We start from the raw sequence: 144179 nt of genomic DNA on the forward strand, positions 1-144179 counted from the left end.
ACGTAGGAAGTGATGTCGAATGTCAATATGTTTTGTGCGGCAATGTTGAACTGGGTTGTTGGCGATCTTTATTGCACTTTTGTTGTCACATAGAGAGGCACCGTACAAAGAGACACACCATAGTTTTTCAAGGTTTGCTTCATCCACAACAACTGAGTGCAATAAGATGCCGTTGAAATGTATTCAACTTCGGCGGTGGATAGGGAAGTGGAGTTTTGTTTCTTAGATGACCAACTCACCAATGACCGGCCAATAAATTGACAAGCCCCAGAGGTAGACTTCCGGTCAACCTTATCACCAGCCCAATCGGAATCTAAGTATCCTATGAGTTCAAAGGTTGACCCCTTTGGATACCACAACCCGAGAGTAGGAGTAAGAACAAGGTATCTTAAAATCCGTTTGACCGCCACCAAGTGGCTCTCCTTAGGAGCAGATTGAAAACGAGCACACATCCTGACACTTAACATGATATCCGGCCTGGAAGAACAAAGGTAGAGCAAGGATCCAATCATGGACCGGTATACCTTTTTATCCACATCCTTTTCACCATCACATGAGCCAAGCTGCCCCTTTACGGGCATGAGTGTCTTCATTGGGCTTGCTTTGGTCATGTTAAACTTCTTGAGCATGTCCTTCACCTATTTTTCTTGGGATTTGAAGGTGCCTTTTGCAAGTTGCCTCACTTGGAAGCCTAAAAAGAACTTCAACTCCCCCATAATGGACATCTCAAATCTCCTAATCATCGATAGCTCAAAAGCTTTGTTATGATTAGGGTTAGTTCCACCAAATATAATATCATCAACATATATTTGACACAAAAATAGGCCACCCCCTTTAACCCGCTTGGTGAAAAGGGTGGAATCGATCGTACCCATGCTAAACCCATCCTTTAGTAAGATATCCCTAAGGTACTCATACCAAGCACGTGGAGCTTGCTTGAGATCGTAGAGTTCCTTATGGAGTAAATACACATGGTTGGGATGGCATGGATCTTCGAAACCCGGGGTTGAGCCACATATGCAGTTTCTTTTAGGGGACCATTCAAAAATGCACCTTAAACATCCATTTGATATAGCTTGAAATTATGAACAGATGCAAATGCAAGCAAAAGACGAATAGCTTCGAGACGGGCAATCAGCGCAAAGGTGTCCTCATAGTCCATACCTTCGATTTGAACAAACCCTTGCGCCACTAACCTTGCTTTATTTCTTATGACAATGTCATTCTCGTCTTGCTTGTTCTTGAACACCCATTTGGTCCCAATGACATTGATGCGATGATCTTTGGGTCTCTCAACTAGAGACCATACTTCATTGCGAGTGAAACATTCCAATTATTCTTGGATGGCAATTACCCAATCCGGATCAACCAAGGCTTCATGTACCTTGAGTGGCTCAAAACTAGACACAAAAGCATGATGTTGACAATAAATGCTAAGTAATGCATGGTGTCTACGAGTTACCACTCCTCTTGAGATGCTACCAAGGACTTGATCTACTTTCATGTCACTTGCCCTTGAAGCAACCTTGATCTTCTGAATGGTTCCTTCATGATCAATAAATTCATCTCTAGCTAGTTCTTGATCATGAGGGACAACTTGAGCTCGACCATGGGATGATGATGATTCTTGATGAGCATCATGGTCTTGCTCAGGGGTATGAGGATTTTCTTCTTGTTCTTCGGAATGCGGCTCATCTTGAGTAGAGGATGAATCTTGGGCTGCACTTGGTGGTTCAGCTTGAGTTGAGCAAGGCTCCACTTGGGCTGAGCTTGAGGCCTCTATTCCACCATCTTGATCATTAGGATGAACCTCTGTGGGCCGGATGAGCTCAATGCCCATAATCTTGATGGCATTAGAAGGATCATCATCACCCGCAGCACATGGAACAACTTGCTCCACTTGGGAGCCATTATCCTCCAAGAACACCACATCACAAGATACTTCAATAGTCTCACTGGACTTGTTGTAGTATCTATAGGCGTGGGAGTTCTCCGCATATCCAACAAATGTACCCTCTATAGTTCTAGTTTCAAATTTACCAAGCTTCTCTTTATTGTTTTTAACAAGACATTTGCATCCAAAGACACGAATGTACATGACATTAGGCTTGTTACCTGTGAGAAGCTCGTATGGAGTTTTATTATGCAGGGGATGGAGGAAGAGCCGGTTGGAGTAGTAGACAGCTGTAGAGATGGCTTCTCCCCAAAAGTTATGGGGTGACTTGAATTCACTCAACATGGTTCTTGCCATCTCAATAATACTCCCGTTCTTCCTTTCAACAACACCATTTTGCTGAGGGGTATATGGAGCTGAAAACTCATGCTTGATGCCCTCATCATCAACAAACGCTTGCATAGTGTAGTTCTTGAACTCGGTGCCATTGTCGGTCCTTATCACCTTGATCTCAGATTCATACATTCGTCGAGCCTTCTTGGCGAAGATGATGAACTCTCTATAGGTCTCATCCTTAGACTTAAGGAGAAAGACCCAAGAGTATCTTGAGTAATCATCAACAATGACCAGTCCATATTTACTCCCACCAAGAGTATCATAATGAGATAGCCCAAAGAGATCCAAGTGAAGGAGCTCCAGAGGCCTAGAAGTGGTGACGATACTCTTGATAGGATGACTCTTCTTTAGTTGCTTTCCATTGCACTGCCCACACGATCTTTCTCAAAGGAAATGTCGGTTAGTCCAATAATGTGCTCACCCTTTAGGAGTTGTTTAAGATTTCTCATGTTGACATGACCAAGGCAGCGGTGCCACAACCAACTTTCGTCATGTTTGGCCATTAGACATGTGGGGAGAGAAGGGCTCTCTTTCGAGAGGTCAACCACGTAAAGGTTGTTGTCCACATATCCAACAAGGACCAATTTGAGATTATCACTCCTAAAGACTTTCACACAATAATTAGTAAAATAGGAATTATAGCCGGCATCTGCAAGATGATAAATAGAAAGAAGATTGTAGCCAAGGGATTCAACATACATGACCGTCTCAAGGCACAAGTCCTTAGAGATTGCCACCTTGCCATACCCAAGTACCTTTCCCTTTGAGTTTTCACCAAAGGTGATGCTTGACTTTTTGTTAACATCCTCTATGAATTGGTCAAGCACACCTCTTCCTCCGGTCATATGATTGCATTGTCAAACACCCATTTTGGATCACCAGAGGAATACCCCTACAAAACCAAGTAGAGGTTTTAGGAACCCATCGATTAATGGGTTCCTTTGTAATGGCAACAAGATACTTTGGTACCCAAATTGAGTACCCTCTATAAGCATAGACATTACGAGGGCCAACATATTCAGCATAAACATCACCATAATAATCTACAAATAAAGCATATTGATTGTTAGGTCCCGTGCGGTCACCACTAGTGGCTTTGCCCTTTGGGGCTATGCCATCATTAGTGACCTTCTTGTTCTTTTCTTGAGCGGGCATCTCCTTCTTGTAGTTGTTTGATCTTCTTGGGAGCATAACCAAGTCCATACTTCTCATTGTTTGACCTTTTCTTACTCAAAAAGTCATCCAATCCCATCTTATTCTTGGAGGTGGTGAACTTGGCCAGTTCCTTTGTCAACCTAGCATTTTCTTCAAGAATAGTTGCTTGTTCACAAGCCGAGTCATTTGGATAATAGTTGAGACCATATTTGGTTACCAAAGATTCAAGATATTCATTGGTCAAACGAACATGTTCCTCGACAAGTTTAGCATGTTCACAAGTAAATGAGGTAGAGGAACTTGCAACATTTTCAGCAATAGTGGGATCATTCAATGACCCAAGAGCCTTCTTATATGTATCTTAGAGTAGGTCATGGCTCTCTCAAAGTTTCTTGAGCTCATCCTTAGCAAGCTTGTTAGCCTTTTCAAGATGGTCAAGATCCTTAGTGAGAGAAGCATGAGCAACTTCAAGCTCCTTCTTTGAAGCATCCAGCTATTGGGCCATTAATTGAGCCTTTTCAATAGTTTCTAGGTCCTTAATTTTATCTAGTTCAAATGTTTCAACTAGTTGCTTAAGGCCTTGAGATATGCACCTTTCATTTTTTAGCTCTTGTCTTAGGAGATTGAATCTCCGTTTCCCATCTTTCATATGAGATTCTAATTCATCAATGGACTCGTCCCTTTCATTGAGGGAGTCCATCAAGAAATCGAACTTGACAAGAGCATCACCACGAAGAGTGCATCTAACTTTGAAAATACCCTTAAGAACAACCTCTTCATCTTGATTATCAGTTTAATCATCATCAAGAGTGCTAGATAAAGAAGGTGGGGATTGTAGGATAACGTTGCATAGAAAACAAAAAATTTCCTACCGCAAACACGCAATCCAAGCCAAGATGCAATCTAGAAGACGGTAACAACGAGGGGGTATCGAGTCTCACCCTTGAAGAGATTCCAAAGCCTACAAGATGAGGCTCTTGTTGCTGCGGTAGACGTTCACTTGCCGCTTGCAAAAGCGCGTAGAAGATCTTGATCACGATCGCTTCCGGTGCCACGAACGGGCAGCACCTCCGTACTCGGTCACACGTTCGGTTGTTGATGAAGACGATGTCCACCTCCCCGTTCCAGCGGGCAGTGGAAGTAGTAGCTCCTCTTGAATCCGACAGCACGATGGCGTGGTGTCGGTGGTGGTGGAGAAATCTGGCGGAGCTTCGCTTAAGCGTGCGGGATATGGTGGAGGAGAGAGGCCGCTAGGGTTTGGGGAGAGGGGCGCCGGCTAGGGCACCCTTGAGGGGTGCGGCCATGGTGGTGGATTGAGTGGCCAGCCAGCCCCTCTCTCCCCCTCTTTATATAGGTGGAGGCCCCAAGGTTTAGGTCAAAGAGTCCGAATAAGACCCCAACAAAACCTTCCAAGTGTCCAAACCTAGGGGGAGTGGGACTCCCCCCTTTCCTTGGTGGGGTGGCCGGCCACCATGGTGGGGAGTCCACTTGGGACTCCTCCTCCCTTAGGTTGGCCGGCCAAGGTGGGTGGAGTCTCTCTGGGACTCCACCTTCCATCCTTATTTCTTCCGGTCTTTTCTAGAACCTTCTAGAACCTTCCGTAGAACCTTCCGGATCATTTTAATTCACATAAAATGACATCCTATATATGAATCTTATTCTCCGGACCATTCCGGAACTCCTCGTGATGTCCGGGATCTCATCCGGGACTCCGAACAAATATTCGAACTCCATTCCATATTCAAGTACTACCATTTCAACATCCAACTTTAAGTGTGTCACCCTACGGTTCGTGAATTATGCGGACATGGTTGAGTACTCACTCCGACCAATAACCAATAGTGGGATCTGGAGATCCATAATGGCTCCCACATATTCAATGATGTCTTTAGTGATTGAATGAACCATTCACATACGATACCAATTCCCTTTGTCATGCGATATTTTACTTGTCCGAGGTTTGATCTTCGGTATCACTCTATACCTTGTTCAACCTCGTCTCCTGACAAGTACTCTTTACTCGTACTGTGGTATGTGGTCTCTTATGAACTTATTCATATGCTTGCAAGACATTAGACGACATTCCACCGAGAGGGCCCAGAGTATATCTATCCGTCATCGGGATGGACAAATCCCACTGTTGATCCATATGCTTCAACTCATACTTTCCGGATACTTAATCCCACCTTTATAACCACCCATTTACGCAGTGGCGTTTGGTGTAATCAAAGTACCTTTCCGGTATAAGTGATTTACATGATCTCATGGTCATAAGGACTAGGTAACTATGTAACGAAAGCTTATAGCAAATAACTTAATGACGAGATCTTATGCTACGCTTAATTGGGTGTGTCCATTACATCATTCATACAATGACATAACCTTGTTATTAATAACATCCAATGTTCATGATTATGAAACTAATCATCCATTAATCAACAAGCTAGTTTAAGAGGCATACTAGGGACTTCTTGTTTGTCTACATATCACACATGTACTAATGTTTCGGTTAATACAATTATAGCATGATATATAAACATTTATCATAAACATAAAGATATAAATAATAACCACTTTATTATTGCCTCTAGGGCATATCTCCTTCAGTCTCCCACTTGCACTAGAGTCAATAATCTAGTTTACATTTGTAAAGATATAACACCTTGGCCTTCCGGTGCTTTATCATGTATTGCTCACGGGAGAGGTTTTTAGTCAACGGATCTGACACGCTGAGAAACGTATGTATTTTGTAATTCATTTGCGTCTCAACGCATCACTCATTTTCAAATGAGTCGGCATTAAATATGTTTGATCTTCTGGTGGAACCTTAATTCCGCTGTCTGAAATATGTCACTAATATTGTCACACACAATATAGCTTCAAAATTCTGACTCTGTCGGAACTACACCAAGTTCTCAAAGAACCTCTTGACTTTAACATCCTTTGTCATTTGTCAAAACAATGACATATTCTGCCTTCTTTTGTAGAATCCGTCACAGTATTTAGAACTCTTCTAAATCTAGCATAGACAACTTCTAGCTCATTGTGCTACTTTTTAAAACAACACTTAGTCTAATTTGAGATTGAAATTTTATTTTTATATGTGACAAAACAAATATCGGTGTAATCACCTTACAGCGATTTGTTTGTCATTTCTCCATACAAAACTATATATATATCCTTGGTTCTTCTAAAGTACTCAAGGATATTCTTACTGTCGTCCAATGATCATCTCATGAATCATTCCGGTATATGCTCATAACATTTTAGAGCACAAGATATCTGATTTTGTACATATTATTCGTGATCTAAAATCACTCATGTGTTTTTACTCATCGAGTGTCAGATACACTCAAGTCTTGTTAAACCTTCACATGACAAGAACATTTTCTTAATATTTCTATATTGAACTATTTCAATATCCATTCTATGTACTTTGAATTAAACTTATTATGTGTTTCAATCTATCTTCATAGATCTTGACACTAAATATGTTTTAGTCCATATCCTTTCATTGAAGTTAATTTTCAATGAAACATTTTAATCAAGTATATAATTACATTATTTATAACCAACTATATGTCATCTACATAAAGTATTATAAATATGTCTCAGCGCTCCCACTTAATTTCTTGCAAATGCAAGCCTCTTCATCGTCTCTGATGAAATCAAAAACTCTTTGACTATTTCATCCAGTGAAGATTCAAACTCCGCTATACTTACTTCATCAAATTGAAGTTTGTATACCTATCTAGTATTCCACGGACCAGCAAAACTCTTGGTTGTATCTTGTATACACCTTTAATACATACTTCTGATAAGTAATGTATTTTGCCATCCTACTAGCATATCTCATAAAAGAAATATGTAGTGATTACTAGAATAATCCACATAGACTATAAGCATTGCTACGGAAGATCTAATCTTATCGTAGTCAACTCTTTTAACTTTGTCGTAAACAACTTTTCGACAAGTTGAACTTCTTAAAGGATATTCCATCCAAGTCCATCAATTTTATAGATCCATTTACTTTCAAAAAGTATTTATCTATCTTGGATTTCATGGCATATAGCCATTTTTACGGAGTCAGGGCCCATCATAACTTCTTTGTTTGTAGTTGGTTTATCATTGTTCAAAATCAATCCTTTGTTCACAAATCATTTATTTGATCACAAAGTAAACCATACCTAAAAGGTTCAATATGTACTTCGATCTCCATGGCTAAAACACTTTGTAGTCATGGGAGCCATGTTCATCATGGTCGCTTCCGGAACCAATTTCCGATGCTGCGCTACTCTGATCATTATGCTCAGGTTCATAAACCTTATCAAGTTCTATTGTCCTCCCACTCAAATATTTCGCTAGAAAACAATTTCTTGGAAATAAGCAAGTAACATTAACAAACACTTTTGTCGTTTACTTCATAGTGGAAAAAAATTCCCAAACAATTCTTTGGGATAACCAACAAAGACATTTATCCGATTTTGGTTGTAAACTATTAGACCAAAATTTAAAGAAAGGACTATTAGGGTTTATACCCATGCCATAACTTGTATGGTGTCATTTCAACGGATCATGATGATGCTCTATTCAGTGTAAAAGCGGTAGTCACTAAAGCATAATCCACAAAAATATAATGGCGTCATAATATTTTATCTCATCATTAATCCAACAAGTTTTGGATACATCTCTCGGATACTATATCATCATTATGATACTCCAAGAAATGTGAGTTGTAGAACAATTTCATGACTCTCTTAGATGTTCGCTAAAACTCATAATTCAAATATTTTCACCATGATCCAATCATAGATATTTGATTTTTTTATTACGATGATTTCTACTTCATGCTGAAATTTATTTGAATCCATTCAAATGTTTCAAACTTCTTCCTTATTGTATATATCCACATATATATACTCAATTCATTGTTGAAAGTTTTCATGAAGTAGAAGAATCTCCCGCACACAACTATGCCCAGTGAACCACATACATCATCATGTATTTTTCACTAAGTTAGTTGCCCGTTCAACTCTTGGCCTATGAACGGCATTTTAATCATTTCTCTTTAGAAAAGATTTGCAAGCGCCAAATGATTCAAAAATCAAATGACTCCAAAATCCATTTGCATGGAGTTCCTTCATGCGTTCCTTTCTAACATGACCTAAATGGCGGTTCCACAAATAAGTGGAATTCAAATCATTTGCCTTATGGCATTTTAGCGTCAGTGTTATGTATGTGTGTTTCACCATTAAGATTTATAATAACTTATCCATCATATATGGAGTAATGTCATAATTTGAACAACTCATTGTTTTCATTTGACCAGAGCAAAATAACAATTATTAAGTTCTTTATTATAAATTCTAAGGGCTAGATAGAATGCCAACGACGAACATAATAACACTTTATTTTGTTCCAGACGTGCATTTCTATCATATTCCTTGTCAGTCACTTAGGCCATTGTATTCTTGTATTGCGTTGTTTTGTATGACACTTCATACCAACCAATATAGTAATAATACCCAAGAATTTCATAGTGTGACCTAACTAGGAATACAACCATAACATGTATATCATTTATATACACCTGAGCTAGACTTTCTAGTCTTTTCTTTCTTTCTGCCAAAATATCTTTTGCAGTTTCTCTTTTAGCTTTCCTCATTATTCAGAAAAACACTTCAACATTAATAACTTCTAGGTTTGTTGGTCTAATACCAATAACCTTGAGGTTCTTATTTTGAAGTTGATCATCATATGATCAAAGTGTTCTAGATTTCACTATTAGTAACTTTGTAATATGATGAACAATTTCACTCATAATTTTATCCATCAATTCATGACAACTTTCTGAGACCATGTCTGTACATGCTAGGCTCATAAAGTTTAACCTTAGTATTTGCATGTGCAAATCTGGCTTGCACCCGTTGTAAGCACACGTAGAATCTATAACACCCGATCATCACGTGATGCTTCGATACGACGAGTCTTAGCAACGGTGCATACTAAGGATGATAACTTCATGGATATGCGAATATTATTAGTGCCCCAATATTTGGAGGATTGTGATGCCCGGCGTCTTCAACCTTCATACATTCTCATAAAACTTATGAGTTTATGTAGTCTCACCAAATTTATATTCTATCATCTTGCAATAAGGTCTTAGATATCACATATATCTCATACCTTGATTATTTCTGAAAACTAAATTTTCAGCTCCTTACTTTTCAAACAGATTTGAACTTCAAGTTTCACGGAGACAAGATAACTTTAGGTACTAATTGAAACCATAGTTTTTTGAATCAACAATGTGAGGTTTACTAAAAGTTTGCAATAGGACTTAATTAATTCTTGATTCTTTAACAATACGGTACCAATCCGTAAAGTTTCTTGTCAGATTTTAACAGTATTTCTATCTCAATTACAAGACTAGCGCATAGTACAAAATAGTAGTAAACGGATGCCAATACTACAAAATTAATTCAAAATACTACTCAGACTATGTTTATGATAATTAGTTCATGTTTTAATCTAATTACTAATGAACTCCCACTTAATACAACATCCCTCATAGTTGTTAAGTGGTACACGATCCAAATTCACTACACCAAAAACCGATCATCACGTGAGATGATGTAGCTTCAATGGTGAACATCAACATGTTGATCACATCATCCATATGACTCGTGTTCAACCTTTCGGTTTCCGTTGTCCCGAGGCCATGTCTGTACATGCTAGGCTCGTCAAGCAAACCCAAGTATTCCGCGTGTGCAACATGGCTTACACCCGTTGTATGTGAATCGTTGAATCTATCACATCCGATCATCACGAGATGCTTTGAAACGACGAACTGTTACAACGGTGCATACGAGGGGAGAACACTTTATTATCTTGATATTAATGTGAGGGATCATCTTATAATGCTACCGTCGCGATCTAAGCAAAATAAGATGCATAAAGGATTAACATCACATGCAGTTCATATGTGATATGATATGGCCCTTTAGTCTTTACGCCTTCGATCTTCATCTCCAAAGCACGGACATGATCTCCATCATCGTCGGCGTAGCGTCAAGGTTCATGGCGCCGTCTTCATGGTTGTTCACCTCATGAAGCAACTATTACAACTACTTTGAAATACTACTCAACATGAAATTTAAAGACAACCATAAGGCTCCTGCCGGTTGCCACAATACAATAATGATCATCTCATACGTATTCATCATCACATTATGGCCATATCACATCACCAAACCCTGCAAAAACAAGTTAGACGTCTCTAATTTGGTTTGCATATTTTACGTGGTTTAGGGTTTTCGAGTAAGATCTAATCTACCTACGAACATGAACCACAACGGTGATACTAGTGTTGTCAATAGAAGAGTAAATTGAATCTTCACTATAGTAGGAGAGACAGACACCCGCAAAGCCTCTTATGCAATACAAGTTGCATGTCGAACGAGGAACAAGTCTCATGAACGCGGTCATGTAAAGTTAGTCCGGGCCGCTTCATCCCACTATGCCACAAAGATGCAAAGTACTCAAACTAAAGATAACAAGAGCATCAACGCCCACAAAACCATTGTGTTCTACTCGTGTAACCATCTATGCATAGACACGGCTCTGATACCACTGTAGGATAACGTTGCATAGAAAACAAAAAATTTCCTACCGCAAACACGCAATCCAAGCCAAGATGCAATCTAGAAGACGGTAACAACGAGGGGGTATCGAGTCTCACCCTTGAAGAGATTCCAAAGCCTACAAGATGAGGCTCTTGTTGCTGCGGTAGACGTTCACTTGCCGCTTGCAAAAGCGCGTAGAAGATCTTGATCACGATCGCTTCCGGCGCCACGAACGGGCAGCACCTCTGTACTCGGTCACACGTTCGGTTGTTGATGAAGACGACGTCCACCTCCCCGTTCCAGCGGGCAGCGGAAGTAGTAGCTCCTCTTGAATCCGACAGCACGATGGCGTGGTGTCGGTGGTGGTGGAGAAATCCGGCGGAGCTTCGCTTAAGCGTGCGGGATATGGTGGAGGAGAGAGGCCGCTAGGGTTTGGGGAGAGGGGCGCCGGCTAGGGCACCCTTGAGGGGTGCGGCCATGGTGGTGGCTTGAGTGGCCGGCCAGCCCCTCTCTCCCCCTCTTTATATAGGTGGAGGCCCCAAGGTTTAGGTCAAAGAGTCCGAATAAGACCCCAACAAAACCTTCCAAGTGTCCAAACCTAGGGGGAGTGGGACTCCCCCCTTTCCTTGGTGGGGTGGCCAGCCACCATGGTGGGGAGTCCACTTGGGACTCCTCCTCCCTTAGGTTGGCCGGCCAAGGTGGGTGGAGTCTCTCTGGGACTCCACCTTCCATCCTTATTTCTTCCGGACTTTTCTAGAACCTTCTAGAACCTTCTGTAGAACCTTCCGGATCATTTTAATTCACATAAAATGACATCCTATATATGAATCTTATTCTCCGGACCATTCCGGAACTCCTCGTGATGTCCGGGATCTCATCCGGGACTCCGAACAAATATTCGAACTCCATTCCATATTCAAGTACTACCATTTCAACATCCAACTTTAAGTGTGTCACCCTACAGTTCGTGAATTATGCGGACATGGTTGAGTACTCACTCCGACCAATAACCAATAGTGGGATCTGGAGATCCATAATGGCTCCCACATATTCAACGATGACTTTAGTGATCGAATGAACCATTCACATACGATACCAATTCCCTTTGTCACGCGATATTTTACTTGTCCGAGGTTTGATCTTCGGTATCACTCTATACCTTGTTCAACCTCGTCTCCTGACAAGTACTCTTTACTCGTACTGTGGTATGTGGTCTCTTATGAACTTATTCATATGCTTGCAAGACATTAGACGACATTCCACCGAGAGGGCCCAGAGTATATCTATCTGTCATCGGGATGGACAAATCCCACTGTTGATCCATATGCTTCAACTCATACTTTCCGGATACTTAATCCCACCTTTATAACCACCCATTTACGCAGTGGCGTTTGGTGTAATCAAAGTACCTTTCCGGTATAAGTGATTTACATGATCTCATGGTCATAAGGACTAGGTAACTATGTATCGAAAGCTTATAGCAAATAACTTAATGACGAGATCTTATGCTACGCTTAATTGGGTGTGTCCATTACATCATTCATACAATGACATAACCTTGTTATTAATAACATCCAATGTTCATGATTATGAAACTAATCATCCATTAATCAACAAGCTAGTTTAAGAGGCATACTAGGGACTTCTTGTTTGTCTACATATCACACATGTACTAATGTTTCGGTTAATACAATTATAGCATGATATATAAACATTTATCATAAACATAAAGATATAAATAATAACCACTTTATTATTGCCTCTAGGGCATATCTCCTTCAGGGATTCCATTACCTTTCCTTCCCTTGCCATAATACAAGAGCCAACGATCGTAGAGGAGGAAGAGTCATCGGAGTCATCATCATGAGTCGTTCTTGCCATGAAGGAAGAACCAATAACATTTGGAGTTGAAGACTCCGTGGAATAATACTTGGAGTAATCTTATGTGAAGAGTGACCCAGGTTCGGAGAAAGCCAAACCAGCCACTCCAGCCTCCTTCTCCTCATCTTCTCCCTCTTCATCAGAAATGTACTTAGTACCAACAAATGCTCTTTCCTTGTTCTTCTTGTATCGCTCATTGATTGGGTTTGGCTTCAATCTTGGCTTGACACCTTTTACAAATCTTGGCTTGTCCACCCTCTTCTCATAAGGGCACTCATTTGCAAAGTGATTATCTTCATCACAGTTACAGCACGTTCTCTTATTCTCATTGGAGGAGATTGGGAACTTCTTCTTGTATTTCTTGACAAATAAAGCAAAATCTGTGCCAATGTCACTAGTTGAGGTCATCTCCTATTCTTCTTCGATCTGATAGACTTCTTCCCTTTCTTGGTCTGCCATGGCCTTCAAAGCAAGGTTGTGGTGATGGGATTCGTAGCATAGAAAACAAAAAATTTCCTACCGCAAGAACGAAAAACAAGCCAAGATGCAATCTAGAAGATGGTAGCAACGAGAAGATCATTAGACTAACCCTCGAAGATTTCCAAAGCCTACGAGATTAGATCTCGTTGTTGATGTAGTTGATCACTTGCCGCTTTCGAAAGCGCGTAGACGATCTTGACGGTGCCACAGTCGGGCAGCACCTCCGTACTCGGTCACACGTTCGGTGTTGATGATGACGTCCTTCTCTCTGTTCCAGCGGGCAGCGGAAGTAGTAGATCCTCCTCGGAATCCCGCTAGCACGACGGCGTGGTGGCGGTGGTGGTGGAGAAATCCTGCAGGGCTTCGCCGTAGCCGTGCAAGAGGGAGGAGGAGGAAGGGTGGCTAGGGTTTGGGGAGAGGGGGGCAAGGGCTGCGACTTGTGCACCTCTTGGGGCTCCCCTTGCCCTCCTTTTATAGGTGGAAAAGGTCATTGGGTCGTCCAAGACCTGCCCCCAAAGTTTGGGAGAGTTTCGGTAGGTTTCTGTCAGCCGAAACCTACCAGAACTAGGACTCTTTTGCCAAATCCGAATCTGCTTTAGGGGAAACTTCTTAACCCTTAAGGAAAACATGGATACACCTATTATGGAACCCTATGGAGACAGCCCGGGTCGTCCCGGACACTTCCGGAACCTTCCACAACATTCCGGACTATTCCGGTCCTTCCAAAACCTTCTAGAAGCTCCGGTCAAAACACCAGACTTTTTCCGAACCCCGGAAAACCATATATGAATCTTATTCTCCGGACCATTCCGGACCTCCTCGTGATGTCCTGGATCCCATCCGAGACTCCGAACAAACATTCGAACTCCATTCCACATCTACTTAAAACGACATCAAACCTTAAGTGTGTCACCCTACGGTTCGTGAACTATGCAGACATGGTCAAGACTCTTCTCCGACGAATAACCAATAGCAGGATCTGGAGATCCATAATGGCTCCCACATATTCAACGATAACTTAATGATCGATTGAACCATTTACATACGATACCGATTCCTTTTGTCACGCGATATTTTACTTGTCCGAGGTTTGATCATCGGTATCTCTATACCTCGTTCAACCTCGTCTCCGACAAGTACTCTTTACTCGTACCGTGATATGTCATCTCTTATGAACCATTCATATGCTTGCAAGCTAATTAGACGACATTCCACCGAGAGGGCCCAGAGTATATCTATCCGTCATCGGGATGGACAAAATCCCACTCTTGATCCATATGCCTCAACTCATACTTTCCGAATACTTAATCCCACCTTTATAACCACCCATTTACGCAGTGGCGTTTGATGTAATCAAAGTACCCTTCCGGCATAAGTGATTTACATGATCTCATGGTCGAAGGACTAGGTAACTATGTATCGAAAGCTTATAGCAAATGAACTTAATGACGTGATCTTATGCTACGCTTAATTGGGTGTGTCCATTACATCATTCATCAATGACATAACCTTGTTATTAATAACATCCAATGTTCATGATCACGAAACCATGATCATCTATTAATCAACAAGCTAGTTATACAAGAGGCTTACTAGGGACTCCTTGTTGTTCACATAACACACATGTATCAATGTTTCGGTTAATACAATTATAGCATGGTATGCAAACATTTATCATAAACACAAAGATATATTATAATAATCATTTTATTATTGCCTCTTGGGCATATCTCCAACAGTCTCCCACTTCCACTAGAGTCAATAATCTAGTTTACATTCGTAAAGATATAACACCTTGGCCTTCTGGTGCTTTATCATGTTTTTCTTACGGGAGAGGTTTTAGTGAACGAATCTGACATGCTCAGAAACGTATGTATTTTGCAATTCATTTGCGTCTTCACGCATCACTCATTTTCGAAATGAGTCGGCATTAAATATGTTTGGTCTTCTGGTGGAATCTTAATTCCATGGTCTGAAATATGTCACTAATATTGTCATACACAATATAGCTTCAAAGTTCTGACACTATCGGAACTACACCAAGTTCTCAAAGAACTCCTCGACTTAAAACATCCTCAGTCACTGTCAAAACAATGACATACTCTGCCTTCGTTTGTAGAATCTATCACAATATTTAGAACTCATCTAAATCTAGCATAGACAACTTCTAGCTCATTGTGCTACCTTTTAAACAACACTTAGCCTAATTGAGATTGAAATTTTTATTTTTATATGTGACCAAACTAATATCGGTGCAACACCTTACAGTGATTTGTTTGTCATTTCCCATACAAAACTAATATCCTTGGTTCTTCTAAAGCACTCAGGGATATTCTTTACTGTTTGATCAATGATCATCACATGAATCATTCTGGTACATGCTCATAACACTTTAGAGCACAGGATATCTTATTGTGTACATATTAATCGTGATCTGAAATCACTCATGTGTTTTTACTCATTGAGTGTCAGATACACTCAAGTCTTGTAAAACCTTCGGATGAAAAGAACACCTTCTTTAATATTTCTATATTGAACTACTTCAATATCCACTATATGTACTTTGACTTAAACTTATTATGTGTTACAATCTATCTTCATAGATCTTGACACTAAATATGTTTCAATCCATATCCTTTCACTAAAGTAAATTCTCAATGAAACCTTTTATTCGCATCAAGTATATAATTACATCACTTATAATCAACGATATGTCATCTACATAAAGTATTATAAATATGTCTCAGCACTCCCACTTAATTTCTTGCAAATGCAAGCATCTTCATCGTTTCTGATGAAATCAAAAAAACTCTTTGACTATTTCACCTAGTGAAGATTCCAACTCCGCGATACTTACTTCATCCAATTGAAGTTCGTATACCTATCTAGTATTCCACGGACTAGCAAAACTCTTGGTTGTATCTTGTATACACCTTTAATACACACTTCTGTTAAGTAATATATTTTGCCATCCTACTAGCATATCTCATAAAAGAAATATGTAGCGATCACTAGAATAATCCACATAGACTATAAGCATCGCTACGGAAGATCTAATCTTATCATAGTCAACCTTTTGAACTTTGTCGTAAACAACTTTTCGACAAAAAAAAGCTTCTTCAAGGATATTCTATCCAAATCCATCAATTTTATAGATCCAAAAAAGTATTCATCTATCTTGGATTTCATGGCGCATAGCCATTTTAACGGAGTCAGGGCCCATCATAACTACTTTGTTTGTAGTTGGTTTATCATTGTTCAAAATCAATCCTTTGTCCACAAATCATTTATTTGATCACAAAGTAAACCATACCTACAAGGTTCAATATGTACTTCGATCTCCATAGCTAAAACATTTTGTAGTCATGGGAGCCAGGATCGTCGTGGCCGCTTTCCGGAACCATTTCCGATGCTGCGCTACTCTGATCATTATGCTCAGGTTCATAAACCTTATCAAGTTCTATTGTCCTCCCACTCAAATACTTCACTAGAAAATAATTTCTTGGAAATAAGCAAGTAACATTAACAAATACTTTTGTCTTTTACTTCATAGTGGAAAGGATTCCCAATCAAATCTCTGGGATAACCAACAAAGACATTCATCCGATTTTGGTTGTAAACTTATTTACTTATGCTATGCATACCAAAATTTAAGAAAGGACTATTAGGGTTTATACCCATGACATCACTCGTATGGTGTCATTTCAACGGATGATGATGATGCTCTATTCAGTGTAAAAGCGGTAGTCACTAAAGCATAATCCACAAAAATATAATGGCGTCCTAATATTTTATCTCATCATTAATCCAACAAGGTTTGGATACATCTCTCGGATACTACATCATCATTATGATACTCCAAGAAACGTGAGTTGTAGAACAATTTCATAACTCTCTTAGATGTTTACTAAAACTTGTAATTCAAATATTTTCACCATGATCCAATCATAGATATTTGACTTTTCTATTACGATGATTTCTACTCCATGTTGAAATTTATTTGAATCCATTCAAATGTTTCAAACTTCTTCCTTATCGAATATATCTATATATATACTCAATTCATTGTTGGAAGTTTTTATGAAGTAGAAGAATCTCCCGCACACAACTATGCCCAGCGAACCACATACATCATCATGTATGTTTCCACTAAGTTAGTTGCCCGTTCAACTCTTGGCCGATGAACGGTATTCCAGTCATTCTCTTTAGAAAAGATTTGCAAGCGCCAAACGATTCAAAAATCAAATGACTCCAAAAATCCATTTGCATGGAGTTTCTTCATGTGTTCCTTTCTAACATGACCTAAATGGCGGTTCTACAAGTAAGTGAAATTCAAATCATTTGCCATATGGCATTTTACCGTTAGTGTTATGCATGTGTGTTTCACCATAAAGATTTATAATAAATTTTCCATCGTACATGGAATACTGTCAAAATTTGAACAACTCATTGTTTTCATTTGACCAGAACAAAACAACAATTATGAAGTTCTTTATTATAAATCTGAAGGGCTAGATAGAATGCCAACGATGAACATAATAACACTTTATTTTTGTTCCAGACGTGCATTCCTATCATATTCCTTGTTAGTCACTTAGGCCATTGAATTCTTGTATTGCGTTGTTTTGTATGACACTTCATACCAACCAATATGGTACAGATACCCAAGAATTTCATTGTGTGACCAAACTAGGAATACATTCATAACATGTATATCATTTATATACACCTGAGCTAGACTTTCTAGTCTTTTCTTTCTTTCTGCCAATAATCTTTTGTAGTCTCTCTTTTAGCTTTCCTCATTATTCAGAAAAACACTTCACCTTCAATAACTTCTAGGTCCATTGGTCAAATACCAATAACCTTGAGGTTCTTACTTTGAAGTTGTTCATCATATGACAAGTGCTCCAGATTTCACTATTAGGAACTATGTAATATGATGAACAATTTCACTCATAATTGTATCCATCATATCATGACGACTTTCCGAGACCATGTCTGTACATGCTAGGCTCGTAAAGTTTAACCTCAGTATTCGCATGTGCAAATCTGGCTTGCACCCGTTGTATGCACACGTAGAATCTATAACACCCGCTCATCACGTGATGCTTCGAAACGACGATTCTTAGCAATGGTGCATACTAAGTACGATCACTTCATGGATATGCGAATATCGTTAGTGCCCAACTAGTTGGAGGATTGGGACGCCTGGCGTCTTCAACCTTCGTACATTCCCATAAAACTTATGATATTATGTAGTCTCACTAGATTATATTCTATCATCTTGCAATAAGGTCTTAGATATCACTTATATCTCATATCTTGCTTATTTCTGAAAACAAAATTTCCAGCTCCTTACTTTTCAAACGGATTTGAACTTTAAGTTTCACACAGACAAGATGATTTTAGGTACTAATTGAAACCATTACTCCTTGAATCAGTAATGTGAGGTTTACTAAAAGTTTGCAATAGGACTTAATCATTTCTTGATTCTTTAACAATACAGTACCAGTCCGTAAAGTTTCTTGTCAGACTTAACAGTATTTCTATCTCAATTACAAGAATAGCGCATGGTAGAAAACGGATGCCAATTCTACAAATTTAATTCAAAATACTATTTAGACTATGTTCATGATAATTAGTTCATGTTTTAATCTAATTACTAATGAACTCCCACTTAATACAACATCCCTCATAGTTGTTTAGTGGTACACGATCCATATCCACTACACCAAAACCGATCATCACGTGAGATGATGTAGCTTCAATGGTGAACATCAACATGTTGATCATATCATTCATATGACTTGTGTTCAACCTTTCGGTTTCCTGTGTTTCGAGGCCATGTCTGTACATGCTAGGCTCGTCAAGCAAACCCAAGTATTCCGCGTGTATAAACATGGCTTACACCCGTTGTATGTGAACGTAGAATCTATCACATCCGATCATCACGAGATGCTTCAAAACGACAAACTGTAGCAACGGTGCATACGAGGGGAGAACACTTTATTATCTTGATATTAATGTGAGGGATCATCTTATAATGCTACCGTCGCGATCTAAGCAAGATAAGATGCATAAAGGATTAACATCACATGCAATTCATATGTGATATGATATGGCCCTATAGTCTTTGCGCCTTCGATCTTCATCTCCAAAGCACGGACATGATCTCCTTTATCAACCGGCATGATCTCCATCATCGTCGGCGTAGCGTCAAGGTCCATGGCGCCGTCTTCATGGTTGTTCACCTCATGTAGAAACTATTACAACTACTTTGAAATAATACTACAACATGAAATATAAAGACAACCATAAGGCTCCTGCCGGTTGCCACAATACAATAATGATCATCTCATACATATTCATCATCACATCATGGCCATATCACATCACCAAACCCTGCAAAAACAAGTTAGACGCCTCTAATTTGGTTTGCATATTTTACGTGGTTTAGGGTTTTCAAGCAAGATCCAATCTACCTACGAACATGAACCACAACGGTGATACTAGTGTTGTCAATAGAAAGAGTAAATTGAATCTTCACTATGGTGGGAGAGACAGACACCCGCAAAGCCACTTATGCAATACAAGTTGCATGTCGAGCGTGGAGCAAATCTCATGAACGCGGTCATGTAAAGTTAGCCCGAGCCGCTTCATCCCACCATGCCGCAAGATGCAAAGTACACGAACTAAAGACAACAAAGCATCAACGCCCACAAAACAATTGTGTTCTACTCGTGCAACCAATCTATGCATAGACACGGCTCTGATAGCACTGATGGGATTCGTAGCATAGAAAACAAAAAATTTCCTACCGCAAAAACGAAAAACAAGCCAAGATGCAATATAGAAGATGGTAGCAACGAGAAGATCATGAGACTAACCCTCGAAGATTTCCAAAGCCTGCGAGATTAGATCTCGTTGTTGCTGTAGTCGATCACTTGCCGCTTTCGAAAGCGCGTAGAAGATCTTGACGGTGCCACAGTCGGGCAGCACCTCCGTACTCGGTCACACGTTCGGTGTTGATGACGACGTCCTTCTCCCCGTTCCAGCGGGCAGCGGAAGTAGTAGATCCTCCTCGGAATCCCGCCAGCACGACGGCGTGGTGGCGGTGGTGGTGGAGAAATCCTGCAGGGCTTCGCCATAGCCATGTAAGAGGGAGGAGGAGGAAGGGGCGGCTAGGGTTTGGGGAGAGGGGGCAAGGGCTGCGACTTGTGCACCTCTTGGGGCTCCCCTTGCCCTCCTTTTATAGGTGGAAAAGGTCCTTGGGTCGTCCAAGACCTGCCCCCAAAGTTTGGGAGAGTTCCGGTAGGTTTCTATCAGCCGAAACCTACCAGAACTAGGACTCTTTTGCCAAATCCGAATCTGCTTTAGGGGAAACTTCTTAAACCTTAAGGAAAACATGGATACACCTATTATGGAACCCTATGGACTTCCTTAGACAGCCCGGGTCGTCCCGGACACTTCCGGAACCTTCCACAACATTCCGGACTATTCCGGTCCTTCCAAAACCTTCTAGAAGCTCCGGTCAAAACACCAGACTTTTTCCGAACCCCGGAAAACCATATATGAATCTTATTCTCCGGACCATTCCGGACCTCCTCGTGATGTCCTGGATCCCATCCGAGACTCCGAACAAACATTCGAACTCCATTCCACATCTACTTAAAACGACATCAAACCTTAAGTGTGTCACCCTACGGTTCGTGAACTATGCAGACATGGTCAAGACTCTTCTCCGACGAATAACCAATAGCAGGATCTGGAGATCCATAATGGCTCCCACATATTCAACGATAACTTAATGATCGATTGAACCATTTACGTACGATACCGATTCCTTTTGTCACGCGATATTTTACTTGTCCGAGGTTTGATCATCGGTATCTCTATACCTCGTTCAACCTCGTCTCCGACAAGTACTCTTTACTCGTACCGTGATATGTCATCTCTTATGAACCATTCATATGCTTGCAAGCTAATTAGACGACATTCCACCGAGAGGGCCCAGAGTATATCTATCCGTCATCGGGATGGACAAAATCCCACTCTTGATCCATATGCCTCAACTCATACTTTCCGAATACTTAATCCCAACTTTATAACCACCCATTTACGCAGTGGCGTTTGATGTAATCAAAGTACCCTTCCGGCATAAGTGATTTACATGATCTCATGGTCGAAGGACTAGGTAACTATGTATCGAAAGCTTATAGCAAATGAACTTAATGACGTGATCTTATGCTACGCTTAATTGGGTGTGTCCATTACATCATTCATCAATGACATAACCTTGTTATTAATAACATCCAATGTTCATGATCACGAAACCATGATCATCTATTAATAAACAAGCTAGTTATACAAGAGGCTTACTAGGGACTCCTTGTTGTTCACATAACACACATGTATCAATGTTTCGGTTAATACAATTATAGCATGGTGTGCAAACATTTATCATAAACACAAAGATATATTATAATAATCATTTTATTATTGCCTCTTGGGCATATCTCCAACATGTGGGAGGGGCCATCGACACGGTTCATCACCACGAGTCTTTCTCCTTCTTTGGCCATGCTGTCATTGGCAGCCACATAAGAGACAATATCATCTGCGAATAAATCTGCTTGTTTGGTGAGGATTTGCAAAGTGAGAGCAAGGTTGGTGTCCTTCTGTTTGACAATAATCATGGCAATGACCTTGGACTTTGTGAACTCTTCATTCATTTCAAATCCATCATTGTATTTATCACAACCAAGGCCCTTGACCTTCACCCGAAGAGCTCCAAGTCTTCCATAAGCCTCAGCTATAGTCTCCCCTTCCTTGATCATGAACAAGGTAGCCTCAGTCTTGGCTGACTCATAAAGAGACTTTTGGATAAGATTGGTTCCCTCTTGGAGTACTACAATCCTATCCCAAAGCTCTTTAGCTGAGTCAATATCATTGACTTGGTCAAGCATCTTGCGATTGATGCCACTTCTAATTTTGTCACATGCAGAGGCATTGAGTTGACGGTTGTAGAATTCGGTGGAGGTCAACCTAATTGGATATTTTGGCTTCCGGTATGCATCAACAGTGATCTCCCACATCTCCACACTACATCTACGAATATGAAACTCCATAGAAGATTTCCAAAAGGAAAAGTGAGTTCCATCAAAATGGGGAACGTTCCCACTATGGTTTATATGAGGCATGGATGAAGTGTTTTTAGGATAGTCATGATTGACCTGATTGTAGGACTCCCCAGGGACAGCAACCCCACTAGAAGTCCCAGCACTTATCCTCTTAAGCATGGCACTCATGTCTGCCATTTGGCTCTGGAGATCATCATCCTTTTTCTTTTTCTCAGCTTCATATGCTAAGAATCTGGATTTCATCTCCTTAACCGAAAGGTTAGAATCTTCATCCAAACCCTTGAATAGTTTATCCATCTCACTCTTAAGGATATAAGGCCGTTAAAAAGAGTCTAGGCTCTGATACCAATTGAAAGATCAGATATGGTAAACCTAGAGGGGGTGAATAGGTTTCTACAAATTTTAATTCTTTCTTTGCAGTATTAGGCTTTGCAGAATATAGATGTTAGCCTAATGCAAACTAGGTGAGGCAACCTAGATGATAATACAAGTATCTCAAGCACGAAGGCTCTCACAGGATATATAACACAAGTAAAGAGTTCGGTTAGAAATAACCAAAAGCACGCGGAGACGAAAATGTATTCCCGTGTTCCCTTCCTTTGCAAGAAGGTACGTCACGTTTGGAGAGGTGGGGATCCCACGAAGGATTTCCCAACACCAGGAAGGCTCACCTTCTTCTCCGAGCCTATCCCACGAAGGAATAGCTCTTTCACTTGTGGTAGACTTTGAGGTAGCCTCCAAAGCTTCACAATCTTGTCAGGAGCAAATCCACAGCCCGGATGCTTCCGGACGATTTTCCCACCTAGGGTTTGAAACCCTAGAGTAGGTATCTCGAAGAATACAAGGGGGAACAAGAGTTGGCTCGGTGGAACTATAGATCAAGACCTCCTCTAGCTTTTCCTCGAGGGATTTGAGTTTGGGTGGAGGAGGAGGGAGATCTGAGGCTTTTGGTGTTTCCAACAATGGAGTATGAGAGAGAGAGAGCTCAAGAACAAAGTGTAGTGTAGTGCCTAACAGTTTTGAGCTAGGAGAAGGGGTATATATAGCTTCACTTGAAATCCAACCGTTGGAGACTTGTCCAGCTCAGCAGTAAGTCGAGGAGGCCGGTCTACCGGGCCAGGCGCCGGACTGGCCGGTGGCACACCGGGTGCCGCCGGGCCACAGACCGGGCCAGCCGGCTGCCACCGGGCCTGGCACCGGGCCTGTACTGGACGAGCATCCCAGCTTACTGGAAGTGCCCTGGTGTGCATTGGCGCAGGGGCTAGCAGACGCTGGGCCAGCCGGCGGAAACCAGACGAGTGACCGGGTGACAGCGGGGTGAGAGGTGCGGAGTTCCTAGAATGCGCCCGGTGTGCACCGGCGCCACATCCGGTCTGCGCCGGACTGGCCGGGGCTGCACCCGATGCCACCGGACCTGGCGCCGGCCAGAGGGAAAACTGGTGTTCCCCTTTTTCATCGAAGTGGGGGGTCTCCCTTCACCTTCTTGTTCCATTGATACACCATTATGCCTGATAGACTAATACCTGAGAATAATCTTGTAGGCATGCATTAGTGCGATTACTCTAGCTATGGTCTCATTGTTACCAAAATAATGGATAAGGGTAAAATACCCTTACACTTTGTGATAGCCTTCGTGCTTGAAGTTATATATATGTCTTGGTAGCACATAGTTGCTTGTCTTCTTAGCATAAGTTGTTTGTGCACATAGGTGAACCCTAATTATATAGGTTTGTGCTTGACAAATTAAACGCTAGTTTTATTCCGCATTTGCTAAGCCATATTCGTAAAAGTTTTAAACCACATATTTACGCCCCCTCTAGGCAGCATCCGTGTCCTTTCAACTGGAGACTCCAGTCCGGAGACTCCGGCCTTACTATGTTGAAGCCTACTTAGGCCGGAGACTCCTCTCCTTACAGGACGGAGCCTCTATCCCATCTATTTCCCGACAATGTGCATGCCGAAGACTCTGGTTCTTCTCAGGCCACATACTCCGGGGTAAGTTGCCTGCAATGGCTAGTTTCTGGAGAGCACCATATACAGCCTCCTTCTTTCCCAAGTGGAGGCAACGGTTCTGATTTCTCTCTCCTCCATTGTTGACCTTGAGCAGCTTGAGAACATCTAGATCAACATTTTCACCAATCAATATCCTTTCTAAGTGAGGAGAACATAGTGGATCTAGATCTTTGAGTTATTGGTGGATTTCCTCTGTTCTTTCCCCATATAGCTTTTGTAGCTTTGGTGGAAATTGAGAGTGAAGGATTATGAACACCTTTGTGTTCTTGCCATTGCATTTGATGCATCGGCTTGAGTTTTCCACGGTGATATGTGGAAGTGAAATTTTGCGAACTTATTACTCTCGAGTGCTTGTATTCGGAACTTGTTCCTCTTGGGTCATTGGACCCTAGACGACTTTATGGCTTAGTGGTGCCGTGGAGCTCAATCATTGTGGTGTAAAGCTCGGTGTCGATTTCTTCGGAGCCTCCAATTAAGTTGTGGAGATTTTCCCCAAGCTTGTACATGTTCGATGACCACCCTCAAGGGTCCCCTAGTGGATCGTGGCATCTTGCATTGTGCAAGAGAGCAAGGAGATTACGGTGATCTACCGTGGAGCTTGGAAGGGCATTGTGCTTTCATACCGCTCCATTGGAGACTAGCTTCATTTGGGAAGTGAACTTTGGGATACATCATCGTCTACTCGTCCCCTCAGTTATTCCCATACCCGATCCCTTTTCGTATACACTTTACATTGTGATAGCCTTCGTGCTTTAAGTTATATATCTTTCTATCACATAGTTGCTTGTCGTTCTTAGCATAAGTTGTTGATGCACATATGTGAACCATAGTTTATGTAGGTTTTATGCTTGACAAATTAAACATTAGTTTTATTCTGTATTTGTTAAGCCCATCTCGTAAAAGTTTTATACTGTCTATTCATCCTCTTATGTGCGACATCCGTGCCCTTTCATAAGGATTTGGAGATCCAAGCACTATCCAAGTGTTGTTACTTCTTGGAGGATGTGCACCTCCTAACCGGTCAGAGAGTCACTTGGTAACCTTCAGGGCGTGTTGTGAAGGATTCAACATTTGTGAAGACCGATTGTCATCTACAACATGTGAAGATCTCATCTTAGTTGTTGGGCATGGACTTGGTGTCCTAGCTCAAGGGAAAGAGTTTGGTCTTGGTGACCCAAAAATTGGTGTTCTTTAGACTTCGTTTCCTAGAGTTCTCAAACGAGGACATATGATAGCACCAATTATCCTAACCTCGGATACATCATTGTGTATGTGGTTCCCTTGCCTAACTCCTTTACTTCGTTACAATCTACTCTTCCACAAGTTATACACTTCTAATGATAGAAAGAATTGCTAAAAGTTCCCGCTTTCATCTAAATATTTTATTATCGCTTATTCACCCTTCTAGTCGATATAGGTGGCCTTTCAACATGAATATGATAAGATTGCATGTGCAAAATAGAGGATTGTGTAAACTTATTAAACAAAAAAATGGTGTTTCATTCATAAGAATAGGAAAAAACACAAATCGAACATGGCTATATCATATACAAAGGTTATGTCAGGTCATTAGCATGCAACTAATGGCATTTGTCTTGTTCTTCCTGGAGAGATTCGAGTGGATCTAGAGTTTTATTATTTTTACATTGAAACCCAACCCAAAGAAACAAATCATCCAATCATTTTATACTCCATTCCTTTGTATTCAATGAGTTTTTTTTGTAGGTGAAGTATCAAATGGATGGATAATTCCATAAAAAGGAAATTTTCATATTCATATGTTTTTTCCTTCACCCTTCGTACGGATTAAACATGCCCTAGATCAAACAAATAAATTATTTACATGCTGATTTGCACTCAAGATGATCCATAAGAAGGATAATATCATTTAAACACCAAAATTAACAATTATATCAGTATCATGGACTTCACAGTGTCAACATGGGTAATAAGTTCAAACATGAGATGAGCTTCTCCAATCTCCCCTGGAATAAATTTGTTGACTTGTACAAGAGCCAAAACTTTTAATGGGCATCTTTGGTTCCTAGGATTCTAGCAAGTAGGAATGGAAAACACACATGATTGGAGTGTAGTGACATCTTGAATGGTACACGATTGAAAGGATGGTGATTGTGCACATGAAAAAAATAGAGTTCTTCTTAAGATGTTAGTATTGCTACATTTTTTGTGAAATCTTTCACTAATGAATCACAAGGAAACATTACTATGGTACGTACCCTAGAAATCTGACAACTCAACTAAATAAACTTACGAAGGAGTAGAATCCTCCCAAAACAATCCTTCAAATCAAGTAGTAGGTACTTTTCGGTGCCCTGGCCGCGCGCTGCCTAGTGGCAAGTCGCCACATGGCAATGGTGATCATGGAAGTTTCCATCCAAACCGCGTGTTTCGAAATCGACGGCCACCGTTGCCGCCACACGTCTGTGTGATATAATTTTCCTTTTTCTGGGACCTCGGAGTATACGGATGATCCAAATTTCACATCAAGCATTCAGCTTCCACATAGTAAAGCACAATAAATCCCCTCAAACCAAAAATCCCTAGTGAACCCTTTTTTGTTCCTTCATTGCATCATCATGCCCTAGTCAGAAACAAGAACCCAGATCATGAAATGATCAGAAGGAGAAGGAGATGAGGAGAGAACAAGGCCGGGAAGCAAAAGGCCTGTAGCTTGGGTGGGTAGTCCCCACCCCCCCGCTGCTGCTTCACTTGTCGATCAAATCCAATTCAACGGCCGAAAGAAAAAACCTGCCCTGAGAGAGGAAAAAAAACGAGAGGAGAGACGACAGCCCAAGCCGAGATTGCGAGCGAGAGAGAGAGAGGAACACGAAGAAGCTAGGAGAGCGAGCGAGCGAGCGAAGCAAGGGCAGGCAGGACCCATCCACCCCCAACCCCACCCCGCGCAGCATCCGGGCCCCGCGGCCGCAAGCTCGAAGCAGCAGCGGCAGCATCCCGCCACCGCGAGATTCCGGCGGGCCCGCGGGGAGCACTCGAGCGGCGCAATTCCTCGGCTGCTCCAATCTCCAGCCCCCAATTGCTCCCGCCCGCGCGCCCCCACCCCACGGAGGTCAGCTCAATTTCCGCTCCCCCCATCGGATTCGCGCCGGTTCGCGCCCATTCCCCCTCGGAGATCCGGGTCGCCGGCGCGGGCCGGGATCATGCCCCCATTGCTCTAGGGTTTGGCCGGGCGCCGCAATTGGGCTTCCTCCTCCCTATGCTTCATTCGGGCCTCGGGCGATTCGTGCGGGGGTGCCACTGGACATGAGATGAGATCCCCCGCGTGGCCGGCGTGCTGGGAATTCGCGCTCTGCAGGAAGCGCCATAAGCCCTAGTGCGATTCCATTGATCCCAGCCTCGGTTCCGTTCCTGCAATCTGTCTCTGCTACTTCCCTTCACATATTTGGGGGGTGTGTGATTGTGTTTTATTCATGGATACAGTCAGAGAGGAGGTCTGGCCAATGGCTGCTGCACCAACCCAGCAGGCGCCAGCGCCTCGGGGTCCGCACCCGCCGCAGCAGAACGGCCGTGTTGATCTCCGGGACCTCAAGGCTCAGATGGAGAAGCGGCTGGGTCCCGACAGGTCGCGCCGCTACTTCGGCTACCTGAGCACCTACCTCTCGCAGAAGCTCAGCAAGCCCGATTTCGACAGGATGTGCCTGCTCACGCTGGGGCGGGAGAACTTGCGGCTGCACAACCGGCTCATCCGCTCCGTTCTCTACAACGCCTACCAGGCGCAGTGCCCGCCGCCACCACCGGATGCCGCGAGGTCGGCCAAGAAGGTTTCCCAGGCTGCTGCTGGAGCGTTTAATTCATGCAATGGGGATGCTAGGCTGTTGCAGGTCCAAGGATCCAGGCCAGTCGGCGCAGCAGTGCAAGATCACCAGTTGAAGGACCGGTTCAAAAACATGGGCCCAAATGGTAGGGTGGAAGCCGCTGCTGCTGCCAGTCACACCCAGGTTGTCCGTGCCGCACCGGAGAATGGCGCCCTGAGTTCAGTCGAGTTGAAGAGATCCGTGTCCTTTCAACAGCATGAAGCAAAGCATCTGCGCGTGGACCAGCTGCTCCCTGAAAACGTGCTTAAGAGAAGAAGAGTTGTGAGCGATGCAGCTGCAGATCATTCTGCTCAGACGTCGAGAAGTCCGCTACGAGCTCCGCTTGGGATCCCCTTTTGTTCAGCTAGTGCAGGTGGGGCTAGGAAGCTATTGCCGTCAACAGTTAATGCGGGTGAAGATCCCTTTACCAGCTGTTATGAGCATGGCCAGCTGTTGAACACGGAGGTTCTGCGTAAGCGGATGGAGAAAACGGCTGAATCGATGGGTCTAGCAGGTGTCACGATGGATTGTGCTGAGCTTCTGAATAATGGCTTGGACTCCTACTTGAAGAGCCTGATTAGGTCATCTGTTGACTTGAAAGGAGCCGATGTTCGAAATGATGCAAGAAGAGGGGCGTCGTATAAGCAGCATGCCCACGGGAAGCAGATTAACGGTGTTTGGTTGCCGAACGAAGTCCAGATGCAATCGAGCAGTGGACAGTCAGAAGCTTCGCATGATAGCAGAAGTCACCGCTTGATCTCTGCTGATGATTTCAGGGTAGCTATGCAGCTGAATCCCCGACAGCTTGGGGAGAATTGGCCAGTCCTTCTCGAGAAGATATGTATACGCCCCTCGGAGGAAAATGACTGACAGATGCTGCTTGTTAGTTCAGATCAAATTTTGTCCGATGTATTTCTTCTTGTCCCATCTAATGTACATTTGAGCTGAAGTAACAATACTGCAGTCACATCACAGAAGATGCATGTTTGGGGATCAAGGCAGAATTCTGCTCCCAGATTTGTAGTGAAAGAAAGCCATTCTTTTGTCCTGATAATGATGCCCCAATAAAGGAAGTCGTCTTCTGTTCCTGCTGCTTAGGCCTCGTTAGGACTCCCGAGGTGGAGACTGTTACATCCATAAGTCCCGACATCTATGTAACATCTGGCATAAAGGGACAGAGCACAGCAAAATGCAAGTGCTGTCATGTAACTTATAGGGAAATGTTCTGTGAGTTTCTAGATCAGGATGTACATTATTGATTGCAAAATTTTCTAGATTATCCTCAGTACTAATTCAGGATCGTGGATGTTAATTTTATTTAAATTCTTTGTAACTGTTTTGCAAGTTATATTCTAGATCTAATATTTCTCCTTTGCTCCCTTCGATCTGCATGTGTTTCTTCAGGAGTGGGTGGCTTGTTGTCTGAAGTCCTTTTTGCGTTTTTACTCTAGAGTCTAGAAATGAAAATGTTAGATATATCCATAATTGAGTTGTGTATCATGAATCTGAATCTTATGTTGTCACCTGAAGCAAATGGATTCCCTGTTGAACATTGTGGTATGTAATGTTTTCCCATCTAACTTTTTTGGTCAAATATTTACTTCTGGAAGGGAAAGAAATTCTGATGCAATTTCAGGTCAGTACAATTGTATGTAGGGACTTGGCTAGGTTACCATTTTTTACAAATAAAGCTGATAAACACATTTTGATAGTTGCATGCTGCAAGTATGACGCCTCAGTTTAATCTTCTGCTCTATCTAAAGTTGGTTAGAAGTAGTCCTATGCAATCAATTCTGTATACACTGGTGTGGTCAATTTCACAAAGTTATCTGGCTGTTTTCAATTGTTTCATCTCCCAGGTGTTGAACTGCAAATTGCGATTAAAATTTGTCAGTCGGTTGCACCATTGCTGTATTTAGTATTATGTGGTGTCACTTTAAGTTTTACTTCTCCAGCACATAGAGTGGAGGAAGAAGAATATCTGTAGCTGACTTTTTTCTGGATACATTTGTCAGCATTGAATCAATGAACTCTGTAAATAGCTGATATTGTGGGATTTCCTCTCCGTTCTGTTGCAGATTTGGTGCTTACATTTGTTGCTTATCTGATCTGTTACCAGATTAAATATATGATTTGTTTTGACTCTAGAGTCTAGAAATGAAAATGATAGATATATGTATCCATAATTGAGTTGTGTATTATGGATCTGATTCTCTTGTTGTCACCTGAAGCAAATGGATTCCCTGTTGAACATTGTGGTATGTAATGTTTTCCCATTAACTTTTTTGGTCAAATATTTACTTCTGGAACGGAAAGTTTCAGGTCAGTATAATTGTTTATAGGGGCTTGGCTAGGTTACTACTTTTTACAAATATGAAGCTGATAAAAACATTTTCTATATTTTTTGATAGGAGTAAACTGCAAGTATGATGCATGAGTTTTATCTTCTGTTCTGTGTAAAGTTAGTTGGAAGAAGTCATATGCAATCAACTGTGTATATACTGGTGTGGTCAGTTTGACAAAGTTACCTGGCTGTTTTCAATTGTTTCATCTCCCAAGTGTTGAACTGCAAATTGTGATTAAAATTTATCAGCACGTTGCACCATTGCCGTATTTAGTATTATGTCCCATCACTTAAATTTTCACTTCTCCAGCACATCGATAGTGCATCATAGAGTGGAGGAATAAGAATATATGTAGCTGACTTTTTTCTGAATACATGTGTCAGCAATGAATTAATGAACTCTGTAAATAACTGATATTGTGGGATTTCCTCTCCATTTCTGTTGTAGATTTGGTACTTTATGTTTATTGACTCGTCTGATCTGTTACGAGACTAGATATGGAGAACTTTGATGCATACTAATTCTAATGCAGAACTTCTTTTGCTGGTGTGCTAACATGATATATTGGAATATCTAGCTGTTGCAGAGTATTCGATGCAACTGATCTCCCTGCACATAACTGCCTTACATTTTGCCCTGGAGTATCCCTCACTTTCTCATTTCTGAAACTGTATCAACTTTGCTGCTCTGTTCTCCACTCTGTAGAGATACTACTACCTATGAAAGAGTATTTCGGCCCTAGAAATCTTCAACACAATTTTTGTTGTGCAGATAAACTTAAAACTGCCCTCCATAACACGGGTACACAGTTTCATATGCTGAAATAGATATTTGTTGAAGATGACTAGTGAACAAATGTCTATTTTTCCTTTCAAAACACGTTTAGTTTTGATGCAATTTGGTGTCACAATGCACTGACTGAACTGAATAATTTGTTGTTCTGTAGTGCTTCTCTTATTACGCTCCTCTCCTTGGCACCTGATGAGCGATGCTGAAGAAATGGTTCTGAATCTAGTTAAAGACTGCTGTGAAGGTATGTACAGACCGGTATCTCTTTGATCGAAACTAACTGTAAAATATTTACATCAAGCAGCAGAGCAGGAAGAGATGCCTGTGAACAGAAATCTTGGATGTAATTTGAGATGCGCATATGAACTCTGCTTCTTAGGACTCTGACATGTTTTCTCGTTCTTTCAGGCAGGAAGAGCTCTCTTTCTCTGTACTACAGGTATGCATGCAGTTTCATGTGCGGGAAACAGATCTGTAACGTAGATAACTAGTCATCAGATGTCGTTTTCTTTTCTTTTGCAATTGGCATTACGTTGCACCGACTGATCTGGATATATTGTTCTATTGTATATAGGGAACCATAGTTGGTAAACAAAATATTCCGCTTCTCTCCATTTTGGACGAAGTTTGTTTCCATAGCGCGTACTCATGTGAGATGATGAGGAACTGGTTCTGAAGCTAATTAAAGACTGGAGCAGAGGTATATATACAGACAGGTATCTCTTTATCGGAATGAACTGTAAAATATTTACATTCGGTAGCAGAGAAAGGAGCTATGCAGGATATAGCTGCAGGGGCAGGATGAGTGACGACGACAGGCTGCAATGCCCGGTCCTCCGGTCGTCGGTCAGGATCAGGCGATCAGCAACGCGGACGAATGAGGTCCATGGTGTGGTGGCGGCGCCGCGGTCCGAGCCAGATGAGTGCGCGTGAGCCCTTGGGCGTCGGCGGCGCTCGGGCCATCTTCTCCGTCTCCGACCGTTGCAGCATCTCCCACATGACCTGCACGTCCTGGTACGCGCATGTCTGGATGTCGTCGTGCAGTCTCACCAGCGCACCTCGGCCATCTGCACAATGGTTTCGTCGTCAATCAGCAGCAGGTACATTTGGCCATATGTAGAGTTGCAGTAGTAAAATAAAACGCAAATCAACACATCGATCATCACGAAGTCTTTTGTGTCTTGCTCCAGATCGGTGCGGTGTGTGGGGCGGTTCGTTGCAGGTGGCTTCCCCTCCATGTTTGCTTGCCATGCACACAGTGGTAAGCATGTGTCGCTGGCCATGCCGCCGCTCTCTCATCTCTTGGCCGTATCCCACTCCTGCATACATATGCATGTACAGTTTTTTCCTGTGTATCGGTCGGTGTACGCCTGACCGGTCTCCTACCTATGTATGTATCTCTATCTGCCTACCCATATCCATCGCCAGTGATGCATGTGTGATGACGTGCATGAAGACAATGTGGCTGCATATGCAGATAGGGGTTTTGCCACCCACGAGAGACAGGAAAGACTGAACGGCGAATCGTGCCACGGAGGAAGTGGCAGTTGCCGCCCAGTGCAGAGCATGCATCCTTGTCTACCTACCCATTAATTCCTACCACCTTCTTCAGAATCTTCAGAATATGCTAAGGTACTCCCTCCGTTTTCATTCAGATACATCTCAATCTACGACAACTGATATGGAACGGTGGCAGTATGTATGTATTATGTGTCAATGGCGCATGTCCATCTCAACGATGATATTAAGTTAGCGCATAAATTGATGGGCCGGAAAGTTTGTTCGTCTCAATGTGTCTCGATTGCGTGACAGATAAAAAAAACAATACAATATGAATGATAATGTATATTTCTTTTTAACTTCGGATAAGCACTTGATGGAGCCATGGAGGAAGACATTCTTCCTGGACAAACCCAGGACATGCATGCTAATTTGTGAAGCTAGTTTATATATATGTAACTATCTTTTCCCAACGAAGTGCGGGTCGTACAAACAAACGAAAACAAAGGTGCGGCATGGTCGCATGGACTACGGATAGTGGAGTCCAGTCGTGAGCATGCGATGCACGGTGGGAGACACGTGGCACACGAGAGAACTATTCTACTCGATGCCACAAACTCTCAGGCGAGAGGGAATGCATATGTGTGTAGCGCTGCATGCTGATCTTTATACGGGAGATTGTATGGCTTGTCCTGTTGCGCAGAAACTAAACGACAGCCACGCATATGCCTCGTGAGTCGTGAACTCGTGATGCGTAGTATCTTGAGTACCTGCACTATCCTGAAGGTGTACACACCATCAGTTTCAGGCGTCAGGCGCTCACGTGGTAAAGGACAGGAGCTTCCACTCTGATTTAATGGCGATGTGGATTACGCAGGAGATTGTCAAAGAGATCGACCCAGCAAACACTGCTAGTAAGACATCACTGACTGTAAATAGATCGACGAAGCATTGCTACTTATGTCCAGTGATAGACAAAATGATCAGGGCATGCGCAGCCGTGTTTAATCAACGAGAAGATGTGGACGACGAACTGGCCGGCGGTGAGGTAGCAATCGAACTTACCACCATGTTTCTTGCGGCGCAGCCGCGCGGCGACGACCACCCACGCGCGCCTCACCGGCACGACCACCGCCTTCTGCCACCAGTCCGTCGACCGATCCCGCCCGTCCAACATCGATCCCCTGCGTCGCCGGCGACTTGGCACACTGTGTTATTGGAGAGGAAGGACTGAAGGAGAGGGACAGACGGCGATGAACACGAAATTAGCTTCCTTATATACGCGTGGAAGATCAGGGAGATTTCGCCACCTAACCCTGTTGGCTAGTCTCCACGTTGCCTTGGGCCTGGAGCCAGGCGCCCATTCCTAATACGACCCCTCGACGTCCATGACTCATCCTACCACTATTAATTTCAGCAGCTAATTTGTTTCAGCACATAGGAAAACTTGCATCGTTAAGCTGATTGCACGGCCACTTGTGCTCTCAAAAATATCCCCAAATTTTCTCTTCATGGGAAAACTTATAGCAACTCAATCTCAAGTAATTAATAAGTTTACTGCTGCTTTGAGCTCTGCAGTTTATGTGTTCTTTACGGTCTTGAATGCAGATCGCTAGTGTTTATAGTCATCGTTAGATGATCTGAAGATCTATTTACAAATTTATTATTTTTGAGGTTCTTTGTACTTTATGGTTGATTATCAATAGATAGGTAGATTTTTTTTCGAAAAAAAAGATCGCCTCATGACATACTGACCAAACTTGAAGTAACATTTGGTGGGTCAAATTCTCTTATGGTCGTTTATCTCTTCGAGGAACTTTCACCACGAAGAGCTCCATGCTGCTTCTGATGTATGATGGAGTGCATGTGGAGGTTTTTACTTCGGCATATCTCGTTGGATTTTGTTCGTGTTTCTTCTGGTCTCTTCATCAGCGATGACTGCTACTCTTTTGTGTTGGTCCTTTAGGATCTTACCACGACGACTTTCTGTTTGTCTGCGACAACAAGTTTTATTACGACAAGTTTTGCCCGACTCCAATGAGCAGGGGCGAGGGCGACGGCGCGCCTTCGGTTTGGTCGCTAGGTTGACCAACGACCATTTTGTATTTTTTATTGCTTTTAAATTTTCTTACATGTTCTTGAGGATTATAAATAGATTAGTGGACTTTTCGGAAAAAATCAAATACTACTGGGCAAGCTGAGGGATTTGTGATGCCCTTTGGAAGCTTGCTCTCATTTGTGGGGCTCGGTTTCTGAGGCAGCCCGCATGAGTGTAGCAAGTCAACTGGATGACTTTGGGCAGTGACGCGAGCAAGGACGGTGGTGTTATCTATTCTTTCATCAGCCGTACGTGCATATCTGAGAGTGAAACCACGATTTAAGGGGAATTCTCTGATCATGAAGCACTGCATGGACTTCTGTATAGTTCAACCGAGACAGCAACGGAAGCAAATAAAGAAAGGAAAAGAACATTTGCAACAGAGTATGAAGTACACATGTACTGGAAAAATGCTTGTATATATATTCCATGAGTTTTTTTACAATGTTATATACTTGCACGTGTAACTCATCTACCGGGAGACACACAATATATAGGAGGGCCCAGTGCAATTTACAGAAAATTGGAAGAAATAAAAAGATACTTTACATGGGTTGAGGTAGGTTTTTGTACTTGTCTTTTCAGTTTCGAGCTAGTCTTCCAAGTTCTTCATATATTCTTTCGATAGCTTCGAGTTCATTATGAGCTCTTGCTCTGCCACCAAAGAGTCCCCTGACTCGATCAATGCGTCTAGTGTTGGCTGATAAATTATATCAGCATATTAGAAACAGGATTGGTTTCTCAATACCATCCAATCCAACTGTACTGTGATATTGAAAGAAATGCTAGAGAACGACTGTAAAGAAAACTCCTAGTGGATTGCCTGAAAGTGAAATACCTTTGGAGGGATAAACGTGGGAAGCTTCTCTCTGTTCTTTCGCTTGAGAAGCTTTTCACCTAGTTGCTCATAACCGCCAATGTCATTTACCCACTGCAACATATGTTAGAATATGAAAAAATTATTTATCCATTTCCCGAGACCATTTCCAAAGAATGATACTTTCAGACGGTACACAGACAAATTTGGGGGTTCCATTGCGAAACTTTGTGTAAATATTTCTGTTTTTGCGTACCAAACATGACCTAGTTAGCCTAACCCTGTCTATTTTAATAAAAAATGTATCGATGAACTCTAATGCATGAGACAACCTTTTCACACATACACAACAAAACATCAGGTGAAAATATTTTCTAAATCAACCATAACAATATGCATGAATTGGGTCTCTATGTAAAACTAATATGAAATGTTGTAAATCAAAATAAGTACCTTCAAGATAGCCTGGTCATATGTCCTGGATCTCAAAGCTCCATAAAAGTCCAGAGCTGCAACAAATTGAAATTGTATTTCAGTAAGTTACTCAAAGGTAGAAGCTAAAATAGGTACTTTCTTCCCTCAGAAGAAAAAAACTACTGACAGTGCTAAGTGAAACCCAAATTTGACCAATAACTGAAGACGCAATCCACACAACATAGAACCTAAAATTGATAAATGTGTGTTTTTTGAGATATAAATGGTTTTGCTACCATCTAAAGACTTGTGAATCAACATAACAAAACATAATGGCATACAATGTACCTGTTCTAGACTGGTTTATGACCATGGATGCAATATGTTTCAAAACTTTTACTCCCTTCAAAAAAGTAAGAGGTCTCTACATATTTTTTGAGATAAGCGGATTAAAGGATTCACAGCTATCAAAATCTTTCTCCTCTCCCTTATTCAAATCCCATGGGGACAACAACCAAATTTTTTCACCAAAAGCCACCCAATTCGCAATTTTTTTTAAAACAGCAGAAATAATTACTATGGCTATTGGACAGCCAAAAGTTTCCTCTAATATTAGAACATCTGCGTATGAATTTGAATGCATTAAAAAACTGAAGAAATATCATTCTGGTGTATATCTGAAACACGAATGAATTAAAAAACAGAAGAAAGAATCATTCTAATGTACTGTATATCTGAAAAAATAATTGAGTATATCAAGCCCAAAATAATACTCCCTCCGGTCGGATTAAATTGACGCAGGTTCAGGCATCAAGTACGCACACGCTGGTACTGTTTCGCGTCAATTAATTTGGGCCGGAGGTAGTACCTTATAAAACGACAGATTAAATTGTTTCTTCTATCTATAATATTAGAAAGAATTTTCAGGCAAAGAAAATACTGTGATGGCCTTTATATTGCATGTTCCACCATCCAAAACCACACAAGCCTCATACACTGCAAACTAGAAGACAGTTTTGGTGAAACAAGTACCTTGATTTGGAAACGTATCTACAATGCTTGACACTTCCTCAGAAGATAACCCATCCTTCGTGTACATACGGTGAACAATGTTAATTATATCTTCACGGGTGGGTTGCCTGTTATGAATAAATGATTACACTGTACATCAAGTACAAGGGTTTGAATATTTCTTGCATAAGTTAAATGTACCTAGTTGGTATAAGTAAGTAGCATGCAAGTACATATAATTATAAAAAAATGCTGAATAAATATCAAATTGGTGCGAATCTTAAAACTAAGGCAATCTGTGAAGTAGAGAATTGAATAAAGGGAGGTTTTATTTTATATAGAGCCTATGCAGGTGCCAAATAACAGAAAACATTAAACAAAAATGAAATAGAACAATTGATATTTTTCGGTTAATTAACAAGATTCCTTGAGATGCAAGGACAAACATACCAGTAGAACTTTTCCATCCTCCCATCACGAATCAAAGGAGCATATAGTGTTGAAAAATCATTTCCAGTTGCTATTATTGGCACTCTATGTGTAATGTCAGATTCTCTCCATTTCTGCCCAATGCTAACCCTGGTAGGATTATCCGCCAAGTTCATCAAAGTTCCAACCACGATTTGGTTATTGACCGTCATTTGTGTGTTTCCTGGCAACAACAGTAACATTTAGTAGTTAGGTTTTTTTCCCAACTAGCAATGTTGATATGTTTGAACAATAAAAATCTAATAGTAATCAACCATGTAAATATAAGGTTCAATTTTTAAAAAAGATGCTTTGCACACAATGAATGAAATGGACACATGAACAAAATGTCCAAGCTTTTGATTAAAAGGCTGAAACATAAATATAAAGGTCCACCATAATTAACAATACCATCGAAGTACAATAATTACCAAATCTTCCAACACCAGCATCTAGGTCATTGATCATCAAACAACTCATTTTCCCCTATACCATGAAAAAACTTGTGAAAACATAGTCTTGTAAGGAAAAAATCAGAAGCATCATCATTATGGCAACATTATCACTATGGAGCACTTCCACCTACTGGGAGATGTAAGCTCCAAGTCATGAAAATATTTCATCATAGCAAGATACGAACACAGTGAAGTAGACAATGGAACACTATATTAAGATGATAAACGAGTAACAAGTACCATCTTTGGTAGTTCAGGAGCATTTCCCCTATCACACATTAACAATCTTGAGCTAGAATCTTTTATCTTAATAATTTTCAATTATTGCATAAAGGGAATCCTGGGTAGCCCAACAGTAGGACACAGTGTTGTGCTGCCAAACATTCCAGATCTGAATCACGGCTTTCTCTTAAGAATATGTCGGGGTGCTAGACTGCTTTTGCCCCTGGGCCTCTTCTTTTTCTATTATGGAAGTCATCAAGCTAGTTTGACTGCTAGAGCTACAATGTATGTAAGTCTACTCGTCAACATACGTAACTGATCAAGTACTGTGTGTTGATGCATAAGTCTGTAATATTAATAACAATATTTCCTTCCATGCTCACTGGTCAATTCTCAGAAAAACTGAATTTGAAAGGCACATTATGAAATTGAGTATCTGAATACACCTTCTTACTTGGTTTTGAACTACTTGAGATGCCGTTCTGTATCGATCACGTATAAGCCTCCCAGGTTCTCCTGCAACATGAGCAGAAAAAACCTGAGCAACTAACGACAAATATAATTAGTCGTACGCTTAAGGAAAATACAAGATAACTTTCAAATATTCAGTGTATTAATGTAAGTCAATGACAACTTTAATGGGCTCTAAATGATGTCAAATTTTTAAGGTGTCAGTTTTCTTCATTGTTTATAAAGGAAACAACTAAATAAGGGTTTGGTTTTGAGGTTTACATGAAAAAAAAGAGTGACATCTCGACAGCATGCAGAGTAAACCAAGCTGGCAAACATAAAATAATTCAGATGTTTCTTGACCTGCTCTTTCAGATTCGAGCTCTCCAGCAGACATAATAACAGGCTCAACACCCATTGCTTTAAATATAAGTTCAGTTTGGAATGTTTTCCCTTGGCCTTTTCCACCCCAGACACCTGCATGGTTGAATGTTACTCAAGATCATTAAATGATAAAGCATGACAATGGATTACACTACAGTAGTACTCGTTCTTTCTCATGTTACACTCACACAGATAGGAACAAAAGAGTGGAGAACGCTACCGAGTATGAGGGGAATCTTGATATTAAGATTATTTGCAAGGTAGTTCTTTACAATGTGGACGGCTGCAAACAACAAACAGTCCTTTAGCACATATACCTGGAGAAGAAGATTACAAAGATGTTAAGCAAATGACAGCTACTTCTGAAAATTGTACCAAAATACTGCCTGTCGACTCTTAAACTATCCTACAGAATAATGTTTTGTACTTCAAAACATTTACCTCTCAAAAGCCAAGATATTAATTAGGATGGGCTTAGCAAAGCCTCTACAAAAGCACATGTACGATTTGCTACTACTTCATCTGAACATGTATGCCATTATTTAGCAGGTTGACTAAAATACATCCAGCCTTGTGACTTGATTGCTCTATGTTTATCATTCATTCAGTAAGGCATATTGGTCACTGGAACACCATTGTATAAAATCAATAGTGATTACAGTGGAATAAAAAAATGTATGATGCACGGGTAACTAGTTGCTAAAATTATTTCCTAATGTGAAGTTAGTAGCTAGACTGTTTGCTGTTCTGAAATGTTGACTTTCATACTTATTTATGTATACTTAAATAGTGTTGTATATGTAACGAAATTCAAAAGAAATGCACCTTTTGGAAATATTGAGATTGTAATACCTGATTGCAAGAATGTCACGGCCTCCCTCATACACTAAATTGCTTACCAACTTTATCCTGTAACACAAGGAATCTGCAGTGTCAAATATCTGGCAATCAGATACTGAGAAGAACATAATAGTAATACAGAAGAAGGTGGTTAAATACACCAGAACAGATGTACATGAACCAAACAAACTCACGAGGAAGGCGGGGGCGATGTAGTAGTCTCCCTGCAGGTACTCGAATTTCCTCGTCGCCTTTTGGCGGTAATCGAACACGATATCCGCTGCATACAGAACAAAAAAGCATCAGGCTCTTCAGTTCCAGTGATCTGATTGCTGAACACACAGAAATGTACTGTTCTGAATTCTGGCCAGTGATCACATATAGCTCCATCCTCTACCTAAGCTTGTAAATTGCTACCTAATAATTTTATGAAATGGTGAGATTGGAGGGGGCAAATCGGGGCATACAGTCTCTTCCGAGGAATTTTCCGACGAAGAGGTCGTCGATGACGCCGCTCCGGGCGCCAACGGCGATGTTCATGTTCTCGGCCTCCTTCCCGAGGCGGTAGAGGTAGTCGTCGCCCTGACCATCCGTGGCCTCCCACGAGGACTGCTTCGAAAGCTTCCCCCCATGAGCCGCCTCGTCCTCCTCGCCGCCGGCGGTGGGCTGGGGAGACGCCGACGAGGTGGACGCGCAGAGAATGGAGGGGAAGGCGGGGCAGAGGCGGACTCGGTTGGGGGTTCTGAGGTTGAAGCTGGGGCTGGACCGGGAGGGGAGGAGGATTTGGTGGCGGGAAGCGGCGGCGAGGGAGGTGGTGGCCATGGCGGGGAAGGCTGGGCCGAGTGTGTGATCGGCGGCTGTTTGTGGGGAAGCCTCCGTGGCCTCGTACGGCGCTGGGGCCTTATCGGCAACGGTCGTTCAGGAATACCTCAAGGAAAAATAATCATTGTCTATGCCCAAAAAAAGGCTTGTGTTACAGAAAAGCTCAAAACTAGGGTCCATGGATAGTAATTTGGTGCAAAAAACATGAACATTTGTTGACCATGAATGAATCTTTTCGGCAATAAATCAGTATATAACTTGCAATGTGGTATACTGCAATTCATGTTGTGATTTTTACGCGGACCACAAATGATTGTATGCTTTTACTGGGATTTACATGGACAAGTTTTTACCCTCTATCCACATTTGTGTACTTCCATAATATTTCAACTCAGAGGCACATTTCAAAAAAGCGAGTTCATGTATGAAAATTGTCTTTGGCTCCCCAGCTCCAATGATTCATTTATTAGAAAGGACAAAAATCATATTTGTAAGATTCACAAAAATCCGGACACAGTTAATGACGTGACCTAAAAGCATGTAAAATCGCAATTCAAAATTCTTTCTTTGTATTATAGGCTACACCAAAATGATATAATATGATATCATCTGGAGAATTTAAAATATGCACATACTCGAATCCACACGTTTGTTACTTTTGTGTAGCTCGTATACAAAGAATTTAAAAGTGATATTTTGCATGTTTGTGGGATACATTGTTGCCTAGATCCGAATTTTGTTCTTTCTTTGAAACATGTAATTTTCATTTTTCACTAGTATTCGGGAGGCAAAATCTACACTCGTTCAAGTATATTCGATTTGTTAGTCTTATCAAGCGATTGCACCTAGATCGTCTCATGATGCAGAAAAAGGGAGTGTGATGTGAAGAGTCATCGAGCATGTTAACCATCAGTAAATAGGGTTTAGTGTCTCTTTGGATTGAAGGAATTTCATAACAATTTTGGAGGATTTCAATCCATAGGAGGTTTTCTCGTAGAATCTCTTTAGATCATAGGATTGAGATCACCAAATTCCTAATAAGGAATCCACTACTATGCCCCTTAGTTTGTGCGGGAACCGCAAATATATGCCGAGTTACATCTAGTGCTTCTTCTAAATAATCCAATGAACATTTTAAAGTTTCAAAAAAATAAATTATATCTAGATATGGACAATGTTGTGTTCTACTAACGTGCAAAATGTCAACTCGAAATACCTGATATTCGGGGGTGTGAAAAAATGATAAAATGTGACACTTATAAAAGTGAACATTGCAAAATTTGAGAACCAAAAAATCTGTCACATTTTGTCATTTTTGTATAGCCCCGAATGTATGGTATTTTTATTTTAAATTCTGCAGATTGGTAGAACACAATATTTTCTACATCTTCTTAAAACTTCAAAAAAAAAAATGCTTTCGAATATTGCAAGAAAATAAACTACATGTAACTTAGGCTACAAAAATTCACACTTGGGGTTTGCTTAGAGCTGGTCTGCTTTCTTAGTGCATGATATCTGATTAAGACATGCGTTCAGGTGATTAACTCGATGGACATAACAAGTACGTATGCATAGTAAATAATTACACAAGCAAGCAATACATATGGATTACTCCAATAACTAATTACATAGGCAAGCAATACATATAGAATATCACAATTTGTACCACTAGTTTACACAACCCAATCCACAGGAGAAAAATAAACTAAACATATACTCTCTTTGTTTCATGTAGTTGTCGCTGATTTGGTATATAAAATGTACTCCCTCCGTCTATAAATAGATGCTTGAGATTTGTTTAAATATGGATATTTCTAGACACTAAATAGCATCTAAGGACATGTGCAATGGTTGATAAGATCTGTCTTATCTGAACCCGCCATGTAATCTAGATATAACAATGGACAAGGTGTTTTGGTCCATAGGTGTAGATACACCTATTAGGAAAAGTAAAATTTAAATTTATTTCAAAATTTTAAAAAGTCTAATAAATTCCTCATCGTGCATCTGAACATCCTATGTTACCCCATGAAAGTTTTGCGGGAAAAAATATTTTATGTGGTCTATGTAAAAAAGACAAATAAATTTCTCGTAAAAAACCTTTTTGGAGCATCATAAAAAAAATTCCACCAGCCATAGAAAATAATATATTTTTTGCGACACTTTGTGTGGAGGCATAGAATATGTGGAAGTACACCCCGAATTTATTTTCTAAATTTTTAGACATTTTGAAATATGTTTTTTCAGTAGTAGATGCACCTACACCTATGAGCCAAAATGGATTTCCGCATTTTTAGACTTATCTCTACTAGCTATGGATCCTAAATATGTGGTGAGAGAAATTATGCTAAGAGATCATCTCTTAATTAAGAGAAGACAAACCCTTTTTTGATTTTCTCTTTCCTCCACCTCGACGTTTGTCGTGGCACTGCTAAAAAATCACCATTGTACATGTTCTAATACATCTAGATTTAAATAAATCTGAAACATCTATTTATAGACAAAGTTAGTAGTACTAAATTAAATATGGAAGGGTGGGAGTAACATAGTACCGTTGATACTCTCTCCGCATGCAAACCACAACCTTCAAGTATAACAAGATACAGTTTCACTCACTGGATGGAGCAGTGCAAAACTAGTTTTACAGGCAGTACAAGTAACTAGTTCCAATCCATATGCTGATATGCAAAATCCGAAACATGGCCAAAGATAATGATGTTCGGCAACACGAATCTGTAGGCAAGAAACAATGCCAACGATAAGATCCTGTGCACGGCAGGATCTCATTTCTCCGGGGAAGATGGGTGTCTACATGACAGTGCACGCCGCGTTCGGGTTGTCATCGGAGAAGGCCTCCGTGTACCCCACCTCCGTGGGCGACGCGAGCGCCCCCGGCGCGGCGTCGGGATCCGCCACGACGTTCCTAACGTAGCCGGGCGGCGCCTTCTTGTCGTAGGCGCCGGGCACGTAGGGGTGCGGCACGGCGTCGTAGGGCGCGTACGGCCACGCCTCCACCCGCTTCCCGGTCTTGCGCGCCACCCGCCGCATGACCTTGCCGGGGTCGGCGATGTAGCCCGTCACCGTCACCTTGTTCTGCTTGGGGAGCAGCTCGACGCCGGTGACGCCCTTGAGGTGGCGGACGGCGTTCCGGACCCGGCGCTCGCAGCCCTCGCAGTCCATCCGGACCTTCATCTTGACTGTCTGGAGCTGCGGGCGCTTCTTTATGTAGCGATGCCTACGCAGCGTCGGGAACCAGCCCGTCTCCGACAGAGCGTCCAGGATACCCATCACTACTCAGTTCGTTGCAAGCGATCAAGCTGTGAAATAAGACGAGACGAGACGAAAGAGGAGATATGTATATATAGGTGTGCGGGCAATGGACAAAGTTGGCGCGGAATTCCAGTTGGGGCACTTGAGTGCGTGTGAGAAGATCATAGGAGGACGGAGATGGCGCGCCTGCTCTCTGGATCGACATGATCGGGACAGGAACCACACCTCGGCAGCGCGCGAGAAGACCCAAGATCTCCACGTCTTGCAGGAGGCCGCCACGTCAAACCCAAAATAGATTGGCGCCACCAAACACAACTTACTCTGAATATAAATCTCTAATCAAGGGTAGCACAATAGAGACAGAAGAGGATGCAGAGTCATCGTACATTTCGCTTGCTTGCTGCTTAGACTTCCCTAGCCTCTTCTTTCGAGTCGAGTCTCCTTGTCCACAACCACAGCAGCAGCTACAGAAACAGAGTGGCTTAATCACCACATGGCAAGTGTGGTTAAGCTATCGCAGAAGGGGAAAAAGGAACAGACACGGGACATTTTGAGGCATGTGTGTGTAATTGGGTGGACCGGGCTTTCCTGTGTATTTTGAGTTCCAGAAGATGGTGTTCCAAGAGGAACGCATTAGATCTAACTCCAGTGTAGCTCCCGCGAGTTAGATTCGTCACCGGCGAGCCCGATCCAGTGAAGTGAGGGCATTGTTCCATCACAAATTTCTTTTTGCAGATTTTCGACTTCACATACTTCTGTCTAAATTACATGTGTTTTGTTGCGAACTCACACGTGAGATGATGTGACGATTTTAGGCGTCTCCTACAAGTTCGCTTTTTCCGAGATTTTTATGCTACATACATGAAATTAAAATACTCAAGTACATGTTTATTTTGCTACAAATGAAGAAGCAGGATGTTGCGATGGTCCTGGTTCGTCTGGAGTGCTATGCTAGGATCGGCGGATTTTGGAGCGGTAATTTGTTGCATAACCATTTTTGTTGCATTGCCAATTTTGAAAATGTTGTAAAACTTCCTTGCAAGATTGTAACATCTTCCTGAAAGAAATATAACATTGATATTGCAACAATGCATTTTATTTTGCTACGCAGGTGAGGGCTTTGTTGCAAAAGATGGGACGGCCGAGATCTACCCTAGGTAGTCAATCGGACGGTTTTACGGCCGACCAACCTTTCCCCGTTGGCTATCCGAATTTTGCACGCCTTTTTGCCCCATTATTGTTACTTAACTATATGGACATGTACAAGACGAGCAACCATGTTTTCTACCGGTGCGGCACGCACACGCCTAACTATACACACATGTGTTGTACATTCGGGCGGCCGGCGAACGTGCGCCTAGCTATCAAAATGCCCGCTCCCTCCGGCCGGCGACTTCCCGCGCGTCAGCGCGTGCAACGAAGCAAGATCATGTAACGACGGATGAATTGCGGTCTAGCTATACCGCGCCGTGACGGTGGCGTAGTGGCCGGAGCCTCGTGAACCGGCGGAAGGCCATCATCCGTCCACCAACGCTCCCTCGGCCGGTCACGCCGGTCGGTGCACCACGATCTGCATCTCCGTCTCGCCGCCCGGGTAGCCGGCGTCCATCTCGGGGATGACGGCGAAGGCGTCCTCCTTGCCGACGCGGCGGCGGCAGACGGGGCACGTCGAGTGCGCCTCCAGCCACGTGTCGACGCAGTCCGCGTGGAACGCGTGCCGGCACTTGGGCAGCACCCGGAGCAGCTCGTCGGCGGCCGCGTCGAACGCGCCCAGGCACACCGCGCACTCCGGCTGCGCCTCCGCCGCCGCGCCGCCCATGTCCCCGAACCTGACCGCGGGCAGCGCGTCGACCACGGAGAGGCTCAGCCCGGAGCGGCACCGGTCGCACGTCGACGACGCCGCGAACCCCAGGCCCTGCAGCCGGCCGCGCGCGCCACGGGCGCCGCCTGGACCGCGGTGCTTGCAGTGCTTGGCGTAGATGAGGAAGAGGAACAGCGCCAGGAGGACGCCCGTGAGCACGCCCACGATCACGTCTACGGCTAGCGGAGGCGGCGGCGCGCTCGACGCGTTGTCGGCAGCGTTACCGGCCGGCGACGACGGGGTCATCTTGTTTGGTCATGCTGGCGCGTGTTCGGGGCGCAACGGAGGTGGACGTCGTGGGGCTTAAAAATAGAGCAAGCTATCTTTGAACGGACTTTTTTTTTTTGAAAAAGAAATGCTTTCGGAATTTGGGTTGCTTTTATGCAGTCGTATTGCCAAATTGGTCCGATCAATAGGTAATGCATATGACATATATATTCCTCTGCTCCATATTTATTACAGGTTAGGACGTATCTATACATAAAATCGCGTGTTTGAATGTATATATACACAAAATTTATCAAATACGCTCAAATCAGGGCTAACTAATACTGTTGTAAGCTGTCCGGATTATACATGTGTCCAAATCAAGCAATTCACAGGCGATATAACACTCACTGCACACCGCAATATCGAACTATTGTACTAGTACAGCACTACTGTTAAAGATGAATGAGACAACTGAAATAGATATAATGAGTTTATTTTCGCGTGGCCGGAGCAAGGTAGATACTTCCTCAGGTCCTTTTTAGTTGACTTAAATTTAGTATAAAGTTATACTAAATCTGAGTCAACTAAAAGAGACCAAAGGGAGTACATTTGAACTAAGACACTGATGGGTTCAGGTCAAAGATGAGCTAGGGAATATTAGCAGCAGTTCATGAAGCATCTAGGCAGCAAGAAGTCTCAACTGAGCAAAGAAGACAGAGAGTTTAAACATTGCGTACATCTTCATGACCACCAAACATCAGCAGTCACAACTCACAAGATGAAATACTGCTTAAGATCGCAAAATGCATCTGATTGTTAAAATCGCATGATTGGTAAAGACTAAACCAACAAAGCTTGGTCAAAATGCCAACATAGTTTAGTCAAAAAAAAAATCCAGGACTACATAGGCACATCCTGAGCTAAGGTATTTGAACAGAATTACTGAACACACATGGTCATGCATATAATTTGTGCTGAGTTGCAAGATGAACTGAAGTACAGATCAGTTTGCCCATAAATTGCATCACATGTCTCTTAAAGGAAATGCATCAAAAGATACAAGAACTATCAGTTAGTAATTTTTCAGACCAGATCAACACAGAAGCACAGTAACAAGGGACTCAGGGTGCCCATCTAATTATACTAGCAGAATACATCATGATGCAAAGGTTTCTTCATGCCATATAGCAGTAGTATTCTAAGTCTAACTTCCTCAGATGGGAAACATCACGCCACAGACAATACAAATAGCCTGTCTTCACCACTAACAACAATATGACGTTATGAAGGAAGTGTCCATAATAGATTGTAAACTGCACCAAGTATAGTCATGGTACAGAGAAGATATGAAACAAAAACCAAAAGGAAGCAATCAGAGAGCCTCATACAATATCCAGACAATTAGGGAGCCTTGCCCAAAGTATAATGACAGATGCAAAACATATCAAAGTATAAATGTATAATGACAGATGCAAAACATATCAAAGCATAAATGTATAATTACAGATGCAAAACATATCAAGGCTATCGTACACCATGCTTCTTCATGCCATGTACAAGCAGCATTACTAATTACTTGTAACGTAAGTACGTAACTCCTCAAAATGAAATATCACGGCACAGAAAGAACAACCAGCCTGTCTTAACAACTAACAATAGACACTGTGGAGGAAGCAATCCATGATAAATCACAAGCTGCACTAACACATTGTCATGATAAAAAGAAGATAGAACCAAAACGGAATAATCAGAGAGCCTCATACAATATCTAGAGGTTGAAAGGGCTACTACCAAACAATGATCACTGTATGATTATCATGAATGCACTATATATTGCATCAGAAGAAATTCAATCAGTCTGTCTTCACCACTAACAACAATATGACATTACGAAGGAAGTAGCCATAATAGATTGTGAACTGCACCAAGTATTGTCATGGTAGAGACAAGATATGAAGTTAGAACCAAAAGGGAGCAATCAGAGAGCCTCATTGGCCATCAGAGTATAATGGAAGAAGCAAAATATATCGAGGCTAACTTCACCATGCTTCTTCATGCCATGTACCAGCAGCATTACAAAGTACAGTAATGTAACTCCTTAACACAAAACATCACGGGAGAGAAAACAAGCAGCATGTCTTAACCACAAACAATATGACATTATGCAGGAAGCAATCCATAATAGATCACAAGCTGCACTAAGACATTGTCATGATAAAGAGAAAAGAGAACCAAAAGGGAATGATCAGAGAGCCTCATACAATATCTAGAGGTTGAAAGGGCCACTACCAAACAATGATCATCACATGGTTATCATGGAAGCACTATAGGTAGAAGCAGACGTTAGATCCATAGGTAGAAGCAGGGTAACAGGGCAATCAGGGGCATTGCCCATCTTATTGTAGTGCTAGAAGAAAAAATACATCATGGGCGATCTTCATCACGTAAGGTTTCGTCATGTCATGTAGCAGTATAGTATTTCTACGCAGTCTGAAGTCTAAGTTCCTCAAAAGGAAACAAGACCGCACAGAGAATACAATCAGACTGTCTTCACAACTAACAATATGACATTGTGCAGGAAGTATCCATTAAAGATTGTAAAGTGCACTCAATATTGTAGTGGAGACAAAATATGAAGTTAGAACCAAAAGGGAGAATCAGGGAACCTCATACAGTGCCCAGAGATTGAAAGGGCTACTGCTAATACCAAACAATGATCACATGATTATAATGAATGCACTATGACGAGACATATCATTAAGCAATCCATCAAAACTGAAAAAGTAGCAAGCCAACAGTGTATACGACTACCTAATGAGGAAGAATTAAGTTATGATAAAAACATAATTTAAAAAGCATGATGGTATAGCCGACATTCCATCATACATTCATGAGTTCAAGCAGAGAAGTTTTGCAACTTCCGCAGGCGCTTCACAGCTGAGGAAGGGCTCTTCTTCAACATCTTCTTTGCTGATTTCACTTTTGGCTTGTTCTTCTTCACCGGAGTGGAGCTTTCTCTTATAGGCCCAGGCTGAACTCCGCTTTTCAGCGCACTCCCTCTCGGAGTAGCAGATGGTGGGAGCCTCAAGCACTGTGGTGGCAAAGGAGTCTGAGGCTTCCAAACCAGATTACTCTTCATCGAGAACCTGACTCTCTTGCCGCTCTTATCTCCTTCCTGAGCAAGAGCATTGCCTTCACCACCAGCATTTCCACCAGAAACTGCTGATGACCTATCAGCCGACTTTGAACGCTTCCTCTTCTTTTCCACTTTCACAGTAGCTGGTGTCGCGGGCATCCCAGCTTCTTCTGCAGCCTTCTCAAACTGCTTCTGAAGATTTGACATCACCACCTCATCAAATGTAATGACATCAGAGGCATCGCCCATCTGCTGGTCCTCCGCAGAGGCATCTGCACTACGCTCACTGCCATCTCCGCCATCAACAACATCCACCTTGTTTTTCTTCTTCTTTTCTTTTTTGTCCTTCTTGTTCTTGTCTTTCTTCACCTTCTTCTCTTGCTTCAGAACCTTGGCCGCATCCCCACCTTCAACTAATGCAGCCTTCTTGGCCTTTTTCTTCTTCTTCTTCTCCACCTTTGCCTCATCCAAATCCATGCCGTTCTCTACCGCCGTGACGATTGGCACCTCAGCAGCACCCTCAAACTCTGGCTCGGAGATCTCGATCCCAGACAGCTCCAACCCCTTCTCGAGCTTAACAAAGGCATCCCTCAGCCCGAACAGCGTCTTCCGGTTTCCCTGCACAGTCTCAGCCTTGGCCCCGATATCCACGAACCTCTTGCTGAATCCAAACAGCAGCCCAACCTTGCCAAGCTTCTCCTCCACACTGCCCTTCTCGGCTGATTGCCCATTCTTCAGCATCTCAAGCAACTGCGCGCCACTCTCGAGAAACCTCTCAAACAAGCTGGACCTGACCTTGCTGACCAGCACCCTGTCGGTGGACTTCTCCAAAACAGAGAAGAAGGGGTCCAGCAGCAGCTCCATCGACGGTAAGCTGATGGGGAGCACGGGCATGAGCTCGTCGAGGAACGCGTCGGCGACATGGTACCCGAGCCCTCGGGAGGTGGCGCAGTCGGCTTGCGGCAGGAGGGCCTTCTGGGAGAAGACGGACGCGATCTGGGCGGTGACGCCGGGCGCGAAGGCGCGGGCGGCGAGGAAGAGGAAGGCGTGGCTGAGGAAGCGGCGGTTGAGGAGGTAGAACTTGTCGAGGCGGTGGACGTCGATGTGGGGCCACTCGCGGCAGATGGTGGCGAGGTAGGCGGAGAGGAAGGCGGCGGCGGCGGCGGGGGAGGGCGCGGCGGAGACGGCGGCGGCGAGGCGGGAGGCCAGGTCGGACTGGTAGAGCGGCTTGTCGGCGTGCCAGAAGCAGAAGAAGAGGCCCTTCCAGAGCTTGAGCAGGTCGGCGGCGGAGAGGTGGGCCGCGGAGGCCGGCAGGAAGTCCGAGAGCAGGTGCCGCACGGCGCGCTCGCGGGCGGCGGTGTTGCAGGAGGCGAGGCGCCGCGTGATGGCGGCGGCCTCGGCCGAGGCGGCGGCGGCGGCGGCCATGGGGGTGGTGGAGGAAGAGAGGGGATAGTGGATGGAACCCTAGCGTTTTGATCCGGGAGGGTTTCGGCGTTTGAAATGACCAGGTTTCGAATTTTATTTGGGCAGTGCTGAGCGTCCCCCGGGGGATCCGAAATCAGATCCCCCGGGTCGCCAGCCGTCTGATCGAGTCAACGGATCGCGCGCGTCCGTCCGATGTCCATCATGCACGGGAGACTTTTCTCCACCACGTGGGTGGTCCCCGCCATCCACATGCCCCAGCTTGCATCGCATCTGAAAGCCATGGCTGGGAGTGGACGCCACCGGGGAGTACGCCGCCGGAGTGGACGACGCCGGAGTGGACGCAGCCGAGTAGACGCCACCGGGAAGGACGCCGTCGGAGAAGACCACTTGTAGCAGCGTCGGCGCCGTTTGTAGCAACGACAACGACCTTGTGTAGCAGCCATGGCGGCCTTCCGTAGCAGCGCCACCGACAACTTGTAGCAGCGCCGCCGGCCACTCGTAGCAGCGCCGCCGGTAGCTTGTAGCAGCCTCGACCGGCGATTGTAGCAGCGCTGCCGGCCCCTCGTAGACCTCGACGGCCGATCAGCGCGCCGATAACTTGTAGCGACCTTGACGGTGATTGTAGCAGCGCACGCCACTCGTAGCATCACCACCCGTAGCTTGTAGCAGCGCGCCGCCATTTGTAGCAGGCGCACAAGCAATTGTAGCAAGGCAGACGGACGATTGTAGCAAAGATCGCTGACGACTTGTAACGACGGCGGCGGAGATAGAATTCCTCCGAGGTTGAGAGGTGGCCGGAGCTAGGCGAGCAGAGATGAGGTTGAGAGGAGGCGCGCCGGCTTGAACGCACCGATGGCGGCGGCGCGGAGGCCGGCCATGAGCCCGGTGGCGGCGCGTCGCCCTACCGGCGGGGAGGAAGAGAGCTGGGCCGGCCAGGCGGGCCAGCGGCGCGGGGGACGGAGCAGAACTCCAGGTTGTCGTCCTGCTCGTGCGGAGAAGAAGAGTGCGCGGTGGGGAGGAGATGGGGAACGAACGGAGGAAAATTCTCCACAGACGATAAGGTGGGCCTCACCTGGGCACGTGGTGGTCGGTCGCAGGACACGCGTCCGCGGATGGACCCGGACGATCCAAGACGTAATCCCCCGGGGGAACAGCAGCGTTTCCCATTTTATTTTCCGATGCCCGGTCGGATGCGTATGGGTGTAAGGCTGACAGGTGGGCCCGGACGCCCGGTCAGGTTAGGTCATGCCGCGACGTCACACGGCGAAATATGCACCGTCGATCTATCCATCTACTGGATCGCTGGCCCCAAATTATTTGAGCCGGGTTTGTGGACAACAAAATATCTTGTCCAATTAAATTTTTTCAAAGACCGGGCCTCTGCATCATCCAAGAGATGCATATGACTTTATTTGCATTTTATTTTATTCAATAAACAACAGGATAAACTATACATAAAACAACCTCAATCCATCATACACCTATAAACTCGATAATGAAAAATGAAAATCTCATCAGGATCTTATGGTATGCCCCAACTATACCCATGGTCCAGATCTTAATTTCCAGTGGTGATACAGATGGTATTTCAGATACGACCCCGCTCGTTGTCATCGTTGATTTGATAGATGCAACACCGCTCCACGATTGTACCCAGATCTACGGATTGAACCCGTCTCAGTTTCGTCTAGGGTGTGCCCGTGTGCACGGTAGCGATGCTTGCAAGTTGCGACACATGTTCTTTTTCTCTTCTACTTTTTCTATTTTGGATTGCTTCGCAAGTAAGGCGATTTTTACAACTTAGGTATACCACAATGTACCGCTTACTTTGATGACAATTAACATGTGATTAGATGGTTAGAAGGGGTGGTAACTTTAGCCTCACATTTATCATTTTGGTGTCTAATAAAAGGTGAAATATATTCTTCTAATGGGAGGCGATGTTTCCGTTGATAACGTGGCGCGAGATGCTCAAAGGTACCAATAGTGTTTCTCAATAACATCTATTTTACACTTTCCCCCTCGACTTGCACCACCTTGTCAAACTTGCTCTTGGTGGCGCGCACGTATAGCTAAGGTGTGGCGTTCTGCGCGCGTGACAATGCCCCTTGAGAAACACTTGCTTATCTCCAAGCAAGAACATATGGGAATTTGACCTTGAGGACGTCCCAATCTTCCGAGATTGCAGAGTCGTATGGGAATTTGACCTTGAGGACGTCCCAATCTTCCCAGGTTGCAGAGTCGTCGAGGAGCCTAGACCATTTGATCAGTACTTGAGTAATTGTTGATATCCCTGAGTCACCCTATGGAGAAAACATAAATACGGTCCAGCAAACCCTTGGCGAGCGTCTTATGCTCTTGCTTCAGAAGACGTCACCACTATCAACCTCTAGTGCATCTTTAGGGCAGAGATTCACATAGCCCTTGTCAGGCAAGTCGTTGATGCCACCATGACGCCCGCCAAAGCTTCCCCACTGCGCATGTCCATTACATTGCGTCCGGCACCGAGAGATCCCACTACACCATGCTGCCGAGACTCGCCAATGCCGTCGCGGTGGATGCACACCGCTCCACCACAACACCACCTCCAGCCATTTTCTTCTCCAAAAACGACGCCCTCAGCAAGGAGAACAGCGCCACACACCGCCATTGTTCAATCCGGGAGTCCCGGGTCTGAGTTCCCCCCCCCCCCCCCCCAAGCAGCCCAGACGAGAAGAAAATGCAGGCTGCAGGAACGATGACTTAAACAAGGTAGCAACCAAGAGGTGCCATCATCGTCCTCCATGACCCAAGTCGGGGCCGGTTTTCACCGGCAGCCGTGCATCCCCAACTCACCTCAAACCGCCCGACCACCTTCGGTGAAGGAGAAGACCGCCATGCCCAGATCAGATTCTTGGCTTCCTCAGTGATGCAGAACTAGCCTAGGGAAGACCCCGCTCGTCACCGACGGAGAAGCAACATATCGAGGCCAACGTCCGCACCACCAACCCAGCTACCGACGCTGCCACCAGCCGACACACACCCGCCCGGATCGCCGCCAACCCACCTCACCTCCGCTTGGAGAAGAGGACCAGTCGCGCCCGCACCTCCCCTAATCAGCGCAAGGGGAAAATCGCCACAGCCGCGCCACACGGTCTTTACCCGGTGACACCCCAGGCGGCGGCAGTGGGAGGGAAGTCATGCTAGGGGGGGTGTGGGGGAGGGGGAGGGAGGCGGTCGGTGCCGGTTGGATGTGATTGAGCCCAAGTTCCATTCATTGTCACGTCGTTTACAAAAGGGATAGTAGTCTAGTGTAACGATCATTTGGTTTATTTTTTTTTTTGAAACGAGGCAAGACTTGCCATTTTCATTAATAGAGAAGAATAGGTGGTCAGTTTATTAACGGAAAACCGACCAAAAACCAGTACAAACACCCATGCCGACCGTCATGGAACACGACCGTCGCATGGGTACACACAACCACCCTGGCAACCCACCGAAGCTGCACAAACACCACCTAGGTGAAGATCGTCGTCGAGGTTGCTCACCGGCGTCATCGTCATCACTCCGCACCCGCAGCGACTCCGACTTCCCCGAAGAAGCGACCACCAAAGAAGACCTTGCCGAAGCGGCACCGCGAGGTTCAAGCTGGCCAATGCCAAACAGGTGGCTCCTCATGTGGGGGAAAGCAGCTCCGACTCGGATGACAAGCTCCGGCGAAGGGATGCGCAAGACCCGCGCCGAAGGTGAACTTCACCTGGACCGCCCCTTGCAGGTCATCGTACACCGCCCAAGAGAAGACTTCGAAGAACATGGCAGCTCCGACTCCACAGCAACGGAAGACCAGCATGGAGGAAACTCGGACACGCCGGGCCAAGCCGACTAACAAGGTCTTGCCGCGACCAAACCATCACTCTTCAACGTCATCGTTGCCACATAAGCCGCCACACGGAACACCGACATCGCCGGTTGGACACCTGCCAACCGCGAAGTTGTGTGCGTCCAGCCCAAAGGAAGTGCAGATGTGATCGAGGTCTTCTAGACGACGCCCCAAAGGAGGTAAGCGACGTAAGACGACGCCCGTCGCCCGACCCAATAGGGCCAAAGGTTTCACCCGAAGAGCCTGATCCGAGCTTGGAGGCCGAGGGAGCTCCACGGCGGTGCCTCCAACGAGGGAACAACGCCCGCGGGCGCAGCCACCGCCGGCCGGACATAGCCGGGCAGACTTTCGCCCGGAACTTCAAGGACACCATCCCCACGCAACTGGCCGGAGCCAGCCTGCACTTCCACTGGCCCGCACACACCTGCAACCACGACCGCGCCATCGCGAAGCACGGCCACCACAGACCTCGCCGCCGACGAAATCGACGGGCCAGATCCTGCACGATCTGGCGACCACCTCCAGGGCGCCGTCGACGACCAGCAACAGCCAGCAGGCCGCCAGCCCCGCACAAAGGAACCACACAGCAGGAAGGGGGGCCGCCACCCCACCCCATCGCGACGAGCCGCAGCCTCAGGGCTGCAGGGGTCGACGCCGCCGGGCCGGTGCAGGGGAGCCGGAGCTCAGCCACCGGAGGCGCAGCAGAAGAGTCCACGGCGCGCGAGGGGGGCTCCAGACCGCCAGGAGCCGCCGGACCGGCCGCCGCCGCAGGTGGCCGAGCCTCCCCAACCGGAGCAGAGCCGCCGCTCGATCCGCGATTGCAGCGCGGCCGCGCGGGAGAGGCCCTGATACGTCTCCGACGTATCGATAATTTCTTATGTTCCATGCCACATTATTGATGATATCTACATGTTTTATGCACACTTTATGTCATATTCGTGCATTTTCTGGAACTAACCTATTAACAAGATGCCGAAGTGCCGATTCTTTGTTTTCTGCTGTTTTTTGTTTCAGAAATCCTAGTAAGGAAATATTCTCGGAATTGGACGAAATCAACGCCCAGGGTCCTATTTTGCCACGAAACTTCCAGAAGACCGAAGAGTCAACGAAGTGGGGCCACGAGGCGGCCAGGAGGGCACGCGGCGTGGCCCCACCCTTGGCCGCGCCGACCTGTCTCCTGGGCCCCTCGCGACGCCCCCTGACCTACCCTTCCGCCTACAAATAGCCTTCGTCGCGAAACCCCCAGTACCGAGAGCCACGATACGGAAAACCTTCCAGAGACGCCGTCGCCGCCAATCCCATCTCGGGGGATTCAGGAGATCGCCTCCGGCACCCTGCCGGAGAGGGGAATCATCTCCCGGAGGACTCTACGCCGCCATGGTCGCCTCCGGAGTGATGAGTGAGTAGTCTACCCCTGGACTATGGGTCCATAGCAGTAGCTAGATGGTTGTCTTCTCCTCATTGTGCTTAATTGTCGGGTCTTGTGAGCTGCCGAACATGATCAAGATCATCTATCTGTAATTCTATATGTTGTGTTTGTTGGGATCCGATGAATAGAGAATACCATGTTATGTTGATTATCAATTTATATCTATGTGTTGTTTATGATCTTGCATGCTCTCCGTTATTAGTAGATGCTCTGGCCAAGTTGATGCTAGTAACTCCAAGAGGGAGTATTTATGCTCGATAGTGGGTTCATGTCTCCGTGAATCTGGGGGAGTGAGAGAAACCTCTAAGATTATGGATGTGCTGTTGCCACAAGGGATAAAACATTGATGCTATGTCCGAGGATGTAGTTATTGATTACATTACGCGCAATACTTAATGCAATTGTCTGTTGTTAGCAACTTAATACTGGAGGGGGTTCGGATGATAACCTGAAGGTGGACTTTTTAGACATAGATGCATGCTGGATAGCGGTCTATGTACTTTGTCGTAATGCCCAATTAAATCTCACTATACTCATCATAATATGTATGTGCATGGTCATGCCCTCTTTATTTGTCAATTGGCCAACTGTAATTTGTTTACCCAACATGTTGTTTATCTTATGGGAGAGACACCTCTAGTGAACTGTGGACTCCGGTCCAATTCTCTTTACTGAAATACAATCTACTGCAATACTTGTTCTACTGTTTTCTGCAAACAATCATCATCCACACTATACATCTAATCCTTTGTTACAGCAAGCCGGTGAGATTGACAACCTCGCTGTTTCGTTGGGGCAAAGTACTTGGTTTGTGTTGTGCAGGTTCCACGTTGGCGCCGGAATCCCTGGTGTTACGCCGCACTACATCTCACCGCCATCAACATTCAACGTGCTTCTTGACTCCTACTGGTTCGATAAACCTTGGTTTCTAACTAAGGGAAACTTACTGCTATACGCATCACACCTTCCACTTGGGGTTCCCAACGGTCGCGTGCTGTACGCGTGTCAAGCTAAATTTCTGGCGCCGTTGCCGGGGAGATCAAGACACGCTGCAAGGGGAGTCTCCACATCCCAATCTCTTTACTTTGTTTTTGTCTTGCTTAGTTTTATTTACTACTTTGTTTGCTGCACTAAATCAAAATACAAAAAAATTAGTTGCTAGTTTTACTTTATTTGCTATCTTGCTTGCTATATCAAAAACACAAAAAAAATTAGTTACTTGCATTTACTTTATCTAGTTTGCTTTATTTACTACTGCTAAAATGGGTACTCCTGAAAATACTAAGTTGTGTGACTTCACAACCACAAATAATAATGATTTCTTATGCACACCTATTGCTCCACCTGCTACTACAGCAGAATTCTTTGAAATTAAACCTGCTTTACTAAATCTTGTTATGCGAGAGCAATTTTCTGGTGTTAGTTCTGATGATGCTGCTGCCCATCTCAATAATTTTGTTGAACTTTGTGAAATGCAAAAGTATAAAGATGTAGATGGTGACATTATAAAATTAAAATTGTTCCCTTTCTCATTAAGAGGAAGAGCTAAAGATTGGTTGCTATCTCTGCCTAAGAATAGTATTGATTCATGGACTAAATGCAAGGATGCTTTTATTGGTAGATATTATCCCCCTGCTAAAATTATATCTTTGAGGAGTAGCATAATGAATTTTAAACAATTAGATACTAAGCATGTTGCACAAGCATGGGAAAGAATGAAATCTCTGGTTAAAAATTGCCCAACCCATGGACTGACTACTTGGATGATCATCCAAACCTTCTATGCAGGACTAAATTTTTCTTCGCGAAATTTATTGGATTCAGCTGCTGGAGGTACCTTTATGTCCATCACTCTTGGTGAAGCAACAAAGTTTCTTGATAATATGATGATCAATTACTCTGAATGGCACACGGAAAGAGCTCCACAAGGTAAGAAGGTAAATTCTGTCGAAGAAACCTCTTCCTTGAGTGATAAGATTGATGCTATTATGTCTATGCTTGTGAATGATAGGACTAATGTTGATCCTAATAATGTTCCGTTAGCTTCATTGGTTGCCCAAGAAGAACATGTTGATGTAAACTTCATTAAAAATAATAATTTCAACAACAATGCTTACCGGAACAATTCTAGTAACAACTATAGGCCATATCCTTATAATAATGGCAACGGCTATGGTAATTCTTATGGGAATTCTTACAACAACAATAGGAACACACCCCCTGGACTTGAAGCCATGCTTAAAGAATTTATTAGTACACAAACTGCCTTTAACAAATCTGTTGAAGAAAAGCTTGGAAAAATTGATATACTTGCTTCTAAAGTTGATAGTCTTGCTGCTGATGTTGATCTTTTGAAATCGAAAGTTATGTCTAATGAAAATCATCATAATAAAATTGTTACTACAGCAAATGCCATCCAAGTTAGAATTAATGAGAATATAAGATTGATGGCCGAATTGCGTGCTAGGTGGGAAAAAGAAGAAAATGAAAAAGAAGATAATATAGCTAAAGTTTGGACTATTACCACCACTAGTAATGCTAATGCTCCACAAGTTGCTGCACCTCCTACTATTAATGGTAAAATAATTGGTGTTGGCAATGTTTCCACTTCTAATGCAAAGCGCGAAAAACTGCACAAATCGCTAAAACCGCTGAAATCGCTCGTGATAAAGCTGCTGAAATTTTTTCCAACATTGGGGATGATGATCCCGTTGCTTTAGATTATAATGGTTTGAATTTTGATGATTGCCACATCTCTGAAGTTATAAAGTTCTTACAAAAACTTGCTAAGAGTCCTAATGCTAGTGCTATAAATTTGGCTTTCACGAAACATATTACAAATGCTCTCATAAAAGCTAGAGAAGAGAAACTAGAAAAAAGAAAAAAAAAGAAAAAAGAAAAAAAAGAGAATAAAGAAAAAGGGGGCAGCATTACTATCTTTTATCCACACTTGTGCTCATGTTTTAGCACCCGCATTATTCATAGTCATCATTTGTGCTCATGTTTAGCACCTACATTCATATGAGAGAGTTTTCATGTTTTACTAGTATAACTATGTGGGGAATTTACACTATAGAACTTGGGTTGTATATTCCAATGATGAGCCTCCTCAAAAGCGCTCTAGGTCTTCGTGAGCAACCAAGTTGGATGCACCCCCACTAGTTCCATTGGAGAGCTTTCATACACATATAGCTCTATGTGCATCCGTTGCATGGCAATCACTACTCCTTGCATAGCTTCGATCATAAGGCTTCCTCTTGTCTAATGGTCATTTACAGCTTTGCAAGCCTTTCTTCCATTTGGCCTTCCAAACCCCCATTAACGTTCTTTATGCCATAACATCCTGGTGCTAATACCAAATGCTTGCGCTCACCGGTTGAGTAGACTTCGAAACAGTTGATTCATGACGTTCATGTTTATGTTTACTTGACTGAATCCTTCTTATGTTGTGAAAATTTACTTGATGCTTGGAATGAAGGATATAAATTCTATGCTGAATACTTAATACATCTTTAATGAACTTTGTACGGTTGCATGTCTTTAAAGCAATAGTTCATGAAAACTTCTAGCTTGTCTAACTCTTGCATTATCATCTCTTATATCAATATAGATACTTGCTTTGAATGATTTGATCTCAGCTCATATGCTTTACAATAGTATGATCAAGGTTATGATGGCATGTCACTCCAGAAATTATCTTTGTTTATCGTTTACCTGCTCGGGACGAGCAGAAACTAAGCTTGGGATGCTGATACGTCTCCGACGTATCGATAATTTCTTATGTTCCATGCCACATTATTGATGATATCTACATGTTTTATGCATACTTTATGTCATATTTATGCATTTTCTGGAACTAACCTATTAACAAGATGCCGAAGAGCCAGTTGATGTTTTCTACTGTTTTTGGTTTCAGAAATCCTAGTAAGGAAATATTCTCGAAATTGGACGAAATCAACGCCTAGGGGCCTATTTTCACACGAAGCTTCCAGAAGACCGAAGAGTCAACGAAGTGGGGCCACGAGGTGGCCAGGAGGTAGGGCGGCGCGGCCCAGCCCTTGGCCGCGCCGGCCTGTCTCCTGGGCCCCTCGTGACGCCCCTTGACCTGCCCTTCCGCCTACAAATAGCCTTCGTCGCGAAACCCCCAGTACCGAGAGCCACGATACGGAAAACCTTCCAGAGACGCCGCCGCCGCCAATCCCATCTCGGGGGATTCAGGAGATCGCCTTCGGCACCCTGCCGGAGAGGGGATTCATCTCTCGGAGGACTCTACACCGCCATGGTCGCCTCCGGAGTGATGAGTGAGTAGTTCACCCATGGACTATGGCTCCATAGCAGTAGCTAGATGGTTGTCTTCTCCTCATCATAATATGTATGTGCATGGTCATGCCCTCTCTATTTGTCAATTGCCCAACTGTAATTTGTTCACCCAACATGTTGTTTATCTTATGGGAGAGACACCACTAGTGAACTGTGGACCCCGGTCCAATTCTCTTTACTGAAATACAATCTACTGCAATACTTGTTCTACTGTTCTCTGCAAACAATCATCATCCACACTATACATCTAATCCTTTGTTACAGCAAGCCGGTGAGATTGACAACCTCGCTGTTTCGTTGGGGCAAAGTACTTGGTTTGTGTTGTGCAGGTTCCACGTTGGCGCCGGAATCCCTGGTGTTACGCCGCACTACATCTCGCCGCCATCAACCTTCAACGTGCTTCTTGGCTCCTACTGGTTCGATAAACCTTGGTTTCATACTGAGGGAAAACTTGCCGCTGTACGCATCACACCTTCCTCTTGGGGTTCCCAACGGACGCGTGCTGTACGCGTATCAAGCTCTTTTTCTGGCGCCGTTGCCGGGGAGATCAAGACACGCTGCAAGGGGAGTCTCCACATCCCAATCTCTTTACTTTGTTTTTGTCTTGCTTTACTTTATTTACTACTTTGTTTGCTGCACTAAATCAAAACACAAAAAAATTAGTTGCTAGTTTTACTTTATTTGCTATCTTGTTTGCTATATCAAAAACACAAAAAAATTAGTTAGTTGCATTTACTTTGTCTAGTTTGCTTTATCTACTATTGCTAAAATGAGTAATCCTGAAGTTGAAGTTCGTTCGTTTAAGCAACAAGGTGGAGAATGTTTAAGAGATGCTTGGTATAGAATTAGTAATGCCCATAATAGGTGCACTAAGAAACACTCCACCACTATTTTACTTAGGAATTTTTATGTTGGTATCTCTAGCTGGAATAGGTATGTTCTTGATTGTCTCGCGGAAGGTAACTTCCTAAGTACTCCTGCCTTAGAAGCTAGTTGCATTATTGAGAGTTTATTTGGAATACCACCTGTTAATGAAGTTAAAATTGAAACCTCTCTTGAAGATGTCATGAAAAAGTTGGAAACCATAGAACAAAACCTTCCAAGTATTGATACTACTTTGGGAGCATTACTTGATAGCACTAATAAACTTGATAAATCTCTAGGTGGAATTAATGAGAAAATTGCCATTTTGGAATCTTGTGCTATTCATGATAATCAAACCCAAAGGATTAGTGAACTTGAAGATGCTATGGGAACATTGGGTTCAACATTTTCATCTATAAAATTTAGAGAGAAAGCTTATGTGGGTAAGGAGCAAAAGTTCATGTATGTCTCTAAAGGGCCTAAACCAAAAAGCTATTATAGGCCTAAAATTGATAAAGCTCTTAAAACCACTATAGATAAGGGAGCATCTAAGACACCTAATGGGATAAATTTTGAAAATGATGTTGACACTTCGTCTCTTGATAATACTTGATACACACTTTCTGCGCCTAGCTGAAAGGCGTTAAAGAAAAGCGCTTATGGGAGACAACCCATGTTTTTACTACAGTACCTTTGTTTTTATTTTGTGTCTTGGAAGTTGTTTACTACTGTAGCAACTTCTCCTTATCTTAGTTTTGTGCATTGTTGTGCCAAGTAAAGTCGTTGATAGTAAGGTTCATACTATATTTGGATTACTGCGCAGAAATAGATTTCTTTGCTGTCACGAATCTGGGCAAAATTCTCTGTAGGTAACTCAGAAAATTATGCCAATTTACGTGAGTGATCCTCAGATATGTACGCAACTTTCATTAAATTTGAGCATTTTCATTTGAGCAAGTCTGGTGCCTCAATAAAATTCGTCATTACGAACTGTTCTGTTTTGACAAATTCTGCCTTTTATTTCGCATTGCCTGTTTTGATATGTTCAATGGATATTTCGATTCCATTGACTTTCAGTAGCTTTGTGCAATGTCCAGAAGTGTTAAGAATAATTATGTCACCTCTGAACATGTATATTTTGATTGTGCACTAACTCTCTAATGAGTTGTTTTGAGTTTGGTGTGGAGGAAGTTTTCAAGGATCAAGAGAGGGAGATGATACAACATGATCAAGGAGAGTGAAAGATCTAAGCTTGGGGATGCCCCGGTGGTTCACCCCTGCATATATCAATAAGACTCAAGCGTCTAAGCTTGGGGATGCCCAAGGCATCCTCTTCTTCATCGACAACATTATCAGGTTCCTCCCCTGAAACTATATTTTTATTCCATCACATCTTATGTGCTTTGCTTGGAGCGTCGGTTTGTTTTTGTTTTTGTTTTGTTTGAATAAAATGGATCCTAGCATTCATTGTGTGGGAGAGAGACACGCTCCGCTGTTGCATATGGACAAGTATGTCCTTAGGCTTTACTCATAGCGATGTTTCTTCTTCGTTAAATTGTTGTATGGTTGGAAACGGGAAATGTTGCATGTGGTAGTGTATAATAAAATACTTGTAGAACATTGAGCTTTGATAACTTGATTCTTTGCAAATGTTTTGAGGTATTTAGATGGTAAGGCTTGCTGGATAAATAAGTTAAAATTAGTAGTGGATTGTTGTCTTTAAGCTTGTACCGTACTACAAACTCTATTTAAATAGTTGAAGCCGTAGTTGGACTTGATAGCTTTCCATGTCTGAGAGTTCATCGTAATAACTAAGTTGTGCTAAAGGTCGAGGGAGCTAGCGGGGTACTTGTGCCACCGTGAACGGCCCTCCTTGGAGTAAATTTTAATCATGCTCTTAATGATGAACCTGCTAGTTGTTTGCAATAAGCTTGTGAGTTCTTTTTGACTAATGTTAAGCTACAGTTTTTGGCACTTCCACCATCTAAATTTGCTAGCCTCTTCGGTACTGTGCATTGCCTTTTGCTCACATTGAGAATTGTGCATACTTCGCCGGTACATCCAAACCTGTGGGAGAACTTTCTCTTGTTCTCCTACACATAAGCCCATACATCTCCTCAAAACAGCCACCATACCTACCTACCACAGCATTTTCATAGCTGTTCCGAGATATATTGCCATGCAACATCCATTTTTACATTACATGCCATGTTATCATTTATTATTTATAAATTGCTTTGCATGATCATATACAGCTGATGTGTGGTTTACCCATGTTACGCTAGATCATTGCACATCCTGCTACACTGGCAGAGACATACAGTTTCATATATCATGTTTCATTCATTATGAGTTATTTGTACCAAAAAGTGTGTTGTCATATTAGGATGTTGCCCCTAAAAATGAAAAGAGCCGTGGAGGCCATCAAAAAGAAAAAAAAAGAGAAAGAAAAAAAATGAAAAGAAAGAAAAAAAAGAAAAAAAGAAAAAAAAGGAAAAAGAGAATAAAGAAAAAGGGGGCAGCATTACTATCTTTTATCAACACTTGTGCTCATGTTTTAGCACCCGCATTATTCATAGTCATCATTTGTGCTCATGTTTAGCACCTACATTCATATGAGAGAGTTTTCATGTTTTACTAGTATAATTATGTGGGAAATTTACACTATAGAACTTGGGTTGTATATTCCAATGATGAGCCTCCTCAAAAGTGCTCTAGGTCTTCGTGAGCAACCAAGTTGGATGCACCCCCACTAGTTTCATTGGAGAGCTTTCATACACATATAGCTCTATGTGCATCCGTTGCATGGCAATCACTACTCCTTGCATAGCTTCGATCATAAGGCTTCCTCTTGTCTAATGGTCATTTACAGCTTTGCAAGCCTTTCTTCCATTTGGCCTTCCAAACCCCCATTAACGTTCTTTATGCCATAACATCCTGGTGCTAATACCAAATGCTTGCGCTCACCGGTTGAGTAGACTTCGAAACAGTTGATTCATGACGTTCATGTTTATGTTTACTTGACTGAATCCTTCTTATGTTGTGAAAATTTACTTGATGCTTGGAATGAAGGATAGAACTTCTATGCTGAATACTTAATACATCTTTAATGAACTTTGTACAGTTGCATGTCTTTAAAGCAATAGTTCATGAAAACTTCTAGCTTGTCTAACTCTTGCATTATCATCTCTTATATCAATATAGATACTTGCTTTGAATGATTTGATCTCAGCTCATATGCTTTACAATAGTATGATCAAGGTTATGATGGCATGTCACTCCAGAAATTATCTTTGTTATCGTTTACCTGCTCGGGACGAGCAGAAACTAAGCTTGGGGATGCTGATACGTCTCCGACGTATCGATAATTTCTTATGTTCCATGCCACATTATTGATGATATCTACATGTTTTATGCATACTTTATGTCATATTTATGCATTTTCCGGAACTAACCTATTAACAAGATGCCGAAGAGCCGATTCTTTGTTTTCTACTGTTTTTGGTTTCAGAAATCCTATTAAGGAAATATTCTCGGAATTGGACGAAATCAACGCCCATGGGCCTATTTTCACACGAAGCTTCCAGAAGACCGAAGAGTCAACGAAGTGGGGCCACGAGGTGGCCAGGAGGTAGGGCGGCGCGGCCCAGCCCTTGGCCGCGCCGGCCTGTCTCCTGAGCCCCTCATGACGCTCTTTGACCTGCCCTTCCGCCTACAAATAGCCTTCGTCGCGAAACCCCCAGTACCGAGAGCCACGATACGGAAAACCTTCCAGAGACGCCGCCGCCAATCCCATCTCGGGGGATTCAGGAGATCGCCTCCGGCACCCTGCCGGAGAGGGGATTCATCTCCCGGAGGACTCTACACCGCCATGGTCGCCTCCGGAGTGATGAGTGAGTAGTTCACCCCTGGACTATGGGTCCATAGCAGTAGCTAGATGGTTGTCTTCTCCTCATTATGCTTCATTGTCGGATCTTGTGAGCTGCCGAACATGATCAAGATCATCTATCTGTAATGCTATATGTTGTGTTTGTTGGGATCCGATGGATAGAGAATACTATGTTATGTTGATTATCAATTTATATCTATGTGTTGTTTATGATCTTGCATGCTCTCCGTTATTAGTAGAGGCTCTGGCCAAGTTTTTGCTAGTAACTGCAAGAGGGGGTATTTATGCTCGATAGTGGGTTCATGTCTCCGTGAATCTGGGGGAGTGACAGAAACCTCTAAGGTTATGGATGTACTGTTGCCACTAGGGATAAAACATTGATGCTATATCCGAGGATGTAGTTATTGATTACATTACGCACCATACTTAATGCAATTGTCTGTTGTTAGCAACTTAATACTGGAAGGGGTTCGGATGATAACCTGAAGGTGGACTTTTTAGGCATAGATGCATGCTGGATAGCGGTCTATGTACTTTGTCGTAATGCCCAATTAAATCTCACAATACTCATCATATCATGTATGTGCATGGTCATGCCCTCTCTATTTGTCAATTGCCCAACTGTAATTTGTTCACCCAACATGCTATTTATCTTATGGGAGAGACACCACTAGTGAACTGTGGACCCCGGTCCAATTCTCTATACTGAAATACAATCTACTGCAATTGTTCTACTGTTCTCTGCAAACAATCATCATCCACACTATACATCTAATCCTTTGTTACAGCAAGCCGGTGAGATTGCCAACCTCACTGTTTCGTTGGGACAAAGTACTTGGTTTGTGTTGTGCAGGTTCCACGTTGGCGCCGGAATCCCTGGTGTTGCGCCGCACTACATCTCGCCGCCATCAACCTTCAACGTGCTTCTTGGCTCCTACTGGTTCGATAAACCTTGGTTTCATACTGAGGGAAAACTTGCCGCTGTACGCATCACACCTTCCTCTTGGGGTTCCCAACGGACGCGTGCTGTACGCGTATCAGCCACCCGTGCGGGAGGTGGACATCACCCCATGTCATGAGGGCACCGGCCTCCCAGAAGATCTGCGACACCACCACGGTGACGTAAATCCTCTCCCGCTAGGGCGCAGGCGGCGCCATCATGAATGGCGCCGACGCGATCTGCTAGCTGTTGCCGACCTCTTGGTCGTTGGCGCTAGGAGCGAACTCGCGCTTCGAGGCAATGGCGGCGGAAGCTCGAGCACGCGTGAGTGCGGAGGGGAGTGGGGACTGGAGTGGATAGGGACAGTCCCCTCCCAGTCCACATTAAATATGATGCGTGCCCGCTAACAAGTGGGCCCTAGGATGCGAGGCGGTCGCGGGAGAACGCCGCATGCCATCAGCGGCCACGCAAACCTAGCCCATATTTGGATCGGCTTTGGGTCGTCCCGAACGCTGCGACCATCTGCTTTTGAGATGCGTCGCTACCCTGGGCCATGTTTTTGTCTGACGCAACCGATCTGTCGGCTGCTGCCGGCCTCTTGGTCGTTGGCGCTAGGAGCGAACTCGCACTTCGAGGCAATGGCGACGGAAGCTTGAGCCCCCGTGCGTGCGGAGGGGAGTGGGGACTTGAATTGATAGGGATAGTCCCCCTCCCAGTCCACATTAAATATGACGCGTGCCCGCTGACAGATGGGTCCTATGATGCGAGGCGAACGCGGGAGGACGCCGCATGTCATCCACAGCCACGCAACCCTAGTCCAGATTTGCAAGCCGAACTTTTAACAAGTCAAACTTGCACTCTTTGACGAGCTCGAATTTTTGGATAGCCCAAATTGTGATTGTATATTTTTTTAGTGACTGACAGAGCAAATCCATACGTATAAATATGTGTTTATGCAAAAGAAAAACTATATTTACATACAAAATATAAGAGAAACGGAAACTTTTTTATTACCACAAAGTTTATGTAGTACATGGTAAGCGCACATTACAGGATTATGTTTACCACATAAAATCGTTGAGGAGTTTGGACTTGGTGCAGCATATATAAAGAACGAACAAGCATCTGCAGCTTGTACAGCATATAAAGCATCAGCATCAGTATTCAGTAGTAGAGAAAGAGAGATGTAGCAGCGATATACTACACGCGAGAATAAAGCACTCCCGCAGAACCACACGCGCGACAGAGGAGGCATTTGAGAGCATCTTTAGTAAATCTCAAAACCGTAAACCCTAAATCAGCATACCCAGACCACCTTAAACGTGTTTTGAAGGTCGAAAAATAGCCGTGCAGCCTAAGAGCAACTCTAACAGAGCCCGTAAATCCCGCCGGAACCGAACTTTTTCGACGGATTTACGGGTTTGGGCCGAAACTGGCGCAGATCAGCGCCCGAAAAAGTGGGCCGGCCTGAATCGAAAGTTCGGGGGCCCGAGAAATCCCCCGCACGGCCCCTATTAAAAGGGTTCGCGGAGGGAAGTTCGGTTCGGAAACCGTACTCCCCTCCCGCCGCTCCTCTCCCGCCGCCGTAGCTCGCCGCCGCTACGGCCACCACCCCACCGTCCGAAATGACGCGTGCAACACGCGTGGGTAGGGGCGGCGACCGATCCGGCGCCGGAAGGGCAAGTCGCCGTCCCCCGGGCGTACGGGCGGAGACGGAGCGCGGCAGGCGGGCGCGCTCCGACGGCGCATGGAAGCGGGCCGACCGCAAGTGGCCGGAGCCGATGGCGCGCCACCTTCAAGCGCGCGCGGAGGCGGCGGCAGCAGCTGCGGGCCGTGGAAGCGGAGGAGCCCCCGCTACGGCGGGTGCAGCCCGCCGCTACCGCCGTTGCCCCCGAGCGGCGACGGCGACGATACAGACGGACCGCCTCTGCTCTGCGGGGGCGCCTCCGGCGCGGCGGCAATCGAGCTGGCGGCCCTCGTCGTCGCCTAGCAACCGGCGGCGTCGAAAAACCCTCCGCCGCCGCCCGGTGACACTATAGTTGCCGGGGAATTTAATTTCTAGACTAATTAGGCCCGTAGTACATACTTTAGGTCCAATGTGGTTGTATTTTGTCACTATTTAGTGTGAATTATGATCGAATTAAGGTTAATCGGATGAAATCGACTGCAACCCCGTCGATAGATTTCCGCGTCGTTTGATTTTCACGAGTTCGATTTGGATTTACAGTTTCTGTTCTGCACCATGCCCAAATACTCTCTCAATTCGTTTTTCGGTGCTCGAGATGCTCTAAACACCGCAAAAGGAATCCCAAAACAACATACTTATTTACTTTGTTGGCCCAGTGTAAGTTTTCTTTCGTGTTTCTTCCCAAACCACCTGGGTGCCTCCCGTTCAAGCGCGCCGGCCGCCCGCCTAGCCCCGTCGCCGGTTGCCGCTCCCTCGCCGGCCGCCAGAGCGCATGCCCCCATCGGCCGCGCCCGCCCGCAGCCTGAGCTCGCCCCGGCCGGCCGCGCCGCGCCCCGCTCAAGCTCGCCCGGCCGCGTCCGTCCCTGCCGTGCCTGCTCCTTGCAACCTCGCCGCTCGCTTCCGCCGGCCTCCTGCTCCGAATATCCGCAAACTTTGTTTCGATTCTTGCGACTCCAGTGAAGTTTGGTAGACTTGAGCGCTCGTACGGGCTGAATTTTCCTTGGCGCCAACACAGGATTTGGGATGGGGTTCGATCTCGCAAGGGCTTGCGGAACTGGTTCTTTGAGGTTTGCGCGACTCGAATTGGGGCGATTTGGATTGTTTTTTTTAGAAATAGGGCGTTCCATGCGGGATCTGAACGACACGTTTTTCTCTCCGAATCGGAAATCGGCGGGGAAGATGCTCTAAGCACAGTAACTGACGGATGTTTCTCTCTTCCAGCGCGTCCTCTTTGGCTTGCTGAACGTCGGGGGGGTTTAGCAATTGTTTCCTTCCGTTGCTGGGCCGCGTGCGGATTGTTTTTAAGTGGGCCGGTCTGATCCTGCATGGGCCAGAGACGCTGCAGACGAACGGTCGGTCTACCTTCATTGCCCGGCGTACGACCTACCAGACCGGTTGCAATTTACTACTAGTACTGTAGTTAAGATAGCCCGCCGAGTCGCTCCTCCGAAGGGCAATCTGTCCCCCAAATTTTGCCCTGCGTCGAGCTCGGTAATCAGATCCATGGCACCCTCCACCATCTCCTTCCACCCTTCGACCCTGACGTCCGCCGGATCCAACTCCCCGCGCTCCGGATTCCCCGACCGGGCCATACTCTGCAACGCGGTGCGCACCTCGAAGCACCGGAACGCGACCACCGCCCAGTGCGAGACGAGCGAAGGCCATACTGTCGAGGTCTCCTTCTGGCTCGTCGACCCGCCGGCCGTCTCCTACCTGAGCGTCAACTGCCCCGGCCTCGATGAGTCCCACTTCGCCGACAAAATGGATCCGCCCTGGCTCGTCTGCGCCGAGGCCACCTTCGTCCTCTTCACCGTCACGGTCCGGGGCACCACCGACCACTTCGTCTACACAGCCGGCCCCGCAGGGGACCGATCGCTGCAGCTGCTCCCGGACCCCAACACCGGACCCTTCACGAACCACCCGTACGCCCTCTTGCCCCGCGGCGGCGACAGCTTCGACGTGGCCTTCCTCGACCGCAGGTGGATATCCCAAGATGACGGCTGGCGGTTCCATGCCTCGGTCTTCTCATCCGAAACGCAGTCTTGGAGGAGGAGCAGGGTGTCGTTGCAGCACCTATCCGACTCTGACAAGTCATTGTGTGGCCATCATGGCCTGTCTAAGCAGATTGCTGTCGGGGGAGACTCGCTAGGTTGGGTTGATCTCGCGAGTGGTATACTCCTTCTCCAGGACCTCTTCGACGAGCACCCTGTCATCAGGTTTATCCATTTCCCCGAGTCGAGGGTTTGCTTCATGGATGACGACGGCATCCCGCACTACCCCGATGAGTATTATTGCAATGTCGCATGCTATGACGATCTCATCAAGTTCATCCACATAGAATTCGATGACCCTGCTATCCGGACCAGCGGTCAAGCTTGGAGAGCCACCATGTGGAGTAGGAAGATCTCTTGGAACAACTGGCGCCGCTGCTCCACAGTTGATGTTGCTAATATCTCGGTTGACCAAAGCTATTCTGATTTATTGCCTGTGCTACGGAATGATGAGATGCAGCGACTGGAATTGGAGAGACTGATTTTCCATACCCCGGTCCCGAGCGTACGCAATGACGATGTTTTTTACATGATGGCCAAGGTGAATGGTAAAAAAGACACTGCCTGGGCCATCGCAATTGACATGAAACGTGCGGCTGTGGAAGCAATGGCCCCTTTTTCTGCTCAAGTGTATAGTCTCGTTACAATGTACCGTCCATGCGTCTTCCCCAAGTACCTCAACATGACCCCAGGTGATTCTTTCTTCATTGTATTTATTATCTCAATGTAATTTAACCAACAATGCCAGCTTTTGAATTCTTGATTGTCTGTTGGTTAGATGTGCATAGGAAAACATTTCACGGTATCAGTATTGGCGACTGTTTGTGTTCATTAACCTTACCTGTTGTTCATTGAGGCCGCAGCCAATACTAAAAAAAGTGCCATCAGCATGGACCCTCTCTATAGCGACCTCTCTCATGCTTCCAGGCAGCTTGGGGGTACATGAAACACGCAGCACATGCACATATCCTGTAACTCAATTGTGTTTGTCTTTCATCTTCTTGTCAGATGCAAGTATGCATAGTGAAATAGCAGTTGATATCGTCGACGGATAGTCAAGGTGGATCATGAGATCATTTATGATCCGACTCACCCATTCCTCTAAACAAACAGGAAAAAATAACTAATTGTTTTCGAATCTGTTCCATGAACCAAATTAAAGTATCTAATTATCAACAAATAGACAACCTCAAGTGACTTGTTCAGCACGAACTACCAAAACTATCACCAAGTCCACTGCAGCAGCCTCGTGTAACATACACCAATCTGCCAGAGCCAATGACTTTTCGGCATCACATTGCCTGTCCTTTATGCCATGTCTCGTGTTCCAACCTGTGTTGATCTCTCGGACACTATTTTACCAGTGTGGTCTGGGTTGAGAAGTTATACATATTTCTTCTGTCGCTTTTATGTAACAGTTTGTTTGTCCAATTTTTTGCAGGGGCAGGCATGGGTAATCCAGTAAATGAGTGTTTTAAGCGGTAATTCAAAACATTGCTACCCTTACCTGTTCCAGTTTTGATTTTTGATTTGCATGATGTTTTATTTCTGCTGCTTCTGTTGGATGCCTGCTGCCAGGTTGAGTGCGAAGCAATGTCTGGTGGAAGTGCTGTGGACTCTAGACTGGCTTCGAGAACTCGGTAACTAATAAGTCGACTTCTTGATATATGTTCTTTATTTGTCTTGGTTATGCGCCACATGTGCAAGTGCAGTTGTGGAGCCAACATTCACCAAGTGCATGTTTAGACTGTTGACTTACAATTAATTTTATTAACACCATTTGCCAATATCTTCTCAGTTTAATCCGCAACATTACACTAAATGGTTGCTCAAGTCAAGCATACTATGCTTGCAACTATATGCAATTTCACCCTTCATTTGTGTGTTCTTTAACTTTCTCGTCTAAAATGTTAAGCAAGAGCCTATGAAGTATTAGGAAAACATTATTAGCTGCTGCAGATACATGTTGCAAATTTCACCCTTCATTTGTGTGTTCTTTAACTTTCTCATCTAAAAAGATAAGCAAGAGCAGCCTGTGAAGTATTAGGAAAACATTATTAGCTGCTGCAGATACATGTTGCAAATTGGCTGCCATGATTCACATCTGTATGGTCCCTTGCAGATCAAGTCTTGGAAATTGAGAGGTCAACTTACAACACCTGTAGATTGCTACTTCAGCTTTCTCCAGTATCATCTCTTCGTTCTAATATCGAATTAGTAAGTTCTGTTCTTGTCTCACAGATTTAAGTCCAGGGTTTCATGTTACAAGGTGCATCTTTGTTCTTTTTTGCTAATATAAGCCTTTGAGGTGAACTTTGTCTGTTTTTATTTCTTCAAAGTTCAAATTATATACACATGTTTTGACAAGCTTTGAATTCTTTATTTTTTATCAGACTATGTATAGTTGCATACAGACTTTGTTTAACGTATTTATAAAGCAATTGCTGCAGATTTGAGATTATAAACTCTCAACTTGACTGAATCCTAAGAAAATCTTGGTGCAGATGGTAAAATGTGCTTCGTTCTGTAATGGTCAAGGTGAAGCTGCATCCAAAGCCGCGAACTTCTGCTTAAGGTATAGAGATGTGGAAATCTGCAGCAGCTTGTTGGTGAAAAACTAACTTACTAGGTTTATATTCTCTGACCAGAGTGTCTGTTGTTTCCTAGAGCATTGGATGGTTTCGACTTGGCACTACATGAATCACCATGTGATCTGTCCGCATCTGTTGAAGCCATGAGGTTCAAAATCAGGGATGTCCTTCAAGCTCTAGACAAGTATGGGAAACATTGTTCCAACTTACTATTAGAAGGAATCATTCGTTTTATGTTATGCTAATCTTGTACTTGCTCAATTCGTCCAGTATATTGCAAATCGTGCCACCGGCACTGATACCAGAAGAAGGGACACCTGGAGAAGGAAAAAGAGGAGAAGCACTATCGGAAACCTGCGAGAAGCCGGATAATGAATCTGACAAGTGGCAGAAAGAGACTTCCGAACCCAGTAACTCTCGAGTGGAGAAGTATCAAGAGAACAAGGGGGCATGTGACAGGAAAGAACGAAGAGCCATGATGGTTTGGGATGTCAGGTTGCTGATTCTCATTGTCTTATTTCTGGCATCGCTCGTCTTCACTGGTATGCCATCACCTCCCTTAATCGTGAGAAAGGCCGTGTCTTAATCCCTATCCCTATATTATACATGGAATATATTTTTAGGAACCAAATCTTATTCTAGAACGGATGTTGCACATGGTCTCGGCTGCGTGGTTAGAGAATGATCCTTATTCCAGAAGGTGCTGGCTGCCACATAAGGCTTCTTGCTGTTTGGGTGCTGTACCAAGTTGTTTGTTGTTGGTAGATTCAGGTTTTTTTTTTTGAGAATTCGGCAGGTGAGCTGCACGATATATTAATAGAAGAAGATTTGGCTCAGTTAATCAGGGAAACCGGGCCCAAAAACCATACAGAGCAACCCAGTTTATGAGGGAGAGCAACCCAGTTTATGAGGGAAACCAGGTGAGAAAAAACGGAAAGGGGAACAAGCCTATCTAACCCACACCCACACACGCCGCGGTGTCGAGGACTCCAAAGGCGGCGCCTTCAAGAAGGTAGCGGCAGAAACTGTCGCCGTCGCCCGCTCCGAAGGAGCTCGGGTTTTCACCCGGAGACCAAAGGCACACACAACGGCAGAAGATTCCGCCCACGATGACGCCTACAAGAAGGGGAACGACACCCAGAAGCGTCGCCGCCATCGGCACCGGCCAGAAACGGTGCAAAGCTTTCGCCCGGCTTCCTCTCTGCCGTCGGGCCAAACAGTAGGGCATGGAGCTTGACACCACCCGACGAGAACCAGGCCACCGGCCCAACGCCCCAAAAACGGAGCTGGGGGCGCCCATCGGGGCCCACAGGGGCCCAACTAAGCCCACAGGAACCCATCTGAGCCCGCCGGAGCCCATCTGAGCCCGCTGGAGCCCAAGAGAGCCCGCGCGCGCAAGCGCCGGCGGCGCACAAGGCAGCAGCGCCGCGCCAGGCGAGAACCGCGCCCTACCCAAGCCGCAGGGGGCCGCGCCATGGCCGGACGGGGAGAGTTGCAGACCGGACGGGATGGCGAGCTGCAGAGAGCAGCGAAGGCCGAGGCCAGCCCGCAAGCTCGCCGCCAGGGCCGGCGCGCAGAGGCACCACGGCCAGGACGACGCGGGCGCGACGAGGGAGAGGCGGGGAGACGGCGACGCGGCGGGACACGCGCAGGAGCGCAGCGCAGACGGCGGCGACCTCCGGGGCCGGCATGGTGGCCTCCCTCCGAAACAGCCATGCGGGAGCCCGAGAGGCATAAATCCCCGCCGCCCCCGTCCTTGGCGGCGCACGGCTTAGCCGGCGGCGGCCTCGGGAGGCGACGAGGAGGCGGGTAGAGGGCTCGGGAGGTGGCGGCGGGGAGCTAGGGTTTCGCTCCCCCGTCGCCTGGAGGAGACGACAGAGAAGCGGGCGTTTGGGCTTCAACTACACTTTGGAATGTAGATTCAGGTTTTGCTCTAGAACCTGTTGAAAGAAGTCTAAATCACCCCCCTAACTGTCATGTCTCGGACGCTAACACCCTTAACTTTAAACTGGGTTAAATCACCCCCTAACTATGCAAAACCGGGCAAATTACCCCCCTAACTACCGATTGCCTGTATTGTCCCAGGTTTTGGACATGGTGGACAACAGTATTGGTCCACGTTGGCATGGTTCAGCCGGACCAGATGGAGCCGCAGCTAGGCGAGGCCCATTCCCCCCCCTCCCGATCGTTGACCTTGGCAAGGCGCTCGTCCTGTCATCTGGCTTCCTCCTCCCCAAATCCGGCAGCCTCCTCCTCCCCAAATCCGTCCGCCGCCGCTTCCTCTCCAAATCTGCCCACCATCTCCTCCCCAAACCCTGCGAGCGAAATTTGTTTTACATGGTGACATGCATGCCATAAACATGATTATCAAGGAATTTACACAAAATGTGAAGTTTACAATGCGCCCTTAAGGTTTAGTCGTTGTGCTACCCCTTAAACATGATTATCATGGAGCCGATGATGCTCTTTACCCCCTTTTCCATGTGCTAACTATACGGGTTCTTGCAAGAAAAATAAAATCCACAACGTCTTGTGCGTACTAACCACCGCATCAAGCAGGCGGTGCTCTTTCGTGGATGATCCAAGAGAGAGAGAGAGACCGAGAGAGCAACGTGTTCGCACCTTGCTGAGAAGAACCAGAGGTGCAGGCGGCGTCCTGGGAAGTGTTGTGGTTCGCCATCTGGATGTAAGCAGACAGGTTCTTGATCGGCTGCCTGGACGCCCCGATCTTCTGCAGTACCTGCATCGCCGCTGATCCCAGCGAGCCAATGCTGCGCTTGCGGTTCCGCTCGCTGCTCTTGCCGCCCCTCGAGCTGCGACAACTCCCACTCCACCGCCGCTAGGAGGTGGCAAGCGCGCATCTCGGCTAAGCCTCACGCACTCCCCTTGGAGACAGCTCTTGGTCGTGGTGTTGGAAGAACTTCCAGACTTGGAGATGGAAGCCACAATCGGAAGTGGCAAGCCGCCGTCTGTTCGCGGCGGTTCTTGTTGTTGCTGATAGGCTCTCGCTAGTGGAGCTCATGTTCAGTATCTGCCCGTCAAGGTGGAGCACATCCAAGTTGTTTGCACCTCCTCGGTCTCTTTGAAAACAGACATCAACTTCTCCTTTTGAGAAACCAGATTTTCTGCTTCTTTTCTAGCCTCCTCGCGCGGCGCCTCCATGGACCTGGACTTCGCCGCGAACGTGTTCCGTGGCGATTTCCCGATGAACTCAATGCCACAAAATGTGTTCCGATGAAGTCCGTGTCAACGGAGGTGGCGTACAACTCAGAGGACGAAGGAGATGTCGAGCATATAGACGACAATGACATCTAAGAGGACAAAGAGGGCAGTGGGTAGTGTCGTGAGAGCCAGCCCAATAGAGAGGAGGGGTTTGCCATGGATGTGTTTCTGAAAGGATTATCTACACAGGTTTAGGGTTTTAGGGATTATGGTTTAGGGAGTAGGGTTTAGCGTTAACGCAACCTTGAGGGACACGATGTCGAGAAAGGCGTTGTGATCACCAGGAATGGCGCTGCGAGCAGCGTTGCCACGATCGTGGCAGTTCAGACGGAGGGATGTACAACCCTGGACCATTGCTCATCGGGGGATGTTGAGCCCTCTCCCGGGAACTCGTAGATGTGGAGGTTCCACGAGCTGTGCGGGCCAAGAATTATGAGGAATATGACGGAACACATGACCCAATTGCTTGGTAGATGGAATCACAATATCTGCTGGATAGTATCCACTCCCGGACGCAACACGTACAGATTTAATTCTATCTAGATTGAAGATAGCGGCATTGTATATAAAAACAAAGTATTTATGTATCAATTCGAAATTTAAGTCAATCCTAATTATTTTTTTGTTTGTTCACAATACATTTTGTTTTTCCTTTCAAGTGACAACACCAACCATATAACTCAACCAACCTCCACCTCTATGTGTCACCCACACACCCATGCGGTAGAACTAGCAGTCACACGCACGTGTTTGCGAGGGAGGGGCCTGGCGCCAGCCCTTGCTTTTCCCCAATCATCCAAAATCCCTAACCCCACTCCTTCCTCTCACCACTCTGGCGATGGCCCTTCCAACCGGCAAGGACACAGGTCTGATGGGTGCCATCGACGATGGAAACACGCTCGTCCCCGCCATCGCTTTCTCCAAGATTGCCGCACCTCCATCTCCCTCTGCAGTGCAGGCCAACCCTGCCTCTGGACCTTCAATGCCGCCCGTGGTTGCTCCCTAGGACGAGTGCACCAAAATCGACCCCCCAAGGAGGGTTGCTTGTCTTAATTTTTCATCTTTTTTTCACTGTGATGCATGCATGCTATATCATAGAGGTTCATTTGTTTTCTTTTTTTTCCCTGTGACGAGTTTTCTTCTTGATTTCAGTAGATCCATTTCTCCCACCATGTTTTTTCTTCTTGATTTCAGTAGATTCATTTCCCCCACCATGTTCTGATTTTTTTTCCAACTGCAATTAATCTTACACGCTTTATTAATCTCAACTGGATGTTGTAGCTATAGATCACGACGAATCTATTTAAAATATTTGTAACATGTAAACCCTTTCCTTACATACATATTTCCAAATAGTATTAAGTTTATCATATGCTCTTCATAATTTTCTAGCGTTCAAAATGCGATGTGTTTTCATCATCGCATTTTGAACGTTAGAAAATCATGGAAGCATATGATAACTTAATACAATTTGGAAATATGTATGTAAGGAAAAGGTTTACATGATAAAATATTTTGAAGAGTTTCGTCCTAATCTATAGCTACAACATCCAGTTGCGTGTAAGATTAATTGCAGTTGGAAAAAAACCAGAACATGGTGGGGGAAATGGATCTACTGAAATCAAAAAGAAAAACCATGAAATGAATCTACTGAAATCAAGAAGAAAACACGAATCATAGTACCAATACAATCTAGATCCAGCATTTTTCAAGGGAAAAAAGAAAAAAAAACAAATGAATCTCTATGATATAGCATGCATGCGTCATAGGGAAAAAAAGATGAAAGATTAAGACAAGCAAACCTCGTTGGGGGCTCGATTTTGGTGCACTTGTCGTAGGAAGCAACCACGGGCGGCATTGAAGGTCCAGGGGCAGGGTTGGCCTGCACTGCAGAGGGAGATGGAGGCGCGACAATCTTGGAGGAAGCGATGGCGGGGACGAGCGCATCTCCGTCGTCGATGGCACCCATCGAACCTGTGCCCTTGCCAGTTGGAAGGGCCAGCCAGAGTGGTGAGAGAAAGAACTGGGGTAAGGGATTTTGGATGATTGGGAAAAAGCATGGGAGCCAGGCCCCTCCCTCGCAAACACGTGCGCGGGACTGTTGGTTCTCCCGCATGCGCGTGTCCCCACACGTAGAGGTGGAGGTTGGTTGAGTTATTTGGTTGGTGTTATCACTTGTAGGGAAAAAATGTATTGTGCACAAAAAAAAATTAGGATTGACTTGATTTTCGAATTGATACATAAATACACTGTTTTTATAAACAAGGCCACTATCTTCAATCTAGACAGAAATACAACTGTTGCTAGCATATTTACGTTTCAAATTATGAACTGTCTAGCAACCTAAATCCTATAAGAAACAAATTGGTGCATGTGCTAAAATATGCTTTCTATAATGGTCAAGGCGAAGCTGCTTCCAAGTATGTAGATTTCTGCTTACGGTGTATGTTGTGGGTATACTTTATGGGTATATCAACGGCGTGGCCAAGATCCGGCAAGCCCGGGTGGCCCATAGTTGGTGGTGAGGCATGTGGCCCATCGGGCGGCCCAGTTGCTGTAGATCATGAAGGATGACGTCCAGCCCAGGAACGAGGAGCCGGATCTTAACCGACCTACGAAGGAGGCCGGATCCGTGAAGGCCCATGAAGTATCCGGATCCAGCGTGACCTAGAAGGAAGGCGGATCCTTGACGTACACGGCAAGACTTAGTACCGTAGTTAGGCAACTTGTATTCCGGCTAGGACTCTCCGTGTAAACCCTAGATCCGAGCGCCTATATAAGCCGGATCCCGGGAGCCCTAGAGGCACAATCACAACTCATTGTAACAACGCGAAAGCGCCCAGATAATTCCAGACAAGCAGCAGTAGGCCCTGTCATCGTGCAGGTGTTCCGAAGCTGGGTAACTCGCGTACCACCGTCCCGTGTGCACTCCGCCCTATGGCCCCTACTTCTTCCCCCCCTCGTGAGGATCCCTCCTCCGGGGTACCGTCGATTAGGCAACGACAGTTGGCGCCCACCGTGGGGCCTGTGGCGTCTGGAGGCCGGAACCGGGAGGGTTCCGCCATGGGAAGCTACGACGACACCATCGCTGTGGGGCGCGTCCTTTACGCCGGGAATCTGCCGATCGTCCCTCCGGATGAGTGCTGGATTCCGGCTAGGACAAACCCCCTCAAGCTCTCCATCGTCCCAATTGGCGGCATACACATCTTCATCGGGGAAACCGTCGATTCCGACGGAAACCCACTGGTAAGTAACGCAGACGCGACCGCCGCAGAGCTGGACGCTGTCGCGAAGATCCGATCTGAGATGCAGGAGCTTCCCAAGGAAGACTCCGCCTTAGATCTGGAAATTTCAAAGCCCACCCAATCCGCCCCTGAGCAGGAAACAACGGTGGAAGACCAATGCAGATCCGCCTGGGTCTCCCAGGTGTTAGAAAAGCAGAGGTGCCACTTCGTACACTTCTTGGCCCATACCGCCGGAACCGCCCCTCAAGAAGATGGAGCTGGTCCTGAGCAGGTAGAAGCACCGGAACACAACGCGGATCCGGATCAGGCTGAGCTTGTCGGAGAAAGCGAAACTCCGGTTGAAGAGTCGATTTTGGGCAATCTGAGCCCAATTTCGGGAGATACCCCCTCCATGGAGTCTGATGACTTCGTTTGCAAGATAAGGGAATACGGATACAGTGATCAGCCTGAAGTCAACTCCGCCCAGCCTAAGCAGGTTCTCGCAATGATAGCAGCGCATGGACAAACTGGATCTGAAGAACCAACCAGCCAATCTGACCCTCAACCATCCCACCAAGGATCTCCAATGTCTCGGGTGCGACCCCACAGGGATTCTTCCTCGGAGGAAATCCTGTCAGCTGAGGAGATGGTGGCACGCGCAGTTCTTAACAAACCTATAACCCCGGGCGACGCCGCAGATTTGGAGGCTCTAGAGGCCACCAGACAGGAAATGCTGGCCACAGCCAAGAAGCTCGCTGATACCGAAGCCGCATTAAGGGAAGAAAAGGAACAAGCTGCAGGTCTGGCGGAAACTTTCGACAGACAGGATCGCGAAATTGCTGCTACACTCGAGCAGGTCAAGGGCATGGCGAAAGAGTGGGAAGTAAAGATGACCTATGCGCAGGCGGAGGCCGATCGAATTATTAGAGAAGCAATCCCGCCTCGCAGGATCAACTTCGCCACGCCCGCCGAGCACCGACCGCTGGAAACCCCAAAGGACAACATGCTAAAAGCTGCGGAACTACTGCAGAAGAAGGACGAAGAGGTTGATATCAACTATCTTCGCACACTCGTCGCTTCAGCAATGCAGCAACAAAGCAAGGCGGATACTTCGCGCAGGTTGGAATCCAATCCGGATAACTGTATATCTACCGCGCAGAAGGATGCCCGCGCTGATCGGCGACCGGATGACGAATCACACACCGGATCCTCGGAGCGCAGAAGGAAAGCCAGAGAACACCCAAATCCGATCCCCGTACCATCAAAGACGCCACCGTCAGATCCAAGAAAGGGAAAGGATGCAATGTACTCTGGACGGGACAAGTACCGCAACCCCTCTCCTCCGCCCAATGGTTACCCGCGACCCCCTCACCACCGTAGTCCAGCCGGAAACACCAGGCCCCCAGGGCATGGTGGGATTGTTATCCGCGACAACGTGCTGCCAAGAAACAGAAGCAGGGAGCGCTCGCCGGAACCTCGCCGGAACCAGAACAATGTTCGTGAGACCGAGCCCAGGAGGAGTCGGAACGAGGAGCGGGATCCAGAGCCTCGCCGGAGCCGCGACCCGGAGCCTCGCCGGAATGACCAGGGCAGCCAGCGCCACGGCGAAGGCAGCTACAGAAGCCGGAGTCAACACCGCGAAGGGCGCGGAGAATCAGAGGGCGGAAGCAAAAAGTCAAACCGACCCCCTCGCAGGTCTCCTTCCCCACCACCTAGCGGTGGAGGCGGAGGTGGAGGCGGAGGCGGCGGTCGGAAATCTCGCTCTCGCTCAAAGTCTCCCCGCAACGGCCCGCGTGACGCCCGGGAACGCCTCAACGAATACAGATCTGATTACATTGGCCCAAAGTGCTTCGGCAGGATGATTCGAGAGGAACCAATGCCAAGGATGAACCTCAAGCTACCCGGAAACCTGAAGACATATGATGGCACTGAAAGGCCGGATACCTGGATTGAGGATTACTACAATGCTGTAACCTTCGCCGGAGGAACCCCTAATATTGCATGCCGCATGCTTCAGTTGTACCTTGTAGGACCAGCCCGGATCTGGCTCAGCGACCTCGACAAGAACTCTATCTTTTGCTGGTTTGACCTGAAAAACGCCTTTGAAAAGCACTTCAGGGGCACCTACAAAAGGCCCGCCACGATAAGCGACTTACAGGCGTGTATCCAGAAGAAGGGAGAAACATCAAGAAACTTCCTCACCCGATGGCTGGCATGCAGGAACGAGTGTGAGAACGTCGACCACACCACGGCTATGCACGCCTTCATAGGAGGACTGCAGCGAGGAGGATTGCTGCGGCATAAGCTCACATGCTTGGCTAATGCAAATAAACTGACCTTGGATGATATGATATCCATTGCCAGTGATCATACTGCCGCTGATGACGACGCTGGCGGAGATCTAGCAGCCACAGCAGTCCCCCTGCACCAACAGAAGAAGAACCGTGACAACGGTAACAACAGCGGCAACAAGCGGAAAAATCCCTCTGATGACCAGAAGAGTGGTGGATCCGAGATGATCGCCATGGCGTTTCAACGCGGAGGTCAGGGAGGCGGAAGAGGACGCGGCCGCGGAGGCGGAGCCGGCAGGGGCCAGCAGCGTGACGAGGTCACTGCTGCCGGAACCCGCGCCCCCCAAACCTGTGAGGAGTACAGAGACATGCCCTGCCTGGCCCACTTGGATCCGGCTACAGGGAAGTCCACTCACACCAATCGCAACTGCAAGTGGGTCAACGATCTCAAATCTGACCCGGAAGCAGGCTACAAGCGCGCCCGGAAGCACCGCCCACGCGGCAAAGGTGGCAAGGGAAAAAACAAAGACAAAGAAGACGATAGTTCCGAGGCAATGGATGAGGATGATAACTCGCCGGATCCCAAGGCAGGATCCGCAGGAAAATCCAACCCATTCGATAAAAAGAGCGTGGGGGCTTACCACACTTTCCTCGGAACCCCAACAGTCCGCGCTACCAAGTCAGCTACCCGGATCCTGAACGCCACAGTTCCGGCTGTGCCGCAGTATGTCAGGTGGTCGGAAGTCCCGTGCACATTTGACAGGGAGGATCACCCTGCCGTTGTGCCAAAAGAATGCTACGCCTTGGTTGTAAGTCCCCGCATAGACGGGTATGACTTCTCCAAGTGCCTCATGGATGGCGGAGCCAGCTTGAACATCATGTACCTGGAGACTCTAGAGCGGATGAACCTCACCAAGGAGCAGCTGAAGCACAGCAACACTGAGTTTCATGGCGTGGTTCCGGGTAAGAAGGCGAACTCCCTCGGCAGCATCACACTTCCCGTGGCTTTTGGCGATGTTCATAATTTCCGCGAAGAGAAGATCACGTTTGAAGTTGTGCCCTTCAAGAGCTCCTACCACGTCATCTTCGGCAGGCCCACCTACCACAAGTTCCACGCAAGAGCGTGCTACATCTACAACAAGCTCAAGATTCCGGGTCCTAAAGGTATGATTACCGTATCCGGAGACTACAAAAAGGCTCATGAGTGCGAGTTAGGCGAAGCCGCCTTCGCAGAGTCTGTGATATCTGGAGAAGAGCTGAAAGGCTACAGAGCCGCGGTGGATCCGACTGAGATGCAGACCACCAAGAAGCAGATCTCAGAGCAGAAAACCTCCTTCAAGGCCGCGATAGAAACCAAGAAGCACGACCTCATCCCAGGCGACTCTTCCAAGCAGGTTTCGGTCGGAGCCAACATGGACCCCAAATAGGAAGACGCGCTCGTCGAGTTCCTCCGCGCTAACATGGATATCTTCGCATGGCAACCTTCTGACATGTCCGGAGTACCTAGGGAACTCGCCGAGCACTACCTCAACATAAATTCGGGGGCCAAACCGGTGAAGCAAGCTATGCGACGCTTTGGAGATAAGAAGCGCCGCGCCATAGGAATGGAACTAGCAAAGTTACTAGAAGCAGGTTTTGTAATAGAAGTTATCCACACCGATTGGGTCGCGAATCCCGTCCTTGTGAAATACTAAGAATGTGCATCGATTACTCTGGCTTGAACAAACATTGCCCGAAGGATCCGTTCCCCCTGCCGCGCATTGACCAAGTCATTGATTCGACGGCGGGGGCGGAACTTCTGTGTTTTCTTGATGCGTATTCCGGGTATCATCAGATCCGGATGAAGGAATCCGACCAAAAGGCGACTTCATTCATTACCCCGTTTGGTACTTACTGCTATGTTACTATGCCTTTTGGTTTGAAAAATGCAGGTGCCACCTACCAACGTACGATGCAGCGGTGCCTGAAGGACCAAATTGGCCGGAACGTGCACGCTTACGTCGACGACATCGCGGTCATGACCCGGAAAGGATCCAACTTGATCAGCGACCTCACAGAAACCTTCGACAACCTCCGCAGGTACAAGATGATGCTGAATCCGCTGAAGTGCGTTTTTGGCGTGCCAGCCGGAAAACTCCTTGGCTTCATAGTCTCTCACAGAGGCATTGAGGTTAACCCGGAAAAGATCAAGGCAATCCTGTGCATCAAACGACCAACTTGTCTCAAAGATGTGCAACGACTAACTGGTTGCGTCGCAGCAATCAGTAGGTTTGTTAGCCGTCTTGGCGAAAAGGCGCTACCTCTGTACAAGCTGCTGAAGAAAACAGACAAATTCGTCTGGGACGACGCAGCTGACGCAGCTCTTCGAGGGTTGAAGGAAATACTCACCTCCCCACCTATCTTGGCAGCTCCAGCAGAGTCAGAGCCAATGCTCCTTTATCTGGCAGCTACCAACAAAGTCATCAGCCTCGTCATCGTGGTGGAGCGAAAGGAAGAAGGTCATGAACACGACGTCCAAAGACCTGTCTACTACATTAGCGAGGTGCTGACGGAGTCAAAACAAAGATACCCTCACTTTCAGAAGCTAGCCTATGGAGTATTCCTGGGCAGCCGGAAGCTGAGGCATTACTTCCAAGAGCATCCAGTAACAGTCGTGAGCAAGGCTCCGCTGTCAACAATTCTCAACAACGCTGACGCAACAGAACGTACGGCTAAATGGGGCATTGAACTATCCGCCTTCGACATCGCCTACAAGCCCAGGACTGCGGTTAAATCCCAAGTCTTGGCAGATTTCGTCGCAGATTGGACAGAAGCTCCGGACGCAAGTCTGGAGCCGGAACCAGAAACATGGGTCATGCACTTCGATGGATCCAAGCAGCATCAAGGCTCAGGAGCCGGAGTCACCCTGAAGTCCCCTACCGGAGAAGAACTGCAGTACGTTCTGCAGATCCACTTCGAAGCTACAAATAACATGGCGGAATACGAGGCTCTACTACACGGTTTACGCATCGCTAAGGAAATTGGGATCAAGCACATCATATGCTGTGGAGATTCCGACCTGGTGGCACAACAAGTAGCCGGAACCTGGAACGCCAGAAACTCCGTCATGGCGGCCTACAGAGACGAAGTTGATGAGATCGCCAAGTGCTTCCTCGGATACAAAGTCAAGTACGTCAGGAGAGACGATAACACAGCGGCAGACATGCTATCCAAGCTCGGATCCGGCAGGAAGCAAATTCCGCCCGGCATTTTCCTGGAGCATCTCCGGATACCCTCAGTTAAGGGCGCTAACCCGGAAAATCCAGAGGTGGCAGTATCTCCGGCTAGGGAGGTGATGGCTATCATCCTGGCCTGGACACAGCCTTTCCTGGACTACCTCATCGATCAGAAGTTGCCAGAGGACGAGGTCCTCGCGCGACAGATCGTCAGACGAGCGAGAACCTACACAATTGTTGATGGACAGCTCTACAAACGAAGTGCAACAGGGGTGTTTCTCAAATGCGTCTCCAATCAAGATGGCATTGACATCCTCAGAGAGATCCACGCAGGGGATTGCGGGCATCACGCCGCTCCCAGATCCCTCGTTGCCAAAGCTTTCCGGCTAGGATTCTACTGGCTCACAGCTAAAGAAGATGCTGACAAGCTGGTAAAAACCTGCCGGGGTTGCCAGTACTACGCTACTCAACCAAACGCTCCAGCCCAAGAGCTGAAGACCATACCTATCACCTGGCCATTTGCGGTCTGGGGGCTCGATATGGTTGGTAAGTTAAAAAGATCATCTCCTGGCGGTTTGGAATACCTTTTGGTCGCTGTTGACAAATTCAGCAAGTGGATCGAGGCAAAGCCAGTGAGAAAAGCCGATGGTGCTACGGCACTAAAATTCGTCTGCAGCCTCGTGATGAGATTCAGCATCCCACACAGCATAATCACAGATAATGGCACAAACTTCGCCCAAGGAGAGTTGAGGGACTATTGTGACACAATGGGGATTCGACTGGACCTTGCATCTGTGGCTCATCCACAATCTAACGGTCAGGTTGAAAGGGCTAACGGCCTAATCTTATCAGGAATTAAGCCGCGCCTTGAAGAACCACTGCGGCGAGCAGCTGGAGCTTGGGCTGACGAGTTGGAAGCTGTTTTGTGGAGTTTACGAACTACCCCTAACAGATCAACAGGGTTTACCCCTTTTTTCCTGGTATACGGATCCGAAGCCGTGCTTCCCTCCGACATCATCCACGATTCACCGCGAGTTTCCGCCTACAATGAAGAAACAGCTGATGAGGCCAGACAGCTATCTGTGGACCTGATCGAGGAAGCTCGGAACTTAGCTGACCAGCGCTCCGCCATCTACCAGCAGAAGCTCCGACGTTATCACAGTCGTCGAGTTCGGAATCGCTCCTTCAGGGCAGGAGACCTGGTCCTCCGCCTTCGACAGGTGAAAGACCATAAGCTGCAAACTCCATGGGAAGGACCCTTCGTCGTTAGCAAAGTGCTCCATAACGGGTCGTACTACCTTGTTGATTTCCGCGAGCTGAGGGATAGACCTGCTAATTGGCACCGGAAACGCAAGCGTGAGGATCCGGATGACATCTACGACGAGACAGATCACCCTTGGAACATTGCACAGCTACGTCCTTTCTACACTTAGCATATTTTTTCCGAGTTACAAAACTCTGTAATAGTTATACATGATCAATGAAATAAAGCTTATGGTTCACTCTTTGAGTCTTTTACCTCCTTTACTTGTTCATTTTAGATCGTGTATGTTTTTTCCGACTAAAACCGCAGAGCTGGATGTTTTCGCCTAGGCGTGTATGAAAGTTGTGATTTTTCAAAATCGTCCTTTAGGACGTAAGCTTAAGTTTTCTGGTGGAAAAATCTTTCGTTGCGAACTCGTGGATTCCTGGTAGCGATTTCCAGCACCTAGGCTGGGGGCTTGTTTCCGCGGTTATGGACGGACGCCATTGGGCTTCGTCGCCGCAGGCGAGCGTTTCCGGTCTAAGGTTTTCCGGCTCGTGGAAGGTCAAATGAGTAAGCCGGAAAATTAACAAACCAGCACTTGCTTTTAACAAACGAAACATGCAAATAATTCAAACGGATAGCAGGATAAGTTTTCCGCCCACGCATAATCGTTTCGTTCTCTAGCTACTTAAGAATTTAAGTTATATTACAAACCCTCGCTGGGGCCAAAATGATGCATTGTCTTTCCCGCAGGAATAAAAGTTTTTCACTCCCCCTTAGCCGGAGATGACACGTCTTCGTCGCTCTCTTCTTCATCGGAAGCTGCAGTGCTGGTCTTGGGTTCTTCTTGGGGCGCGTCCTTGGAGCTGGTCCAGGTGTATTGGGTTCCGGATTCCGCAGGTCGCGCCTTCGCGGCGAGCTCCTTCTGAAGTTCCTCTTCCAAGGGTTCGTCTGCCGGAAGAACGACCTTGTCGTAGAATTCCTCATGCCGGATCCTGCGCGCGATACGGGTGTCGTAGCCGCTTACTGCATCCAGGAGCGCGTTAACATCCGCATCCGGAGGAACGCCCGTGGTTACCTGATCAAGATCAAGATCCGCATTATGTGCTAAGCACATGGTCAAGGCCATCGCAGCTGCGCCTCGGGCTGATGATGCTTGCAGATTCGTCACCAGCTCCGGCAGGACATCCATCTTTTCCACAAGCTTGCGAACGTTGCATGTGCGACTCCTCTTGATGGATAAGTTGTAGCATATCTTGCGGGAGGCGGAGATGAGATCTTTGCAATCGTCGCCTGCGAGTTGAAGAAGGTCATCCCGGGGGAACAAATTCCGGCGCTGCTCCGAATACCCCAGCGGCTCTGCACAAGATAATCAGGATATAAGCATGCAATTTGAGCACAAAGTAAAAGGTCGGAGCAAACATCTGGACAAGGTTTCAGTATAAGCACCCAAGATGTTCTCGTTGAGCAAATCCCAGTGATGCTCCGCGGTCTCCATATATTTTCGGAGACCATTGAGCTCTTTCTGTTGCCTCTTGATGGTTTCGCTGTCAGCATTTTTCTTCAGCAACAGCTCGCCCTTCTCCCTGATGTGCTCGGAGTTCTTCTCCGCCAGCTGCTTCTCGGTCTGTTCCCTCTTTAGTTCCGCCTCCTTTAGTTTCGTTTCCAAAACTTGGTATGAGGAGCGCAGGTTCTCAAGTTCAGACGAGGCTGTAGCAAGGGAAGAGGATGCGCCTATAATAACATAAGTCAAAAGCGAGTTCAAAGTCGGAATATGACCTAATGACCAAAGAGACGGAAACCAACCTTGGGCGTCCGCCAGTTGTTTGGTCAGCTCCGCATTCTCATCCTTCAGAGACCGGATATTTTCCGCCTGGCTCAGAGTAACGCGGCGCTGCAGGGCAATGTTCTTGTGCAGCTCGTAGTGCAGTGCCTGCTGTTCCTGTAAAATTTAAACAGAGCAGGAGTAAAAATTCCGCCTGTGACAGTGGTTTCTTTCAAAGCATCATTGCCGAAACCTTTCCGCCATAATGCTTGGGGGCTACTGATCCAATTTAAAAATCTTCCCGGCAGTAATCTTTCTCTAAGCATCTAAGCGCTAACTATTTTTTGAGTTTCCGCCTACATGCTTGGGGGCTACTGGGGAGTACCTTTTGCTTGCAGATGAGCTTGTCGAAGAACTGGCCGACATTCTTCTTGAAATCCTGGATCTCCGATGTCGCGGAATCAGGTTTCCCCCAGGCGTTGTTCAGCATGGCGTTGAGTAGATCTTGTTCAAGCTCCCATTTCTCTGCCTCGGACAGCTTGTTGAAAAACTTGGTAGCATATGCCTTGGGGGTGGAAGTGGTGTCAGCCGGATCTCCAAAGTTCTTCGGAAAAACGACGATGTCGCCAGCGCCGTCTCCAGCCTTCTCAGAAGAAGTGACTTCAGCCTCTCCTTGGCCTTGTACTTCCGCGTCTTCTTGGGCAGCGCCCTTGGCCTTAGGATCTTCTCCGCCCGCATGCTCGCTGCTAACCGGAATTATTTCCGGTGGAGTATTTGCGGCAGGAGGGGGAGATGGACCAGCCTGAGGGGGAGACGGTTGAGGAGTTGGGTGAGAGGCACTTGGTGGAACTGGAGTAGAAGGCCAACAGCCGGAGATTTTTTCATATATTTGGTGATAGGCTCTTGGCCGATGGTCCGTGTGGCGGCGGTACTCGGATTCCTGCAAACAAGTGAAAGGGATCGAATAAGAAATAATTTCGTCAAGATAAAATTGCACCATACTCGGAAACTTACGGGGCGCCGGGGATGATGGGGCGCGTGCGTTGGCCAGCTGTTGAAAGCATCCTCAGGCGCGCACGCTCCGCTTTCCTCGAGTCTAGCGGAGGTGGCTTTGTGGTCTTGGGCTTCTTGGCGGAGGCCTCGCCGCTAGCTCCGGCTTCAGAGCCGGAAGCCTTGGCGCGGGGACGCTTCGTAGGTCGAGGGGCCGCCTTGTGGGGTGCCTGTTCCTCTTCCTCCTCATCGTCTTCCGGAGCCTCCTCCGCCGCGTCGCCGCTAACGGGGATACGAAGAATGGTGCGGAAGCTTTCCTCCGCCAAAGTGTTGAGCTGGAAGAAATAAACAAAAATTAGAGATAACATCAAAAAACTTGCGAAGTTTGAATCGACGAAAAGAACAAAGCTTACCGGAGGACATTGGTCGTTCGTGTATATATCCTTCGTCAGTTCCGGGACCTGTTGGCCCCTCGGAATCTTCACCAGCGTCTTGAGTCTCCTCTTCAGAGAGTCGGCCGGAAGATCGTGGCGGGTAACCCGGAGAAGATCATCCGCCCCGGTATAAGCGCACATCAGGCGCGCGTTGTAGCGTAGAGGCTGGATTCTCCGGGAAAACCAGCTAAGTGTGAGCTGGGCTCCGGTCAGCCCGTCGTGGACTAACCAGGAGATTCTCCGCGCAGCCTTCTCCAAGATCGGGGTCTGGGCGAGCGAAGGGACGAAGCTCCAGCTTGCCAGCTCTTCCGGGGGTTCGTTGATAAACTGGGGCAGGCCTTTGTGGACACCCGGAACTGAGGCGTTCTTCTCATAGAACCATCCGGCGTTCCAGTACCGGACGGATTCGTGCGAGTCGTGGGGAGGATACATGCGACTGGGGCGGAGCATAAACGTCATGCTTCCGCAGTTCACCATTGCTTTGTCCTTGGTTTCTTTCTTCACCCGGAAAAAGAACTGCCATAGCTTGACATCTGGCCGGATCCCAAGATGCCCTTCGCAGAGAGTCACGAAGTTGGACAGGAGGAGATATGAATTTGGGCAGATGTTGTGGGGCTGGAGCCCGTATGTGTTGAGGACGGAGAGAAAAAACTCCGAACAGGGAAGTGAAAGTCCGCGTTCCACCCAAGCCTTGGTCATAACAATTTCTCCGGCTTCTGGCTTGGGAACGTCGGAATCACGAGTGAAACTCCAATGTGTGGAGATCATGCCCTCGTTCTGGAGCTCTCTAAGCTCCACATCGGTAGTTGCGCAAGGCCACCACTGACCCCGCTCTCCTTCGCGGATCCGGGCTTTGGACGCCCTCTTGTTTTCCACCTCCTGCACCTTTGCCGCCATCCGAGCTTGTCCCTCGAGTTCTTCTTGGACCTCTTGAAGGGAAGGGATCCGGTTTGGAGCGGTGCTGGAAGATGCGGAAAAAGGTTGAGCTAGTCTGATGTCGGAAACGTATGGTGGCAGGAACGATATGGGATCCGGGCATATGGGTTCTATTTGATTGGGATCAGGGCTACTCGGAGAGCTACCAGTACAATGTGATGTTTCGAGTGGCATGCTTCCGGTTGCGCCCATACAGAGTATTTGAGTACCCGGATCACTAAGTCTATCTTCTACACTAGGTTATCTTCTACAAGACCGGCGCACTTACCGCTAATGGCGCGGTGGCTCGACGAAGCTCCGGCGAAGATGAGGTCGCCGAACTTGAAGGAAACCGTCCTGCGTGACCACGAATCGGCGGCGGAGCGAAATTCTCGTTCAACCGCGGGAATCTTGGCGCGAGGGGGGCCTTGGTTTGGCGGCGCGCGGAGTTTACCGTGGCAGAAGCTCGCCGGAGTCGAGATTTGGCGGGCGGCGCGGCGCGGGGAGGAAGACGAGGTGGTGTGAAGGGGTGAAAGAATGAGTTTTTACCGAGCCGCGGGGTATTTATAGACCGCACGCGGAGATTCGGGATCTAGATCCGACGGTGGAAAGGAACGGTTGCACCGTTGGATGGATGACACGTGTTTTAGGTCAAGTGCGGTAAAATGACGTGGAGGTAACTTAACCATGCACTCCCGAAAATTCCGGCTAAAGATTTGCGTTTGCGAAAATTTAGCGCGGGAAATGAGGAAGTTGTGCGCGGGAAAAGTGGACTTTCCGTTGTTACGCATGATCTGAAGATGAAGGATTTCCGGAGGAGCGAACCCGGAATCAAGTAATAAGTTTTGAAGTTCTTCAAGATTCTCTTCGTTTCCGAGCTGAATGAAGTCGGAGGAATGATGAATCTCGGAGAACTTCGGGGGCTACTGTTGTGGGTATACTTTATGGGTATATCAACGGCGTGGCCAAGATCCGGCAAGTCCGGGTGGCCCATAGTTGGTGGTGAGGCATGTGGCCCATCGGGCGGCCCAGTTGCTGTAGATCATGAAGGATGACGTCCAGCCCAGGAACGAGGAGCCGGATCTTAACCGACCTACGAAGGAGGCTGGATCCGTGAAGGCCCATGAAGTATCCGGATCCAGCGTGACCTAGAAGGAAGGCGGATCCTTGACGTACACAGCAAGACTTTGTACCGTAGTTAGCCAACTTGTATTCCGGCTAGGACTCTCCGTGTAAACCCTAGATCCGAGCGCCTATATAAGCCGGATCCCGGGAGCCCTAGAGGCACAACCACAACTCATTGTAACAACGCGAAAGCGCCCAGATAATTCCAGACAAGCAGCAGTAGGCCCTGTCATCGTGCAGGTGTTCCGAAGCTGGGTAACTCGCGTACCACCGTCCCGTGTGCACTCCGCCCTATGGCCCCTACTTCTTCTCCCCCTCGTGAGGATCCCTCCTCCGGGGTACCGTCGATTAGGCAACGACAGTGTATGTGTATAAGTACGAGAAAAACTTTTGTTAAATGCGTTTTATTTGTGGGAATATAATGCTGCCCTGGTTTCCTAGAGCGTTGGATATTTTTGATGAACTACTGCAGGAGTCGCCTCTGAGGGATCCATCAACAGCCGAAGCCATGAAGAGTGAAATCGTTGTTTTGCTTGGAGCTCTAGACCAGTATTAGTTCTAGAAATGAAAATTTTGTCTCTTACCTTTAAAAAAAAAATCAAAAGAAGCATCAGCTGATCTCGTCCTTTTTGTACCTTTCTCCATCATTTCAGTATCTTGGAATTCATGCCGATGAAAGATATGCTAAGAAGAGTACAGATGATGCTCGCAAGTGTCTGCCTCAAACGAGAAGAACCAGTACCAGTATTTATTTGGACGCTGTGACAAGCCATGCCATGGAAAGGGTAGATCCGATGGACAGAAGCAAGCAGGGAGATCCAACCCCAATAACTCCAGGGAGGCTCAGAGGAAGAACAAGAACAAAAAGAAGAATCAGCAGCAGGCGCTGGTTCTGAATTGCCGATTACCGGTGCAGTTGTACCTGCTATATTTTGTCGGCTCTGTATTGGTAGCGGTTGCTGTAAAAGCGTTGTGTCGCCATCTCGGTTCAGTGTAATAGAGCCAGTATCTTTAGTCCCTTTTTGCCAGAATGATGAGGAACAAAAGTGTATATTCTACTCCCTCCGTTCTCGAAAAGTGTATTTGGCACATGAGCACCAGTGCTCCTGATTTCTAAAAATCATATTTTTTATTTCAAAAAATATAAAATTAAATACCCACATACATATAAACATTCTGAAGGTACGGTAAAAAATTTGGAGAAAAATATGTTATATTTTAAGCTATACAAAGAAGATAAATTTCTGACAAATATATACCTCTATACGTAGCCACAAATTTGTTTTTTTTTCAGTAGCTCAAAATACATTGTAATTTCTACCGAAACTTTGCATGAATATTCAGAACATGTGTATGTATTTATGGAATAAATGTGATGATTTTTTGGAACGCAGAAATACAGTTTTTAAATATTTTAAAAACTGAGAGCACTGGTGCTCATGTTCACCAAATTTGCTTCCCTCCGTTCTACAATATAAGCCGTTTTGGAGGTAGCTAGGAGCTGGTGTGCTGTGCTATACATGTAAAAAGGTTAGGTAGTGTTAAATGAAGGCTAATTATATGTGGGTTAGTGTATGAACCTGACTCCTGTAGCGCTGGCTGTGCTATTTCTGTGACTGGAAGCATTTGGCTGACTCTTTTCAGGAGGGTTGATTAGAACTTGAAACGCGGGCATTTCTTATTTCTGTACGTGCTGATTGCTGAACATCCTCATCAATTCGTCAGCATTTTGCCTTCTATTCTGGCACTTTGAGACGCCAGGTGGTTCCAGGAGAAAGGTGCAGTGTCTCATCAACTGATCACAGGAGGAAGCTCACATGGTAAACCTCCAAGCAGGAGCAGGCCTACATACTTCTGAAAGTTCTCCACGAGCATCATTCAATCATCCTAGCATATCACTGCACCTGAAAGATGGACTGATATTCAGGATTGGGAGATTTGTATGTAACTGGGATGCAAAACACTTGACAAAATACAATTAACAAGCTGCAGAAGCAACTACGGCATATGGCAGCATTGAAACTAGCTTGTTGAAATAACGCAAACGCAGCTGAGCTGCAATGGAGTTGGGCAGCACAAGGTTACAGTCATTCAGGAAACACCCATACTGCCAAAAGATATCCATGTATCTCCTGAGTTCTGACCTAACATGGCATGTGGATCTCTGTAACACAACACTATAACATGATGGCATGTTGAGTGACGTTGACGGACCAGTAGGCAGCGGAGACGTACCTGGGCGTAGGCGGCGATGAACACTGTGATGTCGTCCAGCAGACCGCGAAACCCCATGACAGCTGGAAATAAAACTGCATAACCATGTATAGAAGCTCCTGGAATCAAAAGAGATTGTATGTATGTCAGAGGAGTGAACTACCTGACTGCCTTACTTTCTGGAAGAATGTTTATAGCCTCATAAGGATCACCAGGTCCAAGCAGCACCCATTAAGACTGCTCAGGTCTTTGCGAAAAGCAGTTTAGTTCCCAAAGTATTCCCTTTTTTTGACAGAAAAAATGAGACAAGATATAGTAATCTCATATATAGATGCCATGTTAGAGTTTCTCATTTTGAGGTAGCAATTCAACAGTCAGTGAGTCCTTGTTCTGAGTGAAACTGTCTTTTTTGTAGAAAAATTGAACTTCAGAATCATGGTAATGTGGTCTTCATGATGCATGCCCAACCTTTATGTTTTCCATTTACATTTATTAATCCTTGTTATTTGAATTTTGTCTCTCTTCTGAGTCTAAATCATTGCTTCATCAGTTGTCGATTTCATCAAACTTCCGTGCCATCATTCCATTTGCCACAAATGCATGCAAACATATTGCAAAATGCATGTCAAGGAAGGAACTGTAGTGAAGTTTGCTCTGTCCGGATACAAAATGTGGAACCTTTGTTCCTCCCAGTATATCGCAAAGGCTGCTGGGGGAGGTCGAGTTTGAACGTTGGGAATCATTGCTTCTTCAGAGAACTCTTGATGCAATGGTTGACGTAGTTTATTGTTCGAGATGTAAACTGCTTGCTTGGAAGATGCATGCGATGAAGCTGTGTGTTGAAGTTGTTTATTCAGCTTCTGCACACTTTGTACAGAGGGCCGTTACGTTGGGGTGGAATGTTTATCTCCATAAGGAAACCTTCATATTTTGGAGGTAGGAGGACTGCATCTCACACTTTTGCAATATATTTAATTATATCCAAACATCACCGCAAAATCTTTCGCTAGCCAAGGTTGGCAAATCATGTCCTGCAGTCCATGCGCGTGAATTGATAAAGAATGTTTGCTAACACTAGTAGGAAGGTTCTCAAGTGTAACTCTGTAATAATCCAGCCTACTGACATATAATTTACTAAATCAATACCTCCTGGAGGAAGAGGATGGTTTACCTTGTCCTAATCAATCCATAAGTTGAAGCTAGTTTATATGTTTCATACCCCCCTCCCCCACACCCATCATACGTTGAACATTAATGATGTTGCATCGTGCTTTTATTTAACATGCAAGTGATGAAAGTGAGAATATAATGCAGGTGATCTGGAGGCCCAAAAGAGGCCAAGTGGTGAGCCCAGTAAGGGTGGGCGCGCCACCCTAGCTCTTTTGAGCCTTGGCCGTCCGTTTCGCCTGATTCTTTTGCCAACCGACTTTATTTGACCTAAAAACATCAATATATATGACCTCCCCAGGGTTCCTTCAAGGAGAGGGACAAAGAAACACCGAAACACCATAACAGAGGTTGAAACAGCAAAGATTGGAGGGGAAACTCCGCCGGAGCCACCGTCGGAGGGATGTACACCTTCTCCAACATCTTCCATATCATTACCATGATGAAGGGGGAGCAATCCACCTCTGGACTATGGGTTTGTGGCAGTATCTTGATCTTCATAGATCTTAGTATCATATGAGTTGCTCAACATGATTATGGTCATATATGTAAATCCTATGTGGTGGTTCTTTATTATATGATATTGATATATGAGATTGGAATCTATTATGTGTAAGATGTATTGATAGATGCATATCATGTACCCCGTTCATAAGTGCTTATTCTGATCCAACTTGTATGCAGGAGCATCTCTAGGAAGAAGTGTGTATTAGATGGAGTAGCATGGTTGTAGTGACTGAATAGTGACAACAAATTTATGATCTATTATGCATGGTTTTACCTTTTCCTTTGTTGTCTTACTAGGGATAAAGTGAATGCATGCCCTATATTTATCATGTGACAATAGTGATAATTTTGTTGAATCAAGGTATCATATTTGATATTCAAACATAATGTCAAAATACTTAAGGCTATGCTCTGTTAATTCTTAATACAAGATTGCTTGGAGTTTTCTCTTTCTTGTGGAGTATAAGAGAGATGTGTTGTATCATCTCGATGTTAGGACGTGATGCCCAAATACATATTGAAGTTACACAAATATTATATCACTGATGAATTGTTAGTATCCACTATGACTTAAAAAGAGAGTAGACAAGTGAATCCATGAACCACAGTCCAATTTTAATCACAGGAAACACCTTTCCACTACTTTTATATTACTTTATATTTGCAGCAATATTTAAATCCAAGAATACAAAAATACTTTGGTTACTTAGTCACACACAAAACCCCCAAAAAACTATATCTTTACCGCTTTTATCTAGTTTGCTTAGATTATTTACTTTACTTTACTTTCAATACCTCTTTTATCTATAGTGACTTATACAAAAACTTGTGCTTTACAACCACACGGTGGAGTTGGAAACACAATGCAAAAACTTTGCTTTGCAGGATCGCTGGAAGAAGAGAAAGAGGAGGTAATTCGAAGGCAATTCCTTGAGAGGTCGATATAAACCCCCGAGTCACCCTTGTGGGAAAAACGACACTTCCTACGACACTCTACGTGAGCGTCGTCAAGACGAAGTTTTCTGGCGCCGCTACCGGGGAATTGGAGAGCTACAACACAGTGGTTGTTGTTTGGGAAGCATAAGGCGATTTCCTAAAGCAACTGCCAGAAAGTTTTCTAACATTGTTGCTAGGGAATTGTAAGAGCATCTCGCAACTACATCTTCACCAAGAAAGGAGTATAAAAAGTCTCAGACTACAACAAGTTTTCTGGCGTCTAGGACATCACCAACTTTGTGCAAACACCCGCTTGGGGAGGTTGCACCACTGTGAGATTTTATTTCTCTTTTAGATTGTATTAGAGGAATCTTCGATATGTGCTTTATAGGGCTTGTTTCGACAACACTCCAACTCCAAACTCCGGTACCGCAGCGGGTGGAGAATGTATTTTACTAGGAGGAAAGTATTTATTATAAAACAAGTAAATGTATGCTTGTTTGCTAGTAATTGATTTTGGTGCTTAATAATTATACCAAGCTTTTGCTCTTCCTCCTAAAAGGAAGGGAAACAATTTCAAGAAGTAATAGCGATGTTGGATTTCAGTGTTACCAAATAAATTAGCTAGCTCAGTAAGGTTTATTAAGTGTTGATACGTCCAATTTGCATCACTATTTTATATCATAATTTACTGCTATTCATTGATATATTACATATTTAGAGATGATTATTGGGATATTAACTGCCGGAGCCAAGACACCATATTTATGAAGAACAACAATTCCCAGAAAATATACGGAAAGTCCTATTTTTCCATATGACGGAGGAAGCCAGAAGGGGAGGCAGAGATGGGCGATGAAGGGCCTACACCACCCCTAGGCACGGGCCACCCCTGGCCGCTCCTCGGCTTGGTCTGGGCACCTTGGCCCCCTCTGACATCGCCCCCCGCGTATTACATCCCCCCTAGAACCCTAACATCGGGGGAGCGAACAGAGAAATATTTCGCCGCCGCTACGGGACGGAAAACCATAGAGAGAGAGAAACTCTTTGGCAGGCAGAAATCTGTCGGGGAAATTCCTTCCCGGAGAGGGGAGATCGTCACCATCGTCACCCTCATCGAGCTGGACTTCATCGGGATCATCATCATCTCCACCACCAACACCATCATCACCGCTGTCTCCACTCCGTCCCGCTGCATCAATTTGGGTTTGATACTTGTCTAGTTCATAGGGGAAACTTTTCCGGTGTTGATTACCTCTTGTAGTTGATGCTATTGGGTGGAACTATTGAATTAAGGTTTAGGTCCATATTGTTGTTCATCATTATATCACCTCTGATCATGATCCATATGATGTCTTGTGAGTAGTTCATTTAGTTCTTGAGGACATGGGAGAAGTCATGATGTTAGTAGTGGAACTATGTTGAGTAATATCCACTGATTTGATATTTAAGTTGTGGTGCTATTCTTCTAGTTGTGCCATGTGAACATCGACTACATGATACTTCACCTTTAGGGTCTTAGGGGAATGCATTGTGTATTTGACTACTAATTGTGGGGTTGCGGGAGCGACAGAAACCAAAACCCCCCTTAGGAAACCGGTGCACGAGGGAGTGTAGGATCTCAAAGTTTAAGGCTGTGGTTAGATTTATCTTAATTACTTTCTTGTAGTTGCGGATGCTTGCAAGAGGTATAATCACAAGTATGCATTAGTCCAAGTTTGGGGTAGTGCATTAGCATAGGTTCACCCACACAACACTTACCAAACCAATGGAGATTATTTAGCTATATGAAACGAAAGCACTTGAAGAGATTCCTATGTGTCCTCAGGAACGTTTGGTCACCATAAGTACAACAACCGTCTTGTCCTTTGCTCTGAAAAGGATTGGGCCACTCGCTGCAATTATTATTACTGTTTTTTATTTACTCGCACTTTATTTACCCGCAATACCAAATACCCTTGCAAACATGTTTGTTAGTGTTTACAGTGAATCCTTGATCGAAACTGCTTGTCAACACCTTCTGCTCCTCGTTGGGTTCAACACTCTTATTTATCGAAAGTACTACGATACAACCCCTATACTTGTGGGTCATCAAGAGTTCATATGGAAGTTCTTCTTATGTACCATAAAACTTAATTGTTTCAGCCTTTTTTATTTTCTCAGGGTTGACATCAAATTCATAATATTTATCTTTGATGTATATTGTAGGTGCTTCACTTTCTCTAGCAACAGGGAATAAATATCCTAAGCAAGAACTCATACTAGCCTCAAATTTATCCAAAAATCTAAATCAATATTCATAAAAGCTTCAGTAAAGGCAATATCTTCTTCTTCATATTCAGATTCAATGTCATTTTAGGACTATAAGTGTAGTATTACATTCATCATAAAATTCATCTTCTTCATATTCAGATTCAATGTCATTATTGGACAAAGGCTTAGATAAATTAAGCATCCCCTCTTTATCTTTACCACCATCCAACAAATCCTTTTCATTAATAATAGACATCATGGATAATGGTGAACTTGTTTGAACAACAACTTTCTTTTTAATAGCAGGAGTAGTAGCAACATTAGGTAAAAAGTGTGGCCAACAAGGCAGATTCGTACCTCTTCTTGTAGTGGATGGCACAGTGTCCTTGTTAGCAGGTTCCTTATACTTTCTCATGATGAGAAATAAATAAGTGCAATAAGTAAATGATAACAAGTGGTCTTACCAACAAAGCTAGGCTCCCCGACACCGGTGCCAGAAAATGTCTTGAGTTCCCACAAGTATAGGGGATCACTGAAATCTTTGATGGGAAGTATTACCCAAATTTATAGTTCGACTCAAGGGGAACACAAGAATACCAATAAGACTTTAACAATTGAGACATCAGCCTCAACCACACCTGTATATCAATAAACTCACAAAGAAAGCGATGATTTTGTAGTTGATGATTCAAAGCAGTAAAATAAAATAGTAAACAGTAACAAGGGATTTCTAGCTTTCACTGGAAATAGTGATGTGTAACTTTCAGTGGATAAAAGCGTAGACATGAGGTAGTAGTGGTGTGTTGTATGAATGATATTGATCACATAATGTAATCCAACTACCATAGCATCCATCTCTAATTCAGTTGTGTGTAGGTGTGTGCTCCAAATATAGCTATGCGTACTAACAAAGAGAATTTGCATAACATCTTTTATCCAGCTTTCTCATTTTACCGGGGCCAACTAGGAACTACAAGCAATTAAGGTCTATCCTTTCAAATATCCCGGAACAAAGCAGTAAGATTCATGAACACACAATATCCTCGAACTATCACATAGTTCCCCTGTTTTTCCCTATCTATCACCTTAGGGATTCACAGGTTCAACATAATAATAAGTAATACACCTTGCAAATAGATACCAACCTCATATATATGATAAACAATATAGGTTTAGTACTGAAATCATGTCACTCGTGTAGGATAACGTTGCATAGAAAACAAAAAATTTCCTACCGCGAACACGCAATCCAAGCCAAGATGCAATCTAGAAGACGGTAGCAACGAGGGGTTTATCGAGTCTCACCCTTGAAGAGATTCCAAAGCCCACAAGAGTAGGCTCTTGTTGCTGCGGTAGACGTTCACTTGCCGCTTGCAAAAGCGCGTAGAAGATCTTGATCACGATCGCTTCCGGCGCCACGAACGGGCAGCACCTCCGTACTCAGTCACACGTTCGGTTGTTGATGAAGACGAAGTCCACCTCCCCGTTCCAGCGGGCAGCGGAAGTAGTAGCTCCTCTTGAATCCGACAGCACGACGGCGTGGTGTCGGTGGTGGTGGAGAAATCCGGCGGAGCTTCGCTTAAGCGTGCGGGATGTGGTGGAGGAGAGAGACCGCTAGGGTTTGGGGAGAGAGGGGGGTTGGGCGCCGGCCCTCTAAGGGGTGCGGCCAAGGCTGAGGCTTGAAGTGGTCAGCCCCCTCTCCTATGCCCCTCATTATATAGGTGGAAGCCCCAAGAGTTCTAGTCCAAGTCTTCGAATAAGACCCCAACACTAAAACCTCCCATATGTGGGAAACCTACTCAAGGAGGGAGTCCTACCCAAGGTGGGACTCCCACCTTTCCTTGAGGTGGGTTGGCCGGCCACCCTAGGGGAGTCCACCTTGGACTCCTCCCCTTTAGGGTTGGCTGGTCATGGAAGGTGGAGTCCCTCCGGGACTCTACTTTCCATGGTGATTTCTTCCGGACTTTTCTAAAACCTTCTAGAACCTGCCATAAATGCACCGGATCATTTCCAAACTTGGAATATGACTTCCTATATATGAATCTTATTCTCCGGACCATTCCGGAACTCCTCGTGATGTCCGGGATCTCATCCGGGACTCCGAACAAATATTCGAACTCCATTCCATATTCAAGTTCTACCATTTCAACATCAAACCTTAAGTGTGTCACCCTACGGTTCGCGAACTATGCGGACATGGTTGAGTACTCACTCCGACCAATAACCAATAGCGGGATCTGGAGATCCATAATGGCTCCCACATATTCAACGATGACTTCAGTGATCGAATGAACCATTCACATACGATACCAATTCCCTTTGTCATGCGATATTTTACTTGTCCGAGGTTTGATCATCGGTATCACTCTATACCTTGTTCAACCTCGTCTCCTGACAAGTACTCTTTACTCGTACCGTGGTATGTGGTCTCTTATGAACTTATTCATATGCTTGCAAGACATTAGACGACATTCCACCGAGAGGGCCCAGAGTATATCTATCCGTCATCGGGATGGACAAATCCCACTGTTGATCCATATGCCTCAACTCATACTTTCCGGATACTTAATCCCACCTTTATAACCACCCATTTACGCAGTGCCGTTTGGTGTAATCAAAGTACCTTTCCGGCATAAGTGATTTACATGATCTCATGGTCATAAGGACTAGGTAACTATGTATCGAAAGCTTATAGCAAATAACTTAATGACGTGATCTTATGCTATGCTTAATTGGATGTGTCCATTACATCATTCATACAATGATATAACCTTGTTATTAATAACATCCAATGTTCATGATTATGAAACTAATCATCCATTAATCAACAAGCTAGTTAAGAGGCATACTAGGGACTCTTTGTTGTCTACATATCACACATGTACTAATGTTTCGGTTAATACAATTATAGCATGATATATAAACATTTATCATAAACATAAAGATATATAATTACCACTTTTATTATTGCCTCTTGGGCATATCTCCTTCAGTCTCCCACTTGCACTAGAGTCAATAATCTAGTTTACATTTGTAAAGATATAACACCTTGGCCTTCTGGTGTTTTATCATGTTTTGCTCACGGGAGAGGTTTTAGTCAACGGATCTGACATGCTCAGAAACGTATGTATTTTGTAATTCATTTGCGTCTCAACGCATCACTCATTTCCAAATGAGTCGGCATTAAATATGTTTGGTCTTCTGGTGGAACCTTAATTCCGCGGTCTGAAATATGTTACTAATATTGTCACACACAATATAGCTTCAAAGTTCTGACTCTGTCGGAACTACACCAAGTTCTAAAAGAACCTCTTGACTTATCATCCTTTGTCATTGTCAAAACAATGACATACTCTGCCTTCTTTTGTAGAATCCGTCACAATATTTAGAACTCTTCTAAATCTAGCATAGACTACTTCTAGCTCATTGTGCTACCTTTTTTAAACAACACTTAGCCTAACTGAGATTTGAATTTTCATTTTTATATGTGACCAAACAAATATCGGTGCAACACCTTACAGTGATTTATTTGTCATTACTCCATATAAAACTATATATGTATCCTTGGTTCTTCTAAAGCACACAGGAATATCCTTACTGTTTGTCCAATGATCATCTCATGAATCATTCTAGTATATGCTCGTAACCTTTTAGAGCATAGGACATCTGATTTTGTACATTTTATTCGTGATTCTAAAATCACTCATGTGTTTTTACTCATCGAGTGTCAATTACACTCAAGTCTTGTTAAAACTTTCGCATGAAAAGAACACCTTCTTAATATTTCTATATTGAACTACTTCAATATCTATTCTATGTACTTTGACTTAAACTTATTATGTGTTTCAATCTATCTTCATAGATCTTGACACTAAATTTGTTTTAGTCCATATCCTTTCATTGAAGTTAATTCTCAATGAAACCTTTTAATCAAGTATTTTAATTACATCATTTATAACCAACTATATGTCATCTACATAAGTATTATAAATATGTCTCAGCGCTCCCACTTAATTTCTTGCAAATGCAAGCCTCTTCATCGTCTCTGATGAAATCAAAAACTCTTTGACTATTTCATCTGGTGAAGATTCCAACTCCGCGATACTCACTTCATCAAATTGAAGTTTGTATATCTTTCTAGTATTCCATGGATCAGCAAAACTTACTTCTGATAAGTAATGTATTTTGCCATCCTACTAACATATCTCATAAAAGAAATATGTAGTGATTACTAGAATAATCCATATAAGCATTGCTAAGGAAGATCTAATCTTGTCATAGTCAACTCTTTGAACTTTGTCGTAAACAATTTTTCGACAAGTCAAGCTTCTTTAAGGATATTTCATCCAAGCCCATCAATTTTATAGATCCATTTTCTTTCAAAAAGTATTCATCTATCTTGGATTTCATTGCGTATAGCCATTTTAACGGAGTCAGGGCCCATCATAACTTCTTTGTTTGTAGTTGGTTTATCATTGTTCAAAATCAATCCTTTGTCCACAAATCATTTATTTGATCACAAAGTAAACCATACCTAGAAGATTCAATATGTACTTCGTTCTCCATGGCTAAAACATTTTGTAGTCATGGGAGCCATGATCGTCGTGGCCGCTTCCGGAACCAATTCCGATGCTGCGCTACTCTGATCATTATGCTCAGGTTCATAAACTTTATCAAGTTCTATTGTCCTCCCACTCAAAAACTTCGCTAGAAACAATTTTTTGGAAATAAGAACATTGACAAACACTTTTGTCTTTGTCTCCATAGTGGGAAGAATTCCCAATCAATTCTCTAGGATAACCAACAAAGACATTCATCCGATTTTGGTTGTAAACTTATTTACTTATGCTTATGCATACCAAAATTTAATAAAAGACTATTAGGATTCATACCCATGCCATAACTCGTATGGTGTCATTTCAACGGATCATGATGATGCTCTATTTAGTGTAAAAGCGGTAGTCTCTAATGCACAATCCACAAAAAATATAATGGCATCAATATATTATCATCATTGACCCAACAAGATTTGGATACATCTCTCGGATACTCCATCATCACTATGATACTCCAAGAAACGTGAGTTGTAGAACAATTTTATAACTCTTTTATATGTTCGCTAAAACTCGTAATTCAAATATTTTCTCAATGATCCAATCATAGATATTTGACTTTTCTATTACGATGATTTCCACTTCATGCTGAAATCTATTTGAATCCATTCAAATGTTTCAAACTTCTTCCTTATCGAATATATCCACATATATATACTCAATTCATTGTTTGAAGTTTTCATGAAGTAGAAGAATCTCCCGCACACAACTATGCCCAGTGAACCATATACATCATCATGTATGTTTCCACTAGGTTAGTTGCCCGTTCAAATCTTGGCCTATGAACGGTACTTAAGTCATTTTTTTTAGAAGAGATTTGCAAGTGCCAAATGATTCCAAAATCAAATGACTCCAATAATCCATTTGCATGGAGTTTCTTCATGCGTTCCTTTCCAACATGACCTAAATGGCGGTTCCACTAATAAGTGGAATTCAAATCATTTGCCTTATGTCATTTTAGCGTCAGTGTTATGTATGTGTGTTTCACCATTAAGATTTATAATAACTTATCCATCGTACATGGAGTAATGTCATAATTTGAACAACTCATTGTTTTTATTTGACCAGAGCAAAATAACAATTATTAAGTTCTTTATTATAAATTCTAAGGGCTAGATAGAATGCCAACGACGAACATAATAACACTTTATTTTTGTTCCAGACGTGCATTCCTATCATATTCCTAGTCAGTTACTTAGGCCATTGTATTCTTGTATTGCGTTGTTTTGTATGACACTTCATACCAACCAATATAGTACTAATACCCAAGAATTTCATAGTGTGACCTAACTAGGAATACAACCATAACATGTATATCATTTATATACACGTGAGCTAGACTTTCTAGTCTTTTCTTTCTTTCTGCCAATAAACTTTTGTAGTTTCTCTTTTAGTTTTCCTCATTATTCAGAAAAACACTTCAACATCAATAACTTCTAGGTTTGTTGGTCAAATACCAATAACCTTGAGGTTCTTACTTTGAAGTTGATCATCATATGACAAGGATTTCACTATTAGTAACCTTTTAATATGATGAACAATTTCACTCATAATTTTATCCATCATATCATGATGACTTTTTGAGACCATGTATGTACATGCTAGGCTCGTAAAGTATAACCTTAGTATTCGCATGTGCAAATCTGGCTTGCACCCATTATATGCACACGTAGAATCTATAACACCCGATCATCACGTGATGCTTCGAAACGACGAGTCTTAGCAACGGTGCATACTAAGGACAATCACTTCATGGATATGCGAATATCGTTGGTGCCCCAATAGTTGGAGGATTGGGACGCCTTGCGTCTTCAACCTTCGTACATTCCCATAAAACTTATGAGTTTATGTAGTCTCACCAAATTATATTCTATCATCTTGCAATAAGGTCTTTAGATATCACATATATCTCATACCTTGATTATTTCTGAAAACTAAATTTTCAGCTCCTTACTTTTCAAACATATTTGAACTTCAAGTTTCACGGAGACAAGATAACTTTAGGTACTAATTGAAACCATAGTTCTTTGAATCAACAATGTGAGGTTTACTAAAAGTTTGCAATAGGACTTAAACATTTCTTGATTCTTTAACAATACGGTACCAGTCCGTAAAGTTTCTTGTCAGATTTTAACAGTATTTCTATCTCAATTACAAGACTAGCGCATGGTAGAAAACGGATGCCAATACTACAAAATTAATTCAAAATACTACTCAGACTATGTTCATGATAATTAGTTCATGTTTTAATCTAATTACTAATGAACTCCCACTTAATACAACATCCCTCATAGTTGTTAAGTGGTACACGATCCAAATCCACTACACCAAAACCGATCATCACGTGAGATGATGTAGCTTCAATGGTGAACATCAACATGTTGATCATATCATCCATATGACTCGTGTTCAACCTTTCGGTTTCCGTTGTCCCGAGGCCATGTCTGTACATGCTAGGCTCGTCAAGCAAACCCAAGTATTCCGCGTGTGCAACATGGCTTACACCCGTTGTATATGAACGTTGAATCTATCACATCCGATCATCACGAGATGCTTTGAAACGACGAACTTTGGCAACGGTGCATACGAGGGGAGAACACTTTATTATCTTGATATTAATGTGAGGGATCATCTTATAATGCTACCGTCGCGTTCTAAGCAAAATAAGATGCATAAAGGATTAACATCACATGCAATTCATATGTGATATGATATGGCCCTTTTGTCTTTGCGCCTTTGATCTTCATCTCCAAAGAACGGACATGATCTCCATCATCTTCGGGCATGATCTCCATCATCGTCGGCGTAGCGTCAAGGTCCATGGTGCCGTCTTCATGGTTGTTCACCTCATGTAGCAACTATTACAACTACTTTGAAATACTACTCAACATGAAATTTAAAGACAACCATAAGGCTCCTGCCGGTTGCCACAATACAATAATGATCATCTCATACATATTCATCATCACATTATGGCCATATCACATCACCAAACCCTGCAAAAACAAGTTAGACGTCTCTAATTTGGTTTGCATATTTTACGTGGTTTAGGGTTTTCGAGAGAGATCTAATCTACCTATGAACATGAACCACAACGGTGATACTAGTGTTGTCAATAGAAGAGTAAATTGAATCTTCACTATAGTAGGAGAGACAGACACCCGCAAAGCCTCTTATGCAATACAAGTTGCATGTCGAACGAGGAACAAGTCTCATGAACGCGGTCATGTAAAGTTAGTCCGAGCCGCTTCATCCCACTATACCATAAAGATGCAAAGTACTCAAACTAAAGATAACATAAGAATCAACGCCCACAAAACCATTGTGTTCTACTCGTGCAACCATCTATGCATAGACACGGCTCTGATACCACTGTAGGATAACGTTGCATAGAAAACAAAAAATTTCCTACCGCGAACACGCAATCCAAGCCAAGATGCAATCTAGAAGATGGTAGCAACGAGGGGTTTATCGAGTCTCACCCTTGAAGAGATTCCAAAGCCCACAAGAGTAGGCTCTTGTTGCTGCGGTAGACGTTCACTTGCCGCTTGCAAAAGCGCGTAGAAGATCTTGATCACGATCGCTTCCGGCGCCACGAACGGGCAGCACCTCCGTACTCGGTCACACGTTCGGTTGTTGATGAAGACGACGTCCACCTCCCCGTTCCAGCGGGCAGCGGAAGTAGTAGCTCCTCTTGAATCCGACAGCACGACGGCGTGGTGTCGGTGGTGGTGGAGAAATCCGGCGGAGCTTCGCTTAAGCGTGCGGGATGTGGTGGAGGAGAGAGACCGCTAGGGTTTGGGGAGAGAGGGGGGTTGGGCGCCGGCCCTCTAAGGGGTGCGGCCAAGGCTGAGGCTTGAAGTGGTCAGCCCCCTCTCCTATGCCCCTCATTATATAGGTGGAAGCCCCAAGAGTTCTAGTCCAAGTCTTCGAATAAGACCCCAACACTAAAACCTCCCATATGTGGGAAACCTACTCAAGGAGGGAGTCCTACCCAAGGTGGGACTCCCACCTTTCCTTGAGGCCTCGTTCGGTTAGCCCCATCCCGCCCGGTATCGGGCCGGAATTCGCGTGGATACATCGGTATTGGGCCCCCGGGGGTTAAATACCGGCCCGCTCCGAAAATGCGTTCGGTTAAACCCCGTCGGTTTTCTAACCCGCCCGGTTTTGTCTGAAACCACTCGGTTCGACCGGTTTTTAGAAACACGACTCTTGACCCGTGGAATCCATCCCGAGCGAGGCGTGCGACGCGTGCGTGCTCTCGCTCTCGCGACAGCGGCGGCGCCGGCGATTCAAGCGGAAGGGACGGCGGCGGCGACTCGACGGTGGGCGGCTGGAGGAGGAGAGCTCCTCGACGAAGCGGACGCCACCCTTCCTCGACACGGACGCCGCCACGGAGCCCGATCAAATCCCTAGCCGCAGGCTCAAGATCTGCCCTTCCCCGCCTCCGACGCCGGCCGGTAGAAGGTAAACCATCTCCTCCTCCTCCTCCCCTCCACCTCTTCCTGTATAAGGCCTCGTTCGGTTGCAGAGAACGCCGGCCGGTACGTAGAAGGTAATCCGATCAGTTCGTGTTGGTTGGTTTCGATCTGGCATGGATCTTGTCCAGGAACGTCCGTGTGCTGAACTTAATCTTCATGGTCTTCCTCTATATATCTGTTGTACCTGTATGCTTGCTGTGGTGCAAGGGGGTGAGGCGAGCACCAATGTTGTCACCCAGATTATTTCGATTTCATGGTTGTTTCTAGTGTTGATTGATTTTGGGTTTTACCAACTGGGATATTGCATGGCACGGTCATGATTTAAAATGCATATATATGCACAAACCGTAGTTAGCTCTATGTGATATTAAGTTAATAAAAGAATCTAATAAGAGTCTGAATATGTCACAAACCGTAGTTAGCTGGCTGAGATTTCTCGTTCAGTTCATTTTCAATAAAATGTTGATTGCAAAATGTTCAGTTTCAGCACGAGGCAACCATATATATTAATTGAACAGTGGAATTCCTCTAGAAGAAAAATCCCGATAGTTGTATTTCTGTTGTAAGCTTCCTTCCGTGTGGTAAATGATCTACTCAACTTAACTTATTTCATCCTGTTTTTATTTTACATGATGGTTATTGGCTGTAGTAATTTAAACCTGAAATTATTGGCTGCATACCAACTGTCCAGTGCATCCTTTTCAGCAAGTACCAATTATCCAGAGTACATATTAATCCTGCAGTTATACTTTGTGTGTTATTGGCTGTAGTAATTTAAACCTGAAACTACTGCAGAGTACCAACTGTCCAGTGCATCCTTTACATGATGGTTATTGGCTGTAGTAATTTAAACCTGAAACTACTGTAGAGTACCAACTGTCCAGTGCATCCTTTACATGATGGTTATTGGCAACCTGCTCTATATAGGATAGAATGTATAACATCAGTACTTATAAGTTTTTAATTAAAAGCAAATTCTGTTCATTAAATAACTAGTGTCCTTTTTATCTTTAGTTTTTGAATGGCTTTGAGAATTACGGATCGGATTAGGAAGAGAGAGGAGGAGGAAGAGGAGGAAGAGGAGGATGATGATGATATGATTCTATTTCTTTTACCAATGCTGCATCTGCTGGGTGAACCAAGGGAAAAAAAGCCCCGCCATACATCGACGATAAGAGGCGAGGAGGTTGTAAGGGACTTGCTGGAAGGGCACGTACAAAATTGTCGGGTAGCATTTAGGATGGAGGCCCACATCTTCAGGGCTTTGGCTAGTTTCCTTCGACGCGAGAGATTGGTGCGTGATACCAGACTTAGCGTCGAAGAGAAACTTGCAGCCTTTCTGTGGATGTTGTCCCATAATTCCTCATACCAGGATCTCCAAGTACAGTTCAAGCATAGTAATGACACTTTCCATAACATCATGAATAACTTCTTCAACATCGTTCCTGCACTATCCAAACACTTTCTGAAGCCTCCCAATCCAGCTCAAGTACACCCAAAGATCCGGAACAACCCAAGATTCTTTCCTTATTTTCAGGTTTTTGCTAAACTACTTCAGTCTAAATCATATAACCATGGAAATATATTCTTTTTCACATAGCAAATGATACCTTGTTGGTGTTCTTTGCAGAATTGTCTTGGAGCTATTGATGGGACTCATGTTCCCATGAACATTAATGGTGACATAGCCACACCATTTAGAAATAGGAAGGGAACACTCAGCCAGAACGTGATGGTGGTGTGTGACTTTGACCTGAACTTCACATTCATTTCTTGTGGTTGGGAGGGCTCTGCGACTGATGCTAGGGTTCTTAGGTCAGCAATTCGCAAAGGGTTTAGAGTACCTGAGGGCAAGTTCTATCTTGTGGACGGTGGGTACGCAAATACTAAGTTCTTTCTTGCTCCGTATCGTGGTGTTCGATACCATTTGAAGGAGTTTGGCCGTGGTCACCGAGCACCACAAAACTACCAAGAACTGTTCAATCATCGCCATGCCGTGATACGGAATCATATTGAACGGGATTTGGGAATCTTAAAGAAGCGCTTCCCCATTCTCAAGGTTGGAACACATCACACAATACAAAACCAAGTCAAGCTACCGGCTGCTGCTGCAGTGTTGCATAACATCATCCGTATGCACAAGGGGGATGAGAGTTGGTTAGATAACCAAAGAGAACTCATACCTGCAGCAAACTATGTTGACCTACCTGATGGTGACCCCCCACAAAATCATCAAGTCAACCATGAAGGCGACAACCTTAGAGATACCATTGCGCAACAAATGTGGGCAGATTACCGACGTTAAGTAGTGATGTAATAAAGTAGTGACATCTGAACTTATTTGATGTAATAGGGTACCAGACTTTAACTTCTTCTGTTTTGCATCTTGTTCGATGTAATAAAGTACCAGACTTGAACTTCTTTTGTTTTGCATCTTGTTTGATGTAATAAAGTACCAGACTTGTTTGATGTGAGATTTTTAAATTCTTATATGGTGAATAAATGTCTGGCTGCTTGTATCAATAATATTTATAGGGTCGCCATGTCTACCATGACGAATGTAAGACGATCTCCAAGGACGGGAACGCAAGGCAGTGGTGGGGTAACAAAAAAGAGGGGAACATCATCTAAAGGTGAGTGCATGTGTTCCTTTAATGTGATTGATGCTACTTGACTTTTTATAATGTGTAGCTTACTGTGAACTTGACTTTTTCCTCAAACAGCTAGGGCCTCTTGGAATGCAGACCTAGAGAAGGCTCTTGTGGATTTGCTCCATGAGCACAATACTCCACAATATCGTGGGCAGAATGGATGGTCCACCGATGTTTGGAACAGGATTACCAAGAAATTCCATGATAACCATCCATACAAGAATTACACAAAGGGTCAGATCCAAGACAAGGAGAAGGAGTTGAAGAGAGAGTACAAGATGCTCAAGGAGGCTAGACAGCAGAGTGGGGTTTCGTGGAATGAGAAACGGTGTATGATTGAAGCTGATCCAGAGTTGTGGGACAACCTCATCATTGTAAGATAGTTTGTATTGCTCCTTTCATGCTTATATTCATTCCTTTTAACAATATGCATCACTCATGTGTTCCTTTATATTGTGTAGTCATTTCCTAAGATCGGGAAGTTCCGTAGCAACAAGGCTTTTCCCCTCTTTGATGCCTTGGGAGAGCTATATGATGGACATCTTGCCGAGGGAAACTACAACTTCACTTCCACTGAACCAACACAGCACACACAAGTGGAGGTCAATCCCGAGGTCAGTTCTGTAGAGGCGACACATTCCCATCATGATAATGCAGAGACCTTGGTGGATGATACACAAGGAGGGATGCAAGAGGCTAGTATGATGGAGAACTTTGTTGGGAACGGGGAGGCTCAGCCCACGGTGCCTGCTGCACCATCAACAAGTACTGAAAATGAACCCAAGAAGCGCCGGTCAAATGGAGATATTGCTGCTATGATGGAGAAGTACATTGAGATCAAGATGAAGCAGGTCGAGAGCAAGCAAATCGCGAACATGGATGAGTACTCAATCAAGAACTGCGTGGCTCGTCTAAACACAATGGGATTGTCACGAGAGGATAAGGTCAAAGCCCTAAAAGTCTTTACGAATGCTGACAATCGCGAGCTCTTCCTTTGCGTTGATATGGATACAGCTCTGATGTGGCTGCAAGGCGAAATGGCTTAGGAAAGGTAAACTCATGCTTCACTTTTGGTATTTCTCGACTATATAAACTTGGATAAATTACAGTAAACCAACCAAAATCACATATTCACATGATTATGATGGTGGCCATTTATTTATTTGAATACCCTGTCATGTCTTAAGGCAGGTGGCTAATATTACCCCACGATTAACATGCCAAAATGTTTCATACTTTATTATTATTGGCTCATATACGTGAAACACATTTACTGATGCTCAGGTTCTGGAATTCCAATAATATGGGTGTAATTTATTTTCCTAGCTTCAAAGATGTAGCAGAGAAAACTTCTCATATCAGAACTTTTTTGTTCTGATTTGATATTAGACAAGTATGATATGAAGGTGAGGTTTAGCTTGTGCTAGGTTTTTGTCCAGGTTCAGGAAGAGAGAAAGCACATATATTTGCAGCCAATGATCTTATACGATGTTAGCTTCAGTTCATCTCCTTTCGTTTCATACTTCTTTGCTTCTTTGCTAACTGCATATGTGTTGTTGTAAGATATAGCTGTATGTGTGAGCATTTCTAGATTTGAGAAATTCTCATGTAGATTTCTAGATTTAAGGAATTCTCGTGTAGATTATAAGTTTGCATGAAGTACTGAACTCGCTATTAAGAAGTACCAGTTGCGCAATGTTCACCTGATGTACTACAGTCTTCCTGCCATTCATTGATGTAGTACAGGCTTCTTGCCATTCATTCATGTAGTACTGGCTTATATTTTGTGTCTCTGAGTTTATATGGAGTTGACTGATTCATTCATGTGTGCTTGCATTTTGTGATCTTTGATCCATTTTGATATTTTTTTATCTGAGCCTTTTGCTTACATTTTCTCTGTAAATTATAGATACATAATAGAGGGAAAAGAAATAGAGTTTTTTCATGAAGAAGCTCCAGAAGAACTGAAGAAGATGGGCAAGGGTGCTGTGTATTGGATCAGTTTCTGTGCTTTACTGCGGAAAAGCAAAATATTTATTTGTATTAATTTGCTGAATTTTGAAGTTTACCCAATAAAAATCGGATGGATCTTCTAGGATATTTTTCATATCAACTAGATTAAAGTACAATCGTGTTGCTTGCTTGCTGTTTCTGGCGAACTGTGCAACCATATTTAAGTACAACTGTTGCTGACGATCAACCGAATGTTTCTGCCTGCCATGCCTCTGCTGATGTTTCTGCTTGTTACTGTTTCTGCATGCCTGCTGCTGTTTCTGCATGTCCAGTCTGCTGCTGCTTGTGGGGTGCGGGGGATTAACCGAACGAACATGTAAAGCAGGGATATGGGGAAAGAGTTTAGCGGGGATTGGGGTGGTGGTGGGGGTTCACCCGATTACTCCCCGGGTTAGATCCACGTGGGATTTGAGCCACTCATAACCGAACAAGCCCTGAGGTGGGTTGGCCGGCCACACTAGGGGAGTCCACCTTGGACTCCTCCCCTTTAGGGTTGGCTGGTCATGCAAGGTGGAGTCCCTCCGGGACTCTACTTTCCATGGTGATTTCTTCCGGACTTTTCTAAAACCTTCTAGAACCTGCCATAAATGCACCGGATCATTTCCAAACTTGGAATATGACTTCCTATATATGAATCTTATTCTCCGGACCATTCCGGAACTCCTCGTGATGTCCGGGATCTCATCCGGGACTCCGAACAAATATTCGAACTCCATTCCATATTCAAGTTCTACCATTTCAATATCAAACCTTAAGTGTGTCACCCTACGGTTCGCGAACTATGCGGACATGGTTGAGTACTCACTCCGACCAATAACCAATAGCAGGATCTGGAGATCCATAATGGCTCCCACATATTCAACGATGACTTCAGTGATCGAATGAACCATTCACATACGATACCAATTCCCTTTGTCATGCGATATTTTACTTGTCCGAGGTTTGATCATCGGTATCACTCTATACCTTGTTCAACCTCGTCTCCTGACAAGTACTCTTTACTCGTACCGTGGTATGTGGTCTCTTATGAACTTATTCATATGCTTGCAAGACATTAGACGACATTCCACCGAGAGGGCCCAGAGTATATCTATCCGTCATCGGGATGGACAAATCCCACTGTTGATCCATATGTCTCAACTCATACTTTCCGGATACTTAATCCCACCTTTATAACCACCCATTTACGCAGTGGCGTTTTGTGTAATCAAAGTACCTTTCCGGCATAAGTGATTTACATGATCTCATGGTCATAAGGACTAGGTAACTATGTATCGAAAGCTTATAGCAAATAACTTAATGACGTGATCTTATGCTATGCTTAATTGGATGTGTCCATTACATCATTCATACAATGATATAACCTTGTTATTAATAACATCCAATGTTCATGATTATGAAACTAATCATCCATTAATCAACAAGCTAGTTAAGAGGCATACTAGGGACTCTTTGTTGTCTACATATCACACATGTACTAATGTTTCGGTTAATACAATTATAGCATGATATATAAAAATTTATCATAAACATAAAGATATATAATAACCACTTTTATTATTGCCTCTTGGGCATATCTCCTTCAACTCGGGCCCTAGTAAAAAGCATTAGACATAGCAAAGATATACCAATACTCATACATGAATATCCTCAAGACAAAGACCTTAAATCTCGATACATATGGATGATTACATGATCAATATCATCTAAAAACCATCTATCTCTTATACCTACATGGGACTACTCACTCATGGTGAAGGAGAGTGAGTACATGGATGTCGGTGATGACGTTGGTTGCGGTGATGATGAAGAAGCCCTCAAAATCCCTCTCTCCGAGTGGAGAGCAGGATCAATCTGACCCCGAAACGAAGATCGTGGTCTCGGTGGTGCTCTGTTTCGCGAAAAGCTCCGTCCTCCTGGAAGCGTTGGTTTTTAGGGTATATAAGGAGGTACGCGAAAGGAGGAGGTGAGGCAATGCTTGAGGGCCAAAAGGGTCTAGGTGGCGCGCCCCATGGTGCTGGGCGCGCCACCAGGTGCCTTTTGGGCATCGGCCCCCCTCTCGTGCAATTCCAAAGCTCCACGTCCCTTGCTTTGCTGAAAAACTCCCCTCGTATTTTTCCTTGATTTTATTTCCCGTGAAACATACATAAAGAAGACTTTTGCTAAAAACAACATCACATCCAGCAGTTTTATCCAAGTATGGAGAGATTCCAGAACAAATCCTAGAGCAAAGTGCTTGGAAAAGTAGATACATTTGAGATGTATCACACATATATGTCTGTGACTCTGCTATACCTCCCTTATTAGCATGAGTTCACAAGAATGTTATATGTGCATTTACATCTCGGGACTTCTATTATGTTCCTCCTCTTCAGTTAATTTACGACCTTTGTCTACTAGTTACCAGCCAAGTTGTGGTTGTGCACTGATGACTTACAATGCATGTTACTCTTGTGGTCTTCAAGACATTTCACTTCGAGATGTCAGGAGAAACAAACTCCAATACCTCATCTATTTCTAAGACCCGATCAAAGTGCTGTAATCCATAGAATTTGGGGTTCATGCACCTTTTGCTTTGTTCTACCTTAGAGCATCAGCCTCTTTTATATCAAGGTCGTGCTAAGTCTCATGACCTTACTGATGAAGTGATGCTCTTACATATCTTTACTAGCCCTTCCTCCGAGTTGTCCGTGCTTGGGAATGTTTGGGTGTATGTATTGATACGACCCTACGAGATTATTAGAAATTCTTGTTGCTTTGAAATCCAAGGACATTTTTGTCATCCTTAGAATTGTTGGTTAACAGATCACTAAGCTAAGCATGAATGTGTTTCCAAGTCCGTTTAATCAAGCACACATTCTTCGATCAAAGAGTTAGGTTCACACCAAAGCTTTCAAGATCACATCAGCTGTTTTGTAAATAAAGATTGCCTTTTGAACTTATTGATATACCGATGGTTCATGATATTCCAGATGTCTTCCTATAAGTCTCGCCATGTGGCCACATGACCGTGTTGTCGAGTTTGTGAGTAAAATATGGTTCTCTGAATCGCTACTTCTCCAAGAAACCGTATTGGATATCCTAGACTAGTTGGTTGAGATTAAACAACAACTTCGAGAGTTGAAAGACAAGAGCTCTATCCCACTTGATTCTTCTTAAAGGGATGTGTAGTTTTGTTCGTATTGAAGATAGGTAGTGTCTCGTCCTTGGATACGTTATTTGCCCAATCTTTGATTTGAGTTAGGGCTATTGTTAAATCAAACTCAGCCCAAGGACTATCTTGGTGGTGTTTCTATTCATGGTGTTTTGCCTAAGTACATCTTCATGTCCTTTGGTCTGACCAATAATTTTGCCTTATTGATGCAACATATGAGACCATCTTATTAGAGTATCTTGATAAGTCTGTTGTTGAGCCCATCAATGACATTATTATTTTCTTCATGTCTAAAGAGGTTCATATTGAACAATTGGCACTAATGTTGGAAACTTTTAGGAACCATCTTTGTGTTGTCGCAAAGTATCTGTTCTAGATGTTGGAAGTGACCTCCTCTAGTTCACGTGCATTTGATGAAAGATGTCGCCATGGATATGAGTAGAGTTCACTTTGCTTTCCTTGGGAATCATCGCAAGTTGGGCATGCATGTGCGAAGTATTCTTGAGATGGCTAGGTGTTACCTCCATTGGCTTGAAAATTTCCTCAAGCAACTAAGCCACTGACTGGTTTGTTCAAGAATATACGAAGCTTAAAAGCTTCAATATCTTCTTTGATGTCCCCACAAGGACTCAAGTGTGTTACATTACAAGTTCATGCACGCAATTGCCTTCGTTAGTCGCAACCATATGTATCACCCAATCTAGCTCAATCTTTTGGATCTCGACATTGTAGTCCATGTCTGCAGAATCTAGTAGCTTTAACTTCATGGTAAGTGTTGCAAATTTTGATTCGGGCATGCTAAGTCTGAAATGTGTTTACACCCTAACCTAAGCTGAATCTCAAGCGTCAATGATGGTTGGTGTTTCTCAAAGATATTTGACATTGGTCTCTTTGTAAATCCGACAAGATTGATGATGTGGTTAACACAATTAGTCGGAAGGCCTAATGCCATAATCTCTTGAAAAGCCAAAAAAAACCACTCTCCATAAGGGATCTTATGCGACTTATTCTAGGAGTTTCCCTTTTGATGTATTTTTAATCTTAAAGTCCAACCTTCACTTGATGACCTATTGAAGGCTACTAAATAGCCTAATATAGGTGTCTAGAACATTAAGGAGAACATTAGAAGCAAATTTGCAAAATGTTTCTTGATCTATCCCTCGAAACCTTTCCTCTTGTGAAAACAACTCCGTTAGGAGAAATTCCACTCCATGGTGATCATTGGCACTTCAGTAGCGCCAGTGCTATTTCTCTCCCTTTGGTTTGTACCTGAATTTCTAACCAACTCACATGTTGTGTGAATTCGTCAGTCATCTATGGTCCCCAGTCTTCTGAGTACGTCAGCCATTCCATGTACCCATGCCAAACGAGTAACTATGATTTTGAAATCCAAAGTTGCTCTGGAAGGATACTCACTTGTGCTTCTACGAGTCACCGTCTCTAAGAATGCCTCGTGATGCTATCAAAGGTAGTTTAAATCTTCGCTATCTTGTCCCTTCATATTCTTCTCAAGCGTGGAGAAATTGCCTACCAAAAAAATTTGAAACTTCTTTCATCTCCTCCGTTACCTTGACGTGTTTCATGCTTGTTAGCTCAAGAGATGTTCTTGAATACTCTTTCCATGAGTTAACCATGAGATACTCGATCTTTGTGAAGATCCACAATCCAGTGTCATTCCCTCTTTTCTTTAGAGTGAAGAAAGCAAAATGAAGAGATCTTCATGATGTTGTGGATCAACCTCTTCAAGAAAGAAGATTATCATGGTATCGACAAGATCGTTGAAGACCGGTGTAGTCCTTGTCCCCTTCTGTCTTCTTACCTTTGAATCTCACGACAAGATTCTTTTAAGGGGGATAGATCTATAACACCCCTATTTTAGTAAAACCTAGATTAGGAGTAATGTGCATCACGGGCATCATAGTATTTTGCTAAGAAAAATGCATTAAGGAAAATTTTGGAAACCCTAAGTCCAGTCTAAATCTCCTTGTGTTTTCAAATGCTCAAACTATTTCAAATTTCCAAACTATGGTCACATGGAACTTTTGCAATATGTCAAGATGCCCATGGGTATTTTGAAAACTTTAGAGAAGTTTGAAACTTCAAATAAATTTAAAACACGAGAAAGAATTTTAAAACCAAATAAGAAAGGGGTTTGGATGAAAGAAAAGGAAAACCTTCCCCACGACCTAGGCAGTTTCTGGCCCATCTCCTTTGCTCCTCCCCTCTCTGTCGCCTGTAGGCAGGAGCTAGCGGCCCAACCCAACTTGGCCTAGCTCATCTCCCAAACTTCATCCCCTACCTTCGTTCATGAAGCAACTCAGTGTCGAGCTCCGTAGCTCTTCATGCGCCAAGAAACTTGCCGCCGACCCCGGTGGCCTACAAGACCCCCTCCGCCATCGAGATGAACCCTAGATGCCCACTTCCCCTCTCCCTCTATCTCTCACGCGTGAAAGAACAAACACCCTAACTCTAGCCCTCACAGACGCCGGCCGCCCCGCCATTCCGAGCCCGCATGAGCTCCGCCGTGTGGTCCGGAAGCTCCGCCTCTTGGAGCATTCCCGCTGAAGGAATCGACCGCGCGCATCCTCAATCATCGTCGACTAGCTCGCCGGCCCGAACTCCTGTCGCCGTCAATTAGCTCGATTCTGACATCCATACGCCTTGCCGACAAGCCCTATGACATCGTTATGAGATTCTCCCCCCACTGCTCTCGCCTCGCTCTCTAGCCCTCTGTAGCATCTTCACACCGAGCAACTGCCTGCACTGTCGCTCGGGCCTATCGTCGGCCAAGATCCAGTGACGCAAACGGAGTGGCGCTGCCCTATTTTGGCTCCTCATGGTCGCGCACATCCAACGCGCCTAGCGGCGCTGCCCCGCGCACCCTCCTTCACCGCGTCTGTGCGCGGCCGGAGGAAGATGCCGCCGACTGACGTCATCATGATGTCATGTTGAAGTCATATTTCCTTTCTATATTCTGAAATAAATTCCTGTTATTAATAATTATATGACATGTGGGGCCCCTTTGTCAGAGATTTAATAATTTCAAAAATATTTAGGAAAAGAATAAAACCCTGACTGTGGGCCATGTCTGTCAGATTTTTTTATAATATCCAGGAATTTCATGAAAATGATTAAAACTTGTAAAATTCATAACTAATTCATGTTAAATCAAAAATATGTTTAAAATATCAAAAGTTTCATAAAAATGAGATCAATTTGGTATCAAAAGGATTCATTGTTAAAACAACTTTGAACCCTAGTTGTTTTAGAAGAACAAAATGAACCCCTCCGAGGTTTCCGAAACTGCTAACCCTAGTTCACCGAACCCTAGTTACATATTTGGACATGCCATAGGTATTATTTCAATACCTTTAATATGTCATGTCATCATCCTTGTTTGCGTATTGCATTATTCCATATGTTGATTGCTCTTTTACCTTTCCGGTATTTGCTTCTTTGTGATCTATAGAGCACATGCCCGCGATGATGAAGATCGACAATGACACATGTCAATACTTCTCCATCGACGAACAAGTCGAGTACAAGATCGTCGAAGATGCATATTTATTTATCAGCTCGTTCATATATGGTTTCTAAATGCTTTTGCTTATGGTTCCCACATATGGCATACGATTCCAATATGTTTTATCAGTAGATATAGTTATCCCATGTGTTGCATTTAGCATCCTTATAACCTAAATTACCTAATCTACTGCTCCCAGCGAAACCCGGTTTGAACTTGTGTGCATCGCTAGAGCCAAGCTTAGTTGATGAATTCTCATCCATCCGGTTGATGAATTAGAGCTACAAATGAAGCTAGTAAGACATGATGATGTGGTAGGGTCATTGATGATATTAAACACGATTTAAAGGTTTGGATGTGCCACCATATTATGTGGTGATTTGACTCGTTCTCGCCGATACTAGGACATGAGTTCTCGCCTTCAGAATCAAGATTGAGCGTACAACCACACGGGGAATCCCTTGACCCGATCTTTCTTAGTCTGTTCATAAGTCACATAGTTTGCAAGTTTCATTTGGCATCTGCATGGTGAAGATGTGGCAAAGGTTTTCAAAGTTGCATCATACAAGCCGTGTACTTCATTTAATACAAGGTGCTTAGTCTTCCAATCTGCTGGCCCAGTCTCTCGGAGATGCTTATAGGAGTAGAGTGTGCGTGTGAGTATTTATAGGGTGAGTGATGTATGCGCGTGTATGTAAGTGTCTACGTTTATACTGTGTTTCTAAAAAAAAGAGTCAGAAAAATAACTAAATAACTTCTGTAGGTAATTAATTCATTTGGGAGGAAAAGGGAATTATGTCAGGGTGATGGAGATGGATGCACGGCACCAGAACAAACATTAACCTTCTGTGGATTTTTGACGTAGCTAATTCTGGAATTGGATCTCCATTGTCCATGGACTTTGGACCTGATTGGCAGGATTACTTGAGAAAAAAAAATCTGATGTTCAAATTCCGTGAATGTTAGTGAGGTGCTAAGTCAAGGACTAAACTCACTACGGTTTAGAAGGGCAATTGTAGAGGGACGCTGCTACAGAGTGCTATAGCACTAATTAGTCTATCACGGTGCCCCACCTAAATTAGGAAATAAAAATTGTCCAACATGTCCGTGTTCCAAAAATAGAAAAGTCCTAATCGCACAGGTTTCCTTCCACCGCATTGGTCTGCACGTGAAATACGGGGACCGCCTTCTCATTACCCCGCTCCGTTGTAATTTCATAACAGGAAAAAAAAGCAAGATCTAGACCGCGTACAAATTCACACAAAGTAAATGCATCTTGTATATTCTTCTTTTCTTCGTTGAGTTCAGAACAAATATTTGCATGTAAGAAATTCGAGTTTAACTACACAAAGTTAAATCCCAGAAAACATACTCCGTAGTAGTGTTTGCGATTCCAATTGAAGATGTAAAAAAGGGGCAGTGTGAATGTAGAAAAAAAGAAGAAATTACATACAAAATCTGCGGAAACCTACTATTTTCAAGATCTGGATGTTGAAAAAGGGGGGAAATTCAATTGGCCCCGCAAAAAAAGGGGAAAATTTACATCTGTTGCCATCATTCTGGATGTAGAAAAAGGAAAAAAGTTACATCCGCTGCCATCAGCCCATCACCCTGGATGTAAAAAAAATCAAAAAGTATATCCCAGCTCTGAAATTTCCAACAAAAAATATAGAGAACCTGATATTATTACATCCTTGGAGCAAGGGAGGTGCGGGAGTTGAAAAATCGAATAACATGTTTGCCTTTTTTGCACAAGCCACGAAAAATATCGGTTTTATTATGAAACTGCAAGTGAGCGCATAGAATATGAAGATATATGAGCCAAATTTTGTTTCCAAATTTTCTAACATTTTTAAATTTGATTTTTGAATAAAGGGAGCATCTACACCTTGGATCAAAAGTGCATTTCTGCAACAAAGGTGAAACTTGAAAGTGAGAATGAGCTTTTGCTCTGTCCTAGTTTTTTTTTTTTTGAGCATCTTTTGCTCTGTCCTAGTGTCCCAGTATTATCGGCTCCTGGCTTTCGACGGCCCGTCTATCTCGGTATCCAGGGAGCCCGTCGGCATCGGCCCAGCCTCCGAACGGCAACCGCAATCCGCAGACCCCTCGTCCTCACCGATCCATCGCCATCAACCACGCGCGGCCGCTCCAGCCGTCGCCAAAGACCCCGCCGAATACTGTCTGCCCCGCTCGCTCGCCGCCATGAAGACCTGTGACACTGCTGTAAAATCCCCCATTCCGGCTAACCCCGTCACCGCGCCACGCAGCACGGTCTTGTCGTACGGACAAGACCCCTCTGGCGTCCGGCCACCGGCGGATCAATTCCAGCGACAGCTCCTCGTCCTCTTCGCCGCCGGTCCGTGGTAGACATTCCCCAGGCCATTAACAAACCAGTCAATCCGGGGCGGACGCGGTCCGCGCCAAAACCCCGGCAATTATCTAACGAGCAACGCCGGTCGCTGTCGCCCAGACGCGCATGCGTGATGCATCGCCTCCTGTCATGTCCCCAGCTCGACTGGTCTCGCTCGCTCGCGTTAGCTAGCTGCTAGCAGTTGCTAGCTAGCGCGGCCGGCAGTATCGGATGGGACACGCGCGCTCCCTCGGTGGCACCGATAAACTGCGCCTTCACCTCGCCATTGGACGCCTCCGCCTTCTCGCCCGCCCGCCAGATTAGCTTAGCTTAGTCGTCGTTTTCCAACGCTCACGGGTTGCGCGTGCGTCCATGCTAGTGCTCCGGAGGAGGCGATCGGCAACCTCGGTGTGGCAAGGGCGACTGGTCGTCGGCGTTCGCCAAGGGTCTGAGCTTCCAGGTATGTGCGGCGTACTCTGCTCGCTGCTCACCAAGAACTACGTACCTCTGCTAGGATGTGTCTTATCGTAGTAACATTGTCTGAATCTTATAAGGCCCAACCTCGAGTCGAATGATAAACGTCCGTTTGTGATTTTTACCTGTACTTGCAACTCCAGGTTAGATGCCCGTGAATGGTTGCCTTTTCTTCACCATGACATTCTTTTTTTTCTTTTGAGATTTCACCATGACATTCTGTTAGCGTTGGTCGAGTTCAAATTCTGACACTGTCGATGCATGCCTGAACATGGATATGCAGAAACAGGCAGACGGCAGCAATGGCAGGGTCAACTACCGGCGCCGTCTTCCTGGCCCTGATCATCGCCCTCCTCGTGGTAATCATCATCCTGCTCGGCGTCTGCTGGAAGTTCCTCGGGCCGGGCATCATGAGGAGGTTGCTGAGGCCGAGGAGATGTCCTTCAGGTGAGCGTGCTGCCATTCTCGATTTCTCAACGCAGTTAAACAAATTTCACACGTACCAGACTTATATCGTCAGATCTAAGTGCATTTTTTTTTGTTTCTGCACAAATTTAACAGAGCTGCCCGAATACTTCAGCGGCAACATGAGCGGCAACCTGCGCACCATCACCTACTTCGACTACGCGGCGCTGAAGAGGGCCACCAGGGATTTCCACCAGAAGAACCAGCTCGGGAGAGGAGGATTTGGGCCAGTTTATCTGGTACTGAAAATTTTATGCCTGAAACATCAGAAGATACAAAATTGAGCTCAGATCATAGTGCTACTACTTAGTCACCGGTTGCTGAATTTTGATTGCGCTTTGGTGGATCTGCAGGGGAAGCTGGACTGTGGTAAGAAAGTGGCGGTGAAGCAGCTGAGCGTGGGCAAGTCCGGGCAGGGCGAGTCGGAGTTCTTTGTGGAGGTGAACATGATCACCAGCATCCAGCACAAGAACCTCGTCCGCCTCGTCGGCTGCTGCTCCGAGGGCACGCAGCGCCTGCTCGTCTACGAGTACATGAAGAACAAGAGCCTCGACAAGATCCTCTTCGGTAAGACCGACATTCCTCATCGTTCAGAACTATTACTAAACCAGAGCCAGTAGCATATGTCAATGAATGTTTAATTGTTTATCGACTGAAACTTGTGCAGGGGGTGATGGGTTGCCGTTCCTGAACTGGCGCACCAGGCACCAGATCATCGTCGGCATCGCGCGCGGGCTGCAGTACCTGCACGAGGAGTCCAACCTGCGCATCGTCCACCGCGACATCAAGGCCAGCAACATCCTCCTCGACGACAAGTTCCAGCCCAAGATCAGCGACTTCGGGCTCGCCCGTTTCTTCCCGGAGGACCAGGCGTACCTCAGCACCGCCTTTGCCGGCACGCTGTAAGCTAGGGCTAGCGATATCGCCGTCAACTGAACTCCGATCACCTGACGATGAAAGTACAGGTCATGCATGATACGGTGTTAATTCTTGTGTTTGTCCAATATACAAGGGGGTACACGGCGCCGGAGTACGCCATCAGAGGCGAGCTGACGGTGAAGGCCGACACGTACAGCTTTGGCGTGCTGGTGCTCGAGATCATCAGCAGCTTGAAGAACACCGACCTCACCCTCCCCAACGAGATGCAGTACCTGCCTGAACACGTTCGTAAATTAACCTGTCACTGTCTGAATATCGATCCAGCTCGACGACACAAACACGGACTGAAGAATCGTTCTCTGCTCTGAACTTTTGTACTCAGGCCTGGAGGCTGTACGAGCAGAACAAGATCCTGGAGCTCGTGGACGCCAAGGTGCAGGCCGGCGAGGGGTTCGAGGAGAAGGAGGTGATGCAGGTGTGCCAGATCGCGTTGCTCTGCGTGCAGCCCTACCCGGAGTCCAGGCCGGCCATGTCGGAGGCCGTGCGGATGCTCACCATGAAGACCGACCAGACCATCCCGCCGCCGGTCAAGCCGGCGTTCCTTGACAGGAAGAACCTCAACCGGGACAACAAGGACGCCGACACCTCCACCATGGAGATGATGAGGTCGCCGGCGTCCTACTGGATGATGACGCCGTCGCCCGCTGTCGACAGGCCCTACGACATGAGCTTCGGAAAATGATCCACGATCACCGGTGCACTGCTGCCGTACTAGCTCTCAGGGCATAGCATTTTGGTGCTGCGTTTTGCCTGGCTATCTTGTAGATATTAACAGTTTTGAGACGAAACAACAGTTTATGTACCAATGCGTGCAGCTTAGTGTGCTGCTTTGCTTCTGATGAAATAAAATGCGTGACGTGGTGTGAGTGGTATTATCATTTTGCAAGGTTGATCAAGAGAATAATAGGAGGTGGTATATTTTTCTTTGCCCAAACATGACTTTATATCATTCTTTTTCGGGATTTGCTAGTTCTCAACTAGCTGAGAACTAACATCGTGCTCAGTTAACTCTTACACTATTTAATTTACATCTTATTTCATGCTAGTCATGAGTTGTAAAATAATTTGCAATTGAAATTTGATGACATCATCTAAGTGAGAACGAAATTCGTTCTCAGTCGACTGAGAAACAGTCACACCCTTCTTTTTCTAGCTCTCGGTAAGCCGAACAACCCACTCGATGGGCACGTTCACCGTTGGATCAGAACGCCAATATTCATGCATTCCCTCCTTATCCCTATCCCTATCCGTATGGACATTTCTTCTTCCTCGCGGCACACTGACGAGACATGGAGAGAGAGAGGTGGCACAAATGGAAGGCCGCGACAGAACACAAGTCGGCGATGGTGACGACGAGGACTAGAGCGACTCGGAGCCGCTGTCGCCAAGCAAGAAACTCAACGAGGAGGTGGGGGTGTGCTGGCACAGGAGAATTGGGATGGCGCCGAACTTAGAGGGATGCTTGGGATGATGGTGGACCGGTGGAGGAGGATCTCGGGATAGGGCGGGGTGGCAAGGTACGTGGTAGCGCTCCGGCCTCAGGCGGGAAGGATGGCGGTAAACGTGTTGTGGTTGCAGGGTTACGCTAGAGGAGGAAAACAACGTCACGTTAGGGGTGGCGCCGTCAACAAAAGAGCTAGCTTAAAGCTCGGTCAAGCATTTTTGTGATTTTTTCTTGTATTCGAAACAAAATGAGTACCTATCCAATATAAAAATTAAGATACTTGAAATAAAACCCAGCAGAAAGCCGCTTGGGAAAGGAAGCTTGGATGTTGGCAGAGCAACACTAGAACAAATTAGCCTCTTAAAATTCATTGTGTGCCCTGTTTTCGCCACTAACTTGTCGCCACTTATAATAGTTAATGGCATTGTTGCTGTTGTGAAGTGTATATGTGGATTGCCTAGCCCTTTCCATCAGTTCGGACTTTTGGTTCAAGTGGCTAGTGCATGAAGCTTAACATGGTATTAAAGCCCCAGGTCTCGAGTTCAAATCCCGGTTTTCGCAATTAAGCCTAAAAATTGTTGTTGCCCCCCTCTTTAGCCACCGCTGATGCCCTGTTTCGGTGTGCTCTTCTTCTTTCACGTGTTGACTTTCTCTTCTCCCGTCACACGCGAGTGGGGGTGTTGTGAAGTGTATATGTGGATTGCCTAGCCCTTTCCATCAGTTCGGACTTTTGGTTCAAGTGGCTAGTGCATGAAGCTTAACATGGTATCAGAGCCCCAGGTCTCGAGTTCAAATCCTGGTTTTCGCAATTAAGCCTAAAAATTGCTGTTGCCCCCCTCTTTAGCCACCGCTAATGCCCTGTTTCGGTGTGCTCTTCTTCTTTCACGTGTTGACTTTCTCTTCTCCCGTCACACGCGAGTGGGGGTGTTGTGAAGTGTATATGTGGATTGCCTAGCCCTTTCCATCAGTTCGAACTTTTGGTTGCGTTCGTTAGTGCATGAAGCCTAACATGGTATCAGAGCTCCAGGTCTCAAGTTCAAATCCTGGCTTTCACATGGTTTTCGCAATTAAGCCTAAAAATTGTTGTTGCCCCCCTCTTTAGCCACCGCTGTTTCGGTGTGCTCTTCTTCTTTCACGTGTTGACTTTCTCTTCTCCCGTCACACGCGAGTGGGGGTGTTGTGAAGTGTATATGTGGATTGTCTAGCCCTTTCCATCAGTTCGGACTTTTGGTTCAAGTGGCTAGTGCATGAAGCTTAACAGTTGCAACAAAATCACCAGTGATGAGTATATCGGCGGCGTCGCCAGCCTACAGTTCACCAAAAAAAAATATTGTACGAAACACTTATTTTTTATTTCTTAAATATGTTTGTATTTTCTATTTGAATTTCTTAGTATGTTTACTATTTGCATGCCCTTGGTTTTTTGATGGTACTCAGTTTTGCTCTCTCTCTCTTAGTCACAAACCCTCATTGTGGCTACGTCCTGATTGGTTGAGCCATTGTCACGTGGATCGTGCCCACCAACCATTCACCTCCCCATGGAAATAACGAGTTTGCCACTGATACTTTAACCTCCATAAAAAATAATTTAGATTGTGCAATTACTCGACAAGTTCGGTTTTCTGCATTACATTTCACGCTCTAAAAGTGGTAAACTCTCAAAAAAAATTAGGACAACATTATCATGTCCAAAGTGTTCCCTAATTTAAAATTGTTCAAGAGCTATATAATTTTGGCATATGCGTGAGACATAAATATTTGAGTGAATGCATTACTTTTGTATCCTCTAAAAATGGTAAACTCTCAAGATTTTCTTAGGACAAAATTATCATGTCCAAAGTGTTCCTTAATTTGAAAGTGTTCAGGAGTTTTATAAATTTGTTATATGCTGATGTCTATGCACGCTTCTATTCCTGTAGACAGTGTTGGGCCTCCAAAAGCAGAGGTTTGTAGAACAGCAGTAAGTTTCCCTTAAGTGAATCACCCAAGGTTTATCGAACTCAGGGAGGTAGAGATCAAAGATATTCCTCTCAAGCAACCCTGCAATTAAGATACAAGAAGTCTCTTGTGTCCCCAACACACCTAATACACTTGTCAGATGTATAGGTGCACTAGTTCGGCGAAGAGATAGTGAAATACAAGTAATATGGATGATTATAAGTAGTAATTGCAATCTGAAATAAAAATGGCAGCAAGCGAACATGTAGCAACTTGTTGGAAACGGTGTTTCAATGCTTAGAAACAAGGCCTAGGGATCATACTTTCACTAGTGGACACTCTCAACAATGATCACATAACTGAAGAAATAAATGCTACTCTTTAACACTCTCTTGTTGGATAACAAACACCATTCATTGTGTAGGGTGATACGCGTACAGCACGCGTCCGTTGGGAACCCCAAGAGGAAGGTGTGATGCGTACAGCAGCAAGTTTTCCCTCAGTAAGAAACCAAGGTTTATCGAACCAGTAGGAGCCAAGAAGCACGTTGAAGGTTGATGGCGGCGAGATGTAGTGCGGCGCAACACCAGGGATTCCGGCGCCAACGTGGAACCTGCACAACACAACCAAAGTACTTTGCCCCAACGAAACAGTGAGGTTGTCAATCTCACCGGCTTGCTGTAACAAAGGATTAAATGTATAGTGTGGATGATGATTGTTTGCAGAAAATAGTAGAAACAGTATTGCAGTAGATTGTATTCGATGTAAAAGAATGGACCGGGGTCCACAGTTCACTAGAGGTGTCTCTCCCATAAGAAATAGCATATTGGGTAAACAAATTACAGTTGGGCAATTGGCAAATAGAGAGGGCATGACAATGCACATACATGACATGATGAGTATTGTGAGATTTAATTGGGCATTACGACAAAGTACATAGACCGCTATCCGGCATGCATCTATGCCTAAAAAGTCCACTTTCAGGTTATCATCCGAACCCCTTCCGGTATTAAGTTGCAAGCAACAGACAATTGCATTAAGTATGGTGCGTAATGTAATCAATGACTATATCCTCGAACATAGCATCAATGTTTTATCCCTAGTGGCAACAGCACATCCATAACCTTAGAGGTTCTTGACACTCCTCCAGATTCACGGAGACATGAACCCACTATCGAGCATAAATACTCCCTCTTGGAGTTACAAGCATCAACTTGGCCAAAGCATCTACTAGTAACGGAGAGCATGCAAGATCATAAACAACACATAGATTGATAATCAACATAACATAGTATTCTCTATTCATCGGATCCCAACAAACACACATGTAGCATTACAGATAGATGATCTTGATCATGATAGGCAGCTCACAAGATCAGACAATGATAGCACAATGGGGAGAAGACAACCATCTAGCTACTGCTATGGACCCATAGTCCAGGGGTGAACTACTCACACATCAATCCGGAGGCGACCATGGCGGTGTAGAGTCCTCCGGGAGATGATTCCCCTCTCCGGCAGGGTGCCGGAGGTGATCTCCAGAATCCCCCGAGATGGGATTGGCGGCGGCGGCGTCTCAGTATGTTTTCTCGTATCGTGGCTCTCGGTACTGGGGGTTTCGCGACGAAGGCTATTTGTAGGCGGAAGGGTAGGTCAGGGGGGCCTGACAGGGGGCCCACACACTAGGGCGGCGCGGGCCCCCCTTGGCCGCGCCGCCTTAGTGTGTCGGCGCCCTGTGGCCCCACTTCGTCTTCCCTCCGGTCTTCTGGAAGCTTCGTGGAAAAATAGGACCCTGGGCGTTGATTTCGTCCAATTCCGAGAATATTTCCTTACTAGGATTTCTGAAACCAAAACAAAGCAGAAACAAGAATCGGCTCTTCGGCATCTCGTTAATAGGTTAGTGCCGGAAAATGCATAATAATGACATATAATGTGTATAAAACATGTGAGTATCATCATAAAAGTAGCATGGAACATAAGAAATTATAGATACGTTTGAGACGTATCAAGCATCCCCAAGCTTAGTTCCTACTCGTCCCGAGTAGGTAAACGATAACAAAGATAATTTCTTAAGTGACAATGCTACCAACATAATCTTGATCATACTATTGTAAGCACATGTAATGAATGCAGCGATCAAAACAATGGTAAATGACATGAGTAAACAACTGAATCATAAAGCAAAGACTTTTCATGAATAGTACTTAAAGACAAGCATCAATAAGTCTTGCATAAGAGTTAACTCATAAAGCAATAATTCAAAGTAGAAAGCATTGAAACAACACAAAGGAAGATTAAGTTTCAGCAGTTGCTTTCAACTTGTAACATGTATATCTCATGGATATTGTCAACATAGAGTAATATAACAAGTGCAATATGCAAGTATGTAGGAATCAATGCACAGTTCACACAAGTGTTTGTTTCTTGAGGTAGAGAGAAATAGGTGAACTGACTCAACATAAAAGTAAAAGAATGGTCCTTCAAAGAGGAAAGCATCGATTGCTATATTTGTGCTAGAGCTTTTATTTTGAAAACAAGAAACAATTTTGTCAACGGTAGTAATAAAGCATATGAGTTATGTAAATTATATCTTACAAGTTGCAAGCCTCATGCATAGTATACTAATAGTGCCCGCACCTTGTCCTAATTAGCTTGGACTACCGGGTCATTGCAATACACATGTTTTAACCAAGTGTCACAATGGGGTACCTCTATGCCGCATGTACAAAGGTCTAAGGAGAAAGCTCGCATTGGATTTCTCGCTTTTGGTTATTCTCAACTTAGACATCCATACCGAGACAACATAGACAACAGATAATGGACTCCTCTTTAATGCATAAGCATGTAGCAACAATTAATGTTCTCATATGAGATTGAGGATATATGTCCAAAACTGAAACTTCCACCATGGATCATGGCTTTAGTTAGCGGCCCAATGTTCTTCTCTAACAATATGCATGCTCTAACCATAAAAGTGGTAGATCTCTCTTACTTCAGACAAGACAGACATGCATAGCAACCCACATGATATTCAACAAAGAAATAGTTGATGGCGTCCCCAGGAACATGGTTATCGCACAACAAGCAACTTAATAAGAGATAAAATGCATAAGTACATATTCAATACCACAATAGTTTTTTAAGCTATTTGTCCCATGAGCTATATATTGTAAAGGTAAAGAATGGAAATTTTAAAGGTAGCACTCAAGCAATTTACTTTGGAATGGCGGAAAAATACCATGTGGTAGGTAGGTATGGTGGACACAAATGGCATAGTGGTTGGCTCAAGGATTTTGGATGCATGAGAAGTATTCCCTCTCGATACAAGGTTTAGGCTAGCAAGGTTATTTGAAACAAACACAAGGATGAATCGGTACAGCAAAACTCACATAAAAGACATATTGTAAACATTATAAGACTCTATACCGTCTTCCTTGTTGTTCAAACTCAATACTAGAAATTATCTAGACCTTAGAGAAACCAAACATGCAAATCAGATTTTAGCATGCTCTATGTATTTCTTCATTAATAGGTGCAAAGTATATGATGCAAGAGCTTAAACATGAGCACAACAATTGCCAAGTATCACATTATTCAAGATGTTATACCAATTACCATATATATATATCATTTTCCAATTCCAACCATATAACAATTTAACGAAGAAGAAACTTTCGCCATGAATACTATGAGTAAAGCTAAGGACATATGTGTCCATATGCAACAGCGGAGCGTGTCTCTCTCCCACACAATGAATGCTAGGATCCAACTTTATTCAAACAAAACAAAAACAAAAACAAATAGACGCTCCAAGCAAAGTACATAAGATGTGACGGAATAAAAATATAGTTTCAGGGGAGGAACCTGATAATATTGTCGATGAAGAAGGGGATGCCTTGGGCATCCCCAAGCTTAGACGCTTGAGTCTTCTTGATATATGCAGGGGTGAACCACCGGGGAATCCCCAAGCTTAGAGCTTTCACTCTTCTTGATCATAGTGTATATCACCCTCCTCTCTTGATCCTTGAAAACTTCCTCCACACCAAACTCAAAGCAAACTCATTAGAGGATTAGTGCATAATTAAAATTTACATATTCAGAGGTGACACAATCATTCTTTATACTTCTGGACATTGCACAAAACTACTAAAAGTTAATGGAATCGAAAAATCCATCTAACCTATCAAAACAGGCAATGCAAAATAAAAGGCAGAATCTGTCAAAACAGAACTGTTCGTAAAGACGAATTTTTATCAGGCACCAGACTTGCTCAGATGAAAAAACTTAAAACTAATGAAAGTTGCGTACATATCTGAGGATCACTCACGTAAATTGGTATAATTTTCTGAGTTACCTACAGAGAATTAGACCCAGATTCGTGACAGCAAAGAAAACTATTTCTGCGCAGTAATCCAAATCTAGTATCATACTTCTATTAGAGACTTTACTTGGCACAACAATGCAATAAAACTAAGATAAGGAGAGGTTCCTACAGTAGTAAACAACTTCCAAGACTCAAATATAAAACAAAAATACTGTACTAAAAACATGGGTTGTCTCCCATAAGCGTTTTTCTTTAACGCCTTTCAGCTAGGCGCAGAAAGTGTGTATCAAGTACTATCGAGAGATGAAGCATCAACATCGACAGGTATCTTAGATGCTCTATTATCTATAGTGGTATTAAGAGCTTTGTCAATTTTAAGTCTATAATAGTTTTTTGGTTTAGGCACCTTAGAGACATACATGAACTTTTGCTCCTTACCCACATAAGCTTTCTTCCTATAATTAAAAGAAGAAAAAGTTGAACCCAAAATTCCCATAGCTTCTTCAAGTTTATTTATCCTATGGGTTTGATTATCATGAGTAGCACAAGTTTCTAAGATAGAAATTCTCTCATTAATTCCTCCTAGAGATTCATCAAGTTTATTAGTGCTACTGAATAGTATTCCCAATTTAGTTTCAATACTCGGAAGGTTTTGCTCTATGGTCTCTATCTTTTTCATAATATCTTCAAGAGAGATTTCAGTTTTCACTTCATTAACAGGTGGTTTTCCAAATAGACTCTCAATAATGCAACTAGCTTCTAAAGCAGGAGTACCTAGGAAATTACCTCCCGCGAGACAATCAAGAACATACCTATTCCAACTAGAGATACCAACATAAAAATTCCTGAGTAGGATAATAGTGGAGTGTTTTTTAGTGCACCTATTATGAGCATCACTAATTCTATACCAAGCATCTTTTAAACATTCTCCCCCTTGTTGTTTAAACGAACGAACTTCAACTTCAGGATTACTCATTTTAGTAATAGTAAATAAAGTAAACTAGATAAGGTAAATGCAAGTAACTAATTTTTTTGTGTTTTTGATATAGAGTGCAAGACAGTAAATAAAGTAAAACTAGCAACTAATTTTTTTGTGTTTTGTTTTAGTGCAGCAAACAAAGTAGTAAATAAAATAAAGCAAGACAAAAACAAAGTAAAGAGATTGGATTGTGAAGACTCCCCTTGCAGCGTGTCTTGATCTCCCCGGCAACGGCGCCAGAAAATGAGCTTGATACGCGTACAGCACGCGTCCGTTGGGAACCCCAAGAGGAAGGTGTGATGCGTACAGCAGCAAGTTTTCCCTCAGTAAGAAACCAAGGTTTATCGAACCAGTAGGAGCCAAGAAGCACGTTGAAGGTTGATGGCGGCGAGATGTAGTGCGGCGCAACACCAGGGATTCCGGCGCCAACGTGGAACCTGCACAACACAACCAAAGTACTTTGCCCCAACGAAACAGTGAGGTTGTCAATCTCACCGGCTTGCTGTAACAAAGGATTAAATGTATAGTGTGGATGATGATTGTTTGCAGAAAATAGTAGAAACAGTATTGCAGTAGATTGTATTCGATGTAAAAGAATGGACCGGGGTCCACAGTTCACTAGAGGTGTCTCTCCCATAAGAAATAGCATATTGGGTAAACAAATTACAGTTGGGCAATTGACAAATAGAGAGGGTATGACAATGCACATACATGACATGATGAGTATTGTGAGATTTAATTGGGCATTACGACAAAGTACATAGACCGCTATCCGGCATGCATCTATGCCTAAAAAGTCCACTTTCAGGTTATCATCCGAACCCCTTCCGGTATTAAGTTGCAAGCAACAGACAATTGCATTAAGTATGGTGCGTAATGTAATCAATGACTATATCCTCGAACATAGCATCAATGTTTTATCCCTAGTGGCAACAGCACATCCATAACCTTAGAGGTTCTTGTCACTCCTCCAGATTCACGGAGACATGAACCCACTATCGAGCATAAATACTCCCTCTTGGAGTTACAAGCATCAACTTGGCCAAAGCATCTACTAGTAACGGAGAGCATGCAAGATCATAAACAACACATAGATTGATAATCAACATAACATAGTATTCTCTATTCATCGGATCCCAACAAACACACATGTAGCATTACAGATAGATGATCTTGATCATGATAGGCAGCTCACAAGATCAGACAATGATAGCACAATGGGGAGAAGACAACCATCTAGCTACTGCTATGGACCCATAGTCCAGGGGTGAACTACTCACACATCAATCCGGAGGCGACCATGGTGGTGTAGAGTCCTCCGGGAGATGATTCCCCTCTCCGGCAGGGTGCCGGAGGTGATCTCCAGAATCCCCCGAGATGGGATTGGCGGCGGCGGCGTCTCAGTATGTTTTCTCGTATCGTGGCTCTCGGTACTGGGGGTTTCGCGACGAAGGCTATTTGTAGGCGGAAGGGTAGGTCAGGGGGCCTGACAGGGGGCCCACACACTAGGGCGGCGCGGGCCCCCCTTGGCCGCGCCGCCTTAGCGTGTCGGCGCCCTGTGGCCCCACTTCGTCTTCCCTCCGGTCTTCTGGAAGCTTCGTGGAAAAATAGGACCCTGGGCGTTGATTTCGTCCAATTCCGAGAATATTTCCTTACTAGGATTTCTGAAACCAAAAACAGTAGAAAACAGCAACTGGCTCTTCGGCATCTCGTTAATAGGTTAGTGCCGGAAAATGCATAATAATGACATATAATGTGTATAAAACATGTGAGTATCATCATAAAAGTAGCATGGAACATAAGAAATTATAGATACGTTTGAGACGTATCATAGGGCTACAAAGCACACCTCAAGCCGGAGTAAACAAGCTCCACAACTTCATAAAGGAATCACACACGATGCGCACACTGTCACCATCACACCGTGGAGAGTGAATCCGGAGTTCATATTAAAGTAACCTCTAGAGTGCATAATAGACCGTTGCAATTTAGACCGAGTACTAACATAGCATACACACGGTCACCAATAGCTATGAAAGGGGGAATAGATCACATCAATACTATCATAGTAATAGTTAACTTCATAATCTATAAGAGATTACAATCATAACCTACGCCAAGTACTACATGATGCACACACTATCAACTTTACATCATGGAGGAGGAATAGACTACTTTAATAACATCACTAGAGTAGCACATAGATTAATAGTGATACAAAGCTCATGATCACATAAAGATCACATGGGAGAGAGAGATGAACCACATAGCTACCGGTAGAGCCCTCAGCCTCGGGGGAGAACTACTCCCTCCTCATCATGGGAGACATCAGCGGCGATGAAGATGGCGGTGGTGTCGATGGAGATGCCTTCCGGGGGCAATTTCCCGTCCTGGCGGTGTGCCGGAACAGAGATTCTGTCCCCCGAACTTGGCTTCGCGATAGCGGCGGCTGCGTAACTTTTCTCGTATTGTGGCTTATGTCCTTAGGGTTTTCGCGACGGAGGGACTTTATAGGCGGAAGGGCAGCCTCGAAGGGGTCCTGGGGGACCCACACCATAGGGGGGCGCAGGCCCCATGCTGGCCGCGCCGCCCTATGGTTACGCCCCCTCGTGGCCCCACTTCGTATGCTCTTCGGTCTTCTGGAAGCTCCGTGGAAAAATAAGACCCAGGGCGTTGATTTCGTCCAATTCCGAGAATATTTCCTTTGTAGGATTTCTGAAACCAAAAACAGCAGAAAACAGGAACTGGCGCTTCGGCATCTTGTCAATAGGTTAGTGCCGGAAAATGCATCAAAACGATATAAAGTGTGAACAAAACATGTAGGTATTGTCATAAAACTAGCATGGAACATCAGAAATTATAGATACGTTGGAGACGTATCATATGCCTGAGACATAAAGATTTGAGTGAAGGCATTACTTTTCACCCTCTAAAAATGATAAACTCTTTTTTACATCAAAAGTTGTATTTTTTTTAATTTGAAAGTGTTCAAGAGTTGTGTCATTTTCTTATGTCTTATACTTCCATCTATAAAACTTAAAGTTTCTTTTTCACCTCATAGATTCACTTGATTGCCATCGAGACACTAACTCGATAAACAAATTAAATTTAAATGTACTACAATATTAAAGTTCAACTTTCACCTCATAGAAAAGGTTTGAAATTCGGTACTAGCTAGATTGATGAACTACAAGTCCACGAATCCGAAATTTGTAACAACTTAGCAAGTACAAGAATGTTGGAGATATGCCCAAGAGGCAATAATAAAAGTGGTTATTATATATCTTTATGTTTATGATAAATGTTTATATACCATGCTATAATTGTATTAACCGAAACATTGATACATGTGTGATATGTAAACAACAAAGAGTCCCTAGTATGCCTCTTAACTAGCTTGTTGATTAATAGATGATTAGTTTCATAATCATGAACATTGGATGTTATTAATAACAGGGTTATATCATTATATGAATGATGTAATGGACACACCCAATTAAGCGTAGCATAAGATCTCGTCATTAAGTTATTTGCTATAAGCTTTCGATACATAGTTACCTAGTCCTTATGACCATGAGATCATATAAATCACTTATACCAGAAAGGTACTTTGATTACACCAAACGCCACTGCGTAAATGGGTGGTTATAAAGGTGGGATTAAGTATCCGGGCCCTCTCGGTGGAATGTCGTCTAATATCTTGCAAGCATATGAATAAGTTCATAAGAGACCACATACCACGGTATGAGTAAAGAGTACTTGTCAGGAGACGAGGTTGAACAAGGTATAGAGTGATACCGATGATCAAACCTCGGACAAGTAAAATATCGCGTGACAAAGGGAATTGGTATCGTATGTGAATGGTTCATTCGATCACTAAAGTCATCGTTGAATATGTGGGAGCCATTATGGATCTCCAGATCCCGCTATTGGTTATTGGTCGGAGTGAGTACTCAACCATGTCTACATAATTCGCGAACCGTAGGGTGACAGACTTAAAGTTGGATGTTGAAATGGTAGAACTTGAATATGGAATAGAGTTCGAATATTTGTTCGGAGTCCCGGATGAGATCCCGGACATCACGAGGAGTTCCGGAATGGTCCGGAGAATAAGATTCATATATAGGATGTCATTTTATGTGAATTAAAATGATGCGGAAGGTTCTATGGAAGGTTCTAGAAGGTTCTAGAAAAGTCCGGAAGAAACCACCAAGGAAGGTGGAGTCCACATGGGACTCCACCTCCATGGCCGGCCAACCCTAATGGGGGAGGAGTCCCAAATGGACTCCCCCTTAGGGGGCCGGCCACCCCCCCATATGGGAGGTGGAACTCCCACCTCTAGTGGGAGTCCTAGCTTGACTAGGTTTCCCCACCATATGGAAGGTTTTTGGTTCGGGTCTTATTCGAAGACTTGGAGACCAACACTTGGGGCTTCCACCTATATAATGAGGGGCCAAGGGGAGGGGGCCGGCCACCCCAAGACCACAAGCTGGCCGCCCCATTGAAGTGGCCGGCCACCCCCTCCCAAACCCTAGCCACCCCCCTCTCCTCCATATCTTCCGCGTAGCTTTAGCGAAGCTCCGCCGGATTTCTCCACCACCACCGACACCACGCTGTCGTTCTGTCGGATTCAAGAGGAGCTACTACTTCCGCTGCCCGCTGGAACGGGAGGTGGACGTCGTCTTCATCAACAACCGAACGTGTGACCGAGTACGGAGGTGCTGCCCGTTCGTGGCGCCGTGATCAAGATCTTCTACGTGCTTTTGCAAGCGGCAAGTGAACGTCTACCGCAGCAACAAGAGCCTCATCTTGTAGGCTTTGGAATCTCTTCAAGGGTGAGACTCGATAATCCCCTCGTTGCTACCGTCTTCTAGATTGCATCTTGGCTTGGATTTCGTGTTCGCGGTAGGAAATTTTTTGTTTTCTATGCAACGTTGTCCTACAGTGGTATCAGAGCCGTGTCTATGTATAGATGGTTGCACGAGTAGAACACAATGGTTTGTGGGCGTTGATGCTTATGTTGTCTTTAGTTTGAGTACTTTGCATCTTTGTGGCATAGTGGGATGAAGCGGCTTGGGCTAACTTTACATGACCGCGTTCATGAGATTTGCTCCACGCTCGACATGCAACTTGTATTGCATAAGTGGCTTTGCGGGTGTATGTCTCTCCTACTATAGTGAAGATTCAATTTACTCTTCTATTGACAACACTAGTATCACCGTTGTGGTTCATGTTCGTAGGTAGATTAGATCTCTATCGAAAACCCTAAACCACGTAAAATATGCAAACCAAATTAGAGACATCTAACTTGTTTTTGCAGGGTTTGGTGATGTGATATGGCCATAATGTGATGATGAATATGTATGAGATGATCATTATTGTATTGTGGCAACCGGCAGGAGCCTTATGGTTGTCTTTAAATTTCATGTTGAGTAGTATTTCAAAGTAGTTGTAATAGTTGCTGCATGGAGGACAATCATGAAGACGGCGCCATTGACCTTGACGCTACGCCGACGATGATGGAGATCATGCCCGAGGATGATGGAGATCATGTCCGTGCTTTGGAGATGAAGATCAAAGGCGCAAAGACAAAAGGGCCATATCATATCACATATGAACTGCATGTGATGTTAATCCTTTTATGCATCTTATTTTGCTTAGATCGCGACGGTAGCATTATAAGATGATCCCTCACTAAAATCTCAAGATAATAAAGTGTTCATCCTTAGTAGCACCGTTGCCAAGACTTGTCGTTTCGAAGCATCTCGTGATGATCGGGTGTGATAGAATCAACAAGTGCATACAACGGGTGCAAGACAGTTTTGCACATGCGGATACTAAGGTGGCCTTGACGAGCCTAGCATGTACAGACATGGTCTCGGAACACGTGATACCGAAAGGTAGAGCATGAATCATATGATTGATATGATGAACACTTTGAATGTTCGCCATTGAAATCACACCTTGTCTCGTGATGATCGGACTTAGGTGTGGTGGATTTGGTTCGTGTGATCACTAAGACAATGCGAGGGATATTGTTTTGAGTGGGAGTTCACCTAGATTTTTAATTATGTTGAATTAAAATTTGAACTCAATTTGTCATAAACTTAGTCTAAACTATTGCAAATATATGTTGTAGATATGGCGTCCCCAATCAATTTTAACCAGTTCCTAGAGAAAGAAAAGCTTAAGAGCAACGGTAGCAACTTCACCGACTGGTTCCGTCATGTGAGGATTTTCCTCGCTGGCGGAAATCTGCAATATGTGCTTGATGCACCGCTAGGTGACCCTCCTGCAGAAACAGAAACCGATGAAGTAAAGAATGTTTACGCAACTCGGAAAACTCGGTACTCTCAAGTACAGTGTGCCATCCTATGCAGTCTGGAAGCTGATCTTCAAAAACGTTTTGAGCACCACGATCCACATGAGTTGATAAAAGAGTTGAAGACTATTTTTGAAACTCATGCGGCCGTGGAATGCTATGAAGCATCGAAACACTTCTTCAGTTGCATGATGGAAGAGGGTAGCTCCGTTAGTGAGCACATGCTCGTTATGACCGGGCATGCGAAGAAACTCAGTGACTTGGAAATAGTTATTCCTAACAGATTGGGGATTAATCGTATCCTTCAATCACTGCCACCTAGTTACAAGAACTTTGTGATGAACTACAATATGCAGAACATGAACAAAGAGTTACCTGAACTCTTCGCCATGCTTAAAGCTGCTGAGATTGAGATCAAGAAAGAGCACCAAGTGTTGATGGTCAACAAGACCACCAGTTTCAAGAAACAGGGCAAGTCTAAAGGCAAATTCAAGAAGGGTGGCAAGAAAGCTGCCACGCCTCCTGTGAAACCAAAGACTGGCCCTAAGCCTGATGCTGAGTGCTATTACTGCAAGGAGAAGGGACACTGGAAGCGTAATTGCTCCAAGTATTTGGCGGATCTGAAGAGCGGCCTTGTCAAGAAGAAGAAAGAAGGTATATCTGATATACATGTTATAGATGTTTATCTCACTTGGTTCTCGTACTAGTACACAGGTATTTGATACGGTTCGGTTGCTCATATTTGTAACTCGAAAGCAGAACTAAAGAATAAACGAAGACTACTAAAGGATGAAGTGACGATGCGCGTTGGAAATGGATCCAAAGTCGATGTGATCGCTGTCGGCACACTTCCTCTACATCTACCTTCGGGATTAGTTTTAAGCCTAAATAATTGTTATTTTGTACCCGCGTTGAGCATGAACATTATATCTGGATCTTGTTTAATGCAAGACGGTTATTCATTCAAGTCTGAGAATAATGGTTGTTCTATTTTTATGAATAATATCTTTTATGGTCGAGCACCTGAAAAGAATGGCTTATTTCTGTTAGATCTCGATAGTAGTGATACACATATACATAACATTGATGCTAAGCGAATTAAATTGAATGATAATTCTACTTATATGTGGCAATCGCTGCCTTGGTCATATTGGAGTAAAACGCATGAAGAAACTCCATACTGATGGATTACTTGAATCACTTGACTTTGAGTCACTTGATAGATGCGAAGCATGTCTAATGGGAAAAATGACTAAGACTCCATTTTCTGGTATAATGGAGCGAGCTACTGACTTATTGGAAATCATACATACCGATGTGTGCGGACCAATGAGCGTAGCATCGCGTGGTGGTTATCGTTATGTTCTAACCTTCACAGATGATCTGAGTAGATATGGGTATATCTATTTCATGAAACATAAATCCGAAACTTTCGAGAAGTTTAAGGAATTCCAAAGTGAAGTAGAAAATCAACGTAACAAGAAGATCAAATTTCTACGATCTGATCGCAGAGGTGAATATCTGAGTTATGAGTTTGGCATGCATTTAAAGAAATGCGGAATACTTTCACAATTGACTCCACCGGGAACACCTCAACGAAACGGTGTGTCCGAACGTCGTAATCGAACTCTCTTAGATATGGTTCGTTCTATGATGTCTCTTACTGATTTGCCGTTATCATTTTGGAGTTATGCATTAGAGACAGCCGCATTCACTTTAAATAGAGCACCATCAAAATCCGTTGAAACGACACCGTATGAATTATAGTTTAATAAGAAACCTAAGCTGTCGTTCCTTAAAGTTTGGGGTTGCAAAGCCTATGTAAAGAAGTTACAACCGGACAAGCTAGAACCCAAAGCGGAGAAATGCGTCTTCATAGGATACCCTAAGGAAACTATAGGGTACACCTTCTATCACAGATCCGAAGGCAAAATCTTTGTTGCTAAGAACGGAACCTTTCTTGAGAAAGAATTTCTCACTAAAGAAGTGACTGGAAGAAAAGTAGAACTCGATGAGATTGATGAATCTATACTCGTTGATCAGAGTAGCGCAGTACCGGAAGTTGTACCTGTACCGCCTACACCGGCAACAGAGGAAGCTAATGATAATGATCATGAAACTTCGAACGAGGAAACTACTGAACCTCGCAGATCGACAAGGGAACGTGCCACTCCTGATTGGTATGATCCTTGTCTAAATGTCATGATTGTAGATAACAATGATGAGGACCCTGCGACGTATGAAGAAGCGATGATGAGCCCAGATTCCAACAAATGGCAAGAAGCCATGAAATCCGAAATGGGATCCATGTATGATAAACAAAGTATGGACTTTGGTAGACTTACCTGATAGCCGAAAGGCTGTCGAGAATAAATGGATCTTCAAGAGAAAAACAGATGCTGATGGTAATATTACTGTCTATAAAGCTCGACTTGTCGCAAAGGGTTTCCGACAAATTCAAGGAGTTGACTACGATGAGACTTTCTCACCTGCAGCGAAGCTAAAATCTGTGAGGATTTTGTTAGCAATAGCTGCATTTTTCGATTATGAGATTTGGCAAATGGATGTCAAAACAGCGTTCCTTAATGGAGACATTGAGAAAGAGTTGTATATGGTACAACCCAAAGGTTTTGTCGATCCTAAAAATGCTGACAAAGTATGCAAACTTCAGCGTTCAATCTATGGACTGAAGCAAGCATCAAGAAGTTGGAACCGACGCTTTGATAAGGTGATCAAAGACTTCGGGTTTATACAGTGTCATGGAGAGGCCTGTATTTACAAGAAAGTGAGTGGGAGCTCTGTAGCATTCCTGATATTATATGTAGATGACATATTATTGATCGGGAATGATATAGAACTATTAAGCAGTGTTAAAGGTTATTTGAATAATAGTTTTTCAATGAAAGACCTTGGTGAAGCATCGTATATATTAGGCATCAAGATTTATAGAGATAGATCAAGACGCCTAATAGGGCTATCACAGAGTACATATCTGGACAAGATTCTAAAGAAGTTTAGAATGGACGAAAGTAAGAAAGGGTTCTTACCTATGTTACCAGGCAAGGTCTTGAGTAAGACTCAAGGACCGGCTACGGCAGAAGAAAGAGAAAGGATGAGTCAGATCCCCTATGCCTCGGCAGTAGGCTCTATCATGTATGCCATGCTATGTACTAGACCGGATATAGCACATGCTGTCAGTTTGACTAGCTGATATCAAAGTGATCCAGGAATGGAACACTGGACAGCGGTCAAGAATATCCTCAAGTACTTGAAAAGAACTAAGGATATGTTTCTTTGTTATGGAGGTGACCAAGAGCTCGTTGTAACCAGTTACACCGATGCAAGTTGGAACACTGATCCTGATGACTCTAAGTCACAGTCTGGGTACGTGTTTATATTGAATGGTGCTGCAGTAAGCTGGGCAAGCTCAAAGCAGTGCACGGTGGCAAAGTCTTCAACATAATTAGAGTACATAGCGGCTTCAAAGGCTTCATCAGAAGCGGTATGGATGAAGAGGTTCATTGTAGAGCTCGGTGTGGTTCCTAGTGCATTGGACCCATTAATCATTTACTGTGATAACATGGGTGCCATCGCCAATGCACAAGAGCCAAGGTCACACAAGAGGCTGAAGCATATCAAGCTGCGTTACCACTCGATTCGCGAGTACATCGAAGATGGAGAAGTAAAGATTTGCAAAGTACACACTGATCTGAATGTAGCAGATCCGTTGACTAAAGCTCTCCCTAGGGCAAAGCATGACCAACACCAGAATGCCATGGGTGTTAGGTACATTACAATGTAATCTAGATTATTGACTCTAGTGCAAGTGGGAGACTGTTGGAGATATGCCCAAGAGGCAATAATAAAAGTGGTTATTATATATCTTTATGTTTATGATAAATGTTTATATACCATGCTATAATTGTATTAACCGAAACATTGATACATGTGTGATATGTAAACAACAAAGAGTCCCTAGTATGCCTCTTAACTAGCTTGTTGATTAATAGATGATTAGTTTCATAATCATGAACATTGGATGTTATTAATAACAGGGTTATATCATTATATGAATGATGTAATGGACACACCCAATTAAGCGTAGCATAAGATCTCGTCATTAAGTTATTTGCTATTAGCTTTCGATACATAGTTACCTAGTCCTTATGACCATGAGATCATATAAATCACTTATACCGGAAAGGTACTTTGATTACATCAAACGCCACTGCGTAAATGGGTGGTTATAAAGGTGGGATTAAGTATCCGGAAAGTATGAGTTGAGGCATATGGATCAACAGTGGGATTTGTCCATCCCGATGACGGATAGATATACTCTGGGCCCTCTCGGTGGAATGTCGTCTAATATCTTGCAAGCATATGAATAAGTTCATAAGAGACCACATACCACAGTACGAGTAAAGAGTACTTGTCAGGAGACGAGGTTGAACAAGGTATAGAGTGATACCGATGATCAAACCTCGGACAAGTAAAATATCGCGTGACAAAGGGAATTGGTATCGTATGTGAATGGTTCATTCGATCACTAAAGTCATCGTTGAATATGTGGGAGCCATTATGGATCTCCAGATCCCGCTATTGGTTATTGGTCGGAGTGAGTACTCAACCATGTCTGCATAATTCGCGAACCGTAGGGTGACACACTTAAAGTTGGATGTTGAAATGGTAGAACTTGAATATGGAATGGAGTTCGAATATTTGTTCGCAGTCCCGGATGAGATCCCGAACATCACGAGGAGTTCCGGAATGGTCCGGAGAATAAGATTCATATATAGGATGTCATTTTATGTGAATTAAAATGATGCGGAAGGTTCTATGGAAGGTTCTAGAAGGTTCTAGAAAAGTCCGGAAGAAACCACCAAGGAAGGTGGAGTCCACATGGGACTCCACCTCCATGGCCGGCCAACCCTAGTGGGGGAGGAGTCCCAAGTGGACTCCCCCTTAGGGGGCCGGCCACCCCCCCATATGGGAGGTGGAACTCCCACCTCTAGTGGGAGTCCTAGCTTGGCTAGGTTTCCCCACCATATGGAAGGTTTTTGGTTCGGGTCTTATTCGAAGACTTGGAGACCAACACTTGGGGCTTCCACCTATATAATGAGGGGCCAAGGGGAGGGGGCTGATGACCCACAAGTATAGGGGGTGTATCGTAGTATCTTCGATAAGTAAGAATGTCGATCCCAACGAGGAGCAGAAGGTGTTGACAAGCAGTTTCGATGAAGGATTCACTGTAAATGCTCACAGACAAGTATTCAGGGGGTTTTAATGTAACAGATAAATAAAGTACGAGTAAGTAAAGTGTGAGAGTAACAATTGCAGCGAGTGGCCCAATCCTTTTTAGCACAAAGGACAAGCCGGTTTGTTTACTTATAATGACCAAACGTTCCTGAGGACACACGGGATTTTAGTCTAGTGCTTTCGCTACATATGGCTAATTAATCTTCATTGTTTTGATAAGTGTTGTGTGGGTGAACCTATGCTAATGTACCGCCCTTCCTAGGACTAATACATACTTGTGATTATACCCCTTGCAAGCATCCGCAACTACAAGAAAGTAATTAAGATAAATCTAACCACAGCCTTAAACTCTGAGATCCTGCTATCCCTCCTGCATCGATATACTAACGGGGGTTTAGGTTTCTGTCACTCCGGCAGCCCCGCAATTAGAAAACGAATACAAGATGCATTCCCCTAGGCCCATGAAGGTGAAGTGTCATGTAGTCGACGTTCACATGACACCACTAGAAGAATAACACCACAACTTAAATATCATAACATTGAATATTACTCAACCATAGTTCACTACTAACATTTAGACTTCACCCATGTCCTCAAGAACTAAACGAACTACTCACGAGACATCATATGGAACATGATCAGAGGTGATATGATGATGAATAACAATCTGAACATAAACCTTGGTTCAATGGTTTCACTCAATAGCATCAACAACAAGTAGAAATCAATACCGGGAGAGTTTCCCCTATCAAACAATCAAGATCAAACCCAAATTGCTACAGCGGTGACGATGTGCAGCGGTGGAGACGGCGGTGATGATGATGAAGATGATGGTGATGGTGATGGAGATGATGTCCAGCTCGATGACGGTGACGATGGCGTCGATTTCCCCTCTTCGGGAGGGAATTTCCCCGGCGGATCTCAGCCGCCGGAGAGCTCTTTTCTCTCTGGTGTTCTCCGCCCCGCAGAGGCGGCTGTAACTCTTCGCGAGGTATCCTCTGTGGCTTAGGTCTTCGGGACGAAGGATTTCGCGAAGAAAAGGAGGCGAAAGAGGCTGTGGGGCCCCCTCACCACCAGGTGGCGCGGCCAGGCCATGGGCCGCGCCGCCCTATGGTCTGGGCCCACCTTGGGTCCAGCTGGCTCCCCCTTCTGGCTCCCTTCGTCATCTGGAAAAATAGGATTTTT

General features: G+C 44.5%; 10 protein-coding genes across 11 annotated transcripts; 5 read left to right on the forward strand and 5 right to left on the reverse strand.

The window, feature by feature from the left end:
• The first annotated feature begins 27275 nt into the window (after window positions 1–27275).
• Window positions 27276–29709, forward strand: LOC127336822 (uncharacterized). The gene has a single exon (XM_051363686.2). It carries the CDS (start codon window positions 28034–28036, stop codon window positions 29285–29287), a length of 1254 nt encoding a protein of 417 aa, XP_051219646.1. The 5' UTR covers window positions 27276–28033; the 3' UTR covers window positions 29288–29709.
• A 2510-nt stretch (window positions 29710–32219) lies between these two features.
• LOC127336821 (uncharacterized) lies at window positions 32220–34336 on the reverse strand. The gene is made up of 2 exons (XM_051363684.2): window positions 34117–34336; window positions 32220–32618 (listed from the first exon to the last, which is right to left on the reverse strand). Exons 1-2 carry the CDS (start codon window positions 34226–34228, stop codon window positions 32413–32415), a joined length of 318 nt encoding a protein of 105 aa, XP_051219644.1. The 5' UTR covers window positions 34229–34336; the 3' UTR covers window positions 32220–32412.
• A 1216-nt stretch (window positions 34337–35552) lies between these two features.
• On the reverse strand, window positions 35553–41068 carry LOC127336820 (ribulose bisphosphate carboxylase/oxygenase activase, chloroplastic). Its single transcript, XM_051363683.2, has 12 exons — window positions 40678–41068; window positions 40405–40490; window positions 40270–40279; window positions 39591–39653; window positions 39350–39463; window positions 38991–39052; window positions 38291–38345; window positions 37842–38043; window positions 37413–37519; window positions 36420–36475; window positions 35988–36080; window positions 35553–35849 (listed from the first exon to the last, which is right to left on the reverse strand). Exons 1-12 carry the CDS (start codon window positions 41030–41032, stop codon window positions 35742–35744), a joined length of 1311 nt encoding a protein of 436 aa, XP_051219643.1. The 5' UTR covers window positions 41033–41068; the 3' UTR covers window positions 35553–35741.
• Window positions 41069–43617: 2549 nt separating this feature from the next.
• LOC127330794 (heavy metal-associated isoprenylated plant protein 27-like) lies at window positions 43618–44344 on the reverse strand. Its single transcript, XM_051356884.1, has one exon. It carries the CDS (start codon window positions 44318–44320, stop codon window positions 43841–43843), a length of 480 nt encoding a protein of 159 aa, XP_051212844.1. The 5' UTR covers window positions 44321–44344; the 3' UTR covers window positions 43618–43840.
• A 1159-nt stretch (window positions 44345–45503) lies between these two features.
• Window positions 45504–46476, reverse strand: LOC127330793 (RING-H2 finger protein ATL43). Its single transcript, XM_051356883.2, has one exon. It carries the CDS (start codon window positions 46407–46409, stop codon window positions 45849–45851), a length of 561 nt encoding a protein of 186 aa, XP_051212843.1. The 5' UTR covers window positions 46410–46476; the 3' UTR covers window positions 45504–45848.
• Window positions 46477–49095: 2619 nt separating this feature from the next.
• Window positions 49096–51007, reverse strand: LOC127336819 (uncharacterized). Its single transcript, XM_051363682.2, has one exon. The coding sequence runs from the start codon at window positions 50932–50934 to the stop codon at window positions 49270–49272; it is 1665 nt and encodes a 554-aa protein (XP_051219642.1). The 5' UTR covers window positions 50935–51007; the 3' UTR covers window positions 49096–49269.
• Window positions 51008–69346: 18339 nt separating this feature from the next.
• On the forward strand, window positions 69347–92163 carry LOC127336818 (uncharacterized). 2 transcript variants are annotated; one of them, XM_051363681.2, is made up of 8 exons: window positions 69347–70665; window positions 71415–71454; window positions 71552–71613; window positions 72096–72190; window positions 72478–72548; window positions 72641–72748; window positions 72835–73106; window positions 91645–92163. In XM_051363681.2, the coding sequence occupies exons 1-8, from the start codon at window positions 69426–69428 to the stop codon at window positions 91665–91667; spliced, it is 1911 nt and encodes a 636-aa protein (XP_051219641.1). In that variant the 5' UTR covers window positions 69347–69425; the 3' UTR covers window positions 91668–92163. The 2 variants fall into 2 exon arrangements, with proteins under 2 accessions (XP_051219641.1, XP_051219640.1); XM_051363680.2 differs by lacking the exon at window positions 91645–92163 and having other exon boundaries at window positions 72835–73296.
• Window positions 92164–106896: 14733 nt separating this feature from the next.
• On the forward strand, window positions 106897–109638 carry LOC139829755 (protein ALP1-like). The gene is made up of 3 exons (XM_051363678.2): window positions 106897–107148; window positions 108177–108699; window positions 108793–109638. The coding sequence occupies exons 2-3, from the start codon at window positions 108184–108186 to the stop codon at window positions 109465–109467; spliced, it is 1191 nt and encodes a 396-aa protein (XP_051219638.1). The 5' UTR covers window positions 106897–107148; window positions 108177–108183; the 3' UTR covers window positions 109468–109638.
• Window positions 109639–109702: 64 nt separating this feature from the next.
• On the forward strand, window positions 109703–111852 carry LOC127336817 (uncharacterized). The gene is made up of 4 exons (XM_051363679.2): window positions 109703–109795; window positions 109886–110187; window positions 110275–110864; window positions 111723–111852. The coding sequence occupies exons 1-3, from the start codon at window positions 109705–109707 to the stop codon at window positions 110857–110859; spliced, it is 978 nt and encodes a 325-aa protein (XP_051219639.1). The 5' UTR covers window positions 109703–109704; the 3' UTR covers window positions 110860–110864; window positions 111723–111852.
• A 9627-nt stretch (window positions 111853–121479) lies between these two features.
• Window positions 121480–123626, forward strand: LOC127336816 (cold-responsive protein kinase 1). The gene is made up of 6 exons (XM_051363677.2): window positions 121480–121774; window positions 121889–122031; window positions 122146–122359; window positions 122460–122694; window positions 122805–122955; window positions 123054–123626. The coding sequence occupies exons 1-6, from the start codon at window positions 121630–121632 to the stop codon at window positions 123411–123413; spliced, it is 1248 nt and encodes a 415-aa protein (XP_051219637.1). The 5' UTR covers window positions 121480–121629; the 3' UTR covers window positions 123414–123626.
• The last annotated feature ends 20553 nt before the right edge of the window (window positions 123627–144179 follow it).

The sequence above is a fragment of the Lolium perenne genome, chromosome 2, assembly GCF_019359855.2.
Source record: "Lolium perenne isolate Kyuss_39 chromosome 2, Kyuss_2.0, whole genome shotgun sequence".
Taxonomy (NCBI): Eukaryota; Viridiplantae; Streptophyta; class Magnoliopsida; order Poales; family Poaceae; genus Lolium; species Lolium perenne.

Excerpts from the sequence above, each read along its gene's own strand:
- LOC127336822 (XM_051363686.2), top strand. The coding sequence starts at position 28,034 with ATGGATACAGTCAGAGAGGAGGTCTGGCCAATGGCTGCTGCACCAACC.
- LOC127336821 (XM_051363684.2), bottom strand. The coding sequence starts at position 34,228 with ATGTTGGACGGGCGGGATCGGTCGACGGACTGGTGGCAGAAGGCGGTG. Across the intron at positions 32,619-34,116 it reads GCGCCGCAAGAAACATGGTG|ATGGCCGAGGTGCGCTGGTG; the intron begins GTAAGTTCGATT and ends ACCATTGTGCAG.
- LOC127336820 (XM_051363683.2), bottom strand. The coding sequence starts at position 41,032 with ATGGCCACCACCTCCCTCGCCGCCGCTTCCCGCCACCAAATCCTCCTC. Across the intron at positions 39,464-39,590 it reads CAAGATTCCCCTCATACTCG|GTGTCTGGGGTGGAAAAGGC; the intron begins GTAGCGTTCTCC and ends TCAACCATGCAG. Across the intron at positions 38,044-38,290 it reads TGCTGGTGTTGGAAGATTTG|GAAACACACAAATGACGGTC; the intron begins GTAATTATTGTA and ends TGTTGTTGCCAG.
- LOC127330794 (XM_051356884.1), bottom strand. The coding sequence starts at position 44,320 with ATGGGTATCCTGGACGCTCTGTCGGAGACGGGCTGGTTCCCGACGCTG.
- LOC127330793 (XM_051356883.2), bottom strand. The coding sequence starts at position 46,409 with ATGACCCCGTCGTCGCCGGCCGGTAACGCTGCCGACAACGCGTCGAGC.
- LOC127336819 (XM_051363682.2), bottom strand. The coding sequence starts at position 50,934 with ATGGCCGCCGCCGCCGCCGCCTCGGCCGAGGCCGCCGCCATCACGCGG.
- LOC127336818 (XM_051363680.2), top strand. The coding sequence starts at position 69,426 with ATGGCACCCTCCACCATCTCCTTCCACCCTTCGACCCTGACGTCCGCC. Across the intron at positions 71,614-72,095 it reads AGACTGGCTTCGAGAACTCG|ATCAAGTCTTGGAAATTGAG; the intron begins GTAACTAATAAG and ends GGTCCCTTGCAG. Across the intron at positions 72,749-72,834 it reads GTCCTTCAAGCTCTAGACAA|TATATTGCAAATCGTGCCAC; the intron begins GTATGGGAAACA and ends CAATTCGTCCAG.
- LOC139829755 (XM_051363678.2), top strand. The coding sequence starts at position 108,184 with ATGGCTTTGAGAATTACGGATCGGATTAGGAAGAGAGAGGAGGAGGAA. Across the intron at positions 108,700-108,792 it reads GATTCTTTCCTTATTTTCAG|AATTGTCTTGGAGCTATTGA; the intron begins GTTTTTGCTAAA and ends TGTTCTTTGCAG.
- LOC127336817 (XM_051363679.2), top strand. The coding sequence starts at position 109,705 with ATGTCTACCATGACGAATGTAAGACGATCTCCAAGGACGGGAACGCAA. Across the intron at positions 109,796-109,885 it reads GAGGGGAACATCATCTAAAG|CTAGGGCCTCTTGGAATGCA; the intron begins GTGAGTGCATGT and ends TTCCTCAAACAG. Across the intron at positions 110,188-110,274 it reads TGTGGGACAACCTCATCATT|TCATTTCCTAAGATCGGGAA; the intron begins GTAAGATAGTTT and ends TATATTGTGTAG.
- LOC127336816 (XM_051363677.2), top strand. The coding sequence starts at position 121,630 with ATGGCAGGGTCAACTACCGGCGCCGTCTTCCTGGCCCTGATCATCGCC. Across the intron at positions 122,360-122,459 it reads CCTCGACAAGATCCTCTTCG|GGGGTGATGGGTTGCCGTTC; the intron begins GTAAGACCGACA and ends AAACTTGTGCAG. Across the intron at positions 122,695-122,804 it reads ACCGCCTTTGCCGGCACGCT|GGGGTACACGGCGCCGGAGT; the intron begins GTAAGCTAGGGC and ends CCAATATACAAG.